The sequence below is a fragment of the Orcinus orca genome, chromosome 2 (genome assembly GCF_937001465.1).
Source record: "Orcinus orca chromosome 2, mOrcOrc1.1, whole genome shotgun sequence".
Classification (NCBI taxonomy): Eukaryota; Metazoa; Chordata; class Mammalia; order Artiodactyla; family Delphinidae; genus Orcinus; species Orcinus orca.
In genome coordinates, this window is record NC_064560.1 from 191,658,012 (window position 1) to 191,801,353 (window position 143,342).

At 48.2% G+C, this 143,342-nt stretch overlaps 4 protein-coding genes and 1 long non-coding RNA gene across 7 annotated transcripts; 4 read left to right on the top strand and 1 right to left on the bottom strand.

Annotated features, from left to right (window-relative positions):
• Positions 1-5,477: 5,477 nt before the first annotated feature.
• On the top strand, positions 5,478-10,893 carry LOC117199569 (uncharacterized). Its single transcript, XR_004480830.2, has 3 exons — positions 5,478-5,913; positions 7,169-7,340; positions 8,004-10,893. It is a non-coding gene; the product is annotated as an uncharacterized LOC117199569 (long non-coding RNA).
• A 16,735-nt stretch (positions 10,894-27,628) lies between these two features.
• Positions 27,629-35,977, top strand: SERPINA4 (serpin family A member 4). Its single transcript, XM_033419738.1, is given in 7 exon segments — positions 27,629-27,632; positions 29,170-29,832; positions 33,697-33,950; positions 33,952-33,971; positions 34,859-35,018; positions 35,797-35,891; positions 35,893-35,977. Coding segments are annotated over 7 exon segments (1,281 nt in total).
• A 5,757-nt stretch (positions 35,978-41,734) lies between these two features.
• SERPINA5 (serpin family A member 5) lies at positions 41,735-56,467 on the top strand. 3 transcript variants are annotated; one of them, XM_049705412.1, is made up of 6 exons: positions 41,735-41,817; positions 47,694-48,315; positions 49,650-49,920; positions 50,280-50,427; positions 52,694-52,798; positions 56,364-56,467. In XM_049705412.1, exons 2-6 carry the CDS (start codon positions 47,709-47,711, stop codon positions 56,394-56,396), a joined length of 1,164 nt encoding a protein of 387 aa, XP_049561369.1. In that variant the 5' UTR covers positions 41,735-41,817; positions 47,694-47,708; the 3' UTR covers positions 56,397-56,467. The 3 variants fall into 3 exon arrangements, with proteins under 3 accessions (XP_049561369.1, XP_049561368.1, XP_004262418.3); XM_049705411.1 differs by lacking the exon at positions 56,364-56,467 and adding an exon at positions 53,066-53,704; XM_004262370.3 differs by lacking the exon at positions 56,364-56,467 and having other exon boundaries at positions 52,694-53,200.
• Positions 56,468-76,032: 19,565 nt separating this feature from the next.
• On the top strand, positions 76,033-83,244 carry SERPINA3 (serpin family A member 3). Its single transcript, XM_012533982.3, is given in 5 exon segments — positions 76,033-77,088; positions 78,774-78,905; positions 78,908-79,046; positions 81,574-81,724; positions 82,784-83,244. Coding segments are annotated over 5 exon segments (1,269 nt in total). The 5' UTR covers positions 76,033-76,436; the 3' UTR covers positions 82,979-83,244.
• A 22,501-nt stretch (positions 83,245-105,745) lies between these two features.
• On the bottom strand, positions 105,746-112,288 carry LOC101275382 (serpin A3-8-like). Its single transcript, XM_033419462.2, is given in 6 exon segments — positions 105,746-105,941; positions 106,976-107,122; positions 109,690-109,828; positions 109,831-109,962; positions 111,638-112,048; positions 112,051-112,288. Coding segments are annotated over 6 exon segments (1,263 nt in total).
• Between the last annotated feature and the right edge of the window lie 31,054 nt (positions 112,289-143,342).

A 143,342-nucleotide genomic window follows, 5' to 3' on the forward strand; every position in this document is an offset into this window, starting at 1 on the left:
TCTCAAGTCTCTCGCCTTTGGTGGACGTTTGTTCTTCTGTTTCCTCACTTGGCTGCCTTGTCAATAAACTTTCTCTGCCGCAGACCTCGGCATCTCAGCGTACGGCTTGCTGTGCGTCAGGCATACAAGCCTGGTTTGGTAACAATGCTGTCAATCGGTTCCACTTTAAATAACACAGACCTAAGTCTAGCCAGGACCAGAGTCCAGTGCAACAGCAGAACAACAGAAGAAAATCTTCATGGGAGGAACATTGTAAATTGCAGCCCCTCCCCCCTCCCCTCCCGCCCAAAAGCCCCTAATTTAAGGTTTTATTACCCTTTAGGATAAGCCCACTAAAAGCGTCCAGATCCCAATTCTAATGGGGGGATGGGTAGTTTACCTCCCCCCAAGCAATTCTCTGGACACCGACTGAGTGTCCCACAATTTAACTCCATTCTGACACTATCTACCCAGAGATTGCATCAGATTCCACAGGTTACGGATTCAGCGCCCCCTCTCCCCCAACTTCAGATGCCGGTCACAGGTCCAGGTTGTTCCCTGTGCTTCTGATCAACTTGACTACAAATCAGAGGTTCCCAAGACACCCTCTTTGGGTTTGATTAATTTGCTAGAGTGGCTCACAGAACTCAGGAAACCCATTTACTCAGTAGATTACTGGTTTATTGGAAAAGGATATAACTCAGGAACAGCCAGATGGAAGAGATGCATAGGGAAAGGTAGCGGGAAATGTCATGGAACTTCCATGCCCTCTCCAAGCCCCACTCTCCCCAGATCTCCCTGTGTTCACCAACTCAGAAGCTCTTTGAAACCTGTCGTTTTGTGTTTCAGGGAGACCTCATTACATATTCGTGATTGATTAAATCATTGGTCTTTGGTAGCCATTCACCCTCCAGCCTCTCTCCTCTCCCCAGAGGACAGAAGGGTGGGATGGAAAGTCCCAGTCCTCTAATCACACAGTTGGTTCTCCTGGCAACCAGCCCCTCATCCTTAGGTTACCTAAGCGCTTTCCAAAAGTCACCTCATTAACATAACAAAAGGCATCTTTATTGATCTCATCACAGGAAATTCCAAGGGTTTTCGGAGCTCAATGCTGGAAATGGAGGAAAAAAACCAAACACATATTTCTTATTATATCACAATACTACACCTGCCAATTTGATTCCAGCAGTGTGTGCACATGCACACACACATATACACACACACAAGCACACACACACACATATATAAATTTAATTCTTTCTATGAGGGAAGGGCTGCTATAACTCCCACTATACAGATTAGAAAATTGAGGTTCGGGATAGTGAACAATCTGTCGAATATCATATTGTTAGTCAGTGGATGTACATCCTCCTAAGAATATCTTGATATAAAAGAAAGAAAAAAATTAAATGTAGAAGCTATTAGTGGAAAAAGTTTGGGAGAAATTGAGGAAAAACTGGGACTCTCTCCACAGCTCCACTTAAGGTCACTGCTATTAAGTGCTGAGCTCTTGGGGACAGCCTGCAGCATATTTGTCAAACTCTCCCATCATGCTGGACTCGGGGACAGAGAGAAGAGAAAGGCAGGGCTGAGCAGGCTCGGAGAAGGGAAGTGGGCAGACGGGATGAGGCAGGAGGTAGATGGGCCCCAGGCTGAGTAGCTGCAGTGTGTCCCCTGAGGACAGACACTTCAAGATCAATATAATGGCAGGAGCAGAGAGGAGCGCTGAGCCCTGCTTGGGTAAAACGATAAGGTGGCTACATATTCCTCATCCTTGAGGTCAAGGAGACCTCCCAAACTACACCTTTGCAGAAAGGTTCCTCAGGGGTCAGAGAAGGGAGAGGTCACTAGCCCATAATATGTCCTGCTGACATCCCAGAGACCCTCGCCCTGGAATCCTTCTTGGCTAAAAGATGTCATGCACATCTGGAAGGGCCCTGAGTCAGACCAAATATGGACATTGAGCCAGACAACGCGAGATGTTTGGCCAGAGGGAACCTGGAAAACTGCCCCCGTATAAATGTTTAAACCATCCCAAGGCGGCCGACACTCTCTGAACCCACCCGTGTGTCTTTCTGCAAATACTTTGCTTCTAATAAACGCTTTATCTGCTTTACAAATTTCCGTCTCTTTGCTGAAGTTCTTTCTCTGAAGAAGGCAAGAGCCAGGGCCCTGCTTCTAGCCACTAGAAGTGGCTCAGTGGTCCAGTGGTTAGGATTCAGCACTTGCACCGCCGCAGCCTGATTTGATTCCCAATCAGGGAACTGAGATCCTGCTTCAAGCCGCAGCACACTGTGACCACCCCAAGTCAACGACAGGCAGAGACTTGGGTGGGGTGGGCTCACTGTTGCACGCGCCCATCACAGGTGCACACTGAATGAAGTCAAGGCCTCCAAACAACCCAGCAGCATCTGGCTTCCCTCATCCACTCTCAGCCCCACTCTCAGGGAGGCACTGTGGTCCCGAGGTGCAGCACAGGTCCTAAAGCAGGGAGACCTGCATTCTAATCCCGGTCAATCACGCATTAGCCGGGCCACCTGGCCCAGGTCGCCTCGCCTCTCTCTGCCTCACTGTTTCCATCTGTCCAATGGGATCACAGAAGTACCTGCTTTGCCCACTCCACCAAGATGTTAGCAATGCTATCAAATGCAACAGGCAATGTGAAGGTGGCAATTTAATAATAATTAGTAATAATAGCAGTAATTAATAATAATAGTAGTAGTAACGGCCATGAGGAACAGCTGATTCTGGTCTTCCAAGTTACGTACTGCTCATCCTTTTCATCGTCTGGCATCTAGAGAGAGTGTGTTGGGGGCTTAATGCTGCTGGAGGCCCAGGAGCAGGGCAGTTCTTCCCCATCAAATAGAAAATGCTAGAATAATGGATCAGGCAGTGAGAACAGAGTTTTAAGGAAGGCTGAGGTCTGTAGGTAATTTAGTTAGCACAGGAGAAGAAGTCCGTCTTTGGGTAACTACTGGGTGTTTTATGTGCTACAGTGCAGTCAAGGATGGGAAATACTCATTTCTGAGTTTTTAGAAATTGAGGAAAACAGAATGGCTGTCTACCTGAGACCAAGGAAAGGGCCAAGGGCTGGGGAAGCCGAGCTATGTGGGTGAAGAAGTGATGTGGAAACCCCCAAGGCTATATATCATTTTCCAGCATTGCTCCACGCAATCCCACACGGGGTCCAGGACCAGCCACAAGCCACAAGTGCAGAAATGAGGAATGACAGAGCTCTGGAAGCTGTCATCACAGGCTTACCCTGCGGATGGAAGGAGGCACCAGGCATATCAGGAAAATGGGAAGGAAGGTTCCTTTCATTCATCCATGTTTCCAGCACTCCTTCCAAGATGAAAGAAAGCAGTCTGGTGAAAACCATGCATGGGCTGGTAAGAAGGTGCCCTTTACTTGCAAGGGTATGCTCTCAGCTGACATCGCCTGTTTGCTGATACCAGATTGTCCTTTTACAGAGGACTGGCTCTACAATCTAGAATAAAATGAAGGACAATTGCTTTTGGAGAAAGAATATATTGATTGAGACTTATTCATACTAAGATGTAAATGACTGCTATCTGATACCATTCATGGGGGCAAGGAAAGAAACAGCAGAGCCCTGGGAATCTGAAGCAGAGGAGAAAGACCTCTGAGTCGGGAGAGATCAGAGAACGGGGAAACAGAAGGGCAGGGGTTGGAGGATTCGATCTGGGGTCAGAAAATCTGGGTCTGGTCTCCATACCTGCCACTGTCCAACTGCACAACCTCCTCAAGATACTTCATCTCTCATTAACTTGATTTCCTCACCCATAAAATTGGGGAGGAATGCTTGAGAAATCCACTGGGAGAATTCATTGAACTAGTGCCTGTAATAGGGGCGGTATAAAGCATCACTGCCTCTGTATAAACTGTTCTATGACTTTGGAATTTTGCAGGGGTCCCTCAGGGCCAGACCAGTAGCTTTCATACTCTTCCCTTCAGAGATAAAAAAAAAAAAAAAAATACTGTGTGCCTAGCTCGAAATCTGTGTGGTGTTAGGATTAAAACCTACACATCACACTACCACCAACAGTCTCCAGGCACGTTTCTAAACACCAGAAAAACCTGACCAGTCAGCTTCTGTGTCGCTTCCAAGGCCAGAAATGATTTCCCTCCTCAAATGACCAGCCAAGTCATTCTGGTTGTTTCCTGGGGGTTCACAGCCTGAGAAGAGGTGTGGGTCTGGAAAAGGTCAGATTCCTTGTGCCTCCTCAAATCTTACCATGTCTCTGTGCCTCAACTTGCTCACCTGTAAAATGGGCATAATCTTATCTACCTCCCCTCTGTTGAGATAATCCATGCAAAGCCCTTGAGCTGTGTCTGAGACACGGAGGCGCTCTGTGGGAATTATTGCTTAATCCTTATCATTATTATATATCATTTAAATTATTATTTTATGGTGACGCTGGTTATGGAGATGGAGCCACAGAAGGCAGAGCATCTCCACAGATACGTCCACATCTCGCCACACCCACCCCACCTCCCAGTCGCAGCTGTCTCCCACCTGGCACACTCTGGCGGCCTTGGGTGCGCTGGGCTGGGCAGGAGGCTTGTGCCACAGATGTGTGGGCGGGGCTGGATGCCGGAACCAGGAGGCAGGTGCTCTCAGCCAGTCCTTGGCGGCTATGACTCAACTCTCAGGTACAGCTGGCGGAGGTGGGGAGCAATGCTCTGAATTCAGTGCCAGGTGGGGGGGTGAGGGAGACTGGGCGCGGCCCTGGGGGGTCTTTGGAGATGGCTCTGAAGTCTGATTTGGGCATGGTCGCTGACCTTGGGGTGGGATGAGATTTGGGTCCATGTAGGCATTTGGGAGGAGGCCTGCAGGTGGGCCCAGATGTTCTCTGGACCAGTGTATCTGATCCCAGGGACTTGATCTAGGCCAGTGTAGGCACTTAGGGGGGCCATGGGAAGTGCAGGGCCCAGGGGCTTCTGAGGTGGTGGCAACCGGTGGCTGGAGACAGGCAGGGGGTGGAGCTTTGAGTCCACGGTCATTTGAGTCAGGGCTTCAGTAGCTACGGGCGAAGGGGAGTGGAGTCCAGGCCATGGGGGGTGGGAGTGGGCAGGGGGACAAGAGGCTGGGTGCAGGACAGAGAGAAGAAGCAATGAATCAAGACCTGGAAGACTGCTCTGATCGCCTAGCGCGTTCCTTGGAGCTCTTCTTTGCCACAAAGACTGTTTTCTCCCACCTTCTCACTCTGGCGGGGCGGGCGGGGGGCAGTTTCTGACCTTGCCGTTCTCTCTGTGCTGTGGTCTCTGCCACGTCTCCCTGAGTGTGAAGCGCATCCCCCTGGATTAGTTTATTCAGAGCGTTCAGCACTTCTGAAATGGTCTTCTTTCATCTGCCTGCCTACTTCTGCATGGCTGGCCTTCGAGTGTTTGGATACCAGCTCCTTGAGAACAGAACCTGGCACTGACCGCAGCTGCACCCCCAGCTCCTGGAACAGACTAGGTGTGTGCTCAGGGCACAGACCCGTGGGGTGTTGGGAAACCTGCGTGAGGCCAAGGACTTGAGTCAGACACTGGACGGGGACTCGTGAGACGGCAGCATGGCAGGGACATGCTGTGGGTTTTGAATCAAACAGACCTGGTTTGAAGAACTGTCTCAGCTACTAGCTAGTTACCTCAGCCCTGGCAAACTCCTGCAGCTCCCAAAGCCTCTGTTTCCTCAACTGCATAATTCAGGAGAAACGTAGGAAATGTCTCAGCTCACAGCATCTGAGTCAGCGGGAGATACTGGGTTTCAAGAAGGCCCGGGTTGCGAGAGCTGTGACGTGAGGCTGCCAGAAGCTTCCACCTGCTCCGACCTTTGCACTGGTTTGTGTGCCAGCTTTATTCTCTCTCTCTCTGCAAACTGGCTTCTGCTGTGATCAGCTGGGCTTCCGTCAGGGCAGCAAAACCAAGGTGAATGATGGGATATAAGGGATTACTCCAGGGATGAGGTTCCCCAGGGTTCTGGGAGCTGGTGAGAAGTCTGTGGAAGGTCCCTGCATCTGGTGGCCAGCCATCTGGTGGTGATAGTGATAGGGGTGCTGGTGGTATAGTGTTGGTGATGGTGGTAGTGGTGACAGTGGTGGAGGCAGTGTAGACAGTCAACAAATCCTTATCCTAATAAATATTTAATTACAATTTCTGGCTGACAGAAAAAGTGCTGTTATATCCCTTTTCCTTGAAATATGTTTTAATCTTCAAGCCCCTCAGCTTTGACGTGTTTTCGGTCATCTATCCCTAACTGGGAATAAAGGTTCTGAAGGGATCCAGGTAGCCTTTGACAGACAGGTGGGAGAAATAGCAGAGGGTTCCTAGAGTGGGACAGGGGGTGCCCAAGATGGAATTCCCACTCTCAGCCTCCCCTCCACTACCATTCATTCATTCATTCATCCAAGTCTTCACTGACTGTTTCTCTGGGCCTAGCACTGTGGTAGCCTCCGGGGCTACAATGCTAAAATATTCCCCCAGGTTGCCACAAATGTAGGTTTTCCCTAGAAAAATACAATGGCTCCCTCTCCTTTTATCTGGAATCCAGTGGGAGAAAGGTCTAAAAATTCATCTCTAGGTTTGCTATGTCAAAGTCTGCTGATCTAGATAATTAAGTCCCCACACCCGGATATTTAATAAAAGGAAAAAGAATACAGGCATATAACCCCTCAGCTGAACTCCATGATCGAGTGGCAAAGGAATTGAGGTGACAATCAGGGTGGCCAGAGTCTTGGGAATTTTGGGGGCTTCAGGATTCGCCTGGGAGGGAGTGAGAAGGAGGGGAGAAGGAGGCCAAGGGGTCCAGGCGGGCAGAAGCCCCTCTGGACCTGGAATGCAGCCTGGGGAGAGCCCCCTGCAGTGCGGACAGGAGGCACTGAGCACGATCAGGTGATCTCCAGGTTGGCACGCGCCACCGATGGCTTTCCTCCCCACTCTGTCTCTAATCGAAGGGATAAAGTGTGCCAGCAGCTCTCATCTCCCCCCTGGACGGTGGCAGCCACAGCTATAGGGGTTTCTTTGGATGATGAATGCTCCACTCTGCCTCTAGAGGATTGTGGTAGAAAACAGCTTTCTCTGTCACTTCTTGGGCTGCCTGTGATCCTGTTTCCTTTCTGTCCTTCCCAGCAGTTTCTAAAGAGATGCCCTAAGCCAACATTCCCTTGAACTTCTCTCTCAACAGGACTTTGATTCTGGAGCCGTTGCATAACGTCACTTTCTAAGGGGGTCCAACCTCCCACCATCAGTCTGCCTGGCTGACCTGCTCCTGTTTCCGAAGCAGCCCCGCAGGAGTCTGGTTCTCTGCTGCGGTGCTGGGTCTTCGAAGAGAAAGCAAGGGCATCTTCCATCGCCGGGTAAGCGTTTGTCCTCACAGCTGAGCTTTCTGCAGTTCACCACTCCCCCACGCGTTGGCCTTTACCCACCTTTCCAGAAGCATTCCTGCTAGCCCTTCACATCTAGCCCTTCACAGCTAACGCTGCACATCCCTTCTCCCAAACATCCCGGGGCTGCTCTGCCTCTTGGAAACTCCCTCCCATCCAGCTCCCTGTAGCTGCAGACAAATAGATCCTTCAAGTCAAATTCCAACACCTCCAGAGAGCCTCCGGGGTTGTTTGCAGTTAGAAGAGGCCACACCCTTCTCTTTCCCACCGTACCTGACCTGCATTTCCTAGGGCACGGCTCATGGGCTGTTTGCTGCGTGTCATTTGCTCACTGCCCTGGTTTCAACACTACTTTCACCAAGAGCACCCATGACCCGATGAACCTGTCTGTCCAGTCCGAGGCTGGTGGACATGGAGTCTCACTGCCTTCAGCCACGGAGGTGTGGTCAGCAGACAGAGCTCAGCTCTTGGCTCCTTTAACCGAGCAAGATGGGGATTTAACAGTCCAGCCAATTCAGCCCAAGATGGACAACTCTACTGAACAATGTTCCCTCTTGGCCAAAGTTTTGTGGGGCTGGTAATGCAGTTCCACTTTCCCGTCTGCTCCATCCTGCCTCCCCTCACTTCCATTCACAGGTGTTGATCGCCGCCAAGCATCTTCTACCCAAACTCCAACTCAGCCAGCAGCGCTGGGCCTTCTCCTGGGCTTCTTCGTTTGCTCTTTCATTCGGCAAATCTTGATCCAGCCCTGGCCACGTGCAGACACTGTTCTGAGCAATTGAAATTTGGCAGCAAACAATGTGGGACTTAAAGACCTGTGGGGAGAGAGACTAGAAACAAGCAAATAAACGAACAAGATACTGTAAATGCTGTGAGAATGGGCAGGTAATGGATCAGAGAGTGACTTGGAGGTAACCACTCTGGATGGAGGGAGCATATGGAAAAACTTCTCTGAAGAGGAGATGTTTGATCCGAGTGCTGAAGGTGGACAAGGAGCCAGCCATGGGAAACGCTGTTCTATCGGGTTATTTTTGTCTAACTGCCCTGGACATCTCACCAAATGCTCCCAGGTCCCAAGTGGCCTCCCCTGTCCCCAGTCCTTACTACACTCCTCTGCCTGTGTTCATGACCTCGGGGGACGCCACACCTGTCCACCAGGCACTCAGCCCAGATCCTTGCAGTCCCCCTGCCCCCTCCCTGTCCCTCATCACCAGGTCCTGCTGCCACCAATCTTCTGGGGCGACCACACCCCCAAGCCAACCGCAGGCTGCCAGCACCTGTCATCAGCTGTTGCAATACTCACCTGACAGGTTGCCCTTCTCCATCTTTCACTATCCTTCTTGCTCTTCTTCTTTTTTTTTGACAATGTTCTTTTTTTGTATATTAAAAAAAATTTTTTTTTTTGGCTGCATTGGGTCTTTGTTGCTGCACGCGGGCTTTCTCTAGTTGTGGCGAACAGGGGCTACTCTTCAATGCGCTGCGCGGGCTTCTCACTACAGTGGCTTCTCTTTGCTGTGGAGCACGGGTTCTAGGTACATGGGCTTCAGTAGTTGTGGCACACGGGCTCAGTAGTTGTGGCTCGTGGGCTCTAGAGCGCAGGCTTAGTAGTTGTGGTGAACAGGCTTAGTTGCTCCGCGTCATGTGGGATCTTCCCGGACCAGGGATCGAACCCGTGTCCCCTGCATTGGCAGGCGGATTCTTAATCACTGCGTCACCAGGGAAGTCCTGAGATCAGTTATTTATTGCCATAATAATGCTGCGTAACAAACAGCCATAAAACTTCAGTGGTATATGATCGGCATTGGTGGTGTGTATGAATGGAGTCAGCTAGGGGACTGGGTGCTGTTAATTTTTTTCTGGGCTTTGCTGGCATGTCTGGAAGTTGGCTGACTGCCACCTAATCTAAGCTGGCTTCCCCCAGGATGCTGGAGTGACGCAGCTCTGTTCCACATATCTCTCATTCTCCCTTAGACCAGCCTGGGTATCTTCTTCTCCTGGTGATGACAGAGGCAAAAGAACTCAAGTGGAAATATGCAAGGCCAGGGCTGAGAACTAGTAACCTTAGTCTGCTGGCCAAAGTAAGTCTTGTGGTCGAACCCGGGATCCGAGCGGAGGGCACTACACATCGATGTGCAAAGCGAATGTGTGCAGGAAGGGGTGAAGAGTCGGGGTGATGTTTGTAACCTACACCAGGGATGCCTAAGATCATGAGCACATAGAAAAATGAAGACTTTAATGGTCCCTATTCTTGGTGTGAGAGTGCTCAGCAAATGTAAGCTAATGTTATAATCCTTATCATGCCTGTGAAGTATACGTTACAGACCCCAATACCCGGTAAAGGGGGTCAAAGCTAGTGTTCTCACTGCTCCAGATAAACTTGCAGGAACTCACGGACCTTCACTCTGTCAGCCTCACAGTTCCGAGCCCTCCCCTCCACTACCAACTGTGAACCCGCTTCAGATGCATCTCATTTCTCCTCTGCTCTGGTTGGGGAGATGCGCTATTCATCTCTGTGAGCGGGAGCTCCTGCCTGGTGCCCGTCGACGCACAACCCTTCCCAGATTGCTCAGGGCCTCCAGTCACAACCTGTTCTCCAGTCGCATTTGTTCTCCTTTTCAGTATGGTCCTGACCTGCTCTTCTGACCTCATCTCTTCTTTTTCTGCCATTTTTACCCTGCGGTTCAGTCAGATGGGATCACTACCCCTCCCCTGCCACATTTGCCAGGCCCCGTGCTCAATGTCAGTCACGGGCTGGCTGCTGGTCTGCTCCAAATCATCTTCACTCTGGAACCCAGATTCCCTCCCAGCCTCGGTGGAGGTGGGAAAAGAGCAGGGTGAGCTGTGCTTGCTCGTGAAACCTGGTCCCAGAAGGGACATGCATCACTTCTGCACTTACTTGAATGCCCAGAGTCAACACATCAACTTTTCTTAGGGAGGGGGCAGCAGTCTACTCCAGGTTCACAATCCCTGAAACTCTTTGCTGGGAAAAAACATTAAATAGATTGGAAAATTTTGTTGCCAAGTGTTTTCAGGTTTACAGATATGAGGGTATTTGCAGGTGACACCTTTACGTGGCTTTCAGCAGCAACATTGCATAACAATAGAAATGTTTCCATACGTCTGTTTTCAAGAGATTTTCAAAGCATGAGGCTGGTTTTTATTCGTTTGTCTTTTGAAAACTGTTACTTTCTCACTCATGATTAAAACCTTTTTTATATCAAAGAGACAGATTGTGTTTTGGAAATAAATCCACTTCGAAATGAGACCCATTTTTAACTGCAGAGGAAAAAGTCAACACATTTGAAACACCTATCCTGTGTAAAATAAAAAAAATGTGCAGCTCATCTTCAAGAATCATACTTTCAAGTACCTTACATAAGATAAGCAGAACATTTCTGTGTGGTATCAAAGCTTTCAATATAAATAATTCCCTATCTTATGATTCCTAAAGATTCAATCGGAGATGTTTATTTTATAAAACTCATTATATTGACAATATCTTTCAAATAAAGACTTTGAAAATGACTGTCTTACTACATAAAGTGTGTTTTGATAATATAACACACATTGATAATATAGCTTGCTTTCACCTATATAAGGAGTTTCACATGTGGTGTTACTTGTATAAACATAGCCCTGAATTCTTTGTATCTTCTAGTCTAAACAAATGCTGCATCTGTGCCTACACTCTTTCTTTTTTTGCGGTACGCGGGCCTCTCACTGCTGTGGCCCCTCCCGTTGCGGAGCACAGGCTCCGGACGCGAAGGCTCAGCGGCCATGGCTCACGGGCCCAGCCGCTCCGAGGCATGTGGGATCTTCCCGGACCGGGGCACGAACCCGTGTCCCCTGCATCAGCAGGCGGACTCTCAACCACTGCGCCACCAGGGAAGCCCCTGTGCCTACACTCTTTCCCCATAAAAATATTGTTTTGACTTAAGACATAACATAGTGTTGAAAAAAATATATTCTCCAGTAACCTTTCCTTTGGTGTTTCACAAAAAAAATAATAGTTTTTTAGGTATATTTCACTGCTGAAACAGAATCTAGCAAACTTCTAGATTGAAAAGACTCTAGCAAACATCCTAATTTGAGACATATTAGTCTCAGCACTGTCATCTAACTATAGAGCAAACCACCCATAGGAGGAATTTGTTTGATTCAAATCCCTGCTTTGGATCTTCAGCAACGTTTTCTCTGGTTCATTAAACAGTATTTGCTAACAAATGAATTCATTTTAGTTTGTTGCCGTATTATTTTCCATGCACTCGTTCAGTCATTTTTCTAAGACCAACAGTATGTGACCTTTTGTTTTCATTATTGAGAAAGAGATCTAAAAAGAGGCTTCTCCTGAGAAACTGGTCACATTATCTTTCTTGATCTGTATCCTGGCTATTTGGATGGGTTCAGTCTGTGAATAATGAACGGGCTGTACACTTATAATACGTGCTTGTTTCTAAATGTGTATTACACTTCAATAAAACATATTTAAAGAGATTTCTAAAATGTATTATTAAAATGAATAGCATTTTGTAATGTGACAGATTGAATACATGAGTTTAGACAATGCCGAAAAAATCTTGAGATTGGTCTTAGTTTTTACATAGCTGGCTAATTGTGATGATTCCACACGATCAGAGCTAATATTTCAGGGAATAACATCTACTGAGGAGTCAACCTTCTGGAACTGTGTTCAGCTGCAAGTAACACAAGACTTGACCAAATAGCAGCTTAAACAAATTAGAAGGTTTTTTCGTACAACAGAAAGATGACAGTTCTTGGCATTGTTTCAGCAGCTCACAGACGTCAGGACTAGTCTTAACCACTGTTTTGTCCTTTCTCTCAAGATCACAACAGAGCTGCCACACCTCTAGTCATCACATCTGCGTTACAGAAAGGAGGAAGGAGGAAGCCACAAGGAGGAAGGGTATTACCTACGTTAGGAAAAGAAAATTCTCCCCAAATCATTAGAAGATGTCCCTTTAGTTCTCTTTAGCCAGATTTCTGCTCAATTATCATCTTTAGTAGGAAGGGAAACTAGGAATGGAGCTTTTTTGTAGAGCACATGGCTGCTCTGTATAAAACTGGGGTTCTGCTATCAAGAAGGAGAGGCTGGCTGTTGGAGAAGCATTGAGCAGGGTCACAAGGCGAGGCCTGGAGTGGTTACGCTCATGGGTGTAAACCCGTATTTCAAATGATCTTTGAGGCCTTTGGAGCACTTTGGCTGGTGCCTTATGAGATGTGGTTTGACCTTCAGAGCGCCTTGTGCTGGGGCTGATGGGAAGCCAGTATTCGGAGCAAGAGTGGGCCAGAGCAGCCTTTGGGCAGGTGGGGAAAAGGCATTCTGTCTAGACGGATACAGCCCCGCACTTGGGAGGAAGGACTGGCCAGTGGAGTACAGATGGATTTCAGCCCCCACTTGCCTCCTGCCCGAGTGCCCTTGTGCAGTCCACAACTTGCACAACTGTGTGCAGCAGCAACACATGTCAGTTCCGCCATTTCCTGTTTGTACAGTTCTCTTTGCATAATTGGTTTTATTATCCATAATCCATAGCTGCTTTGTAGGAATCTCTTTAAGTGGGTTATTCACGTTGTGAGGGTTAGTTTAACTAACCCCTGGGTAATATAGTCTGTATGCTCTGTCAGTGCGCTGAGCCAGAAACTGCAATGTGAACCAATCGTCAGAAGTTGAACCAAGGACCAAGGACAATACTGCCCCTTGCACACCGTGGGGTGCTCCCCCTACCAACGTAACTTGGACTCTGCACGTGGAGTTGCCTGGGTGACAGGTAACTGAGTAAGAGAGCCAGTGCTAACCACGTATTACAAACGAGCAGAGCTTCATTTCTTTTTTATTAAAACGATAAAAGGTAAACAAAGTTCTAATATTTTCTTCCATGTTTTCTAGGATGCTCTAAATGCATCTTGGTGTTTGTTTATCTGTTTTACGGTGACTCAGTTCAGAGGACTTATGATTTTTAAGAAAAGTCCTCTCTAAGGGAATCTTTTCTTCCCAGTCTTCTGATCATCTATTCTAGGGTAAGCAAAACGGCTGAATTTCTGATTATCTGGTTCTGCACTCATAGCAGACATGACTAGTCGATCCTAGCACTCTTACCTGCTGAGCCCAGCACCTCTCAACCCCGTGCTCCGGGCAGATGTTAACATCTGATCAGGAGGCAGCGCCAAAATGCACCTATAGCTATTGCCCATCTTCAGACGTGGAGCGGCCGAGTCAATCCAGTTCAGTCAACTTTTCCTGAGCACTTCTGCTGGATGCAGGGAGAGAGACAAAGAAATCAGACCCCCTGCCCTCAAGCATAGGTACTTATAAACCCTCATCACAGTTTTCATCTCATCTTATCACTACATCCTATAACCATACTGGGAAGCCACCATACAATTAAGTTCTCCCTCTGTGTCCTCTGTTTACCCATCTATAAACAGGGGTTTCTCAACCTCGGCACAGCTGACATTCTGGGCTGGATGATTCCTGGTGCGGGAGGCTGTCCTGTGTGTCATAGGGTGTTCAGCCTCGTCTTTGGTCTCTACCCATTAGATGGCAGTAGCAATCCCTCCCCCAACGATGACAATCCAAAATGTCTCCAGATATCACCAGAGGTTTCCGGGGGGGCAAAATCCCCCCCACCCCAAGTTAAGGACGGGGGCACCCGAGCCCCTTTCAGCGCCAGATTCTCAGACTAACTCAGGACACAGAGAAGAAATCAGCATCCACAGAGGCCTGGGAAGGATTTCTGCGCCATCTGCTGGCGACTCGAAGCCTTGTCCTTGCCGAGCCTGGTGAACTGCCCTGCAATCAGCCAGATGGAAACACCCCTGGGAGATGGGTGCTCCTGAGGCTTAGCCTGGGGAAAGGGCTGGAAGAGAAAATGGAGAATGTAAGACTCGTGTTTGTGCTTTGTATAAGCTTCACACATTAGAGCAGAAACCAAGGCTGACGGGGTCCTTGGTGAAGAGCTGCGGGCTTCTCTACCCCTGTGTTTCTCAATGGGGTGACTTTGCCTCTCAGGGGACACTTGGCAATGTCTGGAGAGGTTTGGGGTCGTCACAGCTGGGTGGTGGCGGGGGCTGCTGGCACCTAGTGGGTACAGACCAGGGATGTTGCTAAACATCCTTCATTGCACAGGACAGCACCTACCCCCAGTCCCAAATGCCAAGAGTGTCAGGTTGAGAAACTCCACTCTAAACCAAGCACTGAGCTTCCCAGAGTGTTCCTTGCCTCCTGCGGCAGACCCTGAGCCTGGGTGCACACTTATACACTCCGACACACACGCGAGGAGCCTGGAGAAGCGCCCCAGACTTCATGGGAAATGCGTTTGGAATAACGCAGGATCAGCACACATTTACATGATGATTCCTGCAGACCCAGCCCTGGGATGAGTGGACAAGCGAGTTGATTGCTGCGACCGGCGTCTCTGAGGAATGCAGAATATGGAGTTAGAAAGACCAGACTTGAACATTGGCTCTGCTACTTTCTCCCTGAGTGAGCTGGGGAAAGTAGTTGACCTCTCAGGACCTCAGTTTCCTCATCTGTAAAATGGGTGCAATACCAGCAGTACTAAGCTTACACAGTAGTTGAGCTTATTTGGAGGAAGTAAGGGGGGAGAGGGAGGGGCTGGGCAGCCACACTGTCAGTTCACACTCAGGGCTGGAACCACCCTTGGGCACAATCAACTCAGCTGCCAGGCTCTCAGGAGGGGGCGAATGTCATTGTCCTGAAGGTGACTCAACTCCTCCCTACCTTTGCTGCCTCTGTTCCTGTATCTGACTCTGCCTCTGCCTCCCCAGTTCCCCTGCAGCTTTGGGACTCCTGAACCTCACCACCCCATGCTAATGCACTCTGTGCCGTGCCTCCCTGAGAGAGGGGCCCTCACTTGTCAACCAGTCACTGGCCGCGCTTAGGGCCAGATCAGGGGCACTTCCCATGGCCCCCAAGGCTTCTAGCTCCCGTGGGAGGGGGAACGAGCTGTGGGTGAGACCCCCAGCTGAAGCCATGGCAGGGAACTCAATGGCACACAGTAGGGTCACTCTCAGGGGGCTGAGGGCGTGGCAGGTGCGGGTTGGGGAGGGAGACGGCGCACTCAGGACTACACGGCCACATATATGCTGTCAAGGGCAGGAGGACACAGTCAGTGAAAGGAGAACCCAGTGAAGGGTAGAGCGGTGGCTTCTGGAAAAGAAGGAGGTGCACTGGGACGTGGCCTGTCTACTGAAGTGAGTAGGCTGACCGGGTGTCTGAAATCGCCTCCGTGCATTTGGCCAGACCTTGGAGATTCACAAAGCTCTTTTCGGCCTCCTCTTCCAGCTGATCCTCAGAAACCCCTCTGTGGTTGGAAGGACGTCCTTATTTTCCAGATGTGGAAATTGAGGCCCAGCTGGGGAAGTCGCTACCCCCTGGACGTGCAAACAGCAAGGGCCAAGGCCAGGCCTGACGGCAGGTGTAACAGCAAGCTTTGTACAGCACGGCTGCCTGGAGCCAGGGCCACTTGGGAGAGCGGATGGAGGCTTCCCCTCCATAGTGTGGAATGTCTCCTTTATGGCCCGGAGCCCCGGCGCATCAGCACTTGGGAGGCGTGGGCTGCTACCTTGCGGAGACAGCCATGCTGAAGCATCATCCCCTCTGCAGCCTCTGCATCAAGAGCGCCGGCAGCTTTGTGGGATGGGGGGACGGGGGCCTGCAGCACTCCTTACTCCTTGGCACAATGGCAGGAGTAACAAAGCGAGAGAGAGGCATGGACATATATACACTACCAAACATAAGGTAGATAGCTAGTGGGAAGCAGCCGCATAGCACAGGGAGATCAGCTCGGTGCTTTGTAACCGACTGGAGGGGTGGGATAGGGAGGGTGGGAGGGAGGGAGACGCAAGAGGGAAGAGATATGGGGATATATGTATATGTATAACTGATTCACTTTGTTATAAAGTGGTAACTAACACACCATTGTAAAGCAATTATACTCCAATAAAGATGTAAAAAAAAAAAAATCCCCCCAGTGAGATACTGGAGCCCGTTAAAGCCCTGCTCCCGCTTCCAGCAGAGGACGTGGGGACTCCAGTCTCAACAGGTCTGGAGTATCTGCTCAGAGACCCCAGTTTAAGGCCTGCCAAGAGAGAAATCGCATTTGCTTCTGGAAAGTTCTTCCTGGAGAACAGTGGCCTTCTCATGGCCTTCTTTCCCCGTGGGGGGCTTGCCCACTGTCTCTGTCAAGACTCCTGTCACATGAGGCTGTGTTTTGGAGCCTGGGGAGGGGGAGGGGAGACGGGAAGGGGACCGCGGCTTCTGTCAGCTGTCGCTGCTTCGCTGGCCGTAGATTGCAGGCCTGTGTGTGTGGACAGCAGTGACCCGCCAGGTGCGTCTGCACGGCTCTGAGTGACTGCAGTGCCACCGCCGCCCCTCATCAGGCCTAAGTCTGGCCGCGTCCCGCTGAGGCCCCTTTCCCTGCCGGTTTCCTGTAGGAGGGAAACCCAGTGATGTTAGCACCTAGGGGTTCTGTTCCTACAAAGTCATAAGTTCTTCATCCTCTCTCCTCTGCCTGTGGGAGTGTGGGGACGAGCTCACACATGTCGTATTGAAATCTCATTAGAGAATAGAATGTAAATCATCTGTGTCTATAGAAAGAACTCTATACAGAACTCTCATTATAGAATAGAATATACAACATGTCGTATAGAACTCTCATTATAGAATAGAATGCAAATCATCCATGTCTATAGAAAGAACTCTATATAGAACTCTCATTATAAGATAGAAGTTAGAACATGTGGTAGAGAACTCTCATTATAGAATAGAATGTAAATCTTCCGAGTCTATAGAGAGAACGCTATATAGAATTCTCATTATAGAATAGAATATAGAAAATGATGTACAAAACTCTCATTATAGAACAGAATGTAAATCATCCGTGTCTATAGAGAGAACTCTATATAGAATAGAATATAGAACATGCCATATAGAACTCACTATAGAATAGAATGTAAATCTTCTGTGTCTATAGAGAGAACTTTATGTAGAACTCTCATTATAGAATAGATTATAGAATATGCTGTACAGAACTCACTACAGAATAGAATGCAAATCATCTGTGTCTATAGAGAGAACTCTATGTAGAAATCTCATTATAGAATAGAATATAGAACATGCCGTATAGAACTGTAATAGAATAGAATGTAAATCATCCGTGTCTATAGAGAGAACGCTATATAGAAATCTCATTATAGAATAGAATATGAATCAACTGTGTGTATAGAGAGAACTCTATATAGAACTCTCATTCTAGAATAGAATATAGAACATGCCGTATAGAACTCTCATTATGGAATAGAATATAGAACATGCCGTATAGAACTCTCATTATGGAATAGAATATAGAACATGTCGTATAGAACTCTCATTCTAGAATAGAATATAAATCATCCGTGTCTATAGAGAGAAATGGAGATTCTAGAGATAGAGGGTATGCAGACCTCTGTGTATCCAAGTACAGACAACGTTTGTGGCAGATACAGAGGAAGGGGTGAGATTGAAAGCCTGAACTGTTTAGGTCTAAGTATGTATCAAAATAAAGGTCCCCCCAGAGCCACAGTGCCAGGCTTCTCTTTGTCTTGTCTGCCACTTTGGGAGCAGCTGCAAGGTTTTCGAGAAACCTGGGGGTCGTCCTCTCGTCTCGGGGCGCTCGCTCAGCTGCTTGATGGCCCAGTGGGGCCGACCCCCTTCCCACTGCTCCGGCAACTCCCGGACCCTGCTGGCATCACCTTGCCTTGGAGACGAGATTGAACGCACAGATGCCCAGGTCCACCCGGGCTGCTGCGTTGGCAGCTTCAGTGCGGGGTCTGGAATCCGCGGGTGGTCCTGTAGCGTCAGAATGCGTGTGTCTGGGTGACTCTGACACGGTGGGGCTGGGCTGGCATGTACTGGAAGGAGCCCTGGCAGCTTATTTGAGGGTAGGCCTGCCGAGAGTGAAAGAATTGGGTCCCACAGTAAAGCAGGTCAGTTAAGAATCACCAGACTCAAGCGCAGCGAGCTGTCCTGGCTTCCTCCACCCTCTCAGTTTTCAACTTCAGGGAATATTGACCCAGAGAGGGTTGCCGTTGCCCACCACTTTCCCCACCTCAATGCTGAGCCCGGGCCCTTGTCACCTGTTTCCGGAGGCCAGGACCTCCAGCCACCCCACCTGTTTCCCAGGCACCTGGCCGCCTGCTACTGGGCTGCCTTCTCGGGCTGCACTTACAGCCGGGGCCTCTGGGTCTCCACACACCAGGCTGTGAGGTCCCACGTGCTCCCCAGGGGGCCCTGAAGTTGCACGAGCTGCCTTGGATGAAGAGTAACAGGCAGACACCCTCACTGGACCCCAGCTGGCAAAGCACAGCCCCAAAGCCCCCGATCTCCTCCGACCCACTGAAAACCAGGGACTTTTATCCCTGGGTACTGGAGGGGAAACAAGGCTCAGAGAAGCAAAAGGTTTCCCCAAGGCCATTGCAAAAACGTGACAGAAAGGGGGATCCTGGTATGTGTCACTGGTGTGGGAAGTGGGGGAGCTTCTCCACGGAGGGCAATTGGTCAAGAGTATCTGGAGTGGGGTGAATTGTATGTCCTTGTCCTAAGCCCTGGCCCCTGTGAAGGCGACTTTATTTGGAAAAAGAGTCTTTGTAGATATAATTAAGGATCTGAGGGTGAAATCATCCTGGATTATCTAGGTGGCCCCAAATCCTGTGACAGGTGTCCTTATAAGAGAAAGGCAGGGTGACATGTGAGACACAAAGAGACATATGGGAGAAGCCACATGGATGCAGCCACAACCAAAGAACGCATGGCGCCTCCAGAGGCTGGAAGAGCCAAGGACGGATCCTTCCCTAGAGCCTTTAGAGGGAACTTGGCCCTGCCCACGCGTTTTTGGCTTTTTTTTTTTAAGGTTTTTATAACACTTTTATTTATTTATTTGTTCATTCACTTATTTGTCTGAGTTTGACTATTTTATTTTAATTTTTATTGGAATATAGTTGACTTAGAATGTTGTGTTAGTTTCAGGTGTACAGCAAAGTGAATCAGTTCCACATATACATATATCCACTCTTCTTTAGATTCGAATGTGGGGTTATGTTTAACATTAGTTGCTGGTACCTGCAGGGACCACGTGAAGGTTACCACCATGCTCCTCCCCAGCTGGCTGAAGGCCAATGCGTAAAGAAGGGAAAAACTAAATGGATTACCTTCCTTACCTCGGGGCTGCCTTTTCTGTCTGAGTATCTGACTTCCTGCTTGAACTCACTTCTCCTTTCTTGCCCTTATACGTAGTGCTGTTTTTTTGACAAAGGAAAGCTGGCTCTAAAATATCTGGATGTCTATGTTCCTATTCCACATTTTTATTTATTTATTATTATTTTTTATTGAAGTATAATTGCCTTACAGTGTTGTGTTAGTTTCTGCTAATTGTATTTTTTGACAGTTTCAATGTGTATTTCACAAAATATTGGCTACATTCCCCGTGTTGTACAATATAGCCTTGTAGCTTATTTTATACATGATAGTTTGTACTTCTTAATCCCCTAACCTTATTTTTCCCTTCCCTACGGGTAACCGCTAGTTTGTTCTCTATATCTGTGAGTCTGCTGCTTTTTCTTGGCCCTGTCCACACCTGAATCTGGATTTTCTTGCCTTCAAAGCTGTGAGAGAATAATATTTCTGTTGGTTAAGCCACTTAGCTTACGGTGCTTTGTTAAGCAGCCTTGGAGACCAATGTAGGATCACAGCCCAGATCCTGCTTCAAGGACTCGGTCCTAAGGAAGAGATGGGGAACGGATGCACATTTAGGTCTAAGGATGTGCATCCCCCATAATGTCCTTAGGATCAAAAGGAATTCAGAAGTAACTGAAATGTCCAGTGGCAGGGGATTGCCTAAATAAACGATGGCAGATCCTGAAGAGGCGATATTTTGGGTGTTTGGAAGAATGTTGTAATGCGGGGGACGACAGTCTAATGCTGGGTGGGAAGTGCAGGCCACGAAGCTCTGTGTGTTAGATTGAAGTATATGAATGGCTGGTGCTCGGCCATTTTTGACCTCAACATCCACAGTGGTATGAAGGAGCATCTAGAAGGAACATCTCTGACTTGGTGCTGGGGACTCAGTGGGGGGATCAGGGAAGGGAGGGGCTCCTGCTCAGCAGGAACAGGAGACAGTCACCCAGGTGGGACAACAGCACGAGCTAAGGAAGCGAGCAAACCAACAGTGCATCTGCGGCTGCGCATCTCAGGCCGATCTTTATCTGGACACACTGGCTGGACCTGGAGCAATCTGAAGGCTCCCCTTTTATCATCCTCCCCCAGCCTGGACCTGAGACAGGCCTGAGCCCACAGCTCTTCCTTCTCTCCCAGTGGACCCAAGGGAGGCAGCTTCTGAGCTCCCTGCTCTGGCCATCCCGACAGCCCTTCTCCTCTGCATCCTAGGAAGAGAAAGGGAAGGGTGTGTAGCCAGAGGGAGCTGGAGACGTTCCCAAGGGAGAAGTTAGGGGCTGCTTTATGAAGAACCAGCTTCCTTGCCCACATGAGCAGTGAAAACCATGTAAGAGAACGTGACCCTCGTGACTTTGGTCTCTAGGAAGCTTAGCGGCAAATAGCCTTGTGAAAACTTCTAGCTCATAAATAAGCACTTTCTTTGACTTTCTAGCTGTGGCATTCTGTTTCTGTTAATTCACTGTGACTTTGATAATATCTCAAAATGCTAGGGTAAGCCCTCCAGGTTTGTTCTTTTTTATCACTGCTTTGATCAGCATTCCAACTTCATTTATATTTTTCCTGACGGTGTGTCTGATTTGTTTAATTTTTAACTTTTAACTTTAAATCTGGAGAGGTCCCCTAAGCCAGCCTCAAACCCTTTAACGAATCAAGTGTGACATAAACATTATATTTTCCTCCGAAGAATGCAGAGCTGGAAAAGGCCTTGAAAATCTGCTAGCACCAAGGTTATTGCAAACTGGCAGCAAACAGGTTGAACCGGTAGAAGCCGTACTGTTTGAAATGGATGGATTAAAAAATACTCATTTAAATTAGGGGCCCACGTTTTAAAATTGGGATAGTTCACATTAAAAAAGAAATCCAGATTTCCAACTCCCCTGGGACAATCAGAAGGTCTCTTGGCGCCATCATTAGATCAGGCACCAGGTCTATCTAGACCTTCAACGAATTTACTGAGCATCTACTATGTGGCAGACGTGGCCCTGGCCACTGATGCTTTCCTGTGGTGCTCCTGTGACTTGCCTCATTATCCTGTTAACAGCCTGGTCCCCGAGAAGGTCCAGTGTGCAGCCCTTACTGGTCCAGCCACTTTCATTTACAAATGGGGAAACTGAGGCCAGAGAGGGAAAGGGACCTGCTGAAGGCCACCCAGAGACCACTGACCATCAAGGAACTGGAACCCGGACCTCCTGACTCCTGTTCCCAGCTACCCGGCCGCCCTCGCTGCCTTCAGCTGGGGGAGCCTGTTACTTTCACACCTCCCTGTTCAAGTTCATGTTATCAGCACATTCTCAGCAGCGCCGGGGGCTCGCAGGCATCTGACCAATCAGAGCCCAGGAAGCCTGCCAGTTGAGTGACTCTGCAGCCTCTTTCTAGGGTTGTATTTTTTTTTTTTAACTTACTGTGATCCAACCATCACCAGGCACATGCAACCCAGCCATCCCTGCACTGAAAGCAGTCACTGCAACTGATGCAGAGTTAATTGTCAGCTAACTGTCTCTGATGCATCTGACTTCTGCCTGTACATCTGTGGGACGTTGGTAGGTTGGTCTCCCTCGCCGGTTTCTCCTCCCCCTGCTCCGGTTCCCTCTGGCAGGGTTTCTATGGTGATTGAGGAATGAGGAAGGGCGACTCAACTTTCTTTTTGAGAAGGCGTCTGTGGCAACGGGAGCTGTGGATTCAGAGCCCCCCTGGGGTTGCCCAGATGCCCGGACACCTGCCTCATCGGTGACATCCTGTTTGATTTGGGCATCGCACTTTCCCCTCGGCCTGGACTCCGGCCACACTTGTCTGCATGCTCGTCCGTGTCCCTTCTCTTCATGCAGGTCTTGGCTCAAATGCCACCTCCTCAGGGTGGACTGCCCAGCCCCAGTTGTTACTGAGTCCAAGCTCGCTCTGCTCACCGCACAACAGGCCGATGAATCAGAGACGAGGTGTTGAGGCCAAGAATACGACTTTATTCGGAAAGCCGGCAGACCAAGAAAATGCCAGACTAATGTCTCTAAATAACCATCTTATCGGGGTCTGGATGCCAGTTTCTTTTATAGCACAGAGATGGGGAGGAGACGAGAAAGTAAAGTAAAAAGGCCATAAGTTTTGCAAAGATCCCCTGGAATGGCCAGCCTCAGGGAGGGGATGTGTTTTCTTTCTTGCAGCCATCCACAGGTGGACAGGGTCCGGAGGTTTCCCTGAACAAAGGCACTTTGGTTTAACATTCAGGCAGAGGGGCAGGTTTCCTCAAGGCAGGCCATTATGTAAACAGTATCCTTTTAGTGAACAAAAGCAACGGGAAGCAAGGGTTAAAGTAAAAGAAACAGATCCAACGTGTAGTCAGATTTGCCTCTTCCCTGTGACACAATCAGTCTGTATCTCCTCTTCTCCCCATGCTCCTTTCAGCACTGATCTGAAATTGTATTATGTGTTTATTTGTTTCCTGTCCATCACCTGGACTAGGATGTAAGTTCCATGAGGGCGGGGACATTGTCCTCCTCAAGGCTCAACTCGCAGAGCCCTGCACAGGGCCAGGCACATAGTAGGTTCTCAGTAAATGACTGATGACTCTGTGAATGGACTTGTGCCTCCTCTCCCGCCTTCCTCACCCTTGAGAAGATCACCTGTCCCGTGTGGTGTCCTGCTACTTAGTGTCTGTCAGGTGACCTGTGCTTCAGAGTTCTTCCAAAAGAAAAAGGAAAAAGAACTGCTCTAGGAAAACCCGAAGTCTGGGACTGTTTGGAAGATCCATTGTTATGTAACAAACCACCCCAAACCTCAGTGGTTGGAAACAACAATCACTTTCTCACTTTTACCGGGGTTAGATGGGTGGGAAATTCAGGCAGGGTTTGGCCAAGTGGTTCTTCTGCTCTACAGGGTGCTGGCTGGGGTCATTCGCTTGGCTGTGTTCAGACTGTGGTTGGGCTGGGTAAAGAGGTCCCTGGAGGCTTCATCCACGCGTCTGCTGCCTCAATGCTCCTTCGCGTGACACCTCCCCCCCTTCTCTCTCTCCCCCACCGCCTGCCCATTTGGTTAGCTTGGGCTTCCTTACAGCATGGGAGCTCCAGGTCAGCCTCCTTACATGGCAGCTGGCTTCCAAGAAAGAACGTACCAGCACGTGAAAGCAGAAGTTGCTGATATCAAGGCTCAGCCTCAGGAGTTTATACAGCATCACTTATGCCCCAAAGGATTAAGACAGTCACAGGGGAAGCCCTGACTCAAAGGGAGGGAGGGGAAATAGACTCCACCTCCTGACGGAAGGAGCAGCACAGACTGTGCAGCCATATTTAATCCATCACAGGGACTGATCCCTTCCCAGGCCCTGTTTAAAGGACCTGGATAAAGGCATACTGCAGGGCACATGAGCTAGGGCCTCACCCAGTGCCACTAACCTGAGGACTGCAATTATTTACGCCATGTCTAAGCCAAATGATGGGCTAATACAAAGGAAGGGCTTACTGCTCAGTAAACCCTGCGTAAACTCTTACTAAGGACAAAATTGAGGGAGAAGATCAGCCCAACTTAAGAGATCAGCATCTTGTTATTCATTAAAATATGTGTTGTTGTTTTTTTTTTGCGGTACACGGGCCTCTCACTGTTGTGGCCTCTCCCGCTGCGGAGCACAGGCTCTGGACGTGCAGGCTCAGCGGCCATGGCTCACGGGCCCAGCCGCTCCGCGGCACGTGGGATCTTCCCGGACCGGGGCACGAACCCGCGTCCCCTGCATCGGCAAGTGGACTCCCAACCACTGCGCCACCAGGGAAACCCCATTAAAATATGTTAACAATCGTACCAGTTATACTCCTTTTGCTTGCAAAGAGTCTTAGGACACTTTGGATTGCTTAGACAAATCAAAAATGAGAATTTATTGGAAAGATGGTAAGGCTGTTGGAGAACTTCATGGACTCCAGCGGAATGTAGAGCAAGTGAACTACAGGAAGGACAACTCCAGGGCTCGGCCACATGGGTTTAGGCCTTTCTAGGCTCGGCCAAAACTGCAGTCACAGTTATGCCACCAGCTCCGATCGGGGGACAGAGGCAGAGGTCTGGCTATGGCCCTGGGGGCAAATCCTAGAGAGAGGAGTTTGTTGAGAACCAGAGGCAGGATGAAGCCTGTCTTAGTCGGCTCAGCTGCCGTAACAAAGTGCCCAGACTACATACGTGGCTTAAACAACAGACAGTTTTTGTCTTGTGGTTCTGGAGGCTAAAAGTCTCAGATCAAGGTGTCAACAGGGTTGGTTCCCTCTGAGGGCCATGAAGGATGATTGTGCTCAAGGCCTCCCTCCTGGGCTTACAGCCTGTGTCCTCACATGGTTTTCTGACTCTGTACGTGTGTATCCTAGCCTCATCTTCTTTTATTATTTATTTATTTATTTGGAGTATAGTTGCTTTACAGTGTTGTGTTAGTTTCCGACGTACAGTAAAGCGAATCAGTTATACATATACATATATCCCCTGTTTTTTAGATTTCCTTCCCATTTAGGTCACCACAGATCACTGAGTAGAGTTCCCTGTGCTATAGAGTAGGTTCTCTAATCTCTTCTTATAAGGACACCAGTCATATTGGATTAGGGCCCCACTCTCATGACCTCATATTAACTTAATTACCTCTTTTTTTTTTTTTTTTTCCCAGTATGCGGGCCTCTCACTGCTGTGGCCTCTCCCGTTGCGGAGCACAGGCTCCGGACGCGCAGGCTCAGCGGCCATGGCTCACGGGCCCAGCCGCTCCGCAGCATGTGGGATCTTCCCGCACCGGCACACGAACCCGTGTCCCCTGCAACTGCAGGCGGACTCTCAACCACTGCGCCACCAGGGAAGCCCTTAATTACCTCTTTAAGACCTCTATCTCCAAATATGGTCACATTCTGGGGCACATATGATTGGGGGACACATAATTCATGCCATAGTAAACCCCCACCTAAAATTTGTTTTGAAGGTCAAGACTGACGACACCACACGTGCACCCAGAGGGCGTGGGGAGGTTTATTGTTCACATAATGAGACTTGCTGGGGAGGACAAGGCTCCCAAGCTGGTCCAAAAATGGCCCTAGAAAGCAGGGATGGGAGGCCGGCTTGGGGTTTTTACAGTGGCTGGTGGGAGGGGTTGGGGTGAGGATTGAACTACCAGTGGGCTTTCTCATCAGCTCGCCCAGACGTGGGGCAGAAGGGGGAGAAGGAGGGATGCAGCTTAGAAGCGGTCAGCCACCAAGTGTCAGAAAGTGGTGTGTCCCCATCACGAGAGCCTGCTGCAAATCCCTACATCTGCAACATCTTTCACAAAGCCCCATCCTCCTTTACCTCACTATCCTTAACAACCCTAAATGCTGAGACCCAGGTGGCTCTGAGCTGACGGGTCCAGAGGGGCTCAAAGTCTAGATTGTGTGTTCTACCTGCCTTTGGTTAGACCTGCACAGAACCAGCAGTGCTCACAGAAGGGCCTGGTGGGGGCTGGAGATATGGGAGGGAGGGAGACAGAGTTTGAAAGACTCAGCTGGCCCTTGAAGAGAAGAGATCCTCAACCCCTTCCTTCCCTCTTAGTTCAGAATGACTTTCACCTTCTGGAATCACCTGCTCAGGATCAGATAGGAAATCCTCATGGCTAAGATGATACTGCTTTGCACAGTCAGAGAGAGGAGTCTAATGCCCTTGAATCAGACCAAACCAGGATCAATCTAAATGCCCCCTCCTCCATGAAGCCTGCCCTGTCTCTCCCTTCCAATCCCTTGCTCTAAGGCGTATGGCCGTGCCTAGGGCTGCCTCATGCTGTTGCTGCTCTTGGTCACACCTCGTCTCCTGCCCCCTAAGGTCAAGGTGATGTCTTGTGCACCTGTGTGTCCCAGATGCTGCCTCTCCCATCCTCTCCCACCTCAGGCACACTGGGGTCTTTGCACCCATCATTATTCCATGATTCATTCTTCTGCAGAACATTTTCTCATGCTGTTCCCCTATCTGGAACACTGTTCCCTGCTCTAACCCCTCTCCTTTAACCTGGGGACTCCTCATCCATCTCAGCTCTGATGTCCCTTCCCCAGGAAACCCTTCCTAACCTCTGCCCCCACCTGCAGCCAGAGTAATTCCCTGTACAGTCAATCCTAACTCCTGAACTTACCCTTCACGACTATATCCTACAGTGTGTGTATCCAGCCAATGAGAATGTAACAATGCCGTTCACCATAGCAGGAGCTCAGCAAGGAGCTGGATGATTGATTGAATGAATGAATGAAGGAAAGAGTGGATTCAGAGATCAGCTGAAGTTTTCTCCTCCTTGAGCCATATGGCCTGAGAAACAGCCAGACATCACCCCTACCTGCAGCTGTTCCAGAATGATCCAAGGGTGCTGAGGCTCCCTGATTACTTACAAGAGAGCAGCTTCAGCTCCGTGATTAGAGAGGAAATGAGCGATTGGATTCCTGGACCAAGGAGGCATCTGTTCCCGCCTTTGCTCCTGGGATGCGCCGTCCTTGCAGTCTAGGCATGTGACATCTTAGGAGGTTCCATCACAGAACCATGCCGCTATAAAGCTGGCAGGCTTCTCAGAAATCACGTAGTCCAGGATTGCACACTGGAAGCCCTGGGAAGGATCTAGCCTCTATATGGGTCTTGTCTGGCCACAGAGAGCTGATACCAGTTCCGCGTGCCCACTGTTTCCCACCATGTCGCCCTGGAAGCTGCCTTCCCGAGTTTGTGAAGGCGCTGGAGTTTGCTGCCCCTGGTCTGGCCCAACTCTTTATTTGCAGGGGCAGGGATATGGCTGAAATGGTGGTGCGGGGCAACAGAAACCCAGAGAAGGGGATGGTAGTACTTAAGTTCACATTGCAATTGAAGGTCAGAGTGGAGACCAGGCCCACTAAGGGGTTCCCTTGAGCCGCAGGAAAAGCAAGTATCAGGTGAACCTCAACAATAACACAAACAGGAAGGGGTGAACTCTCTTGGTCCCCCCGGGAGGGAAAGGGGGTTCTCCTGGGAGGAGGTGAGCCAACTTGCAGTGGGGTTTCTCTCTCTATTGAGACTCCACACTGTACCCATGGGTCAGTTCATTAATAATTACCTAATCAGGGAGGTGGGAGGTGGTGCAGAGAGGTTTCTCCAATCCTCCTGGGCTTGATACATCCAAGCCACATCTAGAGCTCAGACAGGCACCCAGGGGCCACTCCAGGATTGACTGTGCTGTGAGTAACCCTACGAGGGTCACAGTAGAGACTAAAAGGAGGATGACCAACCGTCCCGGTTTGCTTAGGACTGGGAGTTCTGGGACAAGACTTTCAGCGCTAAAAGTAGGAAAGTCCTGGGCAAACTGGAACAACTGGTCACCCTAATTAGAGGTGACAAAGGCTAGAAAGACACCTACCTATGATTGCACCAACCTCCTTGCTGCACTGGGCAGGGAACTGGTGCTCAGATCCAGAAAAGCCTCCCGCAAGGCCACGTACAGCTGGGGACCCAGGTCTTCTGGCTCCAGTTGCTTTTGGAGAGCTCCTGTCAGAGCTTCTGGGTAATCTCACCGCAAGGCCGGAGAGAAGTGTGTGAGAGGGGGTGAGGAGTGGTTGTTATAGGTTGGTAGGAAGCCATGTTGGGGGGGTGTTCCTTGTTATGGTCACTCTCCAGCGAGCACAGCAAAGTTCAGTAGATGTAATAGTGACTGTATGGTCCCCACAGCCAAAGATATTCACTATCTGGCTCTTTATAGGAAAAGTTTCCTGACCTCTGGTCTGGGTGAAAAATGATGGAGAGTTGAATGAGTGTCAAGAGGGACTGAGGGATTGAATGGGGTGGGATGGATGCAAGGCCAGATGGATGTTAGGGGTGACAACTGGGTTTGGGGCTGAGAACTAGGTAATGGTAGGGCCATTTGATGGGGCAGAGAGAAGATTTGGTGGAGAAAATTGAGCATCCTGTTTGGGGCAGGTTAAGTTCATTAGGGAAAGGGACCAATTCTGTCCCTGAGACTTTGGACACATCATGTGTTGAGCATCAGTGATCTCATCTGTACAGAGTGGTGACAAGAATACCAGCTCTATTGACCTCTACCTGGATAAGAGGGTCAAACAAAATGGCATGAAAGCGATTTTGCAAAGTGTAAAACACACCACGGATGTCTGTGGGGTAGTCGCTAACATAGCCTTTGGCGATGAGCACCTTTGATGTGATGGGTCACTGGGCTAAGGAAATAAACTCAGATGGTGCAAGGCACCCCAGGCTGAGAGTCCGGAGACCTGTGCTCTAGCTCAGATATTTACTAGTTTGGTGACTTGGTTAAGTCACTTTTGGAGTCTCTGTTTCCCCTTCTCTGTAATGAGAATGGAGTCCAGTGCCGTGCAGAGCTCACAGAGATGGGAAAGGAAATGGGATGGTGGGCAATGAGCTGCTTTGTAAATCTGCAGCCCTGCTGCAGTGTCATGGCACCGCACACGTGAAGGTACTGGGTGTTTGCTACTCCCCTGCAAGCTCATTTGCAGGAGTTGAGAGTATCGCTTAGATCCCTGGGGCCCTGCCTTCTGCCTGGCATCTCAGTGGGGTTGGGCATTCTGCTGGGGAGTTTCCTGGGCACATTCTTTTCTCCTGTAGACCCGAGAGCACAGAAGGTGCGTCTTACCGACTGCCTGCTCCTCCGTCTGGCTGGACTACTGGTCCTTTCTCGAGGTCAGCGGCATCCCGAGCATCACGGCCAGGGTCACATCCACTGCCCCCATCAGGAGGCTCCGGGCACAGGTGAGGGCTCCCCCAGCCTCAAGGTCACTGCAGGCAATACTGCCTTTGCTCTCCGCTTCTACCACCTGATGGCTTCCCAACCCTACGGGAGCAACGTCTTCTCCCTGCTGAGCATCTCCGCCGCCTACGCCATGCTGTCCCTGGGGGTCCGCTAGCACAGCCGGACCCAGATCCTCGAGGGTCTTGGCTTCAATCTCACAGAGGTGTCAGTATCTGACATGCACAGGGGCTTCCAGAACCTTCTGCACACTCTCCACCTCCCGGCCGACGGGCTGGAGGTACGTGTGGACAGCACCCTGTTGTTGACCCTGGAGCTGCTGCTCCTTCCGAGATTCCTTAATGACTCCGTGACCTTCTATGAGTCCAAACTCTTCCACACCAACTTCGACGACTCTGAGGGCACAACCCAGCTTATCAACAACCAAGTCAGGGAGGAAACTCGAGGGAAGATTGTGGATTTGGTCAATGAGCTCAGCGCGGATACCACGATGGTGCCGGTGAATTACATTTACTTCAAAGGTAAGAGTCAATTCGTTGGTGGATCCTACATCTTCCCTTTCCCCCTAATTCGTTGAAGGATCACATATCAGAAAGAAACTCCCGCAGAACAGAAAGTGGATGGATTGGGTCTGATAGGTTTGAGCAGCCTTCTGAGAATTTAATGTTAGAGCCTCAGATATTTAAGTTTGGGTAGTATTGATTTCCACCCCTTCATATCTTTAGAAATATTTTCTTTTTTTTTAAATTTTTTTAAGGGAATTCCTTTATTTTTATTCTTTATTTATTTATTTTTGGCTGTGTTGGGTCTTCGTTTCTGTGCAAGGACTTTCTCTAGTTGCGGCAAGTGGGGACCACTCTTCATCACGGTGCGCGGGCCTCTCACTATTGTGGCCTCTCTTGTTGCGGAGCACAGGCTCCAGACGCGCAGGCTCAGCGGCCATGGCTCACGGGCCCAGCCGCTCCATGGCACGTGGGATCTTCCCAGACCAGGGCTTGAACCCGTGTCCCCTGCATCGGCAGGCGGACTCTCAACCACTGCGCCGCCAGGGAAGCCCTATTTTCTTATTTTTTTAAAAAAATAACAGCAATGTATGAAATGCATTCTACCCAATGGTGACAAGTTGAACTGCTGGATTCATATCCAGTTCTGCCACTTACCAACGGTACAAACAGGGCAGGTTGTTTGCTTGAAGGACTCTTATAAGGATAGAAGAGTCCCTGCTTCAAAGTTTTTTTTCTGAGAATCAAATGATGTCACATATTCGAATACTCCTTAGAAGAGGGCCTGAAGGGATCAGCAAACTACAGCTCCTGGCCAAACCTGAATGCCACCTGTTTTTGTAAATAAAGTTTTATTGGCACACAGCCACGCCCATTCATTTATGTATTATCTCTGGCTGCTTTCACGGGACAGAGGTTAACAGTTGCTACTGAGACAGAATAACCTGTAAAGCGTAAAATATTTACTTTCTTGCCCTTTGCAGAAGTTTGACAACCCCTGACCATTATATACGCTCAATAAATAGAGTATTTGTAATTATTCTAATGATAACAATTTTGAAGACCTTTAAAAATACATATAAGTATAAAAGAAAAACTAGAAATTGCCCAGAATCCTACCTTCCTGAGGGAACCAACATTAACATTTTAGCCTAATTCCTTCCAGTCTTCCATTCACACACATATGTTAATAGAGTGGAAATCACAGGTAGGAACAGTTTTGTACAGTGTGTATCACTTAGGGCGCCATCCAGGAAGCATAGTCACCGTGAGTGGGGAGGGAAAGGGGGTTGTGAGAGGAATTAGTCCTGGCATGTTTGTGGGAAGGACTGGGGAAGTGAAGGTCCGGAGGAAGAGGGAGTTGGAGGGACAGAGAACAAGTCACTGGAGCTTGTGGACAAGTTGGAACTTATCAGGAAATCTACATGCCAGGCACATCCAGCCACCAGAGTGGTTCCATGTAGGGAGAGCTTGGGGAGAGGCCCGGGCTGAGCACCTGGCAGTGGTCTGGAGACGCTGTTGGTCAGCAGGGTAGAGCTGGACAACGAACTTGGCGGAGAGCATAGGTGAGCTGGAGCACACAGCCCCTCTGGTCTGTTCATCGTCTCGTCTGCCTTCAGCGGGCAATGGCTGCTTCATATCTGCCTCTCAATCCCCTGCTGTAACCACCTTGAATCTATAGGAAACAGATTCTGAGGAACAGTCCCAGACTAATAATCCATGCAAACTGGTCACTGCTTGCAGTTTTACATGTGGAATTTTCAGGCACCACTGGAAACTTTAAACAAAATTTTTTTTAAATTCTGCAATAACTGTAAATTCATAGGGAGTTGCAAAGTTGTACAGAGTGGTCCCATGTACCTTTCACTCAGGTTCCTCTAGATAACATCTTATGTAACTGTAGTACAATAGCAAACCAGGAAGCTGACGTTGGTGATAATCTATAGACTTTATTCGGATGTTATCAATTTTCACATGCACTCGTGTGTGTGTGTGTGTGTAGTTTTACGCTATTGAAAACTTTATTTAGATCTCATTTTAGTGGCTGCACAATATTCTATTGACTCCATTCCATTTAAAATATAATATAATTTACATGTGTAATAGACACCATCACCACACCCAAAGCTCTGGCCAGAAATAATGAAGATTTTGGTGCTCTCTTCCTGAAAGAGACCTCGCTGCAGTTGTGTTAGTGATCGTGGCACAGGGAAGGAGGTGCTCCAGAAATAGACGTCTTGCCCTCTGACACATCTGCCCATCACTCTGGGGACACAAATGTAGCCCCAAGACCTCAGTCTAGGTCACATGGTGACAGTAGTAGAACAACTGTGGCTTATCTTAAAAAATGAAAAGTACCTAGAAGAAAACAAACCAAAGATATGCAGAATCTCTGTAGATAAAATTATATTGAGAGATATTAAAGTCGACAAATAAAAAATAGATATACCGTATTTATGAATAGGAAGACTTAACATGGAAAAGATGTCAGTTCCTGCCCAAATTGATTGAAATATTTTAAAGTAATCCCAACAGGTTTTTAAAAGATTCTTTTTGGTACCAGTTAATAAGCTGATTCTAAAGTGTATATGAGAGAGAAAAGGGCCAAGAATAGTTAAAAACAGACAACCTGTCTGCTGGAGAGCAATGCTGGTTATAAATCTGTATTAATTTAGACTGTGTGGTATGCATAGACCAATGGGACAGAACAGAGAGGCCAGAATGGAACCCAGAAATGGCTCCATGGATATATGGACATTTGATATTTGACAAAGCCTGCATGATAGAGCATTGAGAAAAAGGATAGATTTTGAAAAAGCAGTCCTGGGACAGTATCCTCATGGGAAAAAATGATTTTGTACTCCTCCATCCTACAGATCATAAGCATTTACTGCAGGTGAAGTAAAGTCCTAAATGCAAAAGGTAAGAGTAAACCTTGTAGATGAAATAGGGGAGTATCTTCATGACCTGGAGGTAGGAAATTTTTTCCTAAGCAGGACACAGAGATCTAACCATAAAGGGAAAACCTGGTATGCTCACTGCATGAAGTGAAGAATTTCAATCATCAAAACACACAATTATGAAAGTGAAAAGACAAGTCAGAGAGGAAGAGAACACATTGGCAACACACAGAACTGATAGACAACTAGTGTTCAGAGAACTCCTGCAAATCACTAAGAAACAGTCCTATAGAAATATGGGTAAAAAAGTGAACTGGCACTGAACTAAAAAATAATAATAATAAAATAAAATAAAATAAAAAAACAAAAACCCCAAAACCCAAAAAAAATCTCCCCAAACTTCTAGTTGATCCATAAACATACTAAAGACTACTCAACCTTATTTTTTTATTTTTATTTTTTTGCAGTACGCGGGCCTCTCACTGTTGTGGCCTCTCCTGTTGCGGAGCACAGGCTCCGGACGCGCAGGCTCAGCGGCCACGGCTCATGGGCCCAGCCGCTCCGCGGCATGTGGGATCTTCCCGAACCGGGGCAGGAACCTGTGTCCCCTGTATCGGCAGGCGGACTCTCAACCACTGCGCCACCAGGGAAGCCCTACTCAACCTTATTTTAAACCAAGAAAGTGCATGTCAAAACCACAGTGAGCTACCACTATACGAACATCAGGTTGGCAAAATTATTTAAGTCCAATGATTTCAAGTAATCAGTGAAGACAGGAAACAACCTTGCTGATATCCTCTGGGGTCTCTTATTTTAGAACCTACCTGAACCCCCAGATCCATTCCCCAGGCAGGTCAGGTGCTGAACTGCTGAGATGGTGGAGGGTGAGTCTTGCGTGACGATGGGGGGATGCATTCCCTGGCTGGAGGATCGGCTTCTTGGTCCATGGATGCCCTGTACCTTCTTCCCTTCTTTCCTCCAGCTCTGTGGGAGACGCCATCCATCCCCTTGATGACCTCTCCCCATGACTTCTATGTTGATGAGGATACAGTAGTCAAGGTGCCTGTGATGCTGCAGGATACCCAGCACCACTGGTATCTTCACAACAGATACTTGCTCTGTTCGGTGCTATGGATGGATTACAAAGGAAACGCAACAGCCCTTTTCATCCTTCCTAACTGAGGGAACATGGAGCAGGTGGAAGAGGTTTTGACTCCAGAGATGCTGACAGGGTGGAGGTAATCTTCTTCAAAAGAGGTAAACCATCAGGGCATCGTGCGGTGTAGTCTGCAGCACTGCCCTTCACATGGACCCTTCCAGTGAAAGCCAGTGCCCCAAATGGGAGTGGAGGGGATCGCCAAATTATGGAAGAATTCTTATTTTCTTCAAAGCTTTCCTTGGGTTTCCTTAAATAAGGAACACTCTTATTGTACCCAAAATGTGATTTCGCTCTCATCAGTGAAAAGAGAACCAGACTAGGAGTTAGGAGTCTGGGTTCTAGATGTAGCCCTTGTACTGCACAAGTCTGGGGTGAAGTGACACTGGCTCTCTGAGGGTCCACCCTGTGCAATGAATGGGTAGACTTCCCATCAAGATGGTTGACTGAGCTGATGTAGAGAGGTTTCCACCCACCCCAGGAAATAGCAGGGAAGCTTTCACGTCACCATGGGGCTATGAGCAGGAAAAGTCTCCAGCCACACATAAGAAAAAGACCTCAGGCCAAGGCCACATGTGGATGGAAGATTCACACAGGCCACGTGGTGGAGGAATTCCACCCAAAGAAATCAATGGGTCCCAACCACGTGAAAAGCACGGAGCCTCATCAGAGACAAAGGCAAAACTGCCACACCGGGAGACTTGCGTCTCCCTGGGCACCTGGCACGTCTGCAGGAAACAACCTCTGCTGAAGATGAACTCCCAAAGGAAGGAGGTTCTGCAGACGGCAGGCCCTGAGGGCAAAGAAGGAGCCTGGCTTTAAGCCTCTGGCAGCACTCATCTGAGGGAGTGGCACAGGCAAAGGTGTTTGTGACCACGGAACTCAGATGCAGGGTGGGCCGTGAGCAAGTGCAGTCAAGGAGAGCACAGCTGGCTGGGACCCTTGGCTAATTCCTGAGTCCAGTGTTTTAACCCAGTGCCTCTTTCAGGTATTTTTACAGGAAGCTCAAGTTGTATAGCCCCAAATTCTCCATTTCTGGCTCCTATAAATTAGATCAGATTTTGCCCAAGCTGGGCATCACAGACTTGTTCTCGTAGCAGGCTGACTTGTCTGGCATCACTGAACAGCTAAACCTGCAGGTGTCCAAGGTAAGTCATCAATGGATATCAACTCCTAGAGACCTCAGGGGGGAAGCTCCACCTCTTGGAAGGTGCTGGGTGATGGGTGCTCTCCCTGCCACCACGTGAAGTCTCAGAGTCCAAGTTTTATTTAATCATCCACGGGCATAGGGAGCCCAAGAAGCAACCCACTATGTGCTGGGCGTGGTGTTGGTGCTGCAGATCTAGGGTCCATCAGGTCCCTGCCCTCAGAGAGCTCTTCCAGTCAAGTCCAGGAGACCGCGCCCTCATAGATCATGGCAACTGAGAGTGACAAATGCAATGACAGAAACAGAGGCAGGGTACAGATGAGGCTGAGTTGTGTGTGTGTGTGTGTGTGTGTATCACAAATTTCTTAGACCAGAGAAAGGGACCTATGACCTCAGCTACATATAACAAAGGTGCACTAGAGGGTAGAGTCTTGGGTTTGAGAGTTCAAATTCCAGTTCTGCCTCTTATGACCTTAAAGGGTTACCCAGTCTCTGGATTTATTTTCCTCATCTATAAAACAGACATAATACATTGACCTCATAGGATGGTTATGAAGATTAAAAAGAGCATAGGCACATAGTATGTGCTCAATTAATAATTGCAATGGCTATTTATAAATAAGAGGTCATCCAGCTCAATACCTCCCCCCCAGTATAGACATTCTTGCTGAGATATCCCAACAAGTGGCTTTGATCTTCAGTGGTCTCTAGTTCCCCTAGTCTTCCCTAAGCCCCAGCTCATGCTCTCTCAGAGGTAACGCTTGTGATTTCCTTCCCAGAGTTTCCACAAAGCCATCCTGGTGGTGGATGAGGTTGGCACCCAGGCTGCAGCAGCCACCAGCGGCTTTGTCACCTTCTGGTCCCGGGACAATCACCAAGTCCTTCCTTGTGGAGATCTTTTCCACCAACACCCAGAGCATCCTCTTTCTGGGAAAGGTTGTCAACTCCACGAAGCCATAGCCCTCCAGGGCTGGCTTGTCTGTTACAAGCAGGAAGACTTGGCCTGGAGGGCTGAGTTTGAGCAGCTCTGGATTTGGAGTGGGGGACGCAGGAGCTGCTGAGGATCCAGGGCAGAAGTTGTTGGTGAAGGTGAGGGATGTGGGTGGTACCAGACCGGTGTGGACTGACACCCAGCTCCTCAGGGCTATGACACCTCACACAGATCATCTAACCTCTTTGAACAGGTTTCCACCCCAGAAAGTGGCAGAACCCCCACCACCACCACCGAGGGTAGTTGTACGGATTAAACGAAATGATGGCTCTGAGGAGTCTGCCTCTGCAACACAGCTCTGAGCTGGACGGGGCAGCCTCAGGAGTCACCGACAGATGGGAGGTCCCACAGGAGGACATCGCTCAGCAAGACCAGCCCAGGGTTACTCACACCAGTTCCAGGCTACAGGGTCAAGGACCTGCAAGTGCTCAGCGCCCAGCGCCCTCCAGGGCTCTGAGGAACGCACACCCTCCTTGCCGCCCCCTGGTTGAATTGGTCCATTTCCCCCTGCGCCCGCTGGGATGTTGGATTCTGTTTTTTAACAGCCAGAAATAAAGTCAGGCCCAGGCTGATGCACTCCCCAGTCTGCCCTTGCAGAGGTGTGGGGGGGGGGGGTGGATTTAAGAGTCCCAGACAAGCCTGCAAGAAGATGCAGGCCTAGGGTTACTATGGCAATGACACCGCTGGGGTGATGTGTGAAAGTCAAGCCCTGGTGTGAAAAAGGGGAGAAAAGGGGGGCAGTCACCCCCCAGTTTAGCCTTGAGGGTGATGCCTTCTTATTTTGCTTGAGCTCATCCCTCCCCTGCTCAGAAGGACTCAATGGCTCCCTATTGCCTACAGGATAAAGTTCAAACTCCTCTAACTGCAGTCAAGGTCCTCCCTGATCTGGTCCCTGCCTGCCTCTCCTGCCCCAGCCCCTCCTCTTGCTCTCATGTACCCAATGACTGCAGTCACGGAAACTCTCGCTGTCTTTCCAGGTTGCCCATAGCTTCCCACCTTCGAGCCTCTGGTCCCCACAGATCCCTATCACCCAGAATTCTCCCTTCCCCATCCCTGAGAGTCTACCAGGATTTCCAACAAATGCCTCCTCCCCTCCCTAAGGCAGACTGTCATCCTACCATCAGACATGATTGGCTGACATTAATCTCTGCCCTGCATCCCGGCCAACCCTCGTCCCTCTTAGAAGGAACATCTCAGAGGCAGGACCCTGTTCACCCTGCATTCTCTTCACTCACCCCAGTAACTGGCCTCAGCGCTGATCGTATGGTCTGGCATGTGGCTGAGGCCCAACCAATAGTTGGTGATTGAATGAATGAATGAATGAATGGAAAAGGCTGTGCCCTGAGCAAGGTCCTCGAGCTATTTGTTCTGCATCACCACCCCCTGACACATCCCCGGAATTGATTGGGTAAATATTTAGTCCAGCTTCTCAGATTTCAAAATGCCCTTTTGGAGCATTAAAAAAAGAGCTCTACGGGTCTGTGTGTGACCTATGATTTACCTCTTGGGAGGCACACTCACTTCTTTGGGACCGGGTGGGTATGCTAGCGATTTCTGTCATTCTCCTCTGGCAGGAAAGGCGAAATCTTTTTTGTACTTTGTGATGGGAGGGCAGAGGGAGGCAAGTGAGTGTCATGAGGAGTGTCATCGTGGAGCCTGGGGGACCCAGGTGCCAGTGGAGGGACGAATTTCATGGCCCTCGTAAGCAGGTGTGGAGAGAAGCATCATGGGTTCATTTAGTTATTCATTCTCTCACTCAACAAAGAGTTACTGAGTGGAGATTGGCCACGAGCCAGGAAGCCAGAGGGATTTCCGCAGTGGAGGAAGAGGCACTTGAAATTTGGGGTGAGACAGAAAGCCTGCAGCTCCAGCTTCTCCGTTACCTGTGCTGAGGGGCTAGCTCTTACCTCTCCAGATCTCAGTTTCTGCACCTGTAAGTGGGCGTGTAATCCCACAGCAGCTGTAGCAGTGGGCGGCGGGGTGGTGGATGCACGTGGGATCCGCGGAAGATACAGGCCTGGGAGCCCCTAGCTCTGACTGAGCGGGTGAACGTGTGAACATGTGAAGGGCAGGAGGGTGTCTGCTTCATCCCTGGCTGCCTGGGAAGGTGAGGAGTCCTTTTCTGAGACAGAGCAGGTCTGAGACTAATGGATTCCAAGCTCTGTGCGCCTGCAATGAGCGAGGCACAGTGACAAGCTCTTTCCAGGAGTTACCAAGAGGCCACAGAGCATCTGAGCGTAGAACCTGGACTTTGGAGTCAGAACGCCTGTGTTTGAACCTGGAATCTACCAATCACTGAGTATACTAGTTGGTTAGTGTATTAGTTTTGCTCTAACAGAGGACCACATCTGAGTGGTTTAACAACAGAAATGTACCGTTCCACTCTTCTGGAGGCCAGAAGACCAAGATCAAGGTGATGGCAGAGTTGACTCCTTCTGAGGCTGTGAGGGAGCATCTGTCCCAGGCCTCTCCCCTGGATTCTGGGGGTTTGCTGGCCATCTTTGGTGTTCCTTGGCTTCTAGATCTCTGCCTTCATATTCACATGGCGTTCTCCCTGTGTGTGTGTCTCTGTCCAGATTTCCCCCTTTTATAAGGACATCAGTCTTATTGGATTGAGCACCCACCCTAGTTCAGTACGACCTCATCTGAACTAATTACAGCAGCAATGACCCTATTTCCAAATAAGGTCACATGCTGAGATACTGGTGGTTAAGTCTTCAATTCTGGGGGGACACAGTTGAACCCATGACACAGCGTGGGACTTGGGCCATCCCTCTGTGCCTCAGTTCCCTCGCCTGTAAAATGGAGATGATGCTACCTAACACGTAAGCCTACTGGAGATTCTGGAGGAGGTCCTGTATGTAAAGCACACATCTTTGCTGTTCCACAAATGTTCACTATTGTTATTTCATTTTATATTTTATCACAACTCTCCTCTAAAGCAGGGTCACAACTTCACATGCCTGCCAGAGCTGGCAGGTCACCTGAACAGGTAAAGTGAGCTGACAGTGGTGGGGACCAGGCAGGCGGAATAGTAAGAGCCCCCACTGAAAGGCATTTCTGGTCCACATTGTCACACACACACTCAGGGGGGTGACAGAGCCCAACTCTGCCCAGGGTGAAGCTCGCCTATTGGGAATTCTGCTCTTTGTTGCTCTTGATGTCAATGGAAAAATAAATCTAGCATGACTTACCAGGTCCTTTAAATTCCCATATTCTGGCCACTGGCCCATCTTACTCTCTCACCCCAGTTGTCATGGACTGAATTGTGTCCTCTGAAATTTCATATATTGAAGCCTGAACCCCCAACGTGATTGTATTTGGAGAAAGGGCCTTTAGGGAAGTAATCGAAGTTCAATGAGGTCATAAGGATGGGGCCCTAATCCCACTGAACTAGTATCCTTATAAGAGGAAGAGACACCAAAGCTTGCTTCTCCTCCCTCTCTTTCTCTCTCCCCCTCTTTCTCTGTCCCCCCATATGTACACAGAAGAGGCTGTGTGAGGATTCAGCAAGAAGGCACCATCTACAAGCCAGGAAGACATATCTAACCAGAAATTAACCCTGACATCACCTTGATCTCGGACTTCCAGCCTCCAGAACTGTGAGAAACACATTTCCGCCGTTTAAGCCTTTCAGTTTGTAGTATTTTGTTCTGGCAGCCAGAGCAGACTAATCCAGGCCCTGAGACACCCTCAAAACTTCTCCAAATGGACCCATTCCCAGCCCCCATTCCTTCAGAACCCTTCTGAGTGACAATAGGCAGTCAGGGTTTGCCCCGTTCCCCAAATTCTCAAGATAGTCCTTAAAATGTAAGGACTGGGACGTGGCACGTGGGCTGTCTCCACGGACAGGCACACGGGCTGGAGAAGTCCTTCAGCATCTGCTTAGTCCCATCTTTCCCACATAGTTTCCTCGGGAACCTGTTTGGGAGTATTATACTAGTTTCCTGTTGCTGCTGTAACCAATTATGACACACTTAGTGGCTTAAAGCAACACAAATGTATTCTCTTACAGTTCTGGAGGTCAGAAGTCCAAACGGGTTCCTGGGCCAACATCAAGATGTTGGCAGGGTTTGCTTCTGGAGTGCTTTGGCCCACGGCCTCTCATCACATTGTTTTTCTCCTCCTGCTTTCCTGATCACATCTCCTCCTCTGACTCTGATCTCCCACCCCTCTCTCTCACTCTCTCCTCTCTCTCTTTCTCTCATAAAGAAGGACCCTTGTGGTTACGTTTAGGACCCACCTGGGAAATCCATAATACACCCCCCCACCATTTCAAGATCCTTAACTCAATCACATCTGCAAATCCCTTTTGTTATATAAGGTCACATTCACAGGTTCTGAGTATTAGGATGTGAATATCTTTGGGGGACTGCTATCCATCCTACTATAGGTAGGTAACACTGATTCCCTCCCTATAGAACATAGTTTGGGAATCTCTAGACTATGAGATGAAGGATTCTTGCTTATGTCACATGGCACAATGGACAGAAAGCAAAACCTGGACAGAAGGGACCTAGCTCCTCCTTGTTAATGCCTCTCCCTATTAGCTGTGTACTTTTGGGCTGATCACCTAACCTCTCTCAGCTTCCGTCTTCTCACGGATTCCGTGGGGATGCTGGTGCCCATCATCTAGCGCGTTGCAAGGGCAGAGAGCACAAAGCAAGCACCTGATGCCTGGTAGTGACTGTGCTTATCTCTAGGTTGAGATAAAGTTCAGTATTATGCCCTTTGCAGGGTGGTTGTAAGGACTAAAAGACGTAATGGGCCATAACTGGGCCCGGAATCAGGGAGCGAGAAGGGGGACATCTCAGAGGTTGTAGAGCAACCCTGGTTGCTGAGCGCCAGGATCGCTTCCTTTTGGTAACGCCTGGCCCTCTGTTTCCTCCACCAACTCCACACGCGACAGTCACCCACACAACCTCTGGGTCATGGCCACACACTGGATACCCCGGTATTAGGAAGCCCCAGGCATGGGGACCTTGGAAATGAAACAAGGGTTGAGCCAACACCCTAGCACTTGGAAATGTTCTTGAAAGTGTGGGGCTGAGTTTTGAAGCCCCAATTTCAAGGTAGAAAAGGACAGTCCAAGTGAGCCCACAGAAATCCTGGAGACAGACCTTTGCTTAGCGAAGAGCCCTGGCCTTGGAGACAGCGACCTGGGCACTCAGCCCCGCTCTGTCCCTAACTGATGCACATCTCTGAAAAGTTCCGTTATCTCTCTGAGCCTCGGTTCAGTTATGAATGCAATGAGAGGGGTGGATACAGTGATCCCTCATCTCAGCCATTGTGAGACCCTCTCAATCCATCTAATTTCCACCAGGATCTGGCGACAGGGGTCCATGAATCTAGTAAGCGCACAAGACTCTGAAGAGCTTGGGTCCTCACTCCTCCAGATCTGCAGCAAATTGGCTGCAGGAAACAAAAGGATCAGCCCGGAGGAAGGGAGGAGGTTTGAGAGGATGTCTCCTTTCCTGCGTCTGGACCAGCCGGCAGCTGGTCACCTGTCCATCCTGGTCTGCCTGGGATGCTCGTGCCATTGCTGGCAGGTGGTGACTGGTGTAGGGCTTTCGGGGCAATGACGAGATGGCCCTGGTCAGAGCTCAGATGGCTTTGGCTTGGTAGGCCTAGAAGCCCTGCCAGGATAGGACAGGGCGAGGCTGGCTGGGGCGGGGCCACGGGAGGGGCGGAGTCAGGGCCCTGCTCTAGTCAGTGACAGATGCTGGCTCCAGTCCAGCCAGCCCTCCGCTCTTTACCGAGCCCAACCGACCGTCGCCTCTGCTGTGTCCACGCTCGGCCACTGGACAGAGTAAGTACAGGCACAGTGGATGGAGGGCCGTGGGCTCAGGGCCGAGGAATGGACTCTGGAGTTACGGGATTTGGAGGGCTTAGAAACTTTGGAGGTGCCCCAGGGTGAGCAGGACACAGTGGTGGGGAGGGAGCCAGGGCCTCTGGAGCAGAGAAGTGGGGGACACCCCGCCCCTTGCTGTGTGGTCTTGGGGATGGCACTAAATCTGGTCGAGCCTCAGCTTCCTCGTGGATAAGATGCAAATGATTGCACCCCTTGCATGGTGTGACTGTGAAGAGCACATCTGGTGTGTGTGGAGGCATTTTTAGTTGTCATAACTGGGGCGCGGGGGCTGCTATTGGCTTCCAGAGAGTAGAGGCCAGGGATGCTGCTGAACACCCCGCGATGCACAGGACAGCCCCCACCACAGAGAATGATCTAGCTCCAAATGCCAGCAGCGCTGAGAAACCCTGAACGGGGACAAAATGTCTGGTACCCAGGACGTGCTCGATCAACCATAGCGTCTACTCTTTTTTGTGCCTGGAACGTTGGACCTTTAGAAACCAGGGAAAATGTTCAAATATAATCTGTTTCCCTGAGATAAGGCTGCCCTGCCCAGAGGCTGCTACCCAGAGTGGTTGTCAGAGTTCCAGATGCCATTTTGCCTTTTGTTAGATAAACAAAATGTGGATGTGAAGTGAGTGAAATTTTCAGTTTTTCTAAGGATGGGGCTTTTGGCATGAAATGCAACAATAAAAGGGAAACTGCTCCCCCGGGCCAACATCCTTATTGACAGATCCAGAAACTGCAGCTTGAAGAATAAAGGGGGCGGGAGGGAACTTTGGGAGGTGATGGATGTGTTCAGGCGTTGATGGTGGTGATGGTTTCATGGATGTGTACTTCTCTCCAAACTCATCGAGTTGTCTACATTAAATATGTACAGGTTTTGGGGTGTCAGTCCAGCCTCAATAAAGTGGTTTTAAAAAAGAAAGAGAAAGGAAACTGAAGCTGAGCTATTCAAGGTCAGCTGAGTTATTCAAGGTCAGCTGGCATGTTAGCCCCAGGGCCACGAGGGCTCAGCCCGGGACGCCCAGCCTGGCTCATTCCCACGACTCGGTGGCCAGCGCGTGGTCTAACACCTCCGAACTACAGAGAAGGAGACAGGGTCCATTCATCCATCCACTCATCCATTCATTCACAGGGGTGTCTGAGCATCACCCCTTGACTGAAAGTGTCACGGCGGGACCAGCACAGATGCGGGTCCTCTCTTACAAGCACATGTTCTAGTGGGGGAGAGGCCGGAACAAGAGGGGTCAACAGCACACGCATACGTAGTTGCACTTCTGTAGCTGATGGAGCCATGAGAGAAACAATCACAGGGGCTGTTATAGAGAATAACGGCGGAGAGGGCGCGGTCACGTGTGGACAAGGTACCACCAAGAAGTGACAGTTAAGTGGAGGCCTGGACTCAGGGAGAAACTGGTCCTTGTGAGAAAGGTGGAGAAAGGGCTCCAGCGGGGAGAGCAGAGTGTGCAAGCGCCCATGGCTGGGATGGGGCTTCTGTGTTAGGAATTGAAAAAGAAGAAGTGTGCCCTGGGAGACAGAGCTGGTCGCGTGAGGCTGGGGGCAGCAAGACAGAGCCCGACTGCACGCATCCTCATGGGGTATCGTGCAAATCAGAGTTTGGTTTTACCAAGCCACTGGGCAGCAAGAATGTTCTTAGGCAGGGGAGTGGCTTGACCATGTTTGTGATTGAAGGGGATTCTTTCAGAATGTACTTATGTATGTAGAATGGCTCTCGGGCCCAGGAGAAGTGGGGTCCAGGTGAAAGAAAAAAAAAAAGGCTTCCATTAGGATGGTGGCAAGGGAAAATTGGGAGAGGCAGGCAGATTCGGAGCTAGAAACTGGCAAGCCTTGCTGATAGTCTGGAGATGGGGAGGGAGTCCCCATCCTAGGAAAGTCCCCCAGGTCACTGATTCCAGGAAGCTCTGCCCCCTGGTCTATAGGATCCAGGGGAAGTTGTGATTTTGTCTTTTGCTCTCTGCCTGGGCTCCATATCTTGTATCTATCTCCTTGCGTAATTAGCAGATAGTGGACAGACCCTTCTGAGCTGCACACCTCCCATGGCTGAGTCCAAAGTCTACCTCAGTGGGACTTTGTTGCCTAACATTTGGAATACACGCCAGCAGATTCTGGGCCTGGATGGTGGGGGACCAGGGGAAGGACTGCCCAGGGCCTGCCTACTCCATGCCCACCCTCTGTCGCCGCAAGTCCCTTTGGCCTGGGATGCCAGATAAAGTTGATCGATCTGCTCTCTTCCCTCTGACACGCGGGAGCATCTCTGCAGACACACTGGCGTCAGGGGCCCAGGAGAGGGTCAGCCAGGCCAGGCTCTGCCGGCCCGCCGCGGGGGCTGGTGTCCTGAGAGCCAGACTCACAGAGCCTGGAGCAGACTCTCCACTGGCTCAAAGTTGGCACAAAACTCTGTAAGCTGTATATTTGTACCAGAGGCCCAGGAGTGTAATGGCAAAGACTGGGCTTAGAAACTAGGAAACCTGAAATGAGCACCCCGGGCCTCCATTTTCTCAGAAGTAACCTCTCTGACCCTCTGTCTCCTCTTCCATACAGTTGTGACAAGGACACCAACTCCATGTTGCTGTGGAGGAGTGTAAATGAGCTAATTCGTGTGAACAGGTTGGGAGAGACCCAGGGATACTCACCAGCAGCTACAGAGGAGGGGGAACAATGTGTCATTCCTCAGAGCCATAAAAGGCAGCCGAGAGGCAGCGTGTACACCAGTCAGAAGAATCTGGATCTTAACCTGGTTCCATCACTCACTGGCTGGGACAAGCTTTTCCATTTTGCTAAGCCTCAGTTTATTTGGCTGTAAAATGGGGCTAATAACACTTTTGGTAAAGATGAAATGCAGTAATATTTATAGAGTGTCTAACAGGTCCTTAATAAACAGTGGATTCAATAAGAGGGAGAGAGAGAGAGCTAAATGGAGCAAGGTTTTCTGGGTCCCAAACCTGCAGCCCAGGGGAGCCAGAGGAAAGCTGAGCCCTTGCTCTCTACGGGGACTCATGGGGCGTTCAGAGAAGTGGCTCTGGCCCATCAGATCGCTGGTGTTTCAGGGGGGTCAGGCAGTGGTGGAGCCACGGCACCAGACCTCTAGGTTTTTATGAAGAAACTGAAGCCTGAGAGGGGAAGGGCCTGGCTCAAGGTCACCAGGCTGCAGGGGTGGGAGGATGGGAGACTGGAACTCTCACTCCTGCTCCCCCGCCAGCTGCCCCTGGGCTCCGTCCAAGCAGAAAACTCTTCTGTGGCCTGTAGCTATTCTTTGAAAGTATTTCTTTTAGGGTAATTATCAGCTCGGTGTTAATCTGTGTCTGGGAGCTGGGGGGTTGGTGAGCTGGACTGCTTCTTCAGCAGCTTCCTGCTACATTGATGATTCTAACACTCCACACGCTAAAGGACACAGAGATCACACCACCCACCCATGTCCTTTACAGACCTCCGTGAAGGCAAGTCTCAAAGTGGGAACAAAAAGGGAGTGTCAGCATGGGAAGCCTGTTTCTTAATTCTCTGCAGAGTAGGGGCTATCGGTGGTGACCGTGGAGGCCAAGAATACAGGATCGGAAGGCTGTGATACAGAGGAGGGGGACCAGGGATCTGGGGGAGCTAAACGGTGTGGCGGTTCAGAGCATGAGTTGTGAGGGTCAGAACTAGGTCTGAACCCTAGTAGCTTTGCCACTACTAGCAAGCAAGTCATCCTCTCTGAGCCTCAGATGACCCATCTGTAAAATGGAGCCAGTGACAGAACCTGCCTCCGTGGGCGGGTGTGAGGCTATAGCAGTTGATATATGTCAAGACAGCGCAGCACCCAGCAGTGGCGGGTGCTGGCGATGCACTCGGGCCTCCCACGGGCACGGGGACTGCTCGGGCCGCTATATTTGGTTCAGGGTAGCTGGAGGTTCTGCAGACAGAATCGTCTAAATGAAGTTCCTTTGTGGGCTCAGGTGCAGTTGGGAGGCTGGGGTGGTGAGCATGACTTGCTTGAGTCCGTCAATTTCATTCAGACAAAGACGGCCAGGACTGCTGATCCCCGAGCTCCCTGGTGTCCCCCACGCCAGCCACGTCCAATGCAGCTCTTTGGGGCTCTTTGAAGTTTGGTTTTGCGTGGGTCTGTGACTCTGTGTCTGTGCTCGCCCTGGGCCTGGGGCACCTGACGACACGGTGTCCACCGGGGGATGCACGCCAAGCGTGAGGTCTCATCAGGGGTCAGTCAGGCCACCGTGGGAATTAGTTGTCCAGCCGCCACCAGGCTGCTACGAGAGTGTGTGTGTGAAAGCATGTACCCCACGGTACAGCTGGGGAAACGGGGGTCTCGGGTGGGGCTCTGGCCAGTCGCTGCCACACCGACAACTCATACCTGGACAGCATGTCTGCACCGGGCACTGCTCCAAGCACGTTACGTATGTGGGTCATTAAAGCCCCAGCCCCTGGTGGAGGTTCTGTCACGACCTCCATTGTACAGGTGGGGCAGTGGCGTGGGTGTAACCGACTTGTACCACATCACACTTTGGAGGAAGCAGTGGGACTGGGACTTGAACCCCAGCTGCTGGGCTGCAGAGTCTCTGCACTGTTCACGGGGGTGGAAGGAGGGCTTTAGGAGGCCCGGGCACAGGAAGGATTTCTGGATGCAGAGGAGGGGTCTAGGAAGGTGGTCATGCGAGAGACTGTGGGCGGAGGACAAGGCCAGAATGATGCAGGAGCCCCCAGGGCCCACCTGAGAGGCTTTAGACAGACAAAAGGAAGCTGAGGGCCTCCTCACCTGGGGGAGACACGGAAGAAGAGATGCCTGGGGGCTCAGACAACACACATTTATGGTCTCACAGTCCTGGAGGCTGGAAGTCCAAGGTCAGCAGGGCTGGTTCCTCCTAGGGCTTCTCTCCTCGGCTTGTACGTGAATGTCTCCTCCTCCCTGTGCCCTCACATTCCTCACGTGGTCGCCCCTCAGTCTGTGTGTGTCTGTGTCCTAGTGCCCTCTTCTTATGAGGACACCAGCCACATTGCATCAGGGCCCGCTCGACCTCATTTTAACTTAATTACTTCTTGAAAGGCCCTGTCTCCAAATACAGTCACATTCTGAGGTACTGCGGGTTAGGATGTCAATGAATGGATCTGGGGGACACAATTCAGCCCATCACAGACGAGAAGGGAAGTTGGGGGGCTCACGTTAAGAGGGCGGAATTTCCTCAAGGGGGAAAGGTGCCTCTGATGACGGACAAGGATGGCTTTGAGGGGTCCTGGAGCAGCCCCTGGGGAAGGAGAGGGGGACTGATGGCGTCGTGTGTTCACTGATGAACCACAGGAGGCTGGCACGCCAGCCACCACGCCATGGAGTAGATACTCCAAATGCACAGGGACGAATCCAGCAGTGTGACAGGGGCCACGGCGGGTAGCTGCCCCGAGCTCAGGCAAGGACACGAGGTCTTGCAAATGCTACACCCAGGGAAGGAAGTGAGGGTTAGGGGCCATGTATGGAAACAGGCTGCCAGGGCCCGGTAACCTCAGGGACGCTAACCCGGCCGAACACGGGCGAACCCTCCGCCCCACGGCCCATCCCCCTGTGACGCGTACCTCGACGTGGGTGAGGGAGGCTTCTCGCCTTGGGGGCCAGTCCCCACGTGGGATCTCTCCCCTCCGTCTGGTGCTTGCTCTCCCCACCCACCGATGCCCATGTCCTCGAGTCTCTGTGCTGCAGTCCCTCCCGCGCTACCTAAACGCTCATTCGCAGCCTCTCCGGTTCAGCATCGCCCTTTGAGGCTGCTGCTTGATGGTGCCGCCTCCCGGAATGGCAGCCTTGCTTGTGACCTGCCCACCCTCCCTTTCAGGCCTGGGCAGCCACGATGCGGCTCCGTTTACTCCTGTGCCTGGTACTCCTGAGCCCGCGGATGGCCGCCCTGCGCCGACCCCAGAAGAAGAGAGTTCAGGAGCTGTCGCCCGCAGTTGCCACGGTGGCCCCTGGCAGCCGGGACTTTGTCTTCGACCTCTACAGGGCCTTGGCCGCAGCTGCCCCCGACCAGAACATCTTCTTCTCCCCTCTGAGCATCTCCGTGAGCCTGGCCATGCTCTCCCTGGGGGCGCGGTGCAACACGAAGGCGCAGGTGCTGGCGGGCCTGGGCCTCAGCTCCCAGGAGGGCCAGGAGGAGGAGCTCCACAGCGCCTCCCAGCGGCTGCTGTGGGAGCTCGAGCGGCCCAGAGACGGCCTCCAGCTGAGCCTCGGCAACGCCCTGTTCACCAAGCCCGCGGTGCCCATGGAGGAGGCCTTCCTGGGCGCCATAAGGACGCTGTACCTGGCAGACACTTTCCCCACCGACTTTGAGGACCCTGAAGGGGCCCAGAAGCAGATCAATGATTACGTGGCAAAGCAAACGAAAGGCAAGATTGTGGACTTGGTTAAGGGCCTGGATGGCACTGAGGTCATGGTCATAGTGAATTACATTTTCTTTAAAGGTAAGGCCCTGAGCTTTCTCTTTTAAGATGCTTTTGTCAAAAAACAAAACCAAGCCAATTCCCGCACCCATGAAAGAGTGGGAGTGGATTTATTCTTTTCTGATCCCTGTTGATAGACTGAAGCCAACAGCAGCTGGGTGAGACAGTGTCTTCTTACTGCATAAGGTGGAGTGAAAGACCCCGGATGCTGTTTCCTCCACTGGGGAAGAGCTGGTTCCTGTTTGTGCCCCTGGGGGCACTTAAAGCAACAGCTTCCACAGAGGCTCTGAAGCATGAGTTTTGCAAGGCCACGATGCCAGAGAAACTGACAGCATGGCTACTCAGGGCAGGACTGTGGGCCTTAGAAGGGCCTTAGGGCATTTCCCAGATGCTCCCTGGTACCCGTATCCTCCTAGGGGCTGTTTCCTCAACCGAGAAATCCTGGGACAAGAGCCTGTTCCCCTGAACAGTCCTCTCCCCCCTCCCCAAGAGCTGACCCCCCCATCTTTATCTCCCTGGCATTGCTTGTAAATATCCCTACTCATCTCAGCTTGTACACCTGCTTCTCCTTCTAGATACTGAGCCGCTGAGCACCCTGCGCGGGGCCTGCTGGGGCTGGGGAGGGGCAGGGAGGGAAAAGGATAGAGGAAAATAGTTAAACTGTTAACCAAGCCCCCCTCTTCCCGTGGTCACAGATGGTGAGTGTCAGGCTTGGGCTCTGAGATTTCTTGTCCCTGGTCCAGGGCTAGGCTGCAGAGGACAGCTGTGAAATAATCTAAGTGGGGCGTGCGGGAGGGACCTCTAGTTGATCGCCAGTAAGAAAATGGAAACAATTACTTGTCCCACTTTGAACAAAATGTCCCGAGCAGACAAAGCAAGAAGCATAATCACAGACTTCTCAGCAGGAAAAATCATGTTTTTGCAGGAACCTTTCCAACCTTTCTCCCAAACCCAGATTGAGATCAAATATTGGGAAAAGACGGAAAAAGAGAATAGCTCACCCAGATGTAGTGTAGCTTTGTCAGCCGTACATATTAGTTACCCTTTTCACTGGGATGTTTGACCTTGAGTAGAAACATCAGAGATTCAGACAAACGACATTAGGGGTGAAGGGTCTCTGAAGACACGAAAACCAACCTCCTCGTTTTGCAAATGTGGAAATAAAGCCCCACAAAACGTTCAAGCCTGTCCCCCGAATTAGGAAGTGGCTTGTCTTTATATTCAAGAGGTTTGGCAGTCACTTCTGCCCATAAGACTGCTCCAGAGAGGATGCTGTCTGTTTGGTAGGTTTAGTGTCTGCACACTTTTCATTGGCAGCTGAGAATGTTTAATTCCTTTTCCATTTTAATCTTTAGCTAAGTGGGAGACAAGCTTCAACCGCAAAAGCACCCACGAGCAGGACTTCCACGTGACCTCAGAGACGGTGGTGCGGGTACCCATGATGAAACGAGAAGATCAGTTTTACTACCTCCTGGACCGAAACCTCTCCTGCAGGGTGGTAGGGGTCCCCTACCAAGGGAACGCCACCGCCTTCTTCATTCTCCCCCGCGAGGGCGGGATGGGACAGGTGGAAAATGGCCTGACAGAGAAAACACTGAGGAAGTGGCTCAGGATGCCCATGAAGAGGTATTCTTCACACTAGTCCAGGGCCAGCCTGCTGCTGCACACCTGCAGGGCCACACGGCAGTGGTGGGAGAACTCACCTGGCCTGGGAGCTGCCTCCCAGCCCAGAGGCATCATGTGAAGTCCCAGCCCTCTGGCCTGACCCAGATAGAGGGACCAGGGCTGGAAGCTGGGTTTTCTGGTGGGGCCGTCAGAGTGGGCAGTGACCTCTGGGGGCAGCCCAGGTCCAAGTGTAGAGTAGGATGGGTTCCATTGTAGGCAGCGTGCTGGAGGAGCATTATGAAACCAAGAGGAGATGGCAGGAATGTGAGCTCAGGGAGCCAGTGCTCTGGGAGAGTCCAAGAAAGGTCTTCTCTCTCCAGGCAGCTTGAGCTTCACCTACCCAAGTTCTCCATTGAGGGCTCCTATCAGCTGGAGAAAGTCCTCCCCAAGCTGGGGATCAGAGATGTCTTCACCTCCTATGCTGACCTGACCGGCATCTCCAACCATTCCAACATCCAGGTGTCTGAGGTGAGCCCAGAAGCTCCTGAGCACCTGCTTTCAGAAATTCCTATCCTATCCTATCGTATCCTATCCTATCGTATCCTATCCTATCCTATCCTATCCTATCTTATCCTATCCTATCCTATCTTATCCTATCCTATCTTATCCTATCCTATCCTATCTTATCCTATCCTATCCTATCCTATCTTATCCTATCCTATCCTATCCTATCCTATCCTACCTTATCCTATCCTATCTTATCCTATCCTATCCTATCCTATCCTACCTTATCCTATCCTATCCTATCCTATCCTATCTTATCCTATCCTATCTTATCCTATCCTATCTTATCCTATTCTATCCTATCCTATCTTATCCTATCCTATCTTATCCTATCCTATCCTATCATATCCTATCTTATCCTATCCTATCTTATCCTATCCTATCTTATCCTACCCTATCTTATCCTATCCTATCCTATCCTATCCTACCTTATCCTATCCTATCTTATCCTATCCTATCCTATCCTATCCTACCTTATCCTATCCTATCCTATCCTATCTTATCCTATCCTATCTTATCCTATCCTATCCTATTCTATCCTATCCTATCCTATCCTATCCTATCTTATCCTATCCTATCCTATCCTATCCTATCCTATCTTATCCTATCCTATCTTATCCTATCCTATCTTATCCTACCCTATCCTATCCTATCCTATCTTATCCTACCTTATCCTATCCTATCCTATCCTATCCTATCCTATCCTATCCTATCTTATCCTATCCTATCTTATCCTATCCTATCTTATCCTATTCTATCCTATCCTATCTTATCCTATCCTATCTTATCCTATCCTATCCTATCATATCCTATCTTATCCTATCCTATCTTATCCTATCCTATCTTATCCTACCCTATCTTATCCTATCCTATCCTATCCTATCCTACCTTATCCTATCCTATCTTATCCTATCCTATCCTATCCTATCCTATCCTATCCTATCTTATCCTATCCTATCCTATCCTATCCTATCCTATCCTATCTTATCCTATCCTATCTTATCCTATCCTATCTTATCCTATCCTATCCTATCCTATCTTATCCTATCCTATCCTATCCTATCCTATCTTATCCTATCCTATCTTATCCTATCCTATCTTATCCTACCCTATCTTATCCTATCCTATCCTATCCTACCTTATCCTATCCTATCTTATCCTATCCTATCCTATCCTATCCTATCCTACCTTATCCTATCCTATCCTATCCTATCCTATCTTATCCTATCCTATCTTATCCTATCCTATCTTATCCTATTCTATCCTATCCTATCTTATCCTATCCTATCCTATCTTATCCTATCCTATCCTATCCTATCCTATCTTATCCTATCCTATCTTATCCTATCCTATCCTATCCTATCTTATCCTATCCTATCCTATCCTATCCTATCTTATCCTACCCTATCTTATCCTATCCTATCCTACCTTATCCTATCCTATCTTATCCTATCCTATCCTATCCTATCCTATCCTATCTTATCCTATCCTATCCTATCCTATCCTATCCTATCTTATCTTATCCTATCCTATCCTATCCTATCCTATCCTATCCTATCCTATCTTATCCTATCCTATCCTATCCTATCCTATCCTATCCTATCCTATCTTATCCTATCCTATCTTATCCTATCCTATCCTATCTTATCCTATCCTATCTTATCCTATCCTATCCTATCCTATCCTACCTTATCCTACCCTATCTTATCCTATCCTATCCTATCCTATCCTATTCCATCCCATTCCTCATTCCAAATCCTTTCTCTCTCTCTCTCCTCTTTTCCCTCAGGAAGCAAAGGTTTCACTTTGCATCTTGTCCTCTGAACAATGGGAAACCCTACCCAGCACTGTGCCTTGGGGGAAGGTGTCTTGTCTGAAGCAATCAAAACTAAGAATTGGATGCTAGCTCCTTCACTGACCAGCTGGTGTGTGAAGGAGCTAGCATCCTCCAGCAATTACTCGACCTCTCTGAGCCTCCTTTCTCTCTATAAACTTGGAGAGTCACACCCTTGCTGCTAGATGCAGTGAGAATTCAATGAAAGACACGCATGCGCTCACCTGTAAGCCGTGGTGCGCAGTAGTTGTTCAATCACATCATCTCCTATCTGCTTCATGGCTCAGGAGCACAGAAACTTTCACAGTGATGCTGCTGGCAGAAACTTGTCCGTTTTCCCCTGATGGCATCTCCCAGCCCCTGGTGGCTCGGTGACGCCTGATGTCTCCCCTGCAGATGGTTCACAAAGCCATGGTGGAGGTGGACGAGTCGGGAACCCAAGCGGCTGCAGCCACGGGGACAATCTTCATGTTCAGATCTGCCCGGATGAGCTCTCAAAAGGTAGTATTCAACAGGCCCTTTCTGATGCTCATTGTGGAGAACAACAAACACATCCTTTTCCTCGGCAAAGTGACTCGCCCTTGAGATGGGCATTTCTCCTGAAAGGCACGGGCTTCCATAGTGGAAGATGAGGGTGCACTATGGCCATGTATCTGCTGGGAGCTGGTGATATACACAGGTTTAATTGACTAATGAGGCTTCCACAAATAATAATAATAACAATAACATTGAAATACTGATGATTGCTTCTTTCCACACGATTGCAAGACGGGTGCTTTGGAGAACATTTGGTTTTGCTCTCACCTTTCATCCATGGAGACTAGCACTGAGATCCAGAGAAGCCACACAGCATGCCAGTGGCAGAGAGAAGCTCAGAATCCAATCCAGGATTGTTCCAGTAGATATTTCTACCAGGAAGCATATTCCCAAGCCTAGTTCCCCACCTGTCTGTAATACCAGCTACCAGTTTGCCATGGTTTGGAAAGGACACTGGAATGGGGGTATGAAGTGGGGCTTCTGTCCCAGCTGTGTGACATTGGGTAATACTGTCACTCTCTGGACTTCGGTTTCCCCACGTATACGATGAAGGGTCAGGTCAAGGACTGGAGGATCCTTGAAATCATATAAAAAGTGTAGAATGTTCCCCACAAATCAGGTGATTTCAATGCATCCAAGTGCCACCCATCTTTTAAGGAAAGCAGGTGGACGGCAGGGTGGACACGGCCATCCCAGGTTTGTACCGTACTGTGGGTACATTTACAACCTCGTGGGCTTGGCTGGGGGTGGGAGAATGGAGGCCTGTTGCAAATACTAGAGTATCAGTTGAAGACCCTGATGACTAACTGTGGATTTTAGTGTCAGCAATAACAATAAAGCATTTTGCAAACACTGGGTGTCATTGTCCTTCTGGAAGTAGCTCTGGGAACAGCAACATTAATAGCTTATGTTCCAGGACTGATGCTAGGAGCTTAATCTGAATGGTTGCACTTACCCCTCACAATATCCTGTACCAGGCAGGCACTCCTCTTATCCCCACTTTACAGATAGGGACGGTGAAGCTTGTAGAGAACAGGTAATATACCTAGTCTCACAGCTCCTTGGTGGTGGAGGCAGGATTTGACCCCAGGAGTGTGGCCCCCGGACCACCCTCTCAGCCCCGGGCTCTGCCGCAGAGGAGACATGAGCCAGAAACAGAAGCCCAGGTCAAGTGCATCCGGGCACCAGCTCCCTTGTCATCCAGGTAGGCTCACTCTCCTCCTTCACGAAACCCACCATGCTTCCTTGTCTATCAAATAAAGGGGATTGGACCCTTTCAAGAATCAATGAATGAATGAGTGAATGAGTCCTTCACTCAGTCTCAGACTTTCCCCTAATTAGCTGCCCCCAAGTCTGACCCCTGAGTGCCTGTCGCCCCACCTTACATGCCCAAAGCTTGCTTTCCATGAACCTGCGGCCAGCACTCTGACCCCAGAGACTGGACTGTGTGGGTGCCCCTTAGAACTAACGGGGTCAGAACCCCAAGCTCTGACCACCCCTCAAAGTACTGAGCATCTACTATATGCCAGCAGTGGGGATACTTTGCATCTGTGATGTCGTTAATCCTTCAGCAACCCTGTAAGGTCAACCTCAGCGTCCTCATTTCACAGAGGGCAACATAAGTGCTTGCCCAGAGCCCCCCTGCTGGTGACAGTGTAAGGCCCAGGCTCGGGGACCCAGATGGCACAGATGTCGGCCGGCGGCAGGGTAGATGGCTGCAACCAGAGCCAGACGCCTTGTCTGCGTTTTTGCTTTGGGCTTGGGAAGCTCTGGAGGATGGGACCTCCTCATGGAGCCAGACCCGCTCCTGTGTGCCTTTTCCTTTCGCAACACCTGGTCTTTTTTGGCAAATATTTTTCTCAGAGTTTACTCAGCCAGTCCAAGGTCAGGGGGAGGTCCTGGCTGTGCCATGTGTGTAAGGCCAAGGTCCAGCGCTATCTAAAGTTCACTCAGCAAACAGTCACAAAACAGCTCCCGTGTGGGGATCGGGCCGGGCTCAGGGCAGCCGATTTGGGGTATCATGGAAGGAAGCTCTGAGCTGGGAGTCACGGCAGGTCATGTAAGTCAATTGTCACACGATCCTGGGCTGAACAAACTGATAGAGCAACTCAGAGAGAGAGAAAGAGAGTTAACTTCTGAGGTCTCAGGGAAGGTTTTGCTGAAGAAGTGACTCTGAGCTGATCTTGAAGAGCATGTAGGGCTTCACAGACAGCAGACTTGGGAACAGAGCTGGGACTTCCAGGCCAAGGGAACAGCTGGAGAGAGCATGAGGCTGAGTGAGCTACAGTGTGGATGGGAAATTGTGGAGACTTCAGCCTGGACCAGGGCAGGGAGTGGGAAGGAGAGCAAGGAGGAAAGAGGGGACAGTGCTTGCGGTCCAGTGACAGGGACTCTGCACATGAGGCCCAGGTTTTGTCTCCTTTCTCCTCCTGATTTCAGGGTAGTTTGGCCATCCACGCCACACCTAAATCATTCCCTGGACCTCTTCCTGCCCCTCACTCTCCCATCTGTGCATACCATAGATGCTTCACTCATCCCCCTAGGGGGCGCTCACACCCATCCACACCTGCTTCTCCATCAGCCCCGCCTGCCCCTCCCTGGGATAGACCTCATTCATCAGGTGAGATAAAGTACCAGGTCTGTCAGAGCCCACATGATAGGCATGGCTGTCCCCCTCAGGACCCCCTTTCTTAGCCGCCGTATTCATTTACTAGGGCTGCCATAACAAAGTCCCACAGACGGAGTGGCTTAACAACATAAATGTATTATCTTACAGTCCTGGAGGCTGGAAGTCTGAGATCAAGGTGTCATCAGGGCTGGTTCCTTCTGAGGGCTCTCTTTTGTGTTTGTAGATGACCGTCTTCTCTCTGTGTCCTCACATGGGCTTCCCTGGGTGTGTGTATGTCTGTGTCCAAATCTTCTCATCTCCCAATCTCCACCAGTCATATTGGATTGGGGCCCACCCTAATTTTAACTTAATCATCTCTTTAAAGATGCCATCTCCGATTCCAGTCACATTCTGCAGTACTGGGGGTTAGGACTTCAACATAGGAATTTAGGGGAACACAATCCGACCCATAGCAGTCACCCCACCTTTGAGTTTCTTGGAAGCTGTTGCCAAGTTCATTCGTGTTCTTAGGAACCCACTTTCATTTCCCTCTCTGACCACGTGCACTCTGAGGCCCTCCCTGTGTGGACTCCACTGCTGCCAGAAAGTGGAGGAACAGGGCTAGGGCCCAGGACTCCTTCCTCCACCTCTCCCTGCAGAAACCCACACCAAAAAGAATGAACTTGGTCTCCAGAGGAAGCACTTCATGCCCCATTAAACAGCCTTGCCCAGACTACACTTGTTTATTTAGCCCTTTCATCCAAAGGCCATTGCTCATGGGGTGCCTACAGGGAATCAGGCAAGGAGCTAGTAAAAGGGTGTAATGTTGAGCCCAGCAGATGCGGGCTTAGGCAATAACCAGGTATACAAACAAATGAGCAGAATTACAAACTCTGATGAGGGTAATTCTTTTGTCCACAGATGTTTATTGAATATCCCCTGGCACTGCTCTAGGTGCTGGAGATAAATGAAGAAAACAACAAAGATCTCTGCTCTGGAGGAACTATATTCTAGTATGGAGTGACCATAACAAAAAAAATAACAAAGAATAAAAAAGAAAAGTAAAATACATCACATGTCAGTTGATGGCAAGTGCTATGGAGTGTGAGTTTGACAATTAGAGCAGGAAGTAAAGAATAGTAGTGCTAGGTGGAGAGACCTGACATCCACGACCTTGGGTGAAATACCTTGACTGTGTGGTCAAGGTCAACTTCACCAGTGGTATGTTGTGTTATCATCTTGTTTCTTCTGATATGGGGTGATGAGAAGGGAGCATTGCCTCAGTGGGATCTTCCCCCAAACACATAACCTCACTCTGATCATGAGAAAATATCATACAGACCCCAACTGAGGGACATTCAACAAAATACCTGACCAGCAGTACTCTTCAAAAGTGCCAAGATTATGCAAAACAAGGAAAGCCTGATGCTATGAACTGAAGGTTTGTGTTCCCTCAAAATTCACATGTTGAAATCCTCACCCCCAGTGTGATGGTATTAGAAGGTGGTGTCATGGGGAGGTGACTAGGTCATGAGGATGGAGCCTTCATGAACGGGATTAGTGCCCTTAAAAGAGACCCCAGATGGGCTTCCCTGGTGGTGCAGTGGTTGAGAGTCCGCCTGCCAATGCAGGGGACGTGGGTTCATGCCCTGATCCGGGAAGATCCCACATGCCGCAGAGCGGCTGGGCCCGTGAGCCATGGCCGCTGAGCCTGCATGTCCGGAGCCTGTGCTCCACAACGGGAGAGACCACAACAGTGAGAGGCCCGCGTACCAGAAAAAAAAAAAAAAAAAAAGAGACCCCAGAGGTGAGGGTTGTGGTGTGATGAATTGGGAGATTGGGATTGACATGTATACACCGATGTGTATAAAATGGATGACTAATAAGAAAAAAAATTAAAACAAACAAAAAAAGAAAAAAAGAGGCCCCAGGGCTTTCTCTTGCTTCTTCCCATGTGTGGACACGAGCAGAAGAGAGCCCTCACCTGGCCATGCTGGTTCCCGGATCTCCAGCCTGGACGCCCAGCCTTCAAAACTGTAAAGAGTAGATTTCCACCACTTACAAGCCACTCGGCCTGTGGTATTTTGTTATGGCAGCTGGGACAAATTAAGACTCCTGAGAAACTGTCACAGGCCAGGTAAAACTAAGGAGACCCGGAAACTAAGTGTAATGTGGTTTCTTGGATGGGATCCTGGAGAAGAAAAGGGACATTAGTGGAAAAAGTGAAATCCAAATGACTCTATACAGTAAAAAGGCTCACTCCTTAGTTTTCAGAAATGTACTGTGGCTCTGTAAGATGCTTATGTCGCAGGAGCTCTCTGCACCGTCATTACCACTTTTCTGTACATCTAAAATTGTTTCAAACTAGAAAGTTGACTTTTTTTAGTGAAACGTTAAAAAAAAAAGTAGGGAAGAGCATAGGTGTGGGGTTAGGGTTGTGAAGGCAGAATCAGGAGACCAGTTAAGGAGGAGAACAGGGCGCTAAGAGAGATAGCCAAGGACTTTCTACAGCTGGGGCTCCAGAGGGAGCTCTGGGGTGGTGGCATTGAAGCCAAGAGCTGAGGGACAAGCAGGAGTGAACGGAGCGAACGTTACTTGCGCACAATGTGAGCGAAGAAGACCCAGAGGTGGGAGAGTGTGTCCTGTTCACGGAACTGACGGGACACGGGTGGCTGGAGCCTGGGAGGCTCGCTCTTCACCAGCACCTGTTAGGCTGTGCAGGGTGCTGGGGGCGGGGGAGGCACTCCTAACACTGGGTAGCACTTGGATGCCACCTACTGCGTGCCTGGCACTCTTCTAAGCCCTCTGCATACATCGTCTCAGTTAATGAAGAGGCAGAGAGGCACCTGTGCAAGGGGCTGGGATGGCAAGTGGGTGACGTCAGTGACCTTCTCCTGTTTCCTAGAGAGCTGCACCCCAAAGTGGCTATCTGCCACCAATCCCCAAGGAACGAGGTGGGAACGAGGTGGCCCTGAGGTGGCAACATCTACAGACGCAAAAGCGCTTTGGCTACTTGGGAGAATCCAGTACGAGAGACCACATGCCATTCCTGATGGTGATTTTCTGTGAAGACGCAGAGTACAGATAACGAAATGCTCCTACACACGCCCGCATTGCTAACTCGCCCATATGTGCACACGTGGGTGCACACAGCCTTCTGGAGATGGGTGGCTTCTCAGCAGCTACTACAGCTGCAGCCTCTGGTTGTACCAGAGCATTCGTTGTGTACCTGAGCAGGGTGGGGCGGGAGGGATGGTGCTCAGAGTCTTCCCCTCTCTGTGCTCCTGCTTCTCCATCAGTCTCCCAGAGAGGCTGCTATGAACCATTCGTGGCTTTGATCAACAGGTACATTTCCTTCACAGATGTTAAGGGACCCGAGCGGGGTGGGGGTGGGTTGGGCTGGGGGTTGGGAAGATGGGTTTGGTGGGCGTGGGGTAAAGGAGTATGGGACAAGGGCCCGGCCTCTGCTCCCAGGTGTGCTGAGCAAACACATGTGTCCATTTCCCCCACTGCCCGATGGAGTGATGGTAACGGGGCTGTTTGAAGGCTTGGAGGAAACCAGACAGGGGAAGGGGCCCTGACCCTACAGCAGCATTTCTCAGACTGTGACCAGCATCACCCAGGGAGCTTGTTAGAAATGCCTATTCCTGGCCCTTACCCGAAGAATCAGCATGTTTAACGACCCCCCCTCAGGATTCGGATGCACAGGCAGACAGAAGACCACGGGGTTTCCGATGTGGCTCGGGCCGCAGGGAATCTGCGCCCCATCCTCCGTGCAGCTGCCACCATCCGGCTTCAGGGCCTGAAGACTCTTATACGCTACACCCCTAGGGTCCAGACACTCTTTAGTATTAGGCATTTCTCCAGCTAGTCCTTGTCGAGCCACAGCTGGTAATAAACACAAACCCAGGCACATCCTCAGGACTCTGCCCAGAGGTCCATCCGTGGTGGAGATTTCCTGACTCCCCCAGACCATTTCTGGTCCCCCCCACGCACCCCTCCCTCCCTCCACCACTTCCCACACTGTATAGTTATCATCTCTCTATGTTTCTGTGTCTCTCACACACCAGGAAATCCCTGAGGGTTCGCCCCGGCGCCTGGCACAGGCCTTGGCCCAAAGTGCCCTCAACAAATGTTGGGTGAGTGAATGAAGGGGCCAAGTGGGAGGCCGCAGAAGACTCTATGCCTCTGCAAGTCCTCAGGCCACTGCCTAAGACCCCCTATTCCTTGAGCCCTGGACCCCTACCCGAGGGCATCGTGCAGGTGGGGCTGCTAATAACATATAGGACACCCAGATAAATATGAATTCCAGATAATGAATCATTTTTTAGCATAAGTATGTCCCAGGAATTGTGGGGTAGGTCCCAGGAATTCGTTTGCCAAATCTAGCAGCTCTGTCTGTAGGGAACAAGGGTGAGCGAGAAGCAGCCATCCCCACAGCCAAAAGCCAACAGTGCTCCCTGCAGAGCTGAGGGGAAGTCACATCATGGGGACAGCAGGCAAAGGCTCTTGCTGTAAGGGGAGTGGGAACGGGTTTGGAGGAGTCAGAGGAGGGGCTATTCCACCAGGAAGGACCAGGGGGGGGCTTCCTGCCACATGCTGTGCAGCCCTAGGTGTAACAAAGTGGTTGACTCATGGGTGATTGCATCAAACTGAAGCCTGAGACAGAATGTTCTCAGAGGTCCCCTTGTTTATAAAGGGAGTTGAAACCCTCCCTTCCCCTGGCATGAGTTGAGGGACCTGTGGGCTCTGCAGGGACAGCTCTACACTCAGGAATGTGCTTGGGGACCTGGTGCTGGTGTCCCAGCTGCAGAGGTGGGCAGGTCCAGACCACGTGGGTGCTGCTGGACCAGAAGATGGAAGGGAGGCCTGGGGTTGGAGGTGGGGACTTCAAACACAAGAGTGCCCTGAAGAGCCTGTATCCCTAAAGATGTTCTGGGGACCTTGCAGAAAACAGACTGGGAAGGAGCAGGCAGGGAGGAGTGCAGACAACCCAGTGGTCACTCACACAGGGAGCAGTGCCAGGAGCTGGGACCAGAGTGTGGGCAGCAGAGATGGAGAATAAGAAGTGGTTTCCAGGGATGTGGAAGTGGGAGATCTTGCCCCTCACTAAAGGGGAGGCTGGAGGAGGGAGGATGACTCCAGGTTCCTGGCTGAGCTGGGAAGACAGAGGCAATGTTCACTGAGATGGGGAGCAGAGAACAGTGGGGTGGGGGGTTATTTAGGGCATAGTCAGTGGGATAGATCACCAAAGAGAGAAGCCAAGGAGGAGCTATGTCAGAATTCTGGTTACCAGAAATCTCTGAAACATGGAGAGAGCTACAGCACCCCAGGTAAGAGGCAGGAGGTGATTGATGTGACAGGAGACCACCTGCGAAGGAGAGTGGAGAGCCCTGTGATATAGGAGAGGGTCTCAGGCCAGACCAGGCTGCCGAGGGGGTACAGGAGGAAGTGGAGTGCATGCGAGGGCTTCTGGGCAACAGCACCCACATTAGCCAAGAGTCCCGCAGCCTGCAGGTGACTTCATGCTCCAGGGTCCCTAAAGTCAGAAACTATTACTGTCCTCGTGTTACTGAACCAAACTTGGGTCTGCTTGCCCATGGGCAATGAACCAGTCTGACACCAGGTTGTGGTAGAGGAAAGTGCAGCATTTATTGCAGGCACCAAGCAAGGAGTAAGGCAGCTAGTGCTCAAAAGACCGGAAACTCCCTGATGGCTTTCAGGGAAATGTTTTTAAAGACAAGGGGAGGGGAGGGGGTTGTGGGGTACGTGATCAGCTCATGGACACTCTTCTGATTGGTTGGTGGTGAGGTAATTTGGAGTCAACATCATCAACCTTCTGGTTCAACTGGTCTGGGGTCTATGTGCTAATGGGCAGCTTCCACCTGCTGGAGTTTCAGTATCTGCAAAATAACTCAAAGGATATGGCTCAGAATATTATCTACAGCCCTTGAGGAGGAACTAAAGATCCTTGATTTTGTTTAACGGCTAAACTATGGTTATTTTGTCTTGCTTGACTGTTTTCCTTTGCTTCTGCATTTTCTCACTTCTCTGATTAAATTTATTCTTTGGAACTCGGGGAAGGCCTAGGAGGCTAAAGTTTTTCTACACACCAGAGGCAGGTGGAGGACATGGTGTGGTCTGTCCCAGGAAGACACCTTAGGATCCTGCTCCGTTACACACATTTTCTGGACCAGGTGCCAGTTCTTTCCATGGGCTGGCCCAGAGCAGAGTCAGGATGCCTCCACCTTCCCATGGGCTGCATGTGGTGTCTCTGCAGTCAGGCTGGGAACAGGGCAGTCAGGTGTAGGCCTGTGTTTCCTGGAGAGGACAACGCTGTGGGCTCCAAAGCCAGCTGGTCTGGTGCGGAATCCCCGCTAGGCACTTACTGCCTTGCAACCTTGGGAATTCGCTTCATCTCTCTGTACCTCAATTTCCTCATATGTAAAACAGAATAACTGTACCTCCCTCAGAAGGTATTTGTGAGAATTTGAGTTCTTAACATAAAGATTAGATCACCTGTGATTACATACTCATTATGACCAGGCCTCTGTGTGGTGAAGGAAGAACGGGTAAACTTGTTTAAAAAGAGAAAAGGCCGAGGGAACACCCATTTACTGAGGCATCAGCTGTATGACACACACCATGCTGTGTCTGCTTTCTTCCATAATACTCAAATGTCCCGGTTTACTGTCTTTCCCTATCCTGAGAGCCAAGTGGGCAGGTGAAGTGGATTTGGGTTAATCTCCTGCTGTATAATAAATCATTCTAAAAGTTTACAGCTTGGGACAACAAAACATTTATTATCTCACAGTTTCTGAGGGTCTGGAATCTGGGAGGGGCTGAGATGGGTGGTTTTGATTTAGGGTCTCTTGTGATACTGTGCACACCTGCCCGGGGCTGGAATTCCACATCCAGACTCACTCACATGGCTGTTGGCAAGAGGCCTCAGCTCTTTGCCTTTGGGTCTATTCACAGGGCTGCTTCAGACATGGCTTCCGCTAGAGTCTGCATGTGTGTGTGTGTGTGTGTGTGTGTGTGTGTGTGTGTGTGTGTGAGAGAGAGAGAGAGAGAGAGAGAGAGAGAGAGAGAGAGAGAAGCCAAGATAGAAGTAGCATCTTTTTATAACCCAGTCTCAGAAATGATACCACATCCTTTCATTCACATTCCTTTCATTAGCAACAAGCCACTAAGTCCACTCCAGCTCAAGGAGAGGGTAATTAAACTCCATCTCTTGAAGGCAGGATTATCAAAGAATTTGTGGATGTACCTCTAAAATGACCAGCTTACTGTATCCCCAGAATCCAGCAAAATCACTGCCCTCACAGTTGAGTCAATTAAAAATGCATGAGGTCAAGATGGTGGTGTGGGAAGATGCAGAGTTCGCATCTCCCCACAACTAGGGTGCCTGCCAGATGCTGGTGGGTGACCTCGACACCCAAGGAGATAGGAAGAACCCCTAAACAAACCAGTAGGACATGGAGGGACTGAAGGGAGAGGAGAAGTGGAAGTTGGACAGGACAGGCACCACTGGGGTTGGCTGAGATGGGAGGAGGGGTTCCTAAGCCTGGAGGGACCCTCGGGGGCTTGGATAAGGGGGAGTGTGCCAAGCGTTTCCCATGCTCAATCAGCCCTGGAAGTCTGCCTGGCTCTCAGCTGTGTCCTACACCCTCAGAGGCCCCCTCTAGGTTGTGTTGGTACTGGGGACGTAGGAGGGAGGCTGGGGGAGAATAGGAGAGGCAGGTGGGAGGGGCCCTCCAGGACCAGAGGAGTGGGAGAGGAGCAGAGGGCATTTGTCCCACCCACTCGGGCCCAGGAAGCCTGCTCGGTTCTCAGGTGGGGTCCCCCACCCTCTGAGACCAGAGGTATGCCTGGGCCCTTTCTGTTGCTTTGAGCCTAAGCCCCAATCCCACCTCCCCAGGGCCTTTTCCAGCCATGTGGGTCCTAAGCATAGGCCCCACCCACCACCCAAACCTTGCCCCTGCCTAGGCCCCACAGTCCACAGTCAAGACATTTTCCACCTTTTTTTTTTCTTCTCCTCTGTTTTTACTATTGTGGTTCTGTTTTGCCTTCTGGTTGTTGTTTCATCTATATTTTTATTTTTATATTCTTTCTAACATATCTGTTAGTTTCCTAGTCTAATTTTATTTTATTTATTTATTTATTTTTTGCGGTACACAGGCCTCTCACCATTGTGGCCTCTCCCACTGCGGAGCACAGGCTCCGGACGGGCAGGCTCAGCAGCCACGGCTCATGGGCCTAGCCACTCCATGGCATGTGGGATCTTCCCGGACCGGGACATGAACCTGTATCCCCTGCATCGGCAGGTGGACTCTCAACCACTGTGCCACCAGGGAAGCCCTAATTTTATTTTTATTCTTTGTAATTGTTCTCCTTTTTCTTTCTTTTTTTGCCACCCCATGTGGCTTGCAGGATCTTGGTTCACGAGCCAGGAGTCAGGGCAAAGCCCCTTCAGTGGGAGCTCTGAGTCCAAACACTGGACTAGCAGTGAACCTCAGACCCCAGGGAATATTCACTGGAGTGAGGTCTCCTGGAGGTCCTCATCTCAGCACAAAGACCTAGCTCTACCCAACAGACTACAAACTCCAGTGTTGGAAGCCTGAGGCCAAACAACCAGTAAGACAAGAACACAATCCCACTCATAAAAAAAAGGAAAGAAAAAATGAGACAGCAAAAAAATATGTCACAGATGAAGGAGCAAGGTAAAAGCCTACAAGAGCAAATAAATGAAGAGGAAATAAGCAATCTACCTGAAGAAGAATTCAGAGTAATGATAGTAAAGATGATCTAAGATCTCAGAAAAGGAATGGAGGCACGGGTTGAGAAGATACAAGAAATGTTTAACAAAGATGTAAAAGAACTAAAGAACAAGCAAACAGAGATGAACAGTACAATAACTGAAATGAAAAATACAGCAGAAGGAATCAATAGCAGAATAGCTAAGGCAGAAGAATGGATAAGTGACCTTGAAGACAGAATGGTGGAAATCTCTGCTGTGGAACAGAGTAAAGAAAAAAGAATGAAAAGAAATCAGGACATTCTCAGAGATCTCTGGGACAACATTAAATGCACCAACATTCAAACTGTAGGGGTCCCAGAAGAAGAAGAAAAAGAGAAAGTGTCTGAGAAAATATTTGAAGAGATTATAGTCAAAAACTTCCCTAACATAGGAATGGAAATAGTCACCCAAGTCCAGGAAACACAGAAAGTCCCATACAGGTAAACCCAAGGAGGAACATGCTGAGACACATATTGATCAAACTAACAAAAATTAAATACAAAGAGAAAGTATTAAAAGCAACAAGGGAAAAGCAACATATAACATACAAGAGACTCCCTTTAAGGTTATCAGCTGATTTTTCAGCAGAAACTCTGCAAGCCAGAAGGGAGTGGCATGATATATTTAAAGTGATGAAAGGGAAGAAGCTACAACCAAGAATACTCTACCCAGTAAGGCTCTCCTTCAGATTTGACAGAGAAATCATAAACCTTACAGTTAAGCAAAAACTAAGAGAATTCAGCACTACCAAACCAGCTTCACAACAAATGCTAAAGGAACTTCTCTAGGCGGGAAACACAAGAGAAGAGAACAAAAGAGGAAGGGAAGAAAAAAGACCTACAATAACAAACCCCAAACAATTAAGAAAACAACAATAGGAACATACATATCAATAATTACCTTAAATATAAATGGGTTAAATGCACCAACCAAAAGACATAGAATGGCTGAGTGGAAACAAAAACAACAGACCTGTATATATGCTTTATAAAAGAGATCCACTTCAGACTTAGGGACACATACAGACAGAAAGTGAGGGGATGAAAAAATATATTGCATGCAAATAGAAATCAAAAGAAAGTTGGAGTAGCAATACTCATATCAGACAAAATAGACTTTAAAATAAAGACTGTTACAAGAGACAAGGATGGACACTACATAATGATCAAGGTTCAATTAAAAAAAAAGACATAACAATTATAAATATTTATGCACCCAACATAGGAACACCTCAATATATAAGGCAAATGCTAACAGCCATAAGAGGGAAATCGACAGTAACACAATAATAGTGTGGGACTTTAACAACCCACTTACACCAATGGACAGATCATCCAGACAGAAAATTAATAAGGAAACACAAGTCTTAAATGACACATTAGACCTGATAGACTTGATTGATAATTATAGGACATTCCATCCGAAAGCAGCAGAATACACTTTCTTCTCAAGTGCACATGGAACATTCTCCAGGATAGATCACATCTTGGGTCACAAATCAAGCCTTGGTAAATTTAAGAAAATTGAAATCTATCAATCATCTTTTCTGACCACAACACTATGAGATTAGAAATCAATTACAGGGAAAAAAATGGTAGAAAATACAAACACATGGAGGCTAAAAAATATATTACTAAATAACCAATGGATCACTGAAGAAATCAAAGAGGAAATAAAAAAATACCTAGAGACAAATGACAATGAAAACACGATGATCCAAAGCCTATGGGATGCAGCAAAATCAGTTCTAAGAGGGAAGTTAATAGCAATGCAATCTTACCTCAAGAAACAAGAAAAATCTCAAATAAACAACCTATCTTACACCTAAAGCAACTAGAGAAAGAAGAACAAACAAAACCCAAAGTTAGTAGAAGGAAAGAAACCATAAAGATCAAAACAGAAATAAATGAAATAGAGACAAAGAAAACAATAGTAAAGATCAATGAAACTAAAAGCTGGTTCTTTGAGAAGATAAACAAAATTGATAAACCTTTAGCCAGGCTCATCAAGAAAAAAAGGGAGAAGACTCAAATCAATAAAATTAGAAATAGAAAAGGAAAAGTTACGACGGACATCACAGAAATACAAAAGATCATAAAAGACTACTACAAGCAACTATAAACCAATAAAATGGACAACCTGGAAGAAATGGACAAATTCTTAGAAAAGTACAACCTTCTAAGACTGAACCAGGAAGAAATAGAAAATATGAATGGACCAATCACAAGCACTGATATTGAAAGTGTGATTAAAATTCTTCCAACAAAGAAAAGTCCAGGACCAGATGGCTTCACAGGGGAATTCTACCAAACATTTAGAGAAGAGTTAACATCTACCCTTCTCAAACTCTTCCAAAAATTTGCAGAGGAAGGAACACCCCCAAACTCATTCTATGAGGCCACCATCACCCTGATACCAAAACCAGACAACGATATCACAAAAAAAGAAAATTACCGGCGAATATCACTGATGAACATAGACACATAAAACCTCAACAAAATAATAGCAAACCAAATCCAACAACACATTAATGGGATCATACACCATGATCAGTGGAATTTCTCCCAGGGATGCAAGGATTTTCAATATTTGCAAATCGATCAATGTGATACACCACATCAACAAATTGAAGAATAAAACGCATATGATCATCACAAGAGATGCAGAAAAAGTGTTTTGACAAAATTCAAAACCCATTTATGATAAAAACTTTCCAGAAAATGGACTTAGAGTGAACCTACCTCAACATATTAAAGGTCATATATGACAAAGCCACAGCAAACATCATTCTCAATGGTGAAAAACTGAAAGCATTTCCTCTAAGATCAGGAACAAGACAAGAATGTCCACTCTTGCCAGTCTTATTCAACATAGTTTTAGAAGTCCTAGCCATGGCAATCAGAGAAGGAAAAGAAATAAAAGGGATACAAATTGGAAAAGAAGAAGTAAAACTGTCACTGTTTGCAGATAACATGATACTATTCATAGAAAATCCTAAAGATGCCACCAGAAAACTACTTGAGCTCACCAGTGAATTTGGTAAAGTTGCAGGATACAAAATTAATGCACAGAAATCTCTGGCATTCCTATACACTAACAATTAAAGATCGGAAAGAGAGATCAAGGAAACAATCACATTTACCATTGCATCAAAAAGAATAAAATACCTAGGAATAAACCTACCTGAGGCGGCAAAAGACCTGTACTCAGAAAACTATAACATACTGATGAAAGTTATTAAAGATGACACAAACAGAGGGAGAGATATACCATGTTCTTGGATTGGAAGAATCAATATTGTGAAAATGACTATACTACACAAAGCAATCTATAGATTCAATGCAATCCCTATCAAATTACCAATGGCATTTTTCACAGAACTAGAACAAAAAATTTTACAATTTGTATGGAAACACAATAGACCCCGAATAGCCAAAGCAATCTTGATAAAGAAAAAGAGCTGGAGGACTCAAACTCCCTGACTTCAGACTATACTACAAAACTACAGTCATCAAAACAGTATGGTACTGGCACAAAAAACAGAAATATAGATCAATGGAACAGGATAGAAAGCCCAGAGATAAACCCATGCAGCTATGGTCACCTAATCTATGACAAAGGAGGCAAGAATATACAATGGAGAAAACAGTCTTTTCAATAAGTGGTGCTGGAAAAACTGGACAGCTATATGTAAATGAATGAAATTAGAACACTTCTTAACACTATTCACAAAAATAAACTCAAAATGGATTAAAGACCTAAATATAAGCCTGGATACTATAAAACTCTTAGAGGAAAAATAGGCAGAACATTTTTGACATAAATTGCAGCAAGATATTTCTCAATCCACCTCCTAGATTAATGAAAATAAAAACAAAAATAAATAAGAGGGACCTAATTAAGCTTAAAATCTTTTTCAGAGCAAAGGAAACCATAAACAAAATGAAAAGACAACCCTCAGAATGGGAGAAAATATTTGCAAATGAAGCAACTGACAGGGAATTAATCTCCAAAATATACGAACATACAGCTCAGTATCAAAAGAACAAACAGCGCAATCAAAAAAATGGGCAGAAGATCTAAATAGACATTTCTCCAAAGAAGACATACAGGTAGCTAAAAAGCACATGAAAAGGTGCTCAACATCACTATTAGAGAAATGAAAATCAAAACTACAATGAGTCATCACCTCACACTGGTCAGTATGGCCATCATCAAAAAATCTACAGACAATAAATGCTGGAACCCTCATCACTGTTGGTGGGAATGTAAATTGGTACAGCCACTATGAAGAACAGTATGGAGGTTCCTTAAAAAACTAAAAATAGAGCTACTACATGATCCAGCAATCCCACTCCTGAGCATATATCTGGAGAAAGCCATAATTCGAAAAGATGTATGTACCCCAATGTTCATTGCAGCACTATTTACAATAGCCAAGACATGGAAGCAACCTAAATGTCCATCAACAGAGGAATGGATAAAGATGTGGTGTATATATATACAATGGAATATTACTCAGCCATAAAAAATGAAATAATGCCATTTGCAGCAACATGGATGAACCTAGAGATTTTCATAGTGAGATTTTCATAGTGAGTGAAGTAAGTCAGACAGAGAAAGACAAACATCATATATGATATTGCTTATATGTGGAATCTAAAAAAAGGGGTACAAATGAACTGATCTACAAAACAGAAATAGAATTACAGATGTAGAAAACAAACTTATGGTTACCAGGGGGTAAGGGATAAACTGGGAGGTTGGGATTGATGTATACACACTACTATATATAAAATATATAACTAATAAGGATCTACTGTATAGCACAGGGAACTCTACTCAGTACTCTGTAATGGCCTATGTGGGAAAAGAATCTTAAAAAGAGTAGACATATGTATATGTATAACTGATTCTCTTTGCTGTACACCTGAAACTAATGCAACATTTAGATCAACTATACTCCAATAAAAATTTTTTAAAAAGTTAATTTAAGTTTGTTAGTTTAATTAATATGGTTGTGTCTTTAGAGTTATCAACATTAAGTATAATACTTTTAGTGAACCCAATTTTAATATAAAATTTGTTAGCAAGAAATATAACTTGGTGTGATAAAATTTTCATAAGTAAATTAAATGTAAATGGGATGAGAGTTTTTAGGTGAACTCTAAGAATAATTGTGTATTTTGGTATAACTACTTTAAAATAGTTTCACCAAATCTTTTGATAGCTTGAAAAAAAACTTGTTTTGTTTCAGAAACTATGCAAAATTCTTGGAAAAGTAATACATCCTGGTATAATGTTATCAGTCATAAATCTAGTTCCTTTCTTCCAATGTTGTGTCACAGAAATGCCAAATTTTCTTGTCAGTTTCATTATAACAAACTCTCAGATCTTAAATATTGGGTATTTTTAAGTCTTTTTTCATTTACAGAGAGTTATTGTTTACACTGCTGCTTTTACAAATATGTTTCACCTTCAGAGACATTCATAGGAAGGACTCCGATACTTTCTCTGGAGTATAGTTTTCTGATAAACTTTCAGATCATATCACTGAACTGGATAAGAGTTTACAGAACTCGAATGGAGAAACTGATGGCTTCATAAAACTGGGGGAAAAGATCAAAATCAAGAATTAAATTCATGGGAATGAGTGAACTGATGAAGATGATAATAATTTGTATGACTTTTTGGTTTAAATATTCCCTATTTTTTAATGTTTCATTCTACCAGATTTAAGGAACCCTCTTCTCTCAAGACATCTATGACTTGCAGCATTTTGATATTGTATAGCTTTGTAAACAAAGATGAAACATTATTTTTTCTCCCCATCTGAACTCTCCAGGACTCAGAAACTCTTAATGACTATTCTTATTTTCATGGCAATTTAGTCATTTACATAAATTCAAAATAATCTGCTCTCTTTAGAACAGGACACAATTGGAAAAACATTGATTTATTACCAAGGCTTTGTTTGGAATGCCATATTTAAGAGTATGCATAAATTCAGATATTACCATCCAGCTTTAAGGAACTAAGATTGACTTTATGTAGCCAACAATCCCCTTGGAAAAACAGTCTGGTGCTTTGCTCACAGGGTTCCCAGCTGTCTAATCAGGTGAGTAAGGAAGGTCACTTCCTGGCAATTGCAGGAAGCTCAAGATATTTGGGGGATCTCAAGAAGGGAGGGATTCACCTAAATCTATAGGTATTGCAGGCAAAGTCTGATGGCAAGTATATGACTTGGCTTTACTGGGCTTGAGAGGACCTTAAAGGTTCATTCTGAGATTCCCAATGAAAAGTTCCAGGAAAGCAGATTTAAAAGAGCTTATGTGATCAGTTGCTATTTTTGTTACACATAGATAAATAAACAGGACAAGTTTATTGATCCCAGACTTATGTTAACTAAAAATTAATCTTAACTTGGCAATATTTGGTAGGATGAGGGTGATTTTAGAGAGAAAAATTATGTTTCAGTAATGTACCTTTGTGGATAATAGATTCTGGTGCTGTTAACTGTCTTTGATGTTTTGGTATTTACCTGTAAACTGAACTAGATCCTGAATTCTTCTAGTTTCCTCCAATATCTGGCTCTGACTCTCCAGAGTACAGTTTCCAGTTTTTCCTCTAATCTTTTTGACTTGGAATCATTGAGAAATAAAACTGCCCTTTTTCTGAAGCCAGGTAAGCTAAAATTGTACAGCTTGATATAAACCTCAGGGAAATCACCATAATAGCTCATGTATAGACAATCTTTGTGCCTGTTGCTGTATAAGTCACTCAGAACGATTACCTAAACGCACGATGCCATCATCAGAGACATTTTAAACCGCAAAAAGAGACTTAAACCTTGACATCTAGAAATCTTTTTCAGCTGGACTTGGTGCCTCATTTTAATCAAGATTGCAACTAGTCATGCTAATCATTTTTCTAATTTGTTCTCTGTTGGTTTTCAACTTCTTATGTTTTATATCTCCCACTGTTGTACTATGACAGCCTCCAAGGGAATAATGATAGTTTGACATCTGGAGGTGACTGATGACTCCCATAAGATTCCTCCTAATGGAGAGCCATGAATTTCTCCTCTATTGAGTGCTGCCTAAGACTTACTTCCTAGATGGCCCCTTATTGCTCAAATGTGGCCATAAGCTCTCTAAAAGCATGTCTCCTGCACAACCACCTCTTCTCCTCCTCCATGGGACATGATTCTCTGGGAATAAGTCTTCTCAGCACCAAAGAAGTCCACGCTGATGCCAAGTAAACAAATGGTTGATCACCAGTGCTTTCTCCCAAAAGATCTCGAACATAAGGGGGAAATGTGAACGGAAAGTCAAGAATTCAGAATTGTGACTTATGCACGTCTCTGCTCAAATGGGTTCTGAACTTTGACCAATTATTTTCTTAATATCGACATCTAGAACATCTGCCCAGTCTTCAGACTCAAGATACATATCAGACCCTTACCCTAAAGTAATTTGTGACGACCTATCTACTTATTGGAACCTTACCCTTAAAAAATCATGACAACCTATCTCTTAAGGACAATGATTTCCTTTCTTTTGTCAAAGTCAATCAAAATTCTTGCCAGATAACATTAACAGCCTTGTGGGTTTTGTCTTTATAAGCTCCTGACTCTTTTTTTTTTTTTTTTTTTTTTTGAAGTACGTGGGCTTCTCACTGCTGTGGCCTCTCCCGTTGCGGAGCACAGGCTCCGGACGCACAGGCTCAGCGGCCATGGCTCATGGGCCCAGCCGCTCCGCGGCATGTAGGATCCTCCCGGACCGGGGCACGAACCCGTGTCCCCTGCATCACCAGGTGGACTCTCAACCACTGCGCCACCAGGGAAGCCCTAAGCTCCTGGCTCTTTCTCTTCCTTGGAACACTCTTTTGGTTTTATCTGAATTGGTATCTTCCAAACCGCAATTCCTAAGACTTTAAAAAAACTCGTCTTGTTGCAGGCTTCTGTGTTTTCATAGTCAGCGCATCCTGCTCCCTTCAACCTGCTTAGGCTACATGGCTGTGCCCCATCAGCCCGTAAGGTCTATATGAATACTTGGGGAGATTATCAGGAGACAGATTCCGTATTCGTAGGCCTGGAGTATGTCCCAAGAGTTTGCCTTTCTACAAGCTCTCTGCTGTTGGTCTGCAGACCTCATTTTGAATATAGCAAGGGTGTCAAAGCTCTATCCCTATGGGCAGGGGTATCTCTTAAGACACAAGTATGCCATTAATTTCTCTTTTTTTTTCCCTTTTGTGTGGTCCAGAAATATTGCCAGGGTCCCCTGGACTCCCAGGAGGGAATATTCAAAAAAGATTGCTGACTCAGGAGGTAAATATCCTTCAGTGATCCTGTAGCCTCAGTGGCCTGTACGGAGATGACCTGGAGGGGACCACTTCAAACATCCTCAGAGTTACTTGGAAAAAGTAGAAAAATTTTCAGCCTTCACATTGACTGGAGGTTCAGACTAAGTCATTTCAGTTTTAAGGAAAATGAAGGCTCTCCTGGGGCCAGAGAATTTGGGAACACTCGGGGGAAATGTTGGGACCATGTTAGTAGTGATGCCTAACGTCCATTCTCATTTTCTCCCCCCTCCCAATTTCTAGCTAAGACATGGCACCCAACGTAGAATATTGACTGCACTGGGCAGCTTCCTTTGCAACTTCGCAGTAGGTGTGACCATACGACCAAACTCTGGCTGGTGGAACAGAAGTGGAAATTACAGACAACATTTAGAACATTCCATTCAAAGAAAAGGGTGTGCTGTTACCTTCCCCTCTTGTCCTTACCTGGAAGGTGGACACAGCAACGACCCATCTGGGACATGGCAAATAAACGTGAGGAATGGCGGAGCGACAAGATAGAAGAAGCCTGAGTCCTGACATGGTGGGACCACCGTGTCAACCCACTGCCGGCATCTGGACCTACATGAGATGGAAATAAACTGCAGTCTTGTTTCAGCCACTATATTTTTGGATACTGTGTAGCTTAAAAATACGTAACTATTCTGGAACTATTTGGTGTTTGAAAGGACATAAATTGTCATTTCAGGAAGGATGGGACCAAAATCTTCTTAGTCCCATCAATGCTTTACCGTCAATAAATATTTACTAAGTAGTAAAAGAGGGAAGCGCTGTACAGCCCTCCAACCAAATCCTGTCCTACTAGAGCTTCCATTCAGTATTATTACACTTAATATTTATAGACACCTCCGTCAGGGAAATTTTGTACCTGCACTTCAGAGGCAAGGAGATTAATGTTGAGGGATTTACAGTAAATTGTTTGAGGTCACACCTGGTGAGTAGTACTTTCTTGATTCAGGTATTCAGGCTAAAGCCATACCCTCACCACTAAGCCAGTGGTTTCCAAACTATGCTTGGTGGAACCTCCAGGGGTCACAGAGGTCTGTCAAGAGTTGTCATGGAGAGAGGGTTGTGACTAAGAGGGGTAAAAGGGAAGGATTTTCCCTTGAGCTCTAGAAAGGCCTGGGATTAGCTCAAAGAGAAATCTAAGGAGACCTCAAGGCCAGGGATGAAGGTCAACCAGCTCTTAGGGTGAACTAGTAGTGAAGGGGTAAGGACAAAGGCCCAGACACAGCAGGCCTCCAAAGACAGATGGCGCCAGAGACCAGAGAACCCTGACACTTGCGCTCTCAACACCTAGCACGGAGGCCTTCGGGCTCACACTCCCTCTCTGGGAATGTAAATCGAGCTCTAGACAAAGCGCATTACCTATTAAAAACATATCTGAGTTTGTGTTTGGACCTTCCTATCACATACAGACAGGTGCACACACATACACAAATCAAAGAAAAGTGACTTATAAAAGAAACGCAGCATAATGTTCGGTGGGGCTGTCCCAGAGTGACACAATTCTAGGCAATATTTCCCAATGTCTTTCTCTATATTCTCTGGGTTTTTATGTGGTCCTCAGTGAAGTTATCATAAACATGGGGAAAACTAACAAGACCAATATATTTTTTTAAAGCTCAATAGTCAGGTATATTTTTCAATGTCCCTTATTTTCATATTCTGAGCTTTCACACATACTTAAATGAGTTTTCTTAACAGGAGAAAACACTCTCAAGGGAAATTTTTTTATTTGTTTATTTTCAGTTTTCTTTTAAGAGACAAAACGTTAGCGATTTCTGTAACAAGGTTGTTCAAATAGATGTAATAAATCCTGTTACTAGGAATGGTCATCTGCCCATTTCCAGTCTGAGGACAGAACACTGTTGTCCCCGCAGACATTGCGCAAGCAGGGGAGGAGATCTTTGCGGGATAAATAGACAGCAGCACCCATGAGAATCCAGCATCCCGGGCAGGCGGCGGCTCTGGATCCACTCCCCACATCCCGCTCTCCCAGGCGGTTAATCCGTGACGCTCCCACACTGAGAGCAAAGGGATCCCCTTTCCACGGTGGTTCTACGACCCTGTACGGGACCTGTGGAACGTGAGGCAGGAGGGAGGCGGGGGGACTTATGTCCGATGCTGGGAGTGTTCTGCCCCGTCTGAAGACCAGTCCTCTGGGTCTGTTTTCATCCTGCAAAGGGAGGGACATGCTACCAGGGCTTCTGGGAACATTTTGGCTTTTGACTCTGTGGGATTCGAGCCAGCTGTGCACCCTATACAGCTGTGCATCCACCGTCAGGGTCAGAACTTCCCGAGGGCCGTGCAGTGCGTCTCCTTGCCTGGCACAGGTGATGCTCTCAGAGAGCCGGGTGGATGGAATTAGTGCACAGTGTCCCTCTGGGCAGAGGCTGCGGGGCCTCTAGGGGAGTTTCCTGGGCTCCACTGTCCCTATAGGGTCCCCGGTCAAGCAGACAGGAAGGTGCGTCTGTCCAGCAACTGAAAAGACAGACTGCTCAGAAACAGAGCCAGCTCTCCAATCCAGCCAAATAACAAAAGCACTATTTCTCCAGGAATAATTTTAGAGGAAATTGTTTAACTCTTTTTGAAAGAAACGACGGCACTGGCCCTGAGTAAACTAAATGTTGGGGCAATTGATCGCCTCTGTCCCCAGGCTTATCCTAAGGCCTTTCCACTGGCCTCAGCTCAGCTCCCTCCCCTTCACTCGCCTCCCCCGCAGCAGTCCTTTCTCCTCTGAACTCTGAGATGAGGGGCCAGAGGCTGAAGGTAAGCAGTCCTGTTTGCTGAGGCCTCCAGCTTTGAGCTAAGCCTCTCTCGGACTTTCATGCAGTAGCTCTGTCCTCTGTCCCCTGTCTTCAGGGATCACAGCTCTGGCTTGTAGGGTCCTAGAGACGGTGGCATGTGGAGGAGATGACACCTCTGGAACTCCTCTTATGAACCCAGCACCTTCATACTTTATGTCACCTGAGCCATTCAACATGGACAGAGATGGGACCTGAGGCTCAGAGAGGCTCAGTCACTTGTTTGTCACCACACAGCACTCACTAGTGGTCAAAATGGAATCCTTGTCCAGGTCTCTGGCACTCGGAGACCACGCTGCTTCTCCCCACTAGGAGGCCTTTACAGGTTTATGGTGGAATCAACCACCATGTGTCCACCTGCCAGGGGCTGAAAAGGACACTCTACCCTCCTTTGATCTTTACAGCAACACTTATCAGGGCCACCTAGGCTCCAGCGCTGGTCCCGCTGCTTGCGGTGGCCTCTCTCACTGAACCCTCACTGCAACGAGGTACCACAATGTGAGTGCCTCCCTAAGGCTACACGCTTGTCATCAAGAGGCCGGGAGAGGTGCTATGTCCTCTGACTCAGTCCAGGGCTCCATCCTGGGGGGCAGACAGGGGACATAGTGGAAACGGAGCCCTGCTGCCTAGTCCCCTCTGACGGTGGCTGCTCTCCCAGCAGGAGGGGGATGGGTTCTCACTGGAAAGCACCTCACACCCATCACCAGCTCCCCCCTGGAGCCAGGCAACCCAGGCTTCTCACCCTCGCTCCTCTACTTCCTTGCTGGGTGACCTTGGAAAAGCCCCTTTCCCTCTCTGGGCCCAGTTTCTCCATTGGGGAAATTGGTAACAATTACAAGACTTGCTTCAAAGGGTGAGAGGGAGCCCAAAGCCTCCTCATGTATGTTGGGAGCCCAGGAGGGTGCCTAGAACTGGGAGGTCACAAAGCAGCAGAGGCAGAGAGAACAGAGACCACGTGGGGACACCGGGTGGTGGTTGGGCCATCATCTGACACACCGAGACTTAAAGGAGCTTTGCTTTTCAGAGATGAGGGCAGAGGGAATGTCCCCCCTCCTGGCTCTGGGGCTCCTGGTGGCTGGGCTCTGCTCCAGTGTCCACTGCCTCCCAGGGGGTGGGCTTGACCCGGAGGATGTGACCCCAGAGGACCAACACAAAGGGGCGCCTGTGGACGACCACACTTTCGTCTCCAGCAACACCGACTTCGCCTTCAGCCTCTACAAGCAGTTGGCTTTGAAGACCTCCAATGAGAATGTCATCTTCTCCCCCCTGAGCGTCTCAATGGCCTTGGCCTTCCTGTCCCTGGGGGCCTGCGGACCCACCCTGACGGAGACCCTGGAAGGCCTCAAGTTCAACCTCACAGAGACCCCCGAGACAGAAATCCACCAGGGCTTCCAGCACCTCCTGCAGACGCTCGGCCGACCCAGCGACCAGCGGCAGCTGAGCGTGGGCAACGCCATGTTTGTCCAGGAACAGCTGAAGCTTCTGGACAAGTTCAGGGAAGATGCCCGGGCGCTGTGTGCCTCTGAGGCCTTCTCCACCGACTTCCGGGATTCCGACACTGCCAAGAAGCTCATCAATGGCTATGTGAGGTATAAAACGCAGGGGAAAATTGTGGAGCTGTTCAAAAATGTTTCCCAGAGCACAGTGATGGTCCTGGTGAATTACGTCTACTTTAAAGGTGGGTGCCCTGTTTAATTCAGAAGGAAACACACTTCTGGTTTTGTGTCTTCAGGGCAATTTCTGTCCAGCCTCTGCCAACTGTGTCGTTCGGTAAAACATTACAGAGCAGGCTGCTCCTGGCTGAGGGGGGCTTGGGCTCCAAGGCTCTGCCTCGATCATAGGCTTTGTCTATTTTGGGGTTTTCTAAACCACAGCTGACTGTGCAGGACTTAAGTGCAGGGGAGCCACTAACCCTTTTGTCTGAGCCACAGGGAGACTTTTTATTCTGATTTAAACTTGCCCGGCTGCCAGAAGGAAGGAGTTTTCGTCTCAGCTCTCTCCGGGGTGGCCGGGAACTCCAGGTTCCTCCCTAATGAGATGCTTTCGGACACGCTCAGGAAGGCCTCAGCTGTGTACACTGTGGGCTGTGTCTGACGGGCTCCGTCTAAGGGGACTTGGTCTCTGGTGGTTGAGGTGAGGCTGGTGGCCGTCTTCACAGTGTGACAGCCTCTGAGCAGCCTGGCCAGCACAAGGAACTTCAGTTGTGCTCTTTCATGACCATGAGGGTGGAACTGGCAAGGCCATCATCTGAGGGAAGACTCAGAGGACAGCATCCAGCCAAGACTCTTTCCCAGATTCTAGCTGGCCCAGTGCCCAGTCCCATTGATAGAAACTCAAGATTGCAAACCTCAGCCTGAAAACTCATAAGGATCAGAGAGAAGGCAGATAGATTTCAAACATAGAGCCAGCAGTGCAAATAGGGACACGGCATAGATAAAGACAGAAGGAATGATCATTGAGGCAGGGGGTGGTCACGTGCCTAGGAGACACTAGCTCTGAGGAGACAAGTTAGCCCTGTGCTGGGAGCTCCTGGCTGCAGCTGTGGCCAGTCCACCTGGGTCTGTGTTTTCCTCTGTAAATGAAGGCGTAGAATCCCATTTCTCTGGAAAACTAATCCAGGCCTGTCCTGCTATGTTTATTCTTTCAGTCTCCTGTGCTTTCCTCTCCTACAAGCCTGCCCTGGTCTAGGACTTTCTCCTCCCAGATCTCCCCACCAGGGGCACCCCAGCCAGCCCTGCATTCCCTCTGCTCCTGCCTCTAACTCTGGGGACACAGGCAGGGCTGGAAACAAAGCAGGAAGCGGGGGTGGATACACACTCCATGAAGCCCCAGGGCCCTAATCTCCCCAAGAAGCCCCCATCACTGAATGCTCCATCCTCCTGCGGGAAGACGCCAGCCCTCTCCTCTGCTGACCCCGCCCTGCCCTCCTGGTACCCATGTGGCTCCTGCTTCAGCCTGGCTCACAAAGCTGCGGGGACATGTGTGCTCCCTGCAAAGCCAGTGACTAACCACTGGTCGCTAACACTGTTCCCTTTAAGGACCAGGAGCTCCCATTTCTCTGCAGTCCCAGCCTCACCCCATCTCTCCCTTGTCCTGTCCTGTTCCTGTTGGTTTCTCACGTAGCACAATTAACCAGGTTTGTTTCATGTCCCCCTTCCCAATCCAGACCTCTGGGCTCACCCCCGTCCCCAAGGGCCTACCCACCTGCCCAGGTATATGTGCAAACCTAGCAGGGCCATCCCTAGAGGCACGTGGGGGGCTGCTGGTGTGGGGAGGGTCTCCCCTGCTCAGGGACCAGGGCAGAGGAGTGAGATGCCTGCAGCCCTTGCACCACAGACCCCTCACCTGTCCCTCCACCTCTAGCCCAGTGGAAGAAGCCCTTTGATCCCAGCCATACTTATAAGTCAGAGTTCCACGTGAGTGAGAACAGGACAGTGGAGGTGCCCATGATGACCACTGGGGGCCTGGAAACGCCTTACTTCCGGGACGAGGAGCTGCCTGCACCGCGCTGGAGCTCAGGTACACCAGCGACAACAGCGCGCCCTTCATCCTCCCTGACGAGGGCAAAATGCACGACCTGGAGGCCAAGCTGCTCCCAGAGACGCTGAGGAGGTGGAGAGACTCCCTGCAGCCCAGGTGACTGTCCCCAGGACCCGGAGCTGTGGGCCCACCTGCCTTCTCGGCCCTTCCCCCTCTTCCAGGACTCCGGACCCGCAGCCCCCGGGCCTCAGTAATGTCCAGGGGCGGGGGCAGAGGTGGGAGGGCCCGTCCGACCTTGCCCTTGGCTGCCTGCGTGGCTCTGGGCCTGAGCTGTTCCTTCTCTAAGATGATGACATCAGAGGGGGCGGGGCTGAGGGTTCCTCTGACACTGACATGCGCTGAGTCGTGAGGATCCTCACACAACCCCCGACACTCATGCTGTTCTCTCCGTGGCTCCACCTCTTGCAGGTGGAGGGGGGCGGATGGGACTGGGATCAGTTGGGGGCTCAGGTGAGACAGACGTGAGCATCAGCTTTGCACGGGCTAAACATTAATTCACTCATTTATTCATTCAACCATTCAGCACTGATTGAATGAATGAATGAAGATCAAGCTACGTCTGAGGGACTAATTTAGACTCTGAGGGTAGGTCAGCGAATAAAACAGTAAATTCCCTGCCTTACGGGCACTTACTTTGCAGTTGGAGGAGACAGACAGGAAATAAATATAGTAAATTATTTGCTACTTTGAGAGGGGAGAAATGGGGAGGTGGGGATAGTAAAGCACAGTAAAATCTTGAAAAAAATGGGACCCGCAAGTAGCTTGTGATTGTAAGCAGGGTGGCCCTTAGGTGTTGTTTGAGGTGAGGGATTGAGCCATGTGCATATGGTGGGGAAAAGCGTTCCTGGCTGAGGGAACAACCAGTGCAAAACCTGTTAAGACAGGAGGGAGCCTGGTGTGGTTGAGGGTTAGTGAGGCCAGAGCAGAGGGAGTGAGAGGGAAAGTTGGGAGAGGTCAGGACCCCAGGGGGGATTCAAGTCACTTGGAGCCTTGCAGACCCCTCGACGCGCCCCCCTCTAAGGGAAATAGAGACTCATCACAATGTTTTGGGCCAAAGAGTGAACGATCTGAGTCATGTTTTAAACGGATCACCCAGGTCGTCCAGTGGAGAACAGACAGCCAAGGACCAGCATGGAGGCAGGGAGGCCAGCCAGGCGCCCAGTGGACTCACCCAGGGGAGCTGCTGGGGATACACCAGCAGGAACCGGGAAGGGCAGAAGGGGTCGGGCTCTGGATAAACTGAGTGCAGACACAGGAGACCAATAACAAGGGGGACAGCAGAGGGAGAGGCACTTCTGGGCCCAGTGTCTGCTGCAGGGGAGATAGGGAAGGTTGTGGGCAGCTATGCAGATCCTAGGGGTAACGGGTGTGGAAAGTACATTATAAACCGCAAAGAATGAGAGACCTGCCTAGACGTGACATTGAGGCTGCAGTCCCTTCCCCAACCCCTGTCCAGGGGACCGGGCGCCTTGGGGCTGCCTGACTCTCAGCCCCTCCTCACTGCAGATCCCAGGAGACTCCAGGACACGGGACCCACCCTCCCCCTGCGCCTACTCCCTTCCCAAGCCTTTCCTTCCTCCAGTACCAAGAGCTACCACAGGGCGGGGGCTCAGTGAAGAGTTGTAAGTGGATAGAATATTCATCAGACATCTTTGATTTACAAGCACTGGGGGGACCAGCATCTACACGTTCCTGGCCCTTGGAGGGCGCTCACTAAGAATCTGTTGAATGAATGGATAAAGGAGGGGGGAGGGAGGGAGGGAGGGAGGGAGGAAAGATGGCCTATGAGGAGGAATAGGTACCTCCCTGCTCCCAGGGGACTCAACGTTTAATGGGAGCCACAGCCTCCTCGTATTTGGCATCTGTAAGAGCTGACACCGTGACAAGAGTCTTAAGGGAAATAGAGACAGAGAGAGGAGGCATCTGTTGCTCCAAGAACCTGCTGCCACCTCTGCTCAGAAGCAGATGCATCCCTGCCCTCAAGGAGCTCACTGGGAAGACAAGATAGAGATGTTGGATTGGTTGATTCAGGTCCCCAAGGCCCTTGAATGCAGCCCCCAGCCCTCCACGTCCCGCCCAAGCCCCTTCCCGGCCCCTCCCCTCCCCACTGCCCGCACTCAGGCTGCCTCTGTGCTGTGGGGCAGCCCTTCTTTCTTCCCTCTTTCCTGCAAGTGCATCCTCCTGCCTCCTGGACTCCTCTTCACCCAGTCAGCTCTGTTCACTCCTCCGGGACTCAGGCTCCATGCCACCTCCTGCAGGAAGCCTTCCTGGTGCCCATGGAGCAGCCGCCCCAGCACAGTCTCCCAGAAGCTGTGGAATCCCTGTTGGAGGAGGGTGTTTCCCGTGCCCTACGGGCTTACAGGGAGAAGCAGGGCCAGATGCGGGCACCGCCCCAGCCCCAGCCCTTGTGCACTGCCTAGCACGTAAGATACCTGCCGACATGATGGATAATTAACGAATTAAGGAGAGCTACCCCGAGGGGTCTAGAAACTGAGGAAAGGAGTCCTTATTCCAGGGAGAAGGGAGTAGCTGGAGCGGAAAGCACAGAAGACCAAGCTGTGAGGTGGGAAAAGGCGGGCTCTGAGTCAAGCAGAAGTTCCAGTTTATTTTCCTCATTTCCTAGACGGATAGATGAACTCAACTTGCCAAGGTTTTCCATCTCCAGCGACTATAAGCTGAGAAACATAGTTTCCCAGCTGGGTATTAAGAAAGTCTTCAACCACGAGTCTGACCTGTCAGGAATCACAGAGGTCAACAAGCTGGGGCTTTCCGAGGTGAGTCTTTAAAACTTTGGACAATTCATCCTTCTTATAGGAGCTTGAATGGTGACAGACAGGTAGACGTTTGGCTAATTTTGAATTTTCAAATTCATTGAATTTCCTATAACTCACTCCTCCCCCCTGGGACGCCCTAAGCCCAGGAGAGCTGGGTTACAATCATGGTGGGGAGCTGTCCCCACTTTCCCTGAAATCTAATGTGACCCAGAAGTCTATCATTGGGAAAGATCTGAAATCAGCAGTGGACCCCATGCCAAGCTCTACTCTTCACTGCCTATAGAGTCAAATACTTAAAATCTCGTACCCCTCAGTTTTTTCATCTGTAAATGAGGGTGATAGTTCTTAGCCAGCATTCAGAGTCTAGCAGAGCAGGTAAGAGGTCATAGGTACTAACAATGGCTACAGGGCCATCGTGATGGAAATACACTAAGAGCACAAGACAAGAATACCAGAGGCCCTGGTACCGCAATCCTAGAAGCAGAGAAGTCAGAGTGAATGGGGGAGGCTGGGCAGCCCTGCAGCCTCCCCTGCACCCCACCTGCCAAAGGACCTGGTAAAGGAGGCGTAGGTGCCAAGGGGCCTGCGGGATCCAGGGATGGGAAGTCACATCCTACGCAAAGTAGCCGAGGGCTCAGGGACATTTCCACTGGGGCAGGAGATGAGCAAAAGCAGTGCCCACCCATCTGCTGCTTCGACATGGAGGGACTGTGGACAGTTGCCTGTAAGAAAATGCCTTGCCTTGCCCCTCCCCCATACCAGAGGGTGCTGTGGGGCAGCACAGTCTCTGGACTCAGACAGAGAGGGATCCACATCAGGGAGCCCCTGCTCTTTGCCTCTCTGACCCTGGGCCCAGCACGCGCAGCCTCACTTTGCACATCTGTGCATCATGACTGCAAACCAGCTGAGGGTTTGTTGCGAGGACAAACTTGAACAGGTTGACAGCACGGTGACAGACAGCATCAGGTGAATGAATGCCAGTCCCCTTAGTGGGGGTCGGGCAGCTGCTCACATCCTACTCCCCTGTGTCCAGTGGGTAATGCTCTGGGGTCTCCACAGGTGGTCCGCCAGGCCATGCTTGATGTGGGTGAGGAAGGCATGGAAGGAGCTGCTGCCACTGGAATCAAGATGATGACTTCAACCTTACAAGCATTCGTTGCTAGTTTGGGCAGGCCCTTTCTGATTTCCGCAATTCACAAAGATACTCAGAGCATCATCTTTTTGGGGAAAGTCACCAAACCCAGTCAAGCCTAGGCCTCCCCTCTGAGTGGCGGGTCCCTTCGCTAAGTAGCTAGTAGCCCTGGTCCCTGGGAGCAGCCTGGCCCCTGTGCACCGAGGAGCCCCTTGCCTGGTCCCACCTGCTCACCCTTGGGAAGGTGACAGTGACTCTGCTGGGGGCTCCACATGCACAGGGAGTCTGTGCCTTGGTCAGTAAGAGGCTCCGAGCCCTACGAAAGCAATAAGCCACCTTCCTTGGACTGGACTCTTTCCTGTGTGTCTCCACGCTGATCTGCCTGACTCCATGCTCCCGCCACTGCCTGGGCCCCGAGGCCAAGCCCCCCGACCTCCCACACACGCTCAGCCCGCCCCAGACTCTGGGCCCCTCTGTCTCAGCCTCACCAGCCAGCCCAGGGGCAGGCTTTGTGCTTGTGAGCAAGCCCACTGGACCTCAGGCCCAGGGCTGGGAGGGGCCCCTGCTGCCCGATGCCCACTTCCGGGGGCTCTGGTCCCAGGTCCAGGTTCACTCTTCCATCCCCCAGGGCCCAGGATGTGCCCTCGTGCTGACATTGCAGGGGCTCCGACCCTCACCTCTTCTGGCACAGCCCCTGGACCCCTCACTCCTGCAGCTGAGCTGGGCCTCCCCCCAGGGTCTCCCCTGCTGCCCCCCAGCACCTCAACCTGGGAGACCAACTACTTCCAGGTTCCCAGACGAGCTACTCCACCACCTGACGAGTTCCACATACTCGCCTGACAGAGGATTCCCCCTCAGCAGCCAGAACGGGGGTATGGGAGCAAAAGGTCAATAAACACACACCTGCAATAAAAGGGACCCACTTGGTTCTTCACGTCCCTGATGTGATCAGGGGCTGTGTCATCTCCAGGAAGGTCAGCTCCCGGCGTAACTGATGACGTCACCCACAACTGAACGGTTGAGATCTCTCTGCCAGGCAGCCTGCTCAGCCCTCTACCTGGAATAACCCGTTTAGTCCTTGAAATGATCACATGAGATACTGGCTGTTACTCATCCCATTTTACCGCTGAGGAAACTGAGGAACAGAGAGGCTCAGTCATTTCCCCCAAGGCCACACAGCTACTAATTATTGCCGGCAGGATGTTATCCCAACCTCCCGGATCAGAGAAACACTCTAAACCACAGAATGAATCTGCCCTCAAAGATTTTCACAGCAGTGACCCTCATGGGACTTAGGAACTGATGCGAAACCTGGATGATGGAACAAGGCTCTGGAGGCTGACAGAAGGGGATCAAACTCAGCCTGGGAAGTCGGCGAGCCATTCCTGGAGGACGTGCTTTTTGTGCTGCCATCAGAGGAAGAATAAAATGCGGTAGGTAAACAGAGAGGAGAATGTCCTTGGCAGGAGAAAGACATTTTCAAGAATCCGAAGGAAGCTGGGCAGACCTGGAGCAGGAAGCGGAGGGCCTGCAGAGGTGATGGGGCCATGATGGAGCCGCTGGACCACTGGGGGCCTGGCAGCCCAGTAAGGATGCTGGAAAGGTTCCATAGACCCCTAGGCAGCTTTAAAGGAATTTGAACAGAGGGTCTCTCTGAGCAGATTGGCATAGTAGAAAAATGACTCCAGCTGCTGTGTAGAGAAGCAATTCAGGGCCAGGACAGGGATGCAGGCTGGACATTAAAGGGGATGCTGCAGGAAATGGGGCCAAAGTGGGTCCAGCTGGAGCAGAAGAGCAGGGATGAGTGGAAGGCTGGGAGGAGAACCGATGTTTCTGTGAGTGGATGTAGGGAGATGGCAGTAAAAGGGGGCATCTGGGTTTGGCTCCTGGGTGACGACAGAGCATCCCCTGAGGAAGGACCCCCCGCAGGAGGAGCAGGAAGGGGACACATTTGGGTTCGGACCCCAGGTGCGTGGTTCCGTGGAATCAATGATAGACTCTGTGTGTGTGTGTGTACATGCATGAACATGTGTAAGAAGACAGGAAGTCACTGAAATGTTTCTCCTGAGTCCGATGGTTCCAGAGGCAGTACATTCTGAGAGCGTCTTTTTGTGTGAATTACTCCTCACCTGCTGGAACCCAGGTGCTCGTGGCTGTTCGCCCCTTTGCTGGGCCTGCCTAGCAGCGCCCTGGAGGAGGCTCGGGGCTGCATCCCTCCTGCCCTGGGTCCAGGTGTGCAAGGAGCTGGTGCCTCAGCCCAGGGCTCATCCTCATCTGGGTCTGGATGTTACTGGAGAAAGGCTGAGCCCTCCTCTGAGGGGGCACCTGGGTTCCAGATCTTTGAGCCTCGGGCTTAGTGTCCCTCTTCTCCTTCCCATGGAACCAAGAGGTCACCTACCTCCTGGTCGCCTACTGTTGGCTTTGATGGGCCTTCCGATACTGACCACCTGCAACGACTCCCTGGTTCCTGTGTCACCCATTCCCTCCATCACTAACCAGAAAGGAATCCAGGGCTGAAAAGGCACCAACACAAGAAAAGACATGTCTTCAGTCTCTGTCATTCCGCCAACATCTAAAGCCCTCCACGTGCAGGCACTGGGCTGGCGCTGGACATTCTGGGTAGAGAAGGTCGAACTGGAATTTGCCTCCATAGAGCCCACAGCCTGATGGGAAGGAGACGGTGAATGTGGATGCGGCAGCCACTCTGATGGGCACACACAGATAGCTGGTGAGTTCAGGGATCGAGCCCAGGCTGGGGAAGTTGAGTTTGACCTCCTGGAAGCACTGTCTTCAAATGCTGTCCTGTACAGAGAAGACAGACACGAGGAGGAGACTTGCTGTCAGGAAAGAAGAGAGAGTGTGCTGTGTTCCTGGAGCAGAAGAAGATCCTATGGTCTTGATCACAGAGTCTGGGGGAAATTTGGGTACCTCCTGAACTCAGGGGACCAACAGAGACAAGACCATGTCTTGTAAAGCATGTCAATAATTTTCTTTCTTTTCCAGCTTTATTGAGATGTAATGGACCTGTAACATTGTGTAAGTTTATTGTGTACAAAGCAGTGACTTCATACACTTATATCTTATGAATAAGGTCACTTAATACTTCCATCTCCCTACATAATTATCATTTTTGTGTGTGGTAAGTATATTTAAGAGCTACTCTCTCAGCAACTTTCAAGCATAAATACAATATTGTTAACTGTGGTTACCATGCTGTACACTAGATCCCAAAATTTACTCAGCTTCCAACTGGAAGTTTCTACCCTTTGACTAACATCTCCTCATTTCACCACTCCTCAGCTTTTTGCAACCAACATTCTACTCTCTGCTTCTATGAGTTTGTTTCTTTTATTTCATATATAAGTGATATCCTACAGTATTTGTCTCTTTCTGTCTGACTTATTTTACCTGGCGTAATGCTGTCAAGTTCCACCCATGATGTAGCAAATGTCAAGATTTCCTTCTTTCTTATGACTTAATAATGCTCATATATATCTATATTTAAGTCTCTATCTCTATCTATCTATGCATGCATGCATGCATCTATCCATCCATCTATGTACAATTTCCTTTATCCATTCACACTTAAACAGATACTTAGGTTGTTTCCATAACTTGGTTATTGTGAATAATACTGAAATCAACATGGGAACGCAGATATCTTTTTGAGGTAGTGATGTCATTTCCTCTGGATATATATCCAGAAGTAGAAGTTCTGGATCATTGTGGAAAATCTATTTTTAATTTTTTGAGGAATCTCTGCAATGTTTTCTATGGTGGCTCTTCTGGTTTATATCCCACTAACAGTATACAAGTGTTCCCATTTCTCCACAGCCTGGACAACACTTGTTAATCTGTTTTCTTTTTCATTATAGCCATTCTAACAGGTGTGAAGTGACACTTCATTGTGGTTTTGATTTGTATTTTCCTGATGATTAGTGATGTTGAACCTCTCTTCATGTACCTGTTGCCCTTTTGTACGTCTTCTGTAGAAAAATGTCTGTTCAGGTCTGCCCTTTTAAAAATCAGATTATTTACTTTATTGTTATTAAGTTTTGTGGATTCATTATATATTTTGGATGTTAACTCCTTATCAGATAGATGATAAGGAGTTAATATCCAAAATAAACAACCTAACTTTACACCTAAGGAACTAGAAAAAGGACACACTAAGCCAAAGTTCACAGAAAGGAGAAAACAAAGAGCAGAAAAAAATGAAACAGAGACCAGAAAAACAACAGAAAAGATCAATGAAACTAAGAGCTGCTTCTTTGAAAAGATGAACAAAATTGACAAAACTTTAGCTAGTCTAAGGAAAAAAAGAGAGCAGACTTAAATAAATGAAATCAGAAATGAAAGACAGACTTTACAACTGATACTACAGAAATACAAAGGATTATAAGAGACTAGTATAAACAAGTATATGCCAACATTTTGGATAACCTAGAAGAAATGGATACATTCCTAGAAACATACAATCTACCAAGACTGAATGATGAAGAAGTAGAAAATCTGAATTGATCAATATAATTAAGGAAATTGAAGCAACGATCAAAAATCTCCCAACAAAGCGAAGCCCAGGACCAGATGGTTTCAGTAACAAATTCTACCAAACATTTAAAGAAGAATTAACACCAGTCCTTCTCAAACTCTTCCAAAAAGCTCACTCTTGCTGCCACTGGGAGTGTGCACAGGAAGCTGGCCGTGGGGTAGGAGTGGGGCATGCAGAGCACTGCGGGTACCTTGTGGACAAGCTGGGGTGATTCGTGGGTAAGGCTTACCAGTGGTTTGTGGCCATCCTGATGGAGTCTGTGACACAGTTTGTAGGCTACACAACCCTGTGATATGTTCCAAGCCCTGGTTGATGTTATTCCAACCCCTCACTGCTCCCAGGTGGTACAGCTCAGGAATCAGTACTCTGGATGCCACAAGAGAGAAATGGGCTTCTTTGGCATCATTCCACAGGGATGGGGAAGGTAGGCAATCACGCACATGCTCTTACTTTCCCCAGTGGGAGAAACCACGGGCTGAGAAGGGCTCTCTGGGCATCAAGCTGTGCTGTCTTGGGAGAGCGGTGACAGATAAGTCAAACTGTTCCTCTTACTCTCTCGGGTGTATCCAAACTTAGAATTTGTTTCTGTTCCAGGGTGAACCGGCACTTCTCCACCAGCCTCACGGACATTCACAAGGCTCTCTTGTCTGTCGGTAATATTCTAAGTCAGTGTTCTCCAGGGGATCCCAGACCACAGTCAAGAGGGACTGAAGCCAGTTGACAGGTCACTTCAGGGTCCACAGCTGGGACTGAGGTCTGAATGAATATTACCTGACACACAGGAGGGCAAGATTCCTCCCAGGTCCCTTGTGTATAGTGCTGGATCCCACAGCCTGATGGATGCCAAATTATTGTTGTTGCAGGCTGGGGGTACAATCAGGGGATGTTTGTTTGGTCGTCTTATTGGCATCACCCACCATGATGTTAGATTATTCAAAGAGGTGGGTAACGGTCAAATATTACAAACAGGTAATGTATTGATGAGATTACCCTTTGGAAAGATCACCCTGGCTGAGGAGGGGAAGATGGATGGGGGGTAGGGTGTGGGTTGGATAAGAAGAGGAGAAACAGAAAGACCAGCTTTTCTAGTCTGAGCCAAGGAATTGGGAAGATGGGTAGAGAAAAGGAGACAAATTGGAGAAACGTTAACATATATAATCGACAGGAATTAGTGCTTGGTTGTGAAGAGGACAGGAAGAAATCAAAGATGACCCCCAGGTTGCTGGGCTGGAGGCTTGGGAAACTGGAATTCCCACATTGTCCTGTGAGTTAAGGATTACAAAATGAATAACATTTTTTGCAGGAAGATGATAAGCTTTGATTTGGACATGTGAAGTTTAAGATGACTGTAGGTTGTATATGAAGAGAAGTCCAATACATCATGGGCTCTGTGGATCTGAAGTTCAGTAGGAAAAATTTTTTTTAACATCTTTATTGGAGTATAATTGTTTTACAATGGTGTGTTAGTTTCTGCTGTATAACAAAGTGAATCAGCTATACACATACATATACATATATCCCCATATCTCCTCCCTCTTGCGTCTCCCTCCCACCCTCCCTATCCCACCCCTCTAGGTGGACACAAAGCACCAAGCTGATATCCCTCTGCTATGCATCTTCTTCCCACTAGCTATCTATTTTACATTTGGTAGCGAACATATGTCCATGTCACTCTCTCACTTCGTCCCAGCTTACCCTTCCCCCTCCTCATGTCCTCAAGTCCATTCTCTATGTCTGCGTCTTTATCCCTGTCCTGCCCCTAGGTTCTTCAGAAGCAATTTTTTTTTTTTTAGATTCCATATATATGTGTTAGCATATGGTATTTTTCTCTTCCTGACTTACTTCACTCTGTATGACAGACTCTAGGTCCATCCACCTCACTACAAATAACTCAATTCTGCTTCCTTTTATGGCTGAGTAATATTCCATTGTATATATGTGCCACAACTTCTTTATCCATTCATCTGTCGATGGACACTTAGGTTGCTTCCATGTCCTGGCTACTGTAAATAGAGCTGCAATGAACATCGTGGTACATGACTTTTTCAATTATGGTTTTCTCAGGGCATATGCCCAGTAGTGGGGTTGCTGGGTCGTATGGTAGTTTTTTTTTTTAGTTTTTTAAGGAACCTCGATACTGTTCTCCATAGTGGCTGTATCAATTTACATTCCCACCAACAGTGCAAGTGGATTCCCTTTCATCCACATCCTCTCCAGCATTTAATGTTTGTAGATTCTCTGATGATGGCCATTCTGACCGGTGTAAGGTGATACCACACTGTAGTTTTGATTTGCATTTTCTAATGATTAGTGATGTTGAGCATCCTTTCACGTGTTTGTTGGCAATCCGTATATCTTCTTTGGAGAAATGTCTATTTAGGTCTTCTGCCATTTCTGGATTGCGTTGTTTGTTTTGTTGGTATTGGGCTGCACGAGCTGCTTGTATATTTTGGAGATTAATCCTTTGTCAGTTGCTTCATTTGCAAATATTTTCTCCCATTCTGAGGGTTGCCTTTTCATTTTGTTCATTGTTTCCTTTGCTGTGTAAAAGCTTTTAAGTTTCCTTAGGTCCCATTAGTTTATTTTTGTTTTTATTTCCATTTCTCCAGGAGGTGGGTCAAAAAAGATCTTGCTGTGATTTATGTCATAGAGTGTTCTGCCTATGTTTTCCTCTAAGAGTTTGATACTGTCTGGCCTTACATTTAGGTCTTTAATCCATTTTGAGTTTATTTTTGTGGATGGTTTTAGGGAGTGTTCTAATTTCATTCTTTTACATGTGGCTGTCCTGTATTCCCAGCCCCACTTACTGAAGAGGCTGTCTTTTCTCCATTGTACATTCTTGCCGCCTTTATCAAAGAAAAGGTGACCATATGTGCGTGGATTTCTCTCTGGGTTTTCTATCCTGTTCCATTGATCTATATTTCTGTTTTTGTGCCAGTACCATACTGTCTTGATTACTGTAGCTTTGTAGTATAGTCTGAAGTTAGGGAGCCTGATACCTCCAGCTACGTTTTTCTTTCTCAACATTGTTTGGTTATTCAGGGTCTTTTGTGTTTCCATACAAATTGTGAAATTTCGTATTCTAGTTCTGTGAAGAATGCCATTGGTAGTTTGATAGGGATTGCATTGAATCTGTAGATTGCTTTGGGTAGTATAGTCATTTTCACAATGTTTGTTCTTCCAATCCAATAACATGGTATATCTCTCTATCTGTTTGTATCATCTTTAATTTCTTTCATCAGTGTCTTATAGTTTTCTGCATACAGGTCTTTTGTCTCCTTAGGAAGGTTTATGCCTAGGTATTTTATTCTTTCTGTTGCAGTGGTACATGGGAGTGTTTCATTAATTTCTCTTTCATACTTTTCATCAGTAGTGTATAGGAATGCAAGAAATTTCTGTGCATTAATTTTGTATCCTGATACACTAACAAATTCACTGATTAGCTCTAGAAATTTTCTGGTATCATCTTTAGGATTCCCTATGTATAGTCTCATGTCATCTGCAAACAGTGAGAGTTTTACTTCTTCTTTTCCAATTTGGATTCCTTTTATTTCTTTTTCTTCTCTGATTGCTGTGGCTAAAACTTCCAAAACTATGTTGAAAAATAGTAGTGAGAGTGGGCAACCTTGTCTTGTTCCTGATCTTAGTGGAAATGGTTTCAGTTTTTCACCATTGACAACAATGTTGACTGTGGGTTTGTCCTATATGGCCTTTATTATATTGAGGTCAGTTCCCTCTATGCCTACTTTCTGGAGAGTTTTTATGATAAATCGGTGTTGAATTTTGTCAAAAGGTTTTCTGCATCTATTGAGATCATCATATGGTTTTTCTCCTTCAATTTGTTAATATGGTTTATCACATTGATTAATTTGCATATATTGAAGAATCCTTGCATTCCTGGGGTAAACCCCACTTGATCATGGTGTTTGATCATTTTAATGTGCTGTTGGATTCTGTTTGCTAGTATTTTGTTGAGGATTTTTGCATGTATGTTCATCAGTGATATTGGCCTGTAGTTTTCTATTTTTGTGACATCTTTGTCTGGTCTTAGAATCAGAGTGATGGTAGTCTTGTAGAATGAGTTTGGGAGTGTTCCTCCTTCTGCTATATTTTGGAAGAGTTTGAGAAGGATAGGTGTTAGCTCTTCTTTAAATGTTTGATAGAATTCGCCTGTGAATCCATCTGGTCCTGGACTTTTGTTTGTTGGAAGATTTTTGATCAAAGTTTCAATTTCAGTGCTTGTGATTGGTCTGTTTATGTATTCTATTTCTTCCTGGTTCAGTCTTGGAAGGTTATACCTTTCTAAGAATTTGTCCATTTCTTCCAGGTTGTCCATTTTATTGGTATGTAGTTGCTTGTTGTAATCTCTCATGATCCTTTGTATTTCTGGAGTGTCAGTTGTTACATCTCCTTTTTCATTTCTAATTCTATTAATTTGTGTCTTGTCCCTTTTTTTCTTGATGATTCTGGCAATGGTTTATCAATTTTGTTTATCTTCTCAAAGAACCAGTTTTAGTTTGATTGATCTTTGCTATTGTTTCCTTCATTTCTTTTTCATTTATTTCTGATCTGATCTTTATGTTTTCTTTCCTTCTGCTAATTTTGGGATTCTTTTGTTCTTCTTTCTCTAATTTCCTTAGGTGTAAGGTTAGGTTGTTTATTTGAGATGTTTCTTGTTTCTTGAGGTAGGACTGTATTACTATAAACTTCCCTCTTAGAACAGCTATTGCTGCATCTTATAGGTTTAGGGTCGTCATGTTTTCATTGTAATTTGTATTTAGATATTTTTTGATTTCCTCTTTGATTTCTTCAGTGATATCTTGGTTATTTAGTAGTGTATTGTTTAGCCTCCATGTGTTTCTGTTTTTACAGATTTTTCCCTTTAATTGATATCTAGTCTCATAGCATTGTGGTCGCAAATGTTACTTGATATGATTTCAATTTTCTTAAATTTACCAAGGCTTGATTTATGACCCAAGATATCATCTATCCTGGAGAATATTCCATGAGCACTTGAGAAGAAAGTGTATTCTTTCGTTTTTGGATGTAATGACCTAAAAATAGCAACCAAGTCCATCTTGCTTCATGTATCATTTAAAGCTGTATTTCCTTATTTATTTTCATTTTTGATGATCTGTCCATTGGTGAAACTGGGATGTTAAAGTCCCGTATTACGTTTGTGTTACTGTCGATTTCCCCTTTTATGGCTGTTAGCAGTTGCTTTATGTGTTGAGGTGTTCCTGTGTTGGGTTCATAAATATTTACAATTGTTATATTTTCTTCTTGGATTGATCCCTTGATCATTATGTAGTGTCTGTCTTTGCCTCTTGTAATAGTCTTTATTTTAAAGTCTATTTTGTCTGATATGAGAATTGCTACTCCAGCTTTCTTTTGATTTCCATTTGCATGGAATATCTTTTACCATCCCCTCATTTTCCGTCTGTATGTGCCCTAGGTCTGAAGTGGGTGTCTTGTAGGCAGCATATATATGGCTCTTGTTTTTGTATCCATTCGACCAGTCTATGTCTTTTGGTTGGAGCATTTAATCCATTTACATTTAAGGTAATTATCGATATATATGTTCCTATTACCATTTTCTTAATTGTTTTGGGTTTGTTATTGTAGGTCTTTTCCTTCTCTTGTGTTTCCTGCCTAGAGAAGTTCCTTTAGCATTTGTTGTAAAGATGGTTTTTTGGTGCTGAATTCTCTTAACTTTTGCTTGTCTGTAAAAGTTTTAATTTCTCTGTCAAATCTGAATGAGATCCTTGCTGGGCAGACTAATCTTGGTTGTAGGTTTTTCCCTTCCATCACTTTAAATATTTCCTGTCATTCCCTTCTGGCTTGCAGAGTTTCTGCTGAACGATCAGCTGCTAACCTTATGGGAGTTCCCTTGTATGTTATTTTTTGTTTTTCCTTTGCTGCTTTTAATATTTTTTCTTTGAATTTAATTTTTGATAGCTTGATTAATATGTGTCTTGGCATGTTTCCCCTTGGATTTATCCTGTATGGGACTCTCTGTGCTTCCTGGACTTGATTGACTATTTCCTTTCCCATATTAGGGAAGTTTTCAACTATAATCACTTCAAATATTTTCTCAGTCCCTTTTTTTTTTCTCTCTCTCTTCTTCTTCTGGGACTCCTATAATTCAAATGTTGGTCTGTTTAATGTTGTCCTAGAGGTCTCTGAGACCGTCCTCAATTCTTTTCATTCTTTTTTCTTTATTATGCCCTGTGGTAGTTATTTTCACTATTTTATCTTCCTGGTCACTTATCCGTTCTTCTGCCTCAGTTATTCTGCTATTGTTTCCTCCTAGCGAATTTTTAATTTCATTTATTGTGTTGTCATCATTGTTTGTTTGCTGTTTTGTTCTTCTGGGTCCTTGTTAAACCTTTCTTGTATTTTCTCCATTCTCTTTCCAAGAGTTTGGATCATCTTTACTACCATTGCTCTTAATTCTCTTTCAAGTAGACTGCCTATTTCCTCTTCATTTGTTTGTTCCGGTGGGTTTTTACCTTGCTCCTTCATCTGTTGTGTATTTCTCTGTCTTCTCATTTTGCTTATCTTACTGTGTTTGGAGTCTCCTTTTAGCAGGCTGCAGGTTCGTCGTTCCCGTTGTTTTTGATGTCTGCTCCCCAGTGGGTAAGGCGGTTCAGTGTAGGCTTCCTAGTGGAGGGGACTGGTGCCTGTGTTCTGGTGGATGAGGCTGGATCTTGCTTTTCTGGTGGGCAGGACTTCATCCGGTGGTGTGTTTTGAAGCGTCTGTGACCTTATTATTAATTTAGGCAGCATCTTTGCTAATGGGTGGGGTTGTGTTCCTGTCTTGCTAGTTGTTTGGTGTAGGGTGTCCAGCACTGTAGCTTGCTGGTCATTGAGTAGAGCTGGATCTTAGCATTGAGATGGAGATCTCTGGAAGACCTTTCGCGTTTTGATATTTCGTGGGGCAGGGAGGTCTCTGGTGGACCAATATCCTGAACTCGGGTCTCCCACCTCAGAGGCTCAGGCCTGACACCCAGCTGGAGCACCAAGACCCCATCAGCCACATGGCTCAGAAGAAAAGTGAGACAAAATAAATAAATAAATAAAATAAAATAAAATAAAGTTATTAAAATAAAAAATTATTATTATAAATTAAAAAAATAAAAATGTAATAAAAAATTTAAAAATAGAAAGAAAGGAGAGAACAACCAAACCAAAAAACAAATCCACCAATGATAACAAGTGCTAAAAACTATACAAAAATAAATAAATAAATAAGGACAGAAAGAACCCTAGGACAAATGGTAAAAGCAAAGCTATACAGACAGAATCACACAAAGAAGGATACACGTACACACTCACAAAAAGAGAAAAAGGATAAATATATATATACATTGAAAAAAAAGGAAGAGAGCAACCAAATCAATAAACAAATCTATCAATGATAATAAGCTCTAAATACTAAACTAAGATAAACATAAAACCAGAAACAGATTAGATGCAGAAAGCAAACCCCAAGTCTACAGCTGCTCCCAATGTCCACCACCTCAACTTGGGATGATTCGTTGTCTGTTCAGCCATTCCACAGATGCAGGTACATCAAGTTGATTGTGTAGAGTTGATCCACTGCTCCTGAGGTCGCTGGGAGAAATTTCCTTTTCTCTTCTTTGTTCGCACAGCTCCTGGGGTTCAGCTTTGTATTTGGACCCGACTCTGTGTGTAGGTCACCTGAGGGCATCTGTTCCTGCTCAGACAGGATGGGGTTAAAGGAGCAGTTGATTCGGGGGCTCTGGCTCAGTCAGGCCGGGGGGAGGGAGGGGCACAGATGCGGGGCGAGCCTGTGGCGACAGAGGCCGGTGGGACGTTGCACCAGCCTGAGGTGCACCGTGCGTTCTCCCAGGGAAGTTGTCCCTGGATCACGGGACCCTGGCAGTGGCGGGCTGCACAGGCTCCGGGAGGGGAGGTGCGGAGAGTGACCTGTGCTCGCACACAGGCTTCTTGGTGGCGGCAGCAGCAGCCTTAGCGTCTTATACCCGTCTCTGGGGTCCGCGCTGATAGCTGTGGCTCGTGCCCGTCTCTGGAGTTCATTTAGACGGTGCTCTGAATCCCCTCTCCTCATGCACCTGGAAGCAATGGTCTCCTGTCTCTTCGGCAGGTACAGACGTTTTCCCGGACTCCCTCCTGGCTAGCTGTGGTGCACTAACCCCCTGCAGGCTGTGTTCACGCCGCCTACCCCAGTCCTCTCCCTGGGATCCTACGGAAGCCCGAGCCTCAGCTCCCAGCCCCGCCCGCCCCGGCGGGTGAGCAGACAAGCCTCTCGGGCTGGTGAGTGCCGGTCAGCACCGATGCCCTGTGCAGGAATCTCGCCGCTTTGCCCTCCGCACCCCTGTTGCTGTGCTCTCCTCCGCAGCTCTGAAGCTTCCTCCCTGCCACTCCTCATCTCTGCCAGTGAAGGGGCTTCTAGTGTGTGGAAACCTTTCCTCCTTCACAACTCCCTCCCAGAGGTGCAGGTCCCATCCCTATTCTTTTGTCTCTGTTTTTTCTTTTGCCCTACCCAGGTACATGGGGAGTTTCTTGCCTTTTGGGAAGTCTGAGGTCTTCTGCCAGCGTTCAGTAGGTGTTCTGTAGGAGTTGTTCCACATGTGGATGTATTTTTGATGTATTTGTGGAGAGGAAGGTGATCTCCACGTCTTACTCCTCTGCCATCTTGAAGGTCCCCCGCTCAGTAGGAAAATTTGAGCTGGAGAGGTGGATTTCATTGTGCATCGGTGGTTGAGTGAGACCATGAGGTGAGACAGGTATCTTAGACATCAAGGATGGTGCTCAGATCCTGGAGCCAAACTTAGCCAAAATCCAACATGTAAGGGAATTCGAGGACCACAAGAAGCCCTCTGAAGAGACAGCAAAACAGCAGGAAGAGGGAAGGTGTGGTCTTTCGACGGCCAAAGGAAGATGTGGTCACAGCATGGGACAAGGCTAGGCAGGCAAGGAGGAGAAGGATGAAGCGTGGCCCTTGGGGATGGTCCACCAGTGATCCATTGGTGTCCTTGTCCTGGGGTCCTTGGTGAAAGCAGGAACTGGTGGTAGGGGTGGGCAGATGAAGGGTCAGTTCGGGGAGTCCACCACATCAGCCTTGCTCCATAGCAATTTGACATCAGAGACAGGAAATTGGAGAAAGGAGACCTTGAGAATCAATTAGGACAAAGTGAGGATTTTCATCCCAGTTTTTAAAAAATGAGAGACTTCAGCATGTTCAAATAATAAAAGTCACAAAGAAAAAGAAGTTGAAGATAACAGATAGAAGAAATTAATCAGAGATGGTGAGATGGGGATGGAAGGGATGCTGAGCACAAGAGGGGGAGCCCTTTGACCAGAAGCGTGGCACATATTCCACCCTAGAGAGGACAAGAGGATGAGAGCGTGGCTCTAAGCATGTGGTCAAAAGGTGAGGGAGCTTGTCTCAAATGACTCCTATTTTCCCTGTGCTGCAGAGAGATGTTATCTACTGAATCCATCTTGCGGAAGCAAAAGGATCAGAAGTCTAGGACAGGAGAGACAAGAAGACATTGGGAAACCTCAAAGTTCTAGCAGGCATGAGTGGGGTCCCTAGGGGACTGGAGGACAGGTCACTGACCTGTGTAGGGGTGTGGTTTCCAGGCATCTCCACAGTCCAGACATAGACAAAAAGAGGGCAGACTGCTGGATGATATGGTAGTCAACGATCCCCCCTAGGTACAGGGATGGAGGAAACATGCGTGGCCAGCACAAAGGAAAAAAGATTCTATTGAAAATAATGACCCGGGAGTCGTTCAAATGATGGGATTTTTATGTTTCAGGCTGAGGAAATCAGGAGTGATGACAGGAGAGGCTGATGGGGAAAGATAGAGGTATCTGGAAACAAGATGGCACCTCGAGTTTGAATAGGCTAGCGTACCTTGAGTTTGAACACACAGGGTGATTCGTATATTGCTGTATTTCCTCCTGCCATGCAGTTATCCATGGTGTCTTTGGAGTCAGCAGGCTTCAGCAGGCTTGGCTTGACACTTTATGGTAACACAGCCTTGGCCAAATTACCTGACATTGGGGCTTCCCTGGTGGCGCAGTAGTTGAGAGTCCGCCTGCCGATGCAGGGGACGCGGGTTCATGCCCCGGTCCGGGAAGATCCCACATGCCGCGGAGCGGCTGGGCCCATGAGCCACGGCCGCTGAGCCTGCGCGTCTGGAGCCTGTGCTCCACAGCGGGAGAGGCCACAACAGTGAGAGGCCTGCGTACCTCAAAAAAAAAAAAAAAAAATTATCTGACATTGTTAACTACCTCAGCACTTAAACGACCAGAGAGCATCTTCTCTAAAAGACCATTAGTTACAACTACTATAATACTACTATTACCATATGTCAAAGGCTGGGTTCCACAGCCCCACCGCACTGCCCACCCTCCGGGCCACACCAGACACCTGCTCTGATATCTAAGTGTGTGAACTTCTGCTGGCCCCATGGTGCTGCATGAGGGCTGGGGTTGAGACGGCTGAGGAAGCACACTGAAGCAGTTGCCGCCATGGGTATCAAAATTCACTCCTCTGCAAGGAGGACTTAATCGACCATTGTGCATTTCAACAGCCCCATTCATTGCCCAGACGCCCAGAGCATCCTCTTTCTGGGCAGAGTTGTCAATCCTAATAAGCAATGAAAGTGAAATCACAATTTGCAAAGAAAACTGTACCAGGACTCGCAAAACAGATATGCCATACCCAACAGGTACTCCCTAAGTCCAGAATTTATTAACAGCCGCTTGTTCAGACCCATGTGTCCCAAGATAAGCCCACAGCAAGCTGTTTTAAGAGTGACACTGCACAGACTCACGGGCTATAAAGATAAGAGGCTTGGCTTCTCATCTAGTTTATAAAATCTGACCACACTTTCTAACTATCACCCTAAAGCCACTGTGAACTGAGTCCAGCCAATGAAACCTTTTACTTCTCCTAACTTCCCCGTTTGAAATATTACTGAGATGCTGTCAAAGTGATCGTCCCTACCACTCAGCAAGTTTAATTAAGCCCAGATCTGTGTGATCCATGGGGTGCCTTGGTGGTCTACGTGAGGTACTGCAACATTAAGAAAGTCTAGAATTCCCTGCAGAGGAGGGAGTTGCCCAGCTAAGGTGCAGAGAACAGGAGAGTCAGGACATCAGGGCTCTAAGCCCAGCTGAGTCTGGAATGCTAAGTGATCCTGGGAGCTGCTTTGTGCTCCCTGAACCTCCGTCATCTGCGTGTGAAGCTCTGTAAATCATGGCAGCCAGTAAAGTGGTTAACGTTGGGTCCTCTTGGCTGCAATCCACCCACTTCCTTGGACCCAGTGCTTTCTTTGCACGATTCAATACGGCTCTGCCTAAATGGAATGGAACATAGTCAGGAGACAATCGTAGGAATTAAGGAGAAGAGGGTAGTAGACCGACAGGGGATATAGATGTGAAGGTAGAGAAAAAGGGACATTTTGAGACACGGTTAGGAGGTACCATGGATTGGACTGAGTAATCAATTATTCATGAAGAAATAAGGACAGTCTGTAGTAAAGGTGACATTCAGGTTGCCAGCTTGGGAGCTAAAGAAACTGAGGGAGCCGTTTGGAGAGATGGGTAACGTAGGGAGAGGACCGTGATCTGTGAGCAAGAGGCTGAGCTCCCATATAGACCTGAGATGCCTGGCCGGCATCTGCGACGAAAAGAACAGTGAGCATTTGCTTCTACAGATCTGGCATTCAGCAAGGAAATCTGATCAGGGCCTGGAAATCTGCTAATGCAGAGGAGAGACGAGACTTCCTGATGAGGACTCCCTCCTGGTGAGAGCGTGTAGAGAGGGGAGCCTGGGACCCCGTCATCAGGAATGACCACACTTAGGGGACAAGGAAAAGGAAGAGAGGGCACCCAAAGAGACAGAGAAGGACTAGGAAGAGGGGACACGTGGGGAGAGAGGAAAGGACAGTGTCCACAGGATAGGCTGGACCTACCAAGTGGAGTCTTTGGCGGCTCGCAGGAGCAATGGCAGTTGAGACAAGGGGGGAGGAAGCAGATTGTAGAGTTTCAAAGAGAATCAGTGGTGCACAGGGGTACAGCAAGGGGAGACATTTCTTTCTAGCAATTTGTCATCAAAGACAAAGAGAAACAAAGGGGAGCTGGAGGGGAAAAGAGAGGAAGACATATATTTTTGAAAACTGAAAGTTGAGTGAAAAGTGAGCAGGTTTAAATGCTGCTGATGAGAAGCCTAGAGAAAAGAAATGGTTGACAAGTCATGGAAGGAAGATATCAATCAATAGCTAGTAACCAAGTTGTATCGCACATTGATGGGGCTTGAGCTGCAGGGGACCTGCAGGCACAACCAGCAGGAGGTTTCCTGTCTCATGGGTAGACAAGCACCTGGAGACCAGAGTCCAAGGGTCCTGGGAGATGCTGGGACGTAGAGGATCCTGGGAAGATCTTGGTCCACAGGGGCCCCTGGAGGGAGGGCTGACTTAGACTCTCTGACTAGCCAGGCTGAGTCTGTCTGTCCCCGGGGCTGAGCTAGAGCAGCAAAACCAGAGAACTAAGGTCTGTCCCAGGAACCTCCTAGAGGCTCAACACAACCAGTGTAGGGAGAGAGACCACTTGTCCTTCACAATTCTACCTAAAAAAAATCTAGTGCGGGGCTTCCCTGGTGGCGCAGTGGTTGAGGGTCCGCCTGCCGATGCAGGGGACACGGGTTCGTGCGCCGGTCTGGGAGGATCCCACGTGCTGCAGAGTGGCTGGGCCCGTGAGCCATGGCCGCTGAGCCTGCGCGTCCGGAGCCTGTGCTCCGCAACAGGAGAGGCCACAGTGGTGAGAGGCGGATTCCACTCTGCTCCTCTTACAGATACTCTGGCTGCCAGCAGTCCTTGGTTTGTGTCAGGCGCTCGCAGCAGGTGCACAAGGTACCGGTGCTTCTGTTCAGACAGGCTGTTTGCTAGACGATCCGCTCATCTGGTCATGAATCCGCCCCCCACCAGGCTCTGGGTTCAGTCCTGACTCCACCACCTACCAGCTGCTTGACCTTGGGCAGCTCCCTCACCTTCCCAAGCCTCTGTTTTCTTCTTTGTCAAATGGGGATGTGAAAACAGTGCCTTCCTTCCTCACTGGGCTGTGGTGAGGATGAAAAAACTATTCTGTAGATCGGGAGAAGAATTTAAAAAAGAATAGATACATGTATATGTATAACTGAATCACTTCATTGTACACCTGAAACTAAAACATTGTTAATCAATTGTACTCCAATATAAAATAAAAAGTGTAATTAATTAATTAATTTTTAAAAAGAGGTCATGACCCTGAAGCATTTGCACAGTGCCTGGCACAGAACAGACACTCCGAGAATCAGTAATATCACTCATTACTATTACTTTCATCATTGTTGTTGTCCTTTCCTGCCCCTGTTTCCAGACCAAGGAGCCCCGAGGATGGAGATCCGTCAGTGGTCGCTGCTGATCACCGTGTTCATGGCTGTGGCTCACTGTCTGGCCCTGGTTAACCAAGAAGGTTCTGATCTCACTAACCCCAGCCCCCAGGACAGCCTTGGGCTGCCCCCAAATCTCCGAGAGCAACGTAGGCTTTGCCTTCAGCCTCTACAGACATTTGACTTTGGGTGCTCTGGACAGAACACTCCCTTCTCCCCAGTAACCATCTCTTTGGCCTTGGACGTGTTCTTCCTCGGGGCCCCAACACCCAGCAGGACCCACCTCTTGGAGGGCCTGGTTCAACCTCAACGTGGGGTGCGAGGCCCAGATCCAGGAGGGCTTCCAGGATCTGCTGCTCAGATACCCTGACCGTGGGCTGATGCACATTTAACGGCCCGGGCCCCTGGAGGCCACGCAGTAACAGGTGGAGGCCCAGAAAAGCATCCACAAGCATGCAGAGGCAGATCCTGGGGAAGTTCGAGGCCTGCGTGGAAGAGCTCGGGATGACACTACAGCAGTCCTGGAGAATCACGTGCTCCTCAGAGGAGAGAGAACATATATCCAATGTGGGATCTCCATCTCAGAATCAGGGCTGCAATACATCACAACCCTACTTTCCACAGCATCTGAGAAGCCTCCCTTGCTGACTCAGACATAGGAGGCAATCAATAATTTTCTGCCCACTGAATCCTTGATGTATCTGCTTGTATACCTCCAGTGATGGGGAGCTCATCATCTGTCCCATTTTATTGCTACTTGTTGAGTTTCTTTCAAAGAAGTATTTGGCACCTTCAGTGTGCATGACAACTGCCTGGGGAGATTGTTTAAAATCCTGCACTTACCCCAGGACATTCTGATTTAGGGCAAGGGGAAGTCAGGGACACTGCATTTAAGCTCTCCTTCCTTCCCCTCTCTGGTGATTCTTCTGCAGGAGGGCTGTGATCGCCACTTGAAGTAACCCTGGAAGCAAGCACTAAATTAAGGGGCATGAGTCCCCTTCCTCTGGCAGGTCCCAGGAGGCACGGGTTAGAACAGGAAGAATCCCAAAGCCTCAAGGTCTTTTATTTCCTCCAAAAGAGCCAAGAGGATTGTATGCTTCCCTCCTTAATCACGCTCTTAATTCAGCATTGAATTCCTTCTCCTCACATTTGTACAGTGCTCTGTGGGTCTCAAGTGGTTTTGACAGCCACAGTCTCTTTTGACCTTCTCATCCGTTTGAAGCTGATAAGGCTAAAATTAATGGTCCTATTATACAGATGAACAGACAGATTAGTTCTTTTTTTTTTTTTTTTTTTTTTTTTGCGGTACACGGGCCTCTCATTGCTGTGGCGGAGCACAGGCTCTAGACGTGCAGGCTCAGCTGCCATGGCTCACGGGCCCAGCCGCTCCGCAGCATGTGGGATCTTCTCGGACCGGGGCACGAACCCGTGTCCCCTGCGTCGGCAGGCTGACTCTCAACCACTGCGCCACCAGGGAAGCCCGACAGATTATTTCTTAAAGAAGAAAAGTTACTTCCTGAGTCAGTAAGGCATTACTCATATACACATCTATGAACACTTGTCGTGTGTTATATGTGAGTGTTTATACATGCACATGCACACGCAATCTAAGTATGAAGGCTTTAGTATCATGCCAGGCATGGGACATTATTAATTTTTATTGAATTATCTTCACATCCCAACAAGGTAGACTGTTGTGTCCATTCAGAGATAAGAAAACCGAGGCACAAAGATTAGGTAACTTGCCCCAGATCTGAAAGCCTGGCAGAGCCTCACCTTCAGATCCACACCTACCTTCAGAGCAGCTTGTACCACAGTGATACATATTTTCCTCTAAAATTAACCACCTTCCAGAGAGGCTGAGGAGCCCACGGAGAGCAGTAGTATTTACATATCGTAATACTATTACACTATTGTAAAATATTCATCCCCATTTTACAAACAAGGAGAGAGAAGCTCAGGGTGGTCAGGGGCTCAGCCCCCCCAGGGTCACACAGGTAATAAAGGACATCAGGAGTAGGTTATGGAGCCAGGCTTGATGTGCAGAGTGTAGACTCCCACATTCCCATGGGCTACCAAAAGGGTGACCCCTTGCCTGTTCTCAATTCTCTCCAAAGGTGACATTGACATTTGTCTTCACCTCAGGGTGTGTTCAATCCCCACATATTTGCAATTTTCCAAAGCAAACCTCTGAAAAAATAACAAAGCTGGAGGCATCCCATTTCCTGATTTCAAACTGTATGACAAAGCTATAGTAATCAAACAGTACGGTACTGGCATAAATATTCACATAGATGAAAGGAACAGAATAAAGAGCCCAGAAGTCACCTCTTGCACATACAGTCAATTAATATTTGACTAGGGATCAAAAACCCAATCAATGGGGAAAAGATATTCTCTTCAAAAAATGGATTTGGGAAACTAGATAATCACATGCAGCATCCCTGCTGGGTGTGCAGCCCCAGGTTAGGGATGGGGTCAAGTCGCCTCTATTAACTGTCCCTTAGGACTTGTGCCACGCTGCAGCCCTGGTGCCTGTCGCCCCACCTCCTGAATCTTTCCTAAGGTCACACAAACGGGCCCAAGGTTACAGGGTCTTTAAAGCACACAAGCCAACTCCAGCCCAGATCTCACCACCCTGAAGGCTAAACTCCAGAAAGGCCGTCTGCACACCCTCTCGCTCTCCCTCCCTCCCCCTCCAACCCAGGGCAGGCCTCCTCTCACTCTGTTCACCCCGCCCTTGCCCCGTCCCCTGTGGCTTTAGATCACTGCATCCCATGGACCATTGATCCTTCCCTTACCCCTAAGTCCCCTCCTCTGTCCCCTGGGTACCTCTCCTGTGGTCCTGGGGTGACAGATTTCCTCCCATGCCCCTCCCTCCTCCCCACTCTGTTCCTTCTCCTTGGTGCCCCATCCTTTCGGGTGCCCTCCCCTTCTCACCCCATGGCACTCAGCTTAGGGGACCTCCTCCCCTCAGCGCTCACCTGCCCATCCTGGGGGACGAATCCTCATGCTTCCCTCCAGCCCTGATTCTCTCCTGAACTCCCCTGAGCAGATCCCTTGGCTGTCTCCAGGGAACCACACATCTGGGATCTGAATGTGAGGGTGTCCCCTGCCCTCCTCCCAACATGCTGGGGGTCCTTCCTCAGGGGATGCTTTGTCACCATCCAGGAGCTTCTTCCCCACGTCCATTCACAGAAACATGGGTTCTCTTCACAGCCTTCCACTCATCCCTGCTCTCCCTCTCCATCCTGGGCTTTGGCCCCATTTCCTGCAGCATCCCCTTTAATGTCCAGCCTGCATCCCTGTCCTGGCCCTGAACTGCTTCTCTACACAGCAGCTGGAGTCATTTTTCTACTATGCCAATCTGCTCAGAGAGACCCTCTGTTCAAATTCCTTTAAAGCTGCCCAGGTGTCTATGGAACCTTTCCAGCATCCTTACCAAGCTGCCAGGCCCCCAGTGGTCCAGCGGCTCCATCATGGCCCCATCACCTCTGCAGGCCCTCCGCTTCCTGCTCCAGGTCTGCCCAGCTTTCTTCGGGTTCTTGAAAATGTCTTTCTCCTGCCAAGGACATTCTCCTCTCTGTTTACCCTACCGCATTTTATTCTCCCTCTGATGGCAGCACAAAAAGCACGTCCTCCAGGAATGGCTCGCCGACTTCCCAGGCGGAGTTCGATCCTCTTCTGTCAGCCTCCAGAGCCTTGTATCATCATCCAGGTTTCGCATCAGTTCCTAAGTCCCATGAGGGTCACTGCTGTGAAAATCTTTGAGGGCAGATTCATTCTGTGGTTTAGAGTGTTTCTCTGATCCGGGAGGTTGGGATAACATCCTGCCGGCAATAATTAGTAGCTGTGTGGCCTTGGGGGAAATGACTGAGCCTCTCTGTTCCTCAGTTTCCTCAGCGGTAAAATGGGATGAGTAACAGCCAGTATCTCATGTGATCATTTCAAGGACTAAACGGGTTATTCCAGGTAGAGGGCTGAGCAGGCTGCCTGGCAGAGAGATCTCAACCGTTCAGTTGTGGGTGACGTCATCAGTTACGCCGGGAGCTGACCTTCCTGGAGATGACACAGCCCCTGATCACATCAGGGACGTGAAGAACCAAGTGGGTCCCTTTTATTGCAGGTGTGTGTTTATTGACCGTTTGCTCCCATACCCCCGTTCTGGCTGCTGAGGGGGAATCCTCTGTCAGGCGAGTATGTGGAACTCGTCAGGTGGTGGAGTAGCTCGTCTGGGAACCTGGAAGTAGTTGGTCTCCCAGGTTGAGGTGCTGGGGGGCAGCAGGGGAGACCCTGGGGGGAGGCCCAGCTCAGCTGCAGGAGTGAGGGGTCCAGGGGCTGTGCCAGAAGAGGTGAGGGTCGGAGCCCCTGCAATGTCAGCACGAGGGCACATCCTGGGCCCTGGGGGATGGAAGAGTGAACCTGGACCTGGGACCAGAGCCCCCGGAAGTGGGCATCGGGCAGCAGGGGCCCCTCCCAGCCCTGGGCCTGAGGTCCAGTGGGCTTGGTCACAGGCACAAAGCCTGCTCCTGGGCTGGCTGGTGAGGCTGAGACAGAGGGGCCCAGAGTCTGGGGCGGGCTGAGCGTGTGTGGGAGGTCGGGGGGCTTGGCCTTGGGGCCCAGGCTGCCCATGGCATGGGATCACGTAGGTAAGTGTGGAGACACCCAGGAAAGAGTCCAGTCCAAGGAAGGTGGCTTACTGCTGTTACAGGGCTCAGAGCGTCCTTGTAACCAGGACACAGACTCCCTGGGCATGTGAAACCCCCAGCAGAGTCACTGTCACCATCACCAGGGTGAGCAGGTGGGACCAGGCAGGGGGCTCCTCGGGGCACAGGGACCAGGCTGCCCCCAGGGAGCTGGGCACCCAGCTCCTTAGCGAGGGGGCCCGCCACTCAGGGGAGAGCTCTAGGCTTGACTGGGGTTGGTGACTTTGCCCAAAAAGATGATGCTCTGGGTGTCTTTACTGAGTATGGGAAACATAAAAGGCCTGTTGAAATGCATAGTGATCACTTCTCTAGTCTTGTAGATCAAGTTGCTTCCCATGGCAGCAGCTCCTTCCATGCCCTCCTTGCCCACATCAAGCACAGCGCTGCGGACCACCAGGGGGACCCCAGAGCATTACCCACCAGAGACGAGGTGGGAGGGAGGTGAGCAGCTGCCTGAGTGTCTCCAAGGGGACAGACATTCATCCACCTTCTGCCGCTGGCCGTCACTGTGCTGTCAACCTGTTCAACTTGTTTGTCCCAACAAACCTGTCAGCTGGTTTGCATAGTCGTGATGCACAGATGTGCAAAGTGCAGTCAAAGGCTGTGAGTGCTGGGCCCAGGGTCAGAGAGGAAAAGAGCAGGGGTTCCCTGATCTGGACCCCTCTCTGTCTGAGTCCAAAACACCCCCCATATTAGGGGAGGGGGCAACTGTCACAGGCACAGGGAACTGTCCACAGTCCCCCCACGTCAAAGTAGCAGATGAGCGGACACTGCTTTCTGCTCCTCTCCTGCCCTAGCGCTCAGTTACTTTGCATAGGAAATGGCTTCCCATCCCTGGACCCCGCAGGCCCCTTGGCACCTACGCCTCCTTTACCAGGTCCTTTGGCAGGTGGGGTGCAGGGGAGGCTGCAGGGCTGCCCAGCCTCCCCCATTCACTCTGACTTCTCTGCTTCTAGGATCACAGTACCAGGGGCCCTGGTGTTCTTGTCTTGTGCTCTTAGTATATTTCCATCACGATGGCCCTGTAGCTGTTGTTAGTACCTATTACCTCTTACCTGCTCTGCTAGACATAACACATGAGCCAAGGGCTATAATGCTCCTTTTAAAGATGAAGAAAGTGAGGGGTACAGGACTTGAATTATTTATCGCATAGGCAGTAAAAGTTGGAGCATGAGACGGGGGTTCACAGCTGATTCCACCCCAGGCCCTCCCGCTAGATGGGCTTCCATGTCACAATATGTTGCAGAGAAGGTGGGACCACCCCCAGGATGGGGGTGGGACCAAGCCCTTCTGAGGAGTCCAGGGAAGGTGAGTGAGTAAAGAGAAATACAGTTATTTTACTCATTCAAGTTTACACAAAACTCTGGCATGGCCTTCACCATTCAAGCTCCCATGTGGAGATGAATTGTCCAAAGTTTAAACACCCACCTGGGAAACCACCAGCGCCTCTGCATCTTTAATGTCTGACGGGCCAGCTGCCAGGGGGAAGACTTTCCCCATGCCCATAAGTGGAAGGATGTCTTGCAGATCATAATCGCTGGAGATGGAAAACTTTGGAAGGAGGGGGTGAACTCTTCTAGGAAATGAGAAAAATAAACCTGAACGTCTGCTGGACTGAGAGCCTGCCTTTCTCCCATGTCTCAGCGTGGTCTTCCTTGGTTTCCTCTCCAACCACCCACTTCTTGCTGGAAATACAGGTTCTTTTCCACATTTTCTTTACCCCTCCTGCTTACTGTCCTTAAACTGTGAATTATGCATTCCCATCGGCAGGAGTCTAAAATGCCAGGCAGTGCACCAGCACCACACCTGGCCCTGCTTCGCCCCTGCAAGCCTGTAGGGTGCAGGAAACACCCTAACTCCAGCAGCCGCGAGACTGTGCTGGGGCGGCTGCTCCATGGGCACCAGGAAGGCTTCCTGCAGGAGATGGCATGGAGCCTGAGTCCCGGAGGAGTGAACAGAGCTGACTGGGTGAAGAGGAGTCCAGGAGACAGGAGGATGCACTTGCAGGAAAGAGGGGAGAAAGAAGGGCTGCCCCACAGCACAGAGGCAGCCTGAGTGCGGGCAGTGGGGAGGGGAGGGGCCGGGAAGGGGCTTGGGCGGGACGTGGAGGGCTGGGGGCTGCATTCAAGGGCCTTGGGGACCTGAATCAACCAATCCAACATCTCTATCTTGTCTTCCCAGTGAGCTCCTTGAGGGCAGGGATGCATCTGCTTCTGAGCAGAGGTGGCAGCAGGTTCTTGGAGCAACAGATGTCTCCTCTCTCTTTGTCTCTATTTCCCTTAAGACTCTTCTCACGGTGTCAGCTCTTACAGATGCCAAATACGAGGAGGCTGTGGCTCCCATTAAACGTTGAGCCCCTTGGGAGCAGGGGGGTACCTATTCCTCCTCATAGGCTATCTTTCCTCCCTCCCTCCCTCCCTCCCCCCTCCTTTATCCATTCATTCAACAGATTCTTAGTGAGCGCCCTCCAAGGGCCAGGAACGTGTAGATGCTGGTCCCCCCAGTGCTTGTAAATCAAAGATGTCTGATGAATATTCTATCCACTTACAACTCTTCACTGAGCCCCCGCCCTGTGGTAGCTCTTGGTACTGGAGGAAGGAAAGGCTTGGGAAGGGAGTAGGCGCAGGGGGAGGGTGGGTCCCGTGTCCTGGAGTAGGTGCAGGGGGAGGATGGGTCCCGTGTCCTGGAGTCTCCTGGAATCTGCAGTGAGGAGGGGCTGAGAGTCAGGTAGCCCCAAGGCGTGCAGTCCCCTGGACAGGGGTTGGGGAAGGGACTGCAGCCTCAATGTCACGTCTAGGCAGGTCTCTCATTCCTTGTGGTTTATAATGTACTTTCCACACCCGTTACCCCTAGGATCTGCATAGCTGCCCACAGCCTTCCCTATCTCCGCTGCAGCAGACACTGCGCCCAGAAGTGCCTCTCCCTCTGCTGTCCCCCTTGTTATTGGTCTCCTGAATTCCACATCCTGGCCTGTGTGTCTGCGCTCAGTTTATCCAGAGCCCGACCCCTTCCGCCCTTCCCGGTTCCTGCTGGTGTATCCCCAGCAGCTCCCCTGGGTGAGTGCACTGGGCGCCTGGCTGGCCTCCCTGCCTCCATGCTGGTCCTCGGCTGTCTGTTCTCCACTGGACGACCTGGGTGATCCGTTTAAAACATGACTCAGATCGTTCACTCTTTGGCCCAAAACCTTGTGATGAGTCTCTATTTCCCTCAGAGGGGGCCGCGTCGAGGGGTCTGCAAGGCTCCAAGTGACCTGAATCCCCCCTGGGGTCCTGACCTCTCCCAACTTTCCCTCTCACTCCCTCTGCTCTGCTGCTCTGGCCTCACTAACCCTCAACCACACCAGGCTCCCTCCTGTCTTACAGGTTTTGCACCGGCTGTTCCCTCAGCCAGGAACGCTTTTCCCCACCATATGCACATGGCTCAATCCCTCACCTCAAACATCACCTAAGGGCCACCCTGCTTACAATCACAAGCTACTTGCGGGTCCCATTTTTTCATGATTTTACTGTGCTTTACTATCCCCACCTCCCCATTTATCCCCTCTCAAAGTAGCAAATAATTTACTATATTTATTTCCTGTCTGTCTCCTCCAACTGCAAAGTAAGTGCCCGTAGGGCAGGGAATTTACTGCTTTATTCACTGACCTACCCTCAGAGTCTAAATTAGTCCCTCAGACGTAGCTTGATCTTCATTCATTCATTCAATCAGTGCTGAATGGTTGAATGAATAAATGAGTGAATTAATGTTTAGCCCGTGCAAAGCTGATGCTCACGTCTGTCTCAACTGAGCCCCCAACTGATCCCAGTCCCATCCGCCCCCCTCCACCTGCAAGAGGTGGAGCCACGGAGAGAACAGCATGAGTGTCGGGGGTTGTGTGAGGATCCTCACGACTCAGCACATGTCAGTGTCAGAGGAACCCTCAGCCCTGCCCCCTCTGATGTCATCATCTTAGAGAAGGAACAGCTCAGGCCCAGAGCCACGCAGGCAGCCAAGGGCAAGGTCGGCCCTGGACGGGCCCTCCCACCTCTGCCCCCGCCCCTGGACATTACTGAGGCCCGGGGGCTGCGGGTCCGGAGTCCTGGAAGAGGGGGAAGGGCCGAGAAGGCAGGTGGGCCCACAGCTCCGGGTCCTGGGGACAGTCACCTGGGCTGCAGGGAATCTCTCCACCTCCTCAGCGTCTCTGGGAGCAGCTTGGCCTCCAGGTCGTGCATTTTGCCCTCGTCAGGGAGGATGAAGGGCGCGCTGTCGTCGCTGGTGTACCTGAGCTCCAGCGCGGTGCAGGCAGCTCCTCGTCCCGGAAGTAAGGCGTTTCCAGGCCCCCAGTGGTCATCATGGGCACCTCCACTGTCCTGTTCTTGTTCACGTGGAACTCTGACTTATAAGTACGGCTGGGATCAAAGGGCTTCTTCCACTGGGCTAGAGGTGGAGGGACAGGTGAGGGGTCTGTGGTGCAAGGGCTGCAGGTGTCTCACTCCTCTGCCCTGGTTCCTGAGCGGGGCAGACCCTCCCCACACCAGCAGCCCCCCACGTGCCTCTAGGGATGGCCCTGCTAGGTTTGCACCTGGGCAGGTGGGTAGGCCCTTGGGGACAGGGGTGAGCCCAGAGGTCTGGATTGGGAAGGGGGACATGAAACAAACCTGGTTAATTGTGCTACGTGAGAAACCAACAGGAACAGGACAGGGCAAGGGAGAGATGGGGTGAGGCTGGGACTGCGGAGAAATGGGAGCTCCTGGTCCTTAAAGGGAACAGTGTTAGTGACCAGTGGCTAGTCACTGGCTTTGCAGGGAGCACACATGTCCCCGCAGCCTTGTGAGCCAGGCTGAAGCAGGAGCCACATGGGTACCAGGAGGGCAGGGCGGGGCCAGCAGAGGAGAGGGCTGGCGTCTTCCCGCAGGAGGATGGAGCATTCAGTGATGGGGGCTTCTTGGGGAGATAAGGGCCCTGGGGCTTCATGGAGTGTGTATCCACCCCCGCTTCCTGCTTTGTTTCCAGCCCTGCCTGTGTCCCCAGAGTTAGAGGCAGGAGCAGAGGGAATGCAGGGCTGGCTGGGGTGCCCCTGGTGGGGAGATCTGGGAGGATAAAATCCTAGACCAGGGCAGGGTTATAGGAGCGGAAAGCACAGGAGACTCGAAGAACAATTGTAGCAGGCCTGGCCTGGATTCCTTTTCCAAAGAAATGCAATTCTGTGCCTTCATTTATAGACGAAAACACAGACCCAGGAAGGGTAGCCCTGGGCTCTGCCAGGGGCCCCCAGCACAGGGCTAACTGGTTTCCCCACAGCTAGTGTCTCTTAGGCACCTGACCACGCCCAGATTCGAGGATAGCTTTTCCTGTCCTTATCTATTCTGGGACTCTATTGCACTACTGCCTCCATATATGAAATCTATCTGCCTTCACTCTGACCCTTATGAATTTCCAGGCTGAGGTTTGCAATATCGAGTTTCTATCAATGGGACTGGGCACCGGTCCAACTAGAATCTGGGAAAATACACTGCGCTGGATATTGTCTTCCCGCGACTTTCCCCAGATGGTGGCCTTGTCATTCCCACCCTCAAGATGATAGAAGCACACAATTGAAGAGCCTTGGGGTGTCCAGGCTGCTCAGAGGCTGTCACACCGTGAAGATGGCTGCCAGCCCCACCTTAAGCCCCGGAGACCAAGACCCTTAGAGGGAGCCCAGGTCAGACACAGCCCACAGTGCGCACAGCAGAGGCCTTCCTGAGCGTGTCCGAAAGCATCTCAACAGGCAGGAACCTGGAGTTCCCGGCCACCCCGGAGAGAGCTGAAAGAACAGCTTCTTCTTTTGGCAGCCAGGCAAGTTGAAGTCAGAAAAAAATCTCTCTCTGCCTCACACAAAGTAGTGGCTCCTCTGCACTGATGTCCTGTAAAGTGAAGTAGAATTTGGATAAAGCTAAAGTAGACAAAGCCTATGGTCGGGGCGGGGCCTTGGTGCCTAGGCTCGCTTAAGCCACGGGGAGCCCCTTCTGTAATGGTTTGCTAACAACACAGGTGGCTGAGCCAGAAGAGACATAGTCCTGGAGCCTCAGAACTAATTTCGTTTATCTTCCCAAACCCCAATCTGGCCACTCACCTTTAGAGAAGACGTAATTCACCAGCATCATCTCTGTGAGCTTGTCAAGGTGCTTGAACAACTCCACAATTTTCCCCTGCGTTTTATTCCTCACATAGTCATTGATGAGCTTCTTGGCAGTGTCGGAATCCCGGAAGTCGGTGGAGAAGGCCTCAGAGGCACACAGCGCCCGGGCATCTTCCCTGAACTTGTCCAGAAGCTTCAGCTGCTCCTGGACGAACATGGCGTTGCCCACGCTCAGCTGCAGCTGGTCGCTGGGTCGGCCGAGCGTCTGCAGGAGGTGCTGGAAGCCCTGGTGGATTTCTGTCTCGGGGGTCTCTGTGAGGTTGAACTTGAGGCCTTCCAGGGTCTCCGTCAGGGTGGGTCCACGGGCCCCCAGGGACAGGAAGGCCAAGGCCATGGAGACGCTCGGGGGGAGGAGATGACATTCTCATTGGAGGTCTTCAAAGCCAACTGCTTGTAGAGGCTGAAGGAGAAGTCGGTGTTTCTGGAGACGAATGTGTGGTCGTCCACAGGTGCCCCTTTGTGTTGGTCCTCTGGGGTCACATCCTCCGGGTCAAGCCTGCCGCCTGGGAGGCAGTGGACACTGGAGCAGAGCCCAGCCACCAGGAGCCCCAGAGCCAGGAGGGGGGACATTCCCTCTGCCCTCATCTCTGAAAAGCAAAGCTCCTTTAAGTCTCGGTGTGTCAGATGATGGCCCAACCGCCACCCAGTGTCCCCACGTGGTCTCTGTCCTCTCTGCCTCTGCTGCTTTGTGACCTCCCAGTTCTAGGCACCCTCCTGGGCTCCCAACATACATGAGGAGGCTTTGGGCTCCCTCTCACCCTTTGAAGCAAGTCTTGTAATTGTTACCGATTTCCGCAATGGAGAAACTGGGCCCAGAGACAGAAAGGGGCTTTTCCAAGGTCACCCAGCAAGGAAGTAGAGGAGCGAGGGTGAGAAGCCTGGGTTGCCTGGCTCCAGGGGGGAGCTGGTGATGGGTGTGAGGTGCTTTCCAGTGAGAACCCATCCCCCTCCTGCTGGGAGAGCAGCCACCGTCAGAGGGGACTAGGCAGCAGGGCCTCCGTTTCCACTATGTCCCCTGTCTGCCCCCCAGGATGGAGCCCTGGACTGAGTCAGAGGACATAGCACCTCTCCCGGCCTCTTGATGACAAGCGTGTAGCCTTAGGGAGGCACTCACATCGTGGTGCCGGGTCGCAGTGAGGGTTCAGTGAGAGAGGCCACCGCAAGCAGCGGGGCCAGCGCTGGAGCCTAGGTGGCCCTGATCAGTGTTGTTGTAAAGAACAAGGAGGGTAGAGTGTTCTCTTCAGCCCCTGGCAGGTGGACACATGGTGGTTGATTCCACCGTAAGGTTGGAAAAGCCTCCTAGTGGGGAGAAAGCCGGGTGGGCTCAGAGTCTCCGAGTCCTGGGCAAGGATTTCATTTTGGCCATTTGTGAGTGCTGTGTGTGACAAGCAAGTGACTGGGCCTCAGTTCCCATCTCTGTCCATGTTGAATGGCTCAGGTGACATGAAGTATGAAGGTGCTGGGCTCATAAGAAGAGTTCCAGCGGTGTCACCTCCACATGCCACCCTCTCTAGGACCCTACAAGCCAGAGCTGTGATCCGTGGGGACAGGAGACAGAGTTACTGCCTGGAAGCCTCCAGGAGAGACTGAGGTCTAAGCTGGTGACCTCAGCAAACAGGACTGTTTACCTCCAGCCTCTGCCCCGTCATCTCAGAGTTCAGAGGAGAAAGGGCTTCTGGGGTGGTGTGGGGGAGGGGAGGAGAAGGGAAGAGAGAGAGAAAAGGGGCAGAGGAGGGAGAAGAGAGGTGGGAAGGGTGGAGGGGCGGGAGCTGAGCTGAGTCTCATCCAGAGGCCGGTGGAGAGGCCTTCGGACAAGCCGGGGGACAGAGGTGATCAATTGTCCCAAATGTCAGTTTCCTCAGTGCTGATGCAACCGTTTCTTTCAAAAAAGAGTCAAACATTATCCCCAAAATTATTTCTGGAGAAATAGTACCTGTGTATTTGGCCTGGTTGGAGGGCTCTGTTTCTGAGCAATCTGTCTTTCCAGTGCTGGACAGACTCACCTCCTGTCTGCTTGGCTGTGGGGCCCTTCAGGGACAGTGTAGCCCAGGAAACCCCCCTGGAGACCTTGTAGCCTCTGCCCAGAGGGACCCAGGGCACTAATTCTGTCCGCCCGGCCCTGTTGAGAGCAGCACCCTGTGCCGGACAAGGAGATGTGCCTCATGGCCCTGGTGGGAGTTCTGACCCTGGCGGTGGTGCACAGCTATATGGGGTGCACAGCTAGCTCGAATCAGAATCCCACAGAGCGACTTCCCTGGTGGTCCAGTGTTTAAGACTCTGTGCTCCCAACGCAGGGGGCTGGGGTTTTTTCCTGTTCAGAAAACTAGATCCTGCATGCTGCAACTAAGGGCCCTCATGCTGCAACTAAGAGCCCTCATGCTGCAACTAAAGATCCCTCATGCTGCAACTAAGAGCCCTCATGCTGCAACTAAAGGTCCTGCAAGCCGCCACGAAGATCCCAAGTGCCCCAACTAAGACCAAGTGCAGCAAATAAATAAATAAATATTAAAGAAAAGAAAAGAATCCCCGAGTCAAAGGCAGAAATGACCCCAGAAGCCCTGGTGGCATGTCCCTCCCTTTGCAGAATCAAAACTGAGACCCAGAGAGAAGACTGGTCTTCAGAGGGTGCAGAGCCCTCCCAGCATCGTGACACAGGTCCTCCCACCTCCCTCCTGCCTCATGTTCCACAGGCCCCATGCAGAGTACTAGAATCACCCTAAGAAAGGTTTCTCCAAGTGGGAGTGTCACAGCTTAACTGCCTGGGAGAGCGGGATGTGGGGAGTGGATCCAGAGCCGCCACCTGCCCGGGATGCTGGATTCTCACGGGTGCTGCTGTCTATCTATCCCGCAAAGATCTCCTCCCCTGCTTGCACAATGTCTGCGGGGACAACACAGTGTTCTGTCCTCAGACTGGAAATGGGCAGATGACCATTCCTGGTAACAAGATTTATTAGATCTATTTGAACAACCTAGTTACAGAAACTGCTTTTGGTCCCTTAAAAAAAAAACAAAAAAACCTAAACTAAAAATAAACAAAAAAAAATTTCCCTTGAGAGTGTTTTCTCCTGTTTAATAAAACTCATTGAGGAATGTGTGAAAGCTCAGAATATGGAAAAAGGGACTTTGAAAAATCCTCATGACTGTTGTTCTTTTTTAGAAAAAACATCAACTCTTCTTAGTTTTTCCCCCTTTCTGTGATTTACTCATTGAGGACCATGTAAAAACCCAGAAAATGGAAAGAAGAATATTTGAAAATATTCCCCAGAATTGTATCACTCTGGGACATCCTTAGCGAACATTATCTTCTGTTTCTTTTATGTCATTTTTCTTATGTTTGTTTGCGAGTGTGTGTATATGATAGGGATCTCCAAACACAAACTCAGATAACTTTAAAATGCAATACACCTTATATGTATATAGCTCGACTGGCATGTTGAGACACTCCCCCATTCCCAGAGTCGGGGTGTTAGCCCGAGGGCTCCCTGAGAATGTCAAAAGCACGAGCGTCAAAGCACAAATATCTGGGGCGTCTTGCCTCTGGCGCCACCTGTCTTTGCAGTCCTGCTGTGTCTGGGCCTTTGTCCTGGGTTACCCCTTCACTCTTGGTTCACCTTAAGAGCTGGTTGTCCTTCATCCTTGATTTTGAGGTCTCCTTACATTCTCTTTGAACTAATCCCAGGCCTTTCTTTGGCTCATGGGGAAAAACCCGTCCCTTCATGCCTCGTACTCACAACCAACCATCCGTGACAAACCATGGCAAACCTCTGTGACCCCTAGGGATTCCACCAAATCCACTGGAGACCACTGTGTTAGTGGTGAGGGTATGGCTTTGGCATGAGATAAACCTGAATCCTGAAGGTCTACTCACCAGCTGTGTGACCTCAAGACATTTACTGGAAATCCCTCAACTGTCATCTCCTTATCTCTAAAAGCAGATAACAACATTTCCCTGTTATGTGTGTTTGCAAGTGTGTGTATATGATAGGAATCTCCAAACACAAACTCAGATAAGTTTAAAATGCAATACAGCTCAATCATAGGTATATAGCTCGATTTGCATGTTGATACACTCCCCCTTTCTTGAGAAAGGAAACCATGTTTAAATAGACTAAGTGGGAGAGAGCTTCAAAGCAACGGAGGAGTAAGACATGGAGATCACCTTCCTCCCCACAAATACATCAGAAATACATCTACATGTGGAATATCTCCTACAGAACACCTACTGAACGCTGGCAGAAGACCTCAGACTTCCCAAAAGGCAAGAAACTCCCCCTCGTACCTGTGTAGGGCAAAAGAAAAAAGAGAGACAAAAGAATAGGGACTGGCCTGCACCAGTGGGAGGGAACTGTGAAGGAGGAAAGGTTTCCACACACTAGAAGCCCCTTCACAGGCGGAGACTGCAGGTGGTGGAGGGGGGGAAGCTTTGGAGCCTCGGAGGAGAGCACAGCCACAGGAGTGCAGAGGGCAAAGCGGAGAGATTCCCGCACAGAGGACTGGTGCCGACCAGCACTCACCAGCCCGAGAGGCTTGTCTGCTCACCCACCGGGGTGGGCGGGGCTGGGAGCTGAGGCTCGGGCTTCGGAGGTCAGATTCCCAGGAGAGGACTGAGGTTGGCTGCGTGGACACAGCCTGAAGGGGGCTAGTGCACCACAGCTAGCCAGGAAGGGGTCCAGGAAAAAGTCTGGACCTGCCTAATAGGCAAGAGACCATTGTTTTGGGGTGCGTGAGGAGACGGGATTCCTGCTCTATGTGCTCACAGACAGCAGAGCCCCACCTAAGCAAACTCCAGAGATAGGCGCAAGCCATGGCTATCAGCTCTGACCCCAGAGACGGGCATGAACTGCTAACACTGCCACCACTGCCACCAAGAATCCTGTGTGCAAGCTCAGGTCACTATCCGCACGCCCCCTGGGAGCCAGCTACTGCCAGGTTCCTGAGACCCAGGGACAACATTCCTGGGAGAACACATGGCGCACCTCAGGCTGCTGCAATGTCACGCTGGCCTCTGACGCCACAGGCTCATCCCGTATTCCAATTATGACTACCATATCCCTCCCTCTCCGTAGCCTGAGTGAGCAAGAGAGCCCTAATCAGCTGCTGCTTCAACCACCTCCTGTCTAGGCGGGGAACAGACACCTGAGGGTGGCCTACACACAGAGGTGGTGGCAAAACCAAACCTGAACGCCAGGAGCTGTGCGAACGAAGAAGAGGAAGGGAAATCTCTCCCAGCAGCCCCAGGAGCAGCGGATTAAATCCCCACAATCAACTTGATAAACCTTGCATCTGTGGGATACCTGAATAGACAACAAATGTTCCTAAAATTGAGGTGGTGGACTTTGGGAGCAACTGTAGACATGGGGTTTGCTTTCTGCACCTGATTTATTTTTGGTTTTATGTTTGTCTTAGCTTAGTTTTTTTGTTTTGTTTCGTTTTTATCTTTTTAATTTTTATTTATTTATTTATTTTTGGCTGTGTTGGGTCCTCGTTGCTGCGCACAGGCTTTCTCTAGTTGCGGCGAGGGGGGCTACTCTTCGTTGCGGTGTGCAGGCTTCTCATTGCGGTGGCTTCTCTTGTTGTGGAGCATGGGCTCTAGGCATGTGGGCTTCAGTAGTTGTGGCTCACGGGCTCAGTAGTTGTGGCTCATGGGCTCTAGAGCACAGTCTCAGTAGTTGTGGCACGTGGGTTTAGTTGCTCCATGGCATGTGGGATCTTCCCAGAGCAGGGCTTGAACCCGTGTCTCCTGCATTGGCAGGTGGATTCTTAACCACTGTGCCACCAGGGAAGTCCTATCTTAGTTTAGTTTTTAGTGCTTGTTATCATTGGTGGGCTTGTTTATTGGTTTGGTTGCTCTCTTCCTTTTTTTAAATTTTTTTTCCTTTTTTCCCTCTTTGTGAGTGTGTGTGTGTATGTTTCTTTGTGTGATTTTGTCTGATTAGGTTTACTTTTACTGTTTCTCCGAGGGTCCTTTCTGGTTTTGTTTCTTTGTTGTTAGTTTTTTCTTGTTTATTTTTTGTTTGTTCTTTCTTTCTGTAAGTGTGTATGTGTATGTTTATTTGTATAATTTTGTCTGTTTAGTTTTGCTTTTACCATTTGGTTTGGGGTTCTATCTGCTCTTATTTTGTCTTTTCTTCCTTTTCTTCTGAGCCATGCAGCTGTGAGGGTTTGGGTGCCCTGCCCAGGTGTCAGGCCTGAGCCTCCGAGGTGGGAGAGCTGAGTTCAGGACATTGGACCACCAGAGACTTCCCGGCCCTGCATAATATCAATTGGTGAGAGCTCTCCCAGAGATCTCCGTCTCAACACTAAGGCCCAGCTCCACCCAACAGCCAGCAAGCTCCAGTGCTGGATGCTCCATGCCAAACAACTAGCAAGACAGGAACACAACCCCACCCATTAGCAGAGAGGCTGCTTAAAGTCATACTAAGTTCACAGAGACCCCAAAACACACCACCGGGTGTGGCCCTGCACACCAGAAGGACAAGATCCAACCCCACCCACCAGAACATAGGCATCAGTCCCCTCCAACAGGAAGCCTACACAAGCCACTGAACCAACCTCACCCACCGTGGGCAGACACCAAAAATAATGGGAACTACGAACGTGCAGCCTGCAAAAAGGAGACCCCAAACACAGTAAGTTAAACAAAAAGAGAAGACAGAGAAATATGCAGCAGATGAAGGAGCAAGGTGAAAAACCCCCAGACCAAACAAATGAAGAGGAAATAGGCAGTCTACCTGAAAAAGAATTCAGAATAATGATAGTAAAGATGATCCAAAATCTCGGAAATAGAATAGAGAAAATACAAGAAATGTTTAACAAGGATCTAGAAGAACTAAAGAGCAAACAAACAATGATGAACAACACAATAAATGAAATTAAAAATTCTCTAGAAGGAATCAATAGCAGAATAACTGAGGCAGAAGAACAGATAAGTGATCTGGAAGATAAAATAATAGAAATAACTACCACAGAGCAGAATAAAGAAAAAAGAATGAAAAGAATTGAAGACAGGCTTAGAGACCTCTAGGACAACATTAAATGCACCACCATTTGAATTATAGGAGTCCCAGAAGAAGAAGAGAAAAACAAAGGGTCTGAGAAAATATTTGAAGAGATTATAGTTGAAAACTTCCCGAACATGGGAAAGGAAATAGTCAATCAAGTCCAGGAAATGCAGAGAGTCCCATGCAGGATAAACCCAAAGAGAAACATGCCGAGACACATACTAATAACACTATCAAAAATTAAATACAAAGAAAACATATTAAAAGCGGCAAGGGAAAAGCAACAAATAACATACAAGGGAATCCCCATAAGGTTAACAGCTGATCTTTCAGCAGAAACTCTGCAAGCCAGAAGGGAGTGGCAGGACATATTTAAAGTGATGGAAGGGAAAAACCTACAACCAAGATTACTCTACCCAGCAAGATCTCATTCAGATTTGACAGAGAAATTAAAACCTTTACAGACAAGCAAAAGTTAAGAGAATTCAGCACCACCAAAACATCTTTACAACAAATGCTAAAGGAACTTCTCTAAGTGGGAAACACAAGAGAAGGAAAAGACCTACAAAAACAAACCCAAAACAATTAAGAAAATGGTAATAGGAACATACATATCGATAATTACCTTAAATGTAAATGGATTAAATGCTCCAACCAAAAGACATAGACTGGCTGAATAGATACAAAAACAAGACCTGTATATATGCTGTCTACAAGAGACCCGCTTCAGACCTAGGGACACATACAGACTGAAAGTGAGGGGATGGAAAAAGATATTCCATGCAAATGGAAACCAAAAGAAAGCTGGAGTAGCAATTCTCATATCAGACAAAATAGACTTTAAAATAAAGACTATTATAAGAGGCAAAGACAGACACTACATAATGATCAAGGGATCAATCCAAGAAGAAGATATAACAATTGTAAATATTTATGCACCCAACATAGGAGAACCTCAATACATAAGGCAAATGCTAACAGCCATAAAAGGGGAAATTGGTAGTAACACAATAATAGTAGGGGACTTTAACGCCCCACTTTCACCAATGGACATAACATTGAAAATGAAAATAAATAAGGAAACACAAGCTTTAAATGACACATTAGACAAGTGATTTCATGAGCCAGGTTTTAACCTAGAAGCTGGACATCCAGCAGGGAATGAAACAGGTAAAGCTCCTACTGTCAAGGTGAGTCATCTCTCTAGTTCTAGAACATTACCCTTAATGGAAGTTTGGGGTCAGTAATCCAGTGGCCTGCAAATGTTTTCTGTAAAAGGCCAGAGAGTGACTATTTTACATTTTGAGAGACACATTTGGTCACCTCCTCCCTTCCCCTCCCTTGTCTCCTTCTCTTTTCCTTTTTTTAGCAAACTTTTATAAATGGAAGTTAAATATAATTTTTAAATATTTTCATAATATTATATATAATATATTAAAATATAATTCTTAGCCTGTGAGATGCACAGAAACAATCTGTGGGCATATTTGGCTAGGGACCTGGTTTTACTGGGAAGTGACCAGATGCACATGGAATTCATAAACGTGAAGAAGCATTTCCCTCCTTTAGTTCAGGCTCACATCACAGCTTCCAGCCACAAATGGCCCATAGAGGTCTGGGGTTTGGGCGAAATTCTTTGCCTCCCTCCCACCTCACCATTCCATCCCACCCTCCTTGCAGTTGCAGGGAAGCCCTTCCCCACTGGAACCTTCTCGTTTTTCTCTCCCTTCTTCTCTCCATCTCTCTCTTGCTTCTATGGCCTCTTGGTCCTGAAAAACCCTCTGCTTCTTTCATTTCCCCCAGTCCCCTTCTCCTAGCTCCTGGTCAGGTTGCCAGATTGTCAATCAACCATTCAGTCCCACCAGGCTCCAGGTGGGACTCCCTGGGTGGTACCAGGTCATTGCTGCATGTTCCACAAGCAGAACATCTAGTAGATAGTCTCTGTCTGACTTTGCTACAACTGACTGCCTCTTTGTGTAGCTATGCTTCTGATTATGTTGATTATTTTGATTATTAGGTCTTGGTTTGCGCTAACCTCCAGGAAAGTGGTTTAGGAAGAAGGAAAAATTCCAACATCTAATCTCATGGCTTGCACAAGGACCCGCACCTGTTAAATGGTAGAGCTGGTAGAGCTTGGGAAAAAAAAACAACCCAGAGCCAAAATCAGGCTCTCTCTACCCTGCCTGCTCTTTCCTAAAAAAAAATAGGAAGACATTTCCATGCTTGAGCATATGAAAGAAAATTACAGTCTTGGGAGTATAATTCTTGCACAAGTGTTGGGGCCATGGCTTTTTTAAGGCATTGATTGTCTGTGGATCTGCACAGGAAGCCTGTGTCCTTTAGGTGGGGTGGGGTCCTAGCTGAAAGCATGCTCTGTCCCCATCAGTCACCACTGAGTGAGAGATACATTTTTTTTGTTAATGTTGAGTGAAATGATCATTTTTAAAGGCTGATAACCTAGAGAGAAAAAAAATGGTTGATAAGATGGGGAAGGAAGATATTAATCATGGGTATTAATCAAGTTGGTATTGCACATTGATGGAGCCTTGAGCTGTAGGGGACCTGCAGGAACAACCAGTGTGAGTTTTCCTGTCTCATGGGTGGACAAATACCTGGAGACCAGAGTCCAAGTGTCCTGGGAGAAGCTGGGACATAGGGAATCTTGGGAAGAGCTTGGCCCACAGAGATCCCTGGAGGGAGGGCTGACTTTGACTTTTTTTATTATTAATTTTTTAATCTTTTAATTTATTTTTGGCTGCATCAGGTCTTCGTTGCTGCACGTGGGCTTCCTCTAGTTGCGACGAGCGGGGGCTACTCTTCGTTGTGGTGCGAGGGCTTCTCATTGCGGTGGCTTTTCTTGTTGTGGAGCATGGGCTGTAGGTGCGTGGGCTTCAGTAGCTGTGATACATGGGCTCAGTAGTTGTGGCTCACGGGCTTAGTTGCTCCGTGGCATGTGGGATCTTCCTGGACCAGGGCTCAAACCTGTGTTCCCTGCATTGGCAGGCGGATTCTTACCCATTGCGCCACCAGGGAAGTCCCTGACTTTGACTTTCTGACTAGCCAGGCTGAGACTGTCTGTCTCTGGGGCTGAGAAAGACCAAGGGGAACACAGATCTGTCCCCCAGAACTAAGATCTGTCCCAGGAACCTCCGAAAGGCGGTGCTCAACACAACCAGTGTAGGGAGAGGTAGGGCTGCTCCTTCACCATCAGACCTAACAAAACCTAGAGGTTGACAGGTGTGTTATTTCCTATGGCTGCTTATACAAATTACCACATACCTGGCAACTTAAAACACAGCCTCTAGGGCAGATTCCACTCCTTACCTCTTCCAGATGCTGCTGGCTGACCACACCCTTTGGCTTATGGGTGCATCTCTCCAATCTCTTCCTCCATAGTCATATTGATTTTTCTTCTTCTGTCTGTGTCAAAGCTCTCTCTACCAATCTTATAAAGACTCTTGCGATGGCACATAGGGTTCACAGGGATAATCCAGGACAACCTCCCCATTTCCCATCTCATGATCCTTCCGTTAATCACATCTGCCATAATCCTACCCCCACCCCCAGCATCAGTTTTGTGGGCATAAAGGTAACAGTCACAAGTTTCACGTGTTCAGACATGGATATATTAGGGAGTCATTTTTCAGCTTACATCAATAGACAACAAAGAAAAAAACGAAATAAAGAGCTCTCAAATGCTTCATAAATAGAGGAGCAGGGAGAATGAGAGAGACAGAGACAGAGACAGAGAGAGACAGACAGAGAGAGAGAGGTGAGTAGGGTAAGTATTTTGGACAGTCTCATCTTATTAGGAAGGGAGATAGCCACAGGATTTGGGGGAGGTTAATATTACATTTGGTGGGAAAAAAGAGTATGTTTTGATTGGAATAAAGAGCTGGTATCTAATTTCCAAGGATAGTTGAAACATACATCCAATTATGACCAGTGATAAAAGGAAGGTAAATATCAAAAGGTATAAGTATGTTTGACCCTCCAAATGGATAGATGGCAAAAAAGAAAATAATAGAATTTTAGTTAAAGTCGGAAATATATGGAAAAGAAAAAGGAGTAAACAAGAGAGCAATGCATCATAAATCTAGATTATGATGAAGGAGCACATGGGAGAATAAATTTTCCAAAGAGAACCAAAACCATATTTGCCATCCCACAATGTGACCTTGGGACTCCCCAGGTGGGCTTTTATGACCGCATCAACTAGTATGGGAGAGGAGGACAAGTGACGCCCTGTGACTTCTGAGTCTACACAGTACTGTGAGGAAGGCCAAGCCACATGGAAAGGATTCATGTAGTTGTCCTGACCACAGCTCCAGCTGAGGTCTTTGCTTACAGCCAGCATGAACCACCAGACATATGAGGGAGGAAGACTTAAATGGTTTCAGTCCAGCCATTGTCTGAGAGTAACCACAGGAGACAAGGAGACACCCAGAGTGAAAATGACCTCATTGAACCTAGTCAGAGTCAAACACCAGAATTGTGAGAATTAATAACAAGAAATGATTGTTTTATAACACTACATTCTATACTTAGCAAAAATAGTCGTCAAAATTGAAGGCTAAATATAGATTTTTTTAGACAAACCAAAGATTAGACAACTCATCACAAAAAAATGGAAAAGAAAGTTCTTGGGATAGAAGGAAAATACACAGATAGAAAATGGTACCTAAACACAGGAATGAAGAGTAGCAAAAATAGAAAAGTAGATTTTTTTCCTTATTTTGAAACTCTTTGATCGATATTGACTGTTTATAGCAAGAAAAAAAAAACAATTTGCAAGGTATTGTGGAGTTTATAACATACGTAAATTAAAGATAAGACAACAACAGCACAAAGTACAAAAGGGAAAGACTCAAGAATATTGATGTAAGATCCTTACATTTTACTTGAAGAGGTATAATGTTATTTGAAGGCATACATGATAAGTTGAAGATTTATTGTAAATTTTTAATCTACTGAAAAACATGTAAAACAAAGAAGTATAGCTTATAAGCCAACAGTTGAGTAAAACAAAAACATAAAAACTCCTCAAATAACCCAAAAATATGGCAAGAGAAAAAATTAAAAACACAGATGGGGCAAATAGGAAACAAACAGAAAGTTAGTAGTCTACCCTAACCATATCAGTGATCACATTCTGTAACAAAAATTATAGCAATTCATTCATTTATTCACTAACTATTTATTGAGTACCTACTATCTGTTAATCACCACAATCTTATTGAGAATACAATGGTGTACAAAAGTGTCAGAGTCCCAGCTCTCAAGGAGCTTTGAGTGTAATAATGGACACAGATGAGTAGCTTGCAATTAAAATATATTGTGATATATTCTTTGATAACAGAGTGGGTCAGGCTGGGTCTCTACCTTACACCATATATAAAAATTAACTCAGAATAGATCAAAGACCTAATTGTAACACCTAAACCCAAAAAAACTCCTAGAAGAAAACAAAGGACTAAATCTTCATGACCTTAGATTTGGCAACGGATTCATAGATCTGACACCAAAAGCATGAGCAACAACAAAAAAAGGAGGTAGATTGGACTTCATCAAAATTAGAACTTTTTCATGTGTCAAAAGACACTATCAAGATTGCAAAAAGACAACCTGCAGAATGAAAGTAAATATTTCCGAGTCACATATCTGATGAGGAAATTGTATCTAGAATATTTAAAGAATACATACAACTCAATAATTAAAAGACAAACAATCCAATGAAAAACTAGACAAAGAACTTGAATAGACATTTTTCCAAAGAAGATACACAAATGTCCAATAAGCACTGAACAAATGCTCACCATCATTCATCCTTAGGGAAATGCAAATCAAAACCCTAACCTGACATCTACTAGGACGACATAATAATAATAATGATGATGATGATGGAAAATAAATAACAAGTGCTGTCAAGCATATGGAGAAATTGACCCCTCATACATAGCTGGTGAAAATGTAAAATGATGCAGCTGCTGTGGAAATTGGTTTGGCTGTTCCTCAAAGAGCTAAAGGTGGAGTTACCATATGACCCAGCCATCCCATTCCTAGGTGTGCACACGAGGAAAATGAAAACGTACATGCACACACAGACCTGTGCATGCATGTTTACAGTAACATATTCATAATACTCCCCAAAATGGAAGCAGGCAGATGTCCATCAAATGACCAATGGATAAACACAGTATGGTACCCTCAGACAATGGAATACTATTCAGCCATAAAAAGGAATGAAGAACTGACACATACAACGTGGATGAACCTTGAAGACATCAGCTGAGTGAAAGAAGCTGGTCACCAAAGATCACGTATTGTATGATTCCATCTATATAAAATGCCCAGAGGTTAAATCCAGAGACACAAAGCATATTAGTAGTTGCCAGGTGATGGGGAAAGGGGGTAACAGGGAGTGACAGCTTAATGGGTATAGGGTTGCCTTTGGGGATGATTCAAATAGTTAGAAACTAAGAAGAAGTGGTGGTTGCGTAGCATGGTGAATGTACTAATTGCCACTGAATTTTACACTTTAAAATGCTTATTTTATGTTATGTAAATTTCACCTCAATAGATAGTGAGGGAGACTTAGAGATACGGTAACTAAACGCCGTGTGTAGACAGTGTCTGGATCCTAATTCAAAATAACCAACTGTAAACAAAGTTTGGGAACCAGTTAGGGAAGCAATGACTTGATATTTGATGTTATTAAGGAATTATTTTTTACAGTGTGATATGCTACAGTGGGTATAAATTCTTTTAAATTCTTATAGTTAAAATAAAATTCTGTGTAAGATTTGCTTCAAAACAACCCGAGGGGGAAACGGTTTGGGAGGTAGGGGGAAATGATGTTGGCCCCATGTTGATAATGACTGAAGTAGATTATATGTATGTGGGGTTCACTATGCCATCCTACGCATTTTGTATATCTTTGAATTCTTCCATAATAATAAGATGAAAAGCAAAAAAAATCCTTGAGGGCAGGACTGTGCTTTATTTCCCAGTACTTAATGCATCCTTGGCATGAAGTGGGCACTCCATAGTGAATGAATGAATGAATGAATGAAACCATGCATCTCATCATAGCCCCTGTTGTACCCTCTCATTGATGAACATTAAGAGAAAGAAATGACGATCCTGAGAAGTCACGGAAAAGTGAGAGTGTGGGTATTTATGTCCAGGCAGTGGATGTGCAGATTAAAACTAAAGTCGTAAAAAACAAAGCTGGGAGAAAGTGAAGTCTGTCTCACACCCATTAACCATGAAATCTCTGTTTCTGCACTCAGACTGGAGGCCACCTTCGTGCCATCTCTGCCACCAAGCCAGCTCAGGAAGAACAAGGCTTTTGAGTTACAAAAGTTTTGTAAACACTCTTTCTGTTGAGTACATATTAACTTTTCTGTTTATGCTGCATTAAAGTGGAAAGTTCTATTGATTTGTATTTACCATTTAAAAACCACTCCAGCCAAAATGAATAAGCCATCACGATATTTGAAAGAGTCATTAGCCAAGCTCCTAGGAGGCAAGATCAATGACCTGAGCTGCACTCCTGTGACGGACACAACTGCAGCAGGAGGTGTCCCAGAGGAGAGAATGACACCAGGAGAGGCTGGAGCGGTGCTCCAATGAGGTCAGTGCTTCCCTGGTTTAAAGAATGTCCATCTGCATCATTAGGTTTCAGTTTTACGGCAACCTTGAGTGGTCAGGAGGGCAAAGGCTGCAAACACCCGAGACTCAGCCCAGGACCCCAGCCCCGGTCTCAGGGAGCCTCCCATGCTCACAGCTCTTTCTCCTCCACACATGGATTCCCACACAACCTGCACTGAGGGGTCAGTTGTTTTCCTCACTATGGGTGATGGGCCAAGGGAGCTTCAGAGCAGTCTGTGTCATCCCAGGAGACCAGCCTGTCACAATCCTCCCGGCAGAGATGAGCTTCTGTGCAAAGGGCCCTGCAGACTTGCTGAGTGTCCCCAGCTCCTCTAAGGTTCAGACAAAGATTTCAATTTCAGGTGATTGTGGGGCTGTGAGTGAGGCTGGAGTTTTGGCCCCCAACCAGCTTGGTGAGCAGCCCACAGTTCACCTCCTCACAAGACACACACATGCACCCCTCAAGCTCCAAGAGCTGCACATGTGAGCAACAGGCTGTGGGGTGCCAGCTCACTCTGCCTCCATGACTTTGACCATACTCTTCTCTGGGCTGAAATCTTTTTCTTGGCTCTCTGCTGATCCATCTTCCAGTCTCAGCTCAGGAGCCACCTCCTCCAGGAAGCCTTCCAGGAACTCTCTAGAAATAAAGGCCTGTTGGATTCCTCCTATGGAGTCAATTGATGATTCCAGAGTTTTCCTTGTGGGCCACTCACAAGGCCATGATGGCTCTGGATGAGCAGAGTTCAGAGGCTGCTGCCGCCACCAGTATCCAGCTCACTCCCAGGGCTCACCCCGACGTGGACCGCACACCCTCTCCAGGTGCTGAGTTCAACTGACCTTTTCCTGCTGATGACTTTCCACACAGAAGCAGGAAGCCTACTTTTCCTGGGGAAGATTGTCAACTTATTGGGATCATGCCCCCTCGGGTGTACTGGATGACTCCAAAGGACAGAGCAGGGAGGCACCCTGGGTGGTTCTATACGGCCCAGGAGACATCCCCGGACATCCGGGTTTCCATTGCTTCATCTAGAAGTGAAATGGGAAACATTGGGGTTGGCCAAAAGGTTCGTCCCCGTAAGATGTTATGGAAAAACCCGAATGAACTTTTCGGCCAACCCGATATTCTGAAGCAGTGATGCAGGCAGACACTCTTGTACAAGCTTCCTGCCGCCATGAAAGTAACCACTGGCCCACGTGCCAGGAGCCTCTGTTGCAGAATCGGGTTCAATGAGATATTCCATATACCCTGGCTCCCTTGCCTGGTTTTCATGGGAACCTATGGGGTGAGGGTAATAAAGGAGGTCAAGGCTGTATCATCGAGAGCACACCTCCTATGTACCAGGTGCTTTATATATTTTATCTCATTTTAAAATTATTTCCCACAACATATAAAACTGTTAAGCTGAACCATATGAAATGGATTATATCTGGCCTTTTTTTTACCTGCAGATAAGGCACTTTTGTATAGTTCCACCTAATACTGCTTCTCCCTTCTCTTAGCTGAGGATCAGAGCTTGAAAGACACGCCCCAGCTCACTCAGCTAGAAAGTAGCCAAGCTGGGATTCAGGTGTGTTTTATTTCAAAGCTAGACTTTCCATTCTCATTCCTTTTCTAAATCGGTGATTTTCAAGCTTGTTTGTATGCACATGTCCCCTGAGGATCTGTTAGAAAGCAGATTTTGATTCAGTAAGTCTGGCCCGGGTCCTGAGGTCAGGCATTCCTCACAAGGTCCAAGGATGCTGAGGCCTCTGGTCGGGTGACCGCGCTCTAACAGGTGCTAAGTGCTCCTGTCCCTGTGACCCCAGGAGGGGTTATGTGGGTTTGGTCACCAGGGCACTGGAGCAGCATTGGCCCTTCAGTGCTTGTGTGGAGCTGAACATAATTGCGGCAATACCTTTTTGAAGCCTGCAGACAAAGCTTGCTGTAGGGTTACCTATTAATGAGTGTTTTGCAGGGAAATAAGTATTTTAAATAAAGCCTTTTTGCCCATTCTAGGCTTACCGTGGGTGCCTGTCACTGTCTGTGGGCTGTGTTCCACGTCAGTCACAGCAACGCGGACTTTGGCTATCAGCCGGCTCACATCCGTGTTCTCCAGCTGCGCAGAAGGGAACCACACAGGCTCTGGGGCCAGATACACTGGAGATCAGATCCCGCCCTTGCTCTCACCAGGTGCTCACCTGGAGCGGTAAGAGAACAACAGGCAACACAAAGAGCCGGGCTGAGTGTCAGTCAACTGGTTGTAACATATGATCTCATTTAACCCTCATTTAATATTTTACATTTACTCTCACAGATAGAACTTACTGATTTTTTTTTCATCTTCAGTGAGAAGGTGCCCAGCAAGCACCAGTGAGTCAATAAAGTTAGCCTCCCAGAAGGGGGAGCCCCAGAGTCACTGAAGGTATCGCCTGAAAAATAGAGGTAAAAAGTACTGGAAAATGGGTGTCTTGTCTTTTGTTTTTTTCAGGGTTGACAATGAGGGCCCCAAACTCAAATGCTTACAGGGATAGGTGGACCTAGCGGGGGTTAGGGAAAAAATAACAGCACAAGTTCAGTGGTGGATGTCAGCTGAGCTGGTGTTGGGAAGGCATAGGGAGTGGTGGGGACTGGGGTAAACTGGGTCTCATCTAAAGGGGGCATCCAATTTTGGCCTGCCCGTGACAGTGACTTAGGTGAGACAAAAATTTAAATTCCGACCTCACATAAAAGTGAGCTGGCATGGTAGCTCTGCTTTACCCAGGCTTATTGTAAACTGTGGGTCTGCCACGCCTAGGGTGTTTTCCTCACCTGCACACTTGAAGACCATGCACCAGTGCTTTCACCTTCCAGCCAACAGGAAGGGAGCAAGGGAAAAGGTACACCCCATGAGTTACACACGTCTCTTCAGCTCATCTCCTATTGGCCAGAACCTAGTCACGTGGTGCACCTAGCTGCAAGAGAGGCAGAGACGTATCATTTCTATCTTAGGTTACCATGTGTCCAGCCACAAACTGGAGGTTCTTTTATTTTAGAAGGGGTGATTGGCTATTGGGGACCCCCTAATACACAGCCTCTGCCTAAGTTCCTGCCAGCCTCAGTTGGGTATCACCTTACAGAAAGGTATCCCAGGGTTGCTGGCTTTTCAATATTTTAAGAGAAACTAAAAAGCCAGGTTTTTACGTGAAAATGTTCCCATTTTTGATGCTGACCACTAATTCAATTTAAAAACTTCTCCGCTGGCCAACAGCGTGTAGGGTACATAAGCACACAGTGGGTCTGGAAGGCAGCTGTGCAGAGCAGAGAGAAGTCAGCAGGGTCCCTAAGGCTGGCCCTACGAGATGCCGGCATCAGGACCTCCGTTAAAACCCGGTCCTGGAGTGTGACCTGCATTGAAATCATGAGACTGTCCCCCAAGAGTGAAGATGGCAGCTACAAAGCAGCTTAAATCACAAGACGACATTTCAGAAATGTTTGCCCACGTGTTACAAAAGATGTACCACACTCATTTTGAGACTGTTTCTGTTAATAAAGCCAGTTTATACGAAAATCATTGTTACAACAACATAATCCGTAATTTTGCTGAAATGGAGGCAAAATTAATAAATATTATGAAAAATATATGAAGATTTGTGAATTATGTATATCTTTATTTCTCATCGAAACATTATCAGCCCATCACCAGACACCCAAGACGCATGCAGTAAGTATTCGATTCCGTCATGATTGATACTTTGCTGATTTTCAGTCATGTAAAACTATAGCTGGAGCCAGAATTTTCAGTTCTACTGTTTTAAAGGTATCAATTTTCAAGGGATGGATTTTATTCAGAAGTTTGCTTTACCCTGATGAGTGGCTTTCAATCTTTGGATACATGGGAAATGGCTTCCTTTTGTACTTTGTCCTTGGAGAGCCTGTCTTAGAGGTGGCCGGGGTCTCCTATCTGTCCCCTCTGGGCAAGGATACAGCCCTGGAGGTGTGACAGCAGGAGGGAGGGGTGGACAAAGCTGGGATTCCTCAGACCAGAAAGAGGCAGAGGCCTGGAGCCAGAGGGGTCGCAGAGCAGGGGTGGGTCTGCTCAGCTGAAGGGTTCACCCATCATTCATTCCACAAGCATCTACTGAGTGCTCACTGCACACCAAGCACTGGGTATGACTCACGTTTACATGTTCGGGGTGCGTGAGGGAGCAGGGACCCATCCTACAGGTCACTCCATGGAGAAGACAGGGTCCTTGATGCCAGAAGTGCTGGTTGGGAGGGGCCCCAGTATCAGCGCTCCCTGCTTGGATGGCCATTGAGGATGCCCATGGAGGATGGCCGGAGTTCCTTGGGCAGAGATCCTGGGCATATGATGAGGAATGTTGTGGGATGGAGTTGCTCTTCTGTTTTAGGAAGAAAGAAATGACCAGTTCAAATCAAACAAACATGGAGGGTTGGGAAGAATGACCAAAGCCTGGGGCTACCAACCTTGACCTCAACCCACTGGACGGCTCAGCCTTCCAGAGAAGTGACCAGGGAGAAATTCAGCCTTCACCCAAGAGCACTGCCTGAGTAACTCTGCCATGCAGACTCGGTTGGGCTACAACCCGTGTCAACAGTCCCTAAAGAGACAGGAGCACTGCAGACCCACAATGAAGGGCTATCTGGGTGTCCTCCCAATGACACATTCGAGCCTGGGTAGGGTGGCCAAGTGGTTAGGAGCTGGGTTCACATCCTGCCTGATTGATATTCATCTTTTGTGGCAAATTATGTAACTTTTGTCCCTTGGCTTGCTTCTATGGGCTGGAAGTTCTCTCACCCGTGAATGGGTTTTTTTTTGTTGTTGTTTTTTTTTTTGCGGTACGCGGGCCTCTCACCGTTGTGGCCTCTCCCGTTGTGGAGCACAGGCTCCGGATGCGCAGGCTCAGCGGCCATGGCTCACGGGCCCAGCCGCTCCACAGCACGTGGGATCTTCCCAGACCAGGGCACGAACCCGTGTCCCCTGCATCAGCAGGCGGACCCCCAACCACTGCGCCACCAGGGAAGCCCTCGTGAATGGGCTTTTGCTAGTCCCTTCGCCACGGGGTTGTGAAGGTGAAATGACTTAATGTGTGGGATATGCTTAGAAGAGTCACCAGGCCAGGAAGGTGCCGTGGAAATGTCCGCTGTCATCATTCCTGGAGTGAGCTGAATGGCGGCCCCCAGCAGGTGGCCCACATCCTAAGCCTCTGTGAATATCACCTTACGTGGCAAGAGGGTCTTGGCAGGTGTCATCAAGTTAAGGATATGGAGAGGGTCATCCTGGATTAAATCCAATGACAGGTGTCTTTATAAGGGAGAAGAGAGGAAAAGACACAGGCGCAGAGCTTGATGGAGTGATGTAGCCACGAGGAAGGCTGACAGCCACGGGAGCTGGAAAAGCTAAGACCCTCCCTCCCCCCAGAGCTTTCTGAGGAGCACAGCCTGCCCACACCTTGATTTGGGACGTCCAGACTCCGGAACTTTGAGAGAATACACTTATTTTTAAAACAAAATTTATTGGGGTATAGCTGATTTACAAGATTGTATTAGTTTCAGGTGTACAGCAAAGTGAATCCATTATACACATACAAATATCCAGTCTTTTGTAGATTCTTTTCCCATATAGGCCATTACAGAGTATTGAGTAGAGTTCCCTGTGCTACACAGTGAGTCCTTATTAGTTATCTATTTTATATGTAGTAGTGTGTAAATGTTAATCCTAATCTCCCAATTCATCCCTCCCCCGCCCTTACGCCCTGGTAATGATGAGTTTATTTTCTACATCTGTAACTCTATTTCTGTTTTGTGGACAAGTTCATTTGTACCCAATTTTTTAAGATTCCACATACAAGCCACATCATATGATTTCGCATCCTTTGTTTTAAACCCAGTTTGCAGTCATTGCTTTCGGCAGCCCTAGGAAACCAACATGATACGCACCACAGTCAGCACGTTAGTGCCAATTCAGGGTCTGCAGTGGTATTGTAGTGGAAAAGTGCTTGTTGAATGAATACCATGTGGGGCTGCACTTATGGCTGGTGTGGCTTTAATCCCCACCTCTGGGTCAACAATGCCATGTCCTTTGAGTTCCCTGGGTGAGTCAAATCTGTGCTGGGTCCCATCCTGGGGGTTGGCGGAGAGTCCTTTCTGGCCATTTGAGACTCTTCCCCAGGCCCTTCTCTGGCCAGGAGCTTCCTGGTCCAGCTCATGTGCTGCTCTACCCTCGGAGGCCTTGCTGAGTTTCTCCCTATCCAGGCCTGCAGGGGCCCGTGGAGGCAGCCAGTATTCAGGTGGCCAAGTTTCCGGCCATTCTCACCTATCCCCAGGGACCCTTTATAAGGTTTGGTCATCCCCAGGCCTTTGCTCATGTATCCAGTCTCCTCTCTTCCGGGTTTAAGGGACTCTTTTCTGTTTGTCCCTCTGATCTGCCCGCCTCCCCATCGATACCCTGAGGGATAATCTGGTCCAAGTCCCAGGGGAGCTCAAGCATCCGCAATACCAACGCCAAGGGGGCCCTCTGCTGTCTGGTTCTCAGTCCTATGACCCAGAAGTCCTGCGGCAATGAAGCTCAAACACGTGGCAGCCTTCTGGGTCAGGCAAGCACACCGGCGGCACAGGTAACATTGGAAAAGATCATCCTTCCACACGGGGGAGCTGGGCCCTGCCTTCCAGGAGCTCCCAGTGGCTCAGGCAGAATGTCAGCCACGGCTACGAAGGAGGGTAAATTGAGGACAAGTTTAGCTTGACGAGGGAGGCAAGGTAGCCTTTCAGAAAGACCTTGGGTCCCAGGTGGCACCTTGATGCCAGCCGTTGGCTGCGTGATCATGAGCAAGTCCATCTGTAACACGGAGGCCATAACAACGCTTGACACGTCTCATTCAGCCCTCACTCCAACCTCATGACAGACAGGCTCCTTGCATTTGACAGTGGGGGAAACGCAGGGACAGAAAGTCTTAAATAACTCCTTCCTCTGGGCCCCCCAAACAGACGTCATGTCACCCTGGATCCCTCAGAGCCCTCCACAGCTCTCCTGAGCCCTGACCCCTCCTCCTGTGTGGTTTGTGTCCACCTCTGTTGCAGACAACAGACCATGCCATGTCTGGGCCACCTCTGGATCTTCCAGGGCCGTGAGGCAGTGCCTGGGCCAGAGTGGGCAATCGGGGGACCCTAGCTGGCTGGAGCCTCAGCAGATCTGGGCTGTTCCCAAGTGAGGAGCAGAGGAGAGAGGGATGGAGACTGAAGTGAGAGGGAGAGAGGTGTTAACACAGAGCCATTCTCTGTCTTACACACACACACACACACACACACACACACACACACACACACACATGGGGCAGGACGGGGTAAGAGGGAAAGCGGAACCCCAGGGACAGCAGCAGAGAAAGGCAGCAGGGAGACAGGAGAGAAAATTTCACAGACTCCCAAAGCAGAGAAGAAGAAATTGTTTCCAGAAGCAGTTTGGAGCTGGCCCCCCTCGCCCCTGCAGCCCCGCCACTTAACAGGTCTAGAGGTCCCCTTGCAGCTGCCAGGACCAGGATAAGGTGGAGGGGTGCAGGGGTGGACGGGGCCTGCTGGAGAAAATCTCCCCAAACCAGGCTTGGCATCCGGGCCTCTGATTGCCCTGAGCCTGGGGGAGGGGTGACAGAGAAAAGTGGTCCAATATGGTTGGTCCCCACACACAGCCCAGATGCCCGTCTGCTCATTAGGAGAGGTGGGCGCGTAACCTGAGAGCTCCGAAGGTGCGGCCCTTAAAACCAGGCCCTCGCTAAGCAGGGGGCTCTGTGTGCTGGATCTGGGGTTGGCAAAACGAAAACACGAAACCTCAAGTGCTGCTCGAGAGGAAATGCAGTGCGAAGTGAGGCGAGCCAGCTGAATTCCTCCTTTTTTTTTTCTTTTGTTGTAGTAAGAACATTTAACATGAGATCTACCCTTCTGACAAATTTTAAAGTATACAACACTTTTAAAAAGTGTATTGTTAAGTACAGGCACAAGATTGTTCAGCAGATCTCTAGAATTTTTTCATCTGGCCTAACTACAACTTTATATCCATTGAATAGTAATTCCCCATTTCCCCCTCTCAGTCCCTGGCAACCATCATTCTACTCTTTGCTTCTAAATGAGTTTGGCTGTTTTAGGGACCTCATGTTAGTGGAATCATACAGTATGTGTCCTTCTCTGACTGGCCTATTTCACTCAGCATAATGTCCTCCAGTTGCATCCATGTTGTCACCTATTACAGAATTTCTTTAATTTGTAAGGTTGTGCAATCGTCCATCATAGGTATACAGTGAAAAGAAAACCTACAGAATGGGAAAGAATATTTGTAAACTACATATCTCATAAGAGGTTAATACCCAAAATATATGAGGAACTTCTACAACTCAATAGCAAAAAGATAAATAACCCTATTTAAAAATGGACATAGGACTTGAATAGACATTTCTCCAAAGAAGACACACAAATGGCCCACAAGTATAGAAGAAGATGTTCAAGGTCACTGATCATCAGGGAAATGCAAATCAAAACCACAACCAGAAATCGTCGCACACCTGTTAGGATGGCCATTATCAAAAAGTTAAAGAGAAGTGCTGGGGGTGAAGTGGAGAAGTTGGAACCCTTGTGACTGTTGGTGGGAATATAATGGTACAGCTGCTAGGAGGATGCTCAAAAAATTTCACATGGAGTTCCCATATGATCCAGCAATCCCACTTCAGAGTATTCATCCCAAAGAATTGAAATCAAGATCTCCAAGAGATATCTGCACCCCCATATTCACTGCAGCCCTATTCACAATGGCAGAGAAGTGGAGGCCGCCCTAAATGTCCATCGTTGGAGGAGGAAATAATGAACTCCTCTCGTTCTTTTCCTTCTTTCCATCTTCAGTCTTCATCCTCTAATGTTAGAGCAGGAAAAGATCCCATGAGAATTTATCCCTGTGCTCTTCAAACAACGTCCCTCCGAGGGGAGGACGACAGGACAATGGGGCAAAGGGGGCCAGTGGGTGAAGCTCCGTGTCCCCCACTCTGCTCCAAGCTGGGCTTTTCTGCTCCCTATTATTTCCTTTTTTATTTTTATTTTTTTTCCATCACACCACACAGCTTGCAGGAGCCCAGTTCCCTGACCAGGGACTGAACCCAGGTCACTGCAGTGAGAGCCTGGAATCCTAACCACTAGGCTACCAGGGAACTCCCTTGCTCCCTGTTCTTGAGGCAAGATTTCAACTGAGAAAGAGATCGCACTGAAAAAACTATTAAAATCTAAACAACTCTTGATAACACCATATTGTATAACTTGTTATTCCCCCAAGGAATGGAAAGTGGCTGGTAATGTCCCAAGGCCTCATGGCTGAAATGAACAAAAGGCCAGCCTGAGGCACATGGGCCTCTGGGTCAGGCAGCCCTGGGCGCTCTCCTGAATTCTTTTTTAAATTTTTATTGGCGTATAGCTGCTTTACAATGTTGTGTTAGTTTCTATTGTACTGCAAAGTGAATCAGCTATACGTATACACATATTCCCTCTTTTTTGGATTTCCTTCCCATTTAGGTCACCACAGAGCAGTGAGTAGACGCATATATGTGGAATCTGAAAAAAATGGTATAGACGATCTTATTTGCAAAGCAGAAATAGAGACACAGACGCAGAGAACAAATGTATGGATACCAAGGGGGAAAGAGAGGGTGGGATGAATTGGGAAATTGGGATGGACATATATACACTATTGATACTATGTATAAAATAGATAACGAATGAGAACCTACTGTATAGCACAGGGAACTCTACTCAATGCTCTCCTGAATTCTGATTCTTTTTAGCTGTGTCACCTCGGGTGAGTTGCAGAACTGGCTTCACATCCCTTCCTTGTAAAACTGGGACCATGTAGTTCCTCCTTCATGGGGCCATTGCCAAGGTAAAACAAATTCTAACTCCACCGCCCTCAGGAGCTCGCCTGCGGCAGCCTTGGAAGACACAACTGCTATCACCTGGACTGGGTACCCCAGAGACGTAGTTCTGTCCTCAGCTCGACCACAGACACCTCCTCCCACTTCCCCGCTCTCTCCTCATCTGCTCAGCAAGAACATTGATCTACAGCCCTGGTTCTCCACTTTGGCTACACAATAAAATCACCTGGGATGTTTTAAAAGGTATTACTCCCCTCTCTCCCCAGACCTCCCTCCTACAGTTTCTGATGTCACTGGTCTGGAGGGGGCTTAGATATCAGTGCTTTTCAAAAATTCCCTTGGTCATTCTCAACCAGCGTTGAGAACCTCTATTCTAGCTAATTTTAAGCCCCCTTCTAGCTCTAAAACTCTGTGGCTGGACTCAGCTTCATTCCAGAAATATCTGATAAAGTATCTAATAGGCTTCAAGCACTGTTAGGTCTCTGGTCCAGTGATGTTTGCATTCATTTCACCACTTAGGAAATGTCTGATGTGGCTTAAACTGGGAGTTTTCAGATGATTCTTTTCTTTCCTTGATATTAACCTGCTTTCATCTTGCTAATTTTCCAAATAAACTAACTTTGTGAATAACAACCATATGGCTCAAGTTCATTGTCCTATGATCTATACAAGTTAGATATGGGAATGAAGTGGCTGTGAGCAACTCTAGCTTACCCTGATGTCAACATCAGGTCATTCCTACCCACCTTATCTTCGCCTCCAGTTTAATAATTTTTAAAAAGTTTGGAGAAATCCATAACTTTCACACATACACATAATGAGAAAGAAAGAGAGAAGGAGAGGGAGGAAGAGAAGAGAAGAAGGGGAAGGAAGGAAGGAAGGAAGGAACAGATTCATTTTTATACAATAGCAATAATGATAACAAAATAGTCAGGAACAAACCTGGAAAATGTATAAGCTCTAGATGGAGGAAAAGTTTCAATACTGCTGAAGAACAGGAAGAAGTTTCAAACAAAAGGAAGTCTTGGATAGGAAGACTTGACACTGTAAAAATGTCAGTTCTCGGGCTTCCCTGGTGGCACAGTGGTTGAGAGTCCGCCTGCCGATGCAGGGGACACGGGTTCGTGCCCCGGTCCGGGAAGATCCCACATGCCGCGGAGCAGCTGGGCCTGTGAGCCATGGCCGCTGAGCCTGTGCGTCCGGAGCCTGTGCTCCGCAGCGGGAGAGGCCACAGCAGTGAGAGGCCCGCATACCGGAAAAAAAAAAAAGAAAGAAAAAAATGTCAGTTCTCCTCGAGGTAAGTTATACATTTACCAGGAACTCAATAAAAACATCAACAGGATACTGTAACTAAACAAGATGATTATATAATTCACATGAAAAAATAAACAAGCAAGAATAATCAGTAAAATTATGAAAAGATAGAGAATATTAAGAAAAAAGGAAAATATTGGGAGAGGACTAGCATATTAAAATATATTACAAAACTCCTAATTATAGATTATGAAATTGTAATTTATGAATGATAAAACACATAATTAAAACCAAATGCTGCATGAATAGACAGACTGATCAATGGAACAAAATAGAAAATCTGTAGATACTCCCAAACTCATAATGGAATTTAGACCACAATAAAGAAGGTATTTCAAGTCAGTGGAGAAAATGTGGATTAGTCATTAAATAGACCTGAGACAACAAAGTTGTCATCTGGAAATAAAAGTTGGATCCATGATTCTGGTCGAAATCATTGAGTCTGTTCACAGATATTCCAGCTCTCCTTCTGACCATGTGATTTGCTCTGATCAATGAAATGTAAGCCTAGGTGTATCCCTTCCAAGGGGCAGCCTTTAAGAGCCAGGGTGTTTGTCACCATACCTCTGTGTTCCTGGCACAGTGACCAAAAATGTTCTCTGTCAGCCTGGCTCCCAGAGCCCCCTGTTAACCAAAAATGGACATGTAATATGAGTAGGAAATTAGCCTTTGTTCTTTCCAATGATGAGGCTCTGGGTTGTTACTGCAGCATACCATGAGCTTATCCTAACTGTTGCATTCACAGCCTACACCAGGATGAATTTCCTAGACATTAAAGATGCGAATGTAAACGGTGAAACCCAAAAAGTACTAGAAGAAATCATGAAAGAACTTAAAACCCTGGAGTAGGGAATGCCTTTGTAAATAAGAAACAAAAACCCAAAACTTTTTTTTAAAGATTAATAATTTTTTAAAATAAATTTATTTATCTATTTTTGGCTGCATTGGGTCTTCATTGCTGCACTCAGGCTTTCTCTTATTGCAGCGAGCGGGGGCTACTCTTGAATGAGATGCGCAAGCTTCTCACTGCGGTGGCTTCTCTTTGTTGTGGAGTATGGGCTCTAGGTACAAGAGCTTCAGTAGTTGTGGCACGCAGGTTCAGTAGTCGTGGCGCATGGGCTTAGTTGCTCTGCGGCATGTGGGATCTTCCCAGACCAGGGCTTGAACCCATGTCCCCTGCATTGGCAGACAGATTCTTAACCATTTGCACCACCAGGGAAGTCCAAGATTTATAATTTTAAATGCATATGAAAATTTTTAAAAATCACTGCATTACAAAAACTGCCATGAGCAGAGTCGAAACACAAAGGAAGAACTTGGGTAAATACACACAACTTGTATCACAGAAAAAGGACTAATTTCATTTATATATAGAGTTCGTACAAATCAATATAAAAAAAACTAATGATCCAAAATAAAAATTGACAAAAAATATTAATTAATTGTTCATAATAAATCAAATGAACTTGGCTCTTAAACTTATGAAAATATCACTCAGGCTAAGAGAAATGCAAATTTAAACTACAAATGAGAAGCTCTGTTTCATCTGTCAGATTGGCAAAGATCAAAAAAGTTGATGCTGGGCTTCCCTGGTGGCGCAGTGGTTGAGAGTCCGCCTGCCGATGCAGGGGACACGGGTTCATGCCCCGGTCCGGGAAGATCCCACATGCCGCGGAGCAGCTGGGCCTGTGAGCCACGGCCGCTGAGCCTGCGCATCCGGAGCCTGTGCTCCGCAACGGGAGAGGCCACAACAGTGAGAGGTCCGCATACCGTAAAAAAAAAAGTTGATGCTGTATTGATAAGAGTGTGGGAAATAGGAAGTCTCATATATTCTTAGTACAAATATAAATTGGAACAGCCTCTCTGGATAGATACCTGATAATATCTTAAAATGATACATACATATACCCTTTAACCCAGCAATTCCATTTTCTAGGAATTTATCCTATAGGTATATTTACACAGGTGAAAAATGATGTGTATAACAAAGTTATTCATTGCAGCATCATTGAAATTGCAAAAAAAAAGAAAGAAAAAGAAAAGGAAGCAACCTAAATACTCCACAGATAAATGACAATTTACATAAATGAGAGTCCACGCATACAATGGAATCTGTTGCAGACAAAAAGAAAGAGTGAACTCATTGTGACGCTTCGTGAACTGATGTGGAAAGATCACCAAAATATATTGCTAAGTACGTGAAAAAGAACAGAACAGTGTATTATGCTGCCATTCGTATACGAGTAAAATATTTCTGGAAAAAAACGTTCAAGTTGTTTAAAACGTGCTTCCCTCTGGGAAGGGGATGTCAGTGCCTGGGAGAGGTTTGGAGGTAGATTTGATGGTATTCCTTTCATTCATTTTGAATTTTGAACGATGTGAATATTTCCTCTTCAAAAAACCACTTTAAATAATGGGGAGAACAAAAAACTCTCTGAATGTAACTAGTTCTCTAGAGTTGGCCAGCATAAGACCACAACGAGGACCCATCAAACAATGAAATTAAGTGTTTATGTGTTTCTGTTTCTGAGTATTGGAAATAATTATGTAATCCTAGATGGATCTGAAATCTCATACCAAGAAGGTTCAAGGCAATTGACTATAATTTCCTGATGTACTGAGTTTCATATATTTCAGAAAGCCATTTCTTCAGAAAAGCTAAAACCAAGTTTTTTTTTTTAAAAGGTCAACTCTAATTCCACTTCAGCTGAGAGATTTTCTTCCTAACTAAAGCCATCAAATTACTCCAGAGTATCAAATGTATTTTTTTATCTTCTTATCTTAGACAGAAGCTCCCATGGAGGTTGTACTCACAGCTTCCTTCTCAACGGAGACCAGGAAAGGCCTTTGCCTTTCTGTTCACTTAAACCACTAATTTCAGGTGAGAAATACCAACCTGTGATTACATAGGCAGAGGGGTGATGACACATCAGGGACCTGTGGTGCTTCAGTAGGAGCTGGGGGACAAAACTGGCTCCTACTCAGAGATCCACCCTAATCCTACCTAGCCCACTCTAAGGATGTTGTACATAGGGTCAGCATGAGAAGGAGCTTTAGATCAGAAAGACATAGATTTGAGGGGACTTCCATGGTGGTCCAGTGGTTAAGAATCCACTTTCCAATGCAGGCGATGCAGGTTCGATCTCTGGTCGGGGATCTAAGATCCCACATGCCAGGGCAACTAAGCCCTCATGCCGCAACTACAGAGCCCACACACTCTGGAGCCCACGCACTCTGGAGCCCGCACCCCACAACTAGAGAAAAGTCTGCACGCCACAGCTAAGACCCGACACAGCCAAAAATAAACAAACAAATAAATACATATTTTTTTAAAAATGACATAGATTTGAATCCATGCTCCATTGAGGGACTTACGCAGAGTCTCTCACATTCGGAAACCATCCCTAGCAAGAGGGTCAGACGACAACAGTGGATTCCCATTAGAATGGATACTGGAGAGCCAGGCACCATGACCGTGACAATAAAGATTTTGACAGTGAGCACCAGAAGCACCATTAGGACAGAAGAATTAAGGACTGCCTACAATTTAATAAGTCCCACGTGAGCCTCTTCTTCAGCTACCTGGGGGGAGGAATAGTCACCCACACTCATTTCCTGATAATGATTGAAAATGAATTTCCAGTCAACTGGATGGGAACTCAGAGCCTGATACATTTAATTAAAAAAAAATAGGAGATGTAACATTTCTTGTACACCTAAGTTGACAGAGTAAAATAACTACCTACTACATTTTTATTGTTATTAATATTATGTTAATATTTTGCGAGAGCTGCTGCTTTTCTGGTGTCCCAACCTGTTGACTCCCATAATTATGTGGCCTCCAGTGGAACCTTCCTCAGGCATTGTCTCACCCCCCAACCTGAATCTACTTGTTCAGAGTTGGTGTCTCTGCCTGCCGCTCCATTGCTCAGCCCCTGCCTTCCGTTTTCTGCCCAGGTCCTTTGGGTCAATGTGACACTTGTGCTTAGTTGTGCATCCCACATGGGTCCCAGACACTGTCCCTTAGCTCCACACTGTATTCCCATATAGGTTGGTCCCACCCACTCCCATATCTGGAAGTTTTAGCACCAGCAGATGACCAAGACTGTCCAGAGGGGTAATCTAACTTGCCCATTCTGAACACCAAAATCTCTGCTAAAGTAACCAGGTGAGGTGGATCCAATCCATTCTGAGAGCTTCTTTAACTTGGAATTTTATGCATAAAAGAAAAAATAGTTCAAGAATCATTGACTCCATGTCTCAGAATAGGAACTGTATTAAGTTCATTTAAGCATAAGTATAAGCAACACAGATGCTGTCTGGGGGTTTCTCAAGGTGCTTCTAGTTCCTCACCATCAATGAAGCAATGAGAACCTTTAACCACGATGGCGAGAGAACAATCTGTGTGACGGATGACATGCATCCCTTTTCTCTTACCTCTGGACACCATAATGCAGACTCTCTGCTGCATGGCTTGGCTTTCTCATCCTTGTCCTTTTGCCCTTGGATGTCATCTTGATGGGACCCCCTGTCACCAGGTTCTCATCGACTGCACTTGGACATGCTCAAGTTCCTTTCCAGTAGAATGTTACTGGAAGCTCCATCTCCCTCTCATATGTCTCTTAAAATTCTGGCTGATGCTGTAATTCATCTACTCAACAAATACATTACACTGGGTGCTTTCTGTTTGCCTCTCTTTAAACTCTGGGGATGACTTTGTCTGTGTGTTGGTTTCTTTGACTCATATCTGGTTTGGACTAGATGGTCTCAAATTCTTCCCATCTTCTGGGCCATGGCTTAAAGGGTTTTTGTGAGTGCTAAATGAGACCACATAATGAGGGTGTCTCACATAGTGCCTGTCATATAATAGCCGCCAGGAACTATAGCTATAATTATAATTATTATTATTGTCTCAAGTTTAGGCCATCCCTCACGACCTAGCACACAATAGTTGCCTCGGCAAATAAGTTTCAATGATTTCCAAGAAAGGACCCCCAGTTTCTTATTACCATCTCCTTCTGCTCCTCTAAATTAGAGTAAAAATGCCAAACGACTTCCAAAAACCAATGACGTGTCATTTTTATCCTACACGGTTATGGAAAACTGCCTGCTTCGTTGAGGCAATTCCTTGGTGAGCACGCAAAGTCCATTTTCAAATTCTTCTCTGAGGTTGGGTCTTGACTTTCAGCAAGCAGAGAAACTCAACATCCCGTGCTGATGATAATCAGACCGCTAATGGCATTCTCCAGCCCGGTAGGGAAGCAGCCTGACTCTGAGGTCCTCGGGGAATCAGAACGCTCTGTCCAAGAAGCCACGATCATGGAGATTATCTGACGCGCCCTCTTCTGAAGACATCTGCTATGATTCAGCTCCTCCCTGGACCCCAGGCCCCATGACCTCCTTATGCCCTTTGAATCCTGGTTCCCCCACCACCATGACACAGCTCGTCACCCAGGCCCAGGTCTTTGGATGCCAGCCCTGAGGCCGGCTAACAGCCAGACAGAGAAGTCCATTCATGGGTTGGCAGAAATCAACTCCCTGAGCCCAGGACATACAGACCCAGGGTCACAGGTGAGGGAGGCTCTGGAGGCTGGTACACGCCTTTTTTCCAAGCAGCTTGGTCCCCAAGGCCTGAGTAAACCTATTCTGCTACCCTCAAATCAGGAAATTATAAAATAGTCCAGTAAGTATTAAGCCATATTGCATTGGAAATAGAATACATGACTTTTACTGAAAAAATAAAATGTTATAAGATTAGATTAAACCCTATGAAATTGCCATTTTTGGAGGAAAAA

What these genes read in the sequence shown, in the direction of transcription:
- SERPINA5 (XM_049705411.1), top strand. Translation starts at nt 47,709, where the DNA reads ATGCGGCTCCGTTTACTCCTGTGCCTGGTACTCCTGAGCCCGCGGATG. An exon ending in CTCAGGATGCCCATGAAGAG is followed by an intron (nt 49,921 to 50,279) that starts GTATTCTTCACA and finishes TTCTCTCTCCAG; the next exon opens with GCAGCTTGAGCTTCACCTAC. An exon ending in CCCGGATGAGCTCTCAAAAG is followed by an intron (nt 52,799 to 53,065) that starts GTAGTATTCAAC and finishes CACGATTGCAAG; the next exon opens with ACGGGTGCTTTGGAGAACAT.